The sequence below is a fragment of the Schistocerca piceifrons genome, chromosome 5 (genome assembly GCF_021461385.2).
Source record: "Schistocerca piceifrons isolate TAMUIC-IGC-003096 chromosome 5, iqSchPice1.1, whole genome shotgun sequence".
In the NCBI taxonomy this organism is placed as follows: domain Eukaryota; kingdom Metazoa; phylum Arthropoda; class Insecta; order Orthoptera; family Acrididae; genus Schistocerca; species Schistocerca piceifrons.
In genome coordinates, this window is record NC_060142.1 from 145086818 (window position 1) to 145230996 (window position 144179).

Sequence of the window (144179 nt, forward strand, 5' to 3'; positions counted from 1 at the left end):
AGTCAACAAATGGGGACGTTTGTAAGACAACAACCACCTGCACGAACAGTTCGACGACGTTTGCAGCAGCATGGACTATCAGCTCGGAGACCATGGCTGCGGTTACCCTTGACGCTGCATCACAGCCAGGAGCGCTTGCGATTGTGTACTCAACGACGAAGCTGGGTGCACGAATGGCAAAACGTCATTTTTTCCGGATGAATTCAGGGTCTGTTTACAGCATCATGATGGTCGCATCCGTGTTTGGCGACATCGCGGTGAACGCACATTGGAAGCGTGTATTCGTCATGGGCGTACTGGCATATCACCTGGCGTGGTGGTATGGGGTGCCATTGGTTACACGTCTCGGTCACCTCTTGTTCGCACTGACGGCACTTTGAACAGTGGACATTACAGTTCAGATGTGTTACGACCCGTGGCTCTACCCTTCATTCGATCCCTGCGAAACCCTACATTTCAGCAGGATAATGCACGACCGCATGTTGCAGGTCCTGTACGGGTCTTTCTGGATACAGAAAACGTTCGACTGCTGCGCTGGCCAGCACATTCCCCAGATCTCTCACCAATTGAAAACATCTGGTGAATGGTGGCCGAGCAACTGGCTCGTCACAATGCGCCAGTCACTACTCTTGATGAGCTGTGGTATCGTGTTGAAGCTGCATGGGCAGCTGTACCTGTACACGCCATCCAAGCTCTGTTTGACTCAATTCCCAGGCGTATCAAGGCCGTTATTACAAAAATGGGTCAAATGGCTCTGAGCACTATGCGACTTAACTTCTGAGGTCATCAGTCACCTAGAACTTAGAAATAATTAAACCTAACTAACCTAAGGAAATCACACACATCCATGCCCGAGGCAGGATTCGAACCTGCGACCGGAGCGTCGTTATTACGGCCAGAGGTGGTTGTTCTGGGTACTGACTGCTAAGGATCTATGCACCCAAATTCCGTGAAAATGTAATCACATGTCCGTTCTAGTATAATATATTTGTCCAATCAATACCCGTTTATCATCTGCATTTCTTCTTGGTATAACAATTTTAATGGCCGGTAGTGTATATCTACACACCATCTGTTGTTATATGAATGATTAATGTTGTATTTCTCTGTGACAGATAGAACGGCCACTGTCGTGCATTAGTGTTGTTACTAGGCCAGGTAGGACATATAAGGGGCGTGAACAGAAGTTGAGTGATGACTGTAATGTACACGGAGATACCACGTGCTGGATTGGGACAGCATTATCAGCACGTGACAGATTATGAAAGTGGCCTCATGGTGAGTCTTTATTTGGCGAGCGTATAGAATCGCACAGTATCCAGACAAGTGATCATTTGGATTGATAGTGGCCTTATGTTGGACTGAATGGGATCCTGCGGACATGCATATTTGTTGTCAATCGAACATGTTTGGCAGCCACAAGGGAGACTAGCCGCATTGTGCACCAAGCACATCGTAATCCCTTCATATGTGTATCTGCCATCCTACAACAAGTAATGGACTCCCTGTACTGTTGTGTCTTATCCCATTCCACTGGTCGGAGACTAGCTAGCAGCCTCCCGTAGTGGCCGAGCGGTTCTATGCGCTTCAGTCTGGAACCGCGTGACCGCTTCGGTCGTAGGTTCGAATCCTGCCTCGGGCATGGATGTGTGTGATGTCCTTATGTTAGTTAGGTTTAAGTAGTTCTAAGTTCTAGGGGACTGATGACCTCAGAAGTTCAGTCCCATAGTGCTCAGAGCCATTTGAACCATTTAGCTAGCAGCAGGGCTGGGAATTACCACCCCATGTGTGGCCTGCCGTTTACACCGTAACAGAAATAGCTGCGTTTGGAGTACTATGACCGGGAATCATGGACGTCCGATGAATGGTGTCGCGTTGTGTTGTGTTTAGCGATGAATTGTGCTTTTTTACTATTCTAGGTGACCATTATTGTGAAGTATGACGGAGACCCGAGGAGAGGTCCCATCATTCCCCCAATGTTTTGGAGAGAGACAACGATGCTGCTTCTGCGGTCATGGTGTGAGGAGCCGTAGGATATAACATCAGATCATGGCAGGTGGTAAACGAGGAAAGCTTGACGGCACAAAGGTAAGGGACAGATATGCCGTGTCCTCCAGTGTTACCTCTCAAGCGACAAGAGCGTGGTGCGATTTTTCATTAGGACAATGCCCGCACACATGTGACAAGTGTCTGAACTGTCGTGTGATGTTGCAATACTCCCTTGGCCAGCAAGTTCCTGAGATCTGTCCCCGATTGGGCATGTGTGGGACCTGCTCGGACTGTAACCCCATGCTACTGGCATTATCGAACATTTCAAGGCCCATTTACAACTGTTGTTGGCCACCTTGCCTCAGGTGAGGATACAACGGATTGATGATATCGTTGCCAACCGAATTAGTGCATGTATGCAGGCCAGACGAGGTGAAACGTAAGAATGATAAGTGGATTCTTACTCCGAAATTTTTTGTAAATTAGACTCGTTTTTCAATCATTGAAGTAACATCAAATAGCGTCTCAATCCATGAAGTTTCATTTAATTTTCCCTTCTTTGTTGAGTCAGTCTTGCCAACGACTTTATCAGCAACTGTGAAGATTGCTAGATGCAGAGAGCAGTTACAGAGACACACAAAAATTGCTAACCTCCTTGTGTTTTGTATCAGATCAAGGATAAAGGAATTACATACCTCTTAATACAACTTCTTTTATCTAAATTCATATTTGCAGTCTGTAGCTTCACGAAAATTAATCGACAGCACGTCCATCTTTCTTCTATCCTTACCTGATATTCTTTGCTTCAGAATTGCAAATATTCTTGTACTAGAGAAGAACGATCCACAATTGACAGAAATAATTTACACGCGTCACTGTCTTTACAAATTGCCGCATATACTTGAAATATGGAAGATATTAGCCCCCTTGACTTGGATTGATAAAAGGAAACGATGAAATATACAATGAGATACGACGCTGTTACAGCACTGGAATGTACAGTACCTCTCCTGATCCATTGTCGACATGAGACAGCGACTGGTCAAGTATTATCCAACAGCCGTGCGATTGAGATTTAATTTTATTTTATTTTGATTGCCAGATCTACATTCCATTATGCCATCTTCAGGCCCCACATTCATCTTTCAAACATAAACCATATTGGCGTACTAGGGCTACATATTCCCGGATGCCTTGAATTCTAAAGTGGATCCCAAGTGCTTCCTTCGAAGACTTGATTGCAGCTCAGTATTGTTTATTTCTGAAATATGCATGTGGGGTACGAAAATGGCATAATGGGATGCCGGAACTGGTAGTCAAAACAAAATAACATCTCAATTGAACGACTGTTGCCGAATTTCATTGTTAAATGAACAGTATCTGGCTAAAATCCTACAAAACACAAGCAGACCGGTAGTAAATGTTGTAGGGGCTATCGACTGGAATTTTTGGTGTAATACTATCTTTAACAAGAGTATTGTGAACTTTCAATACTGTAACTAGAAATTTTAGATGTTGAAAGCTCTTTCTACTGAAACTGCGGTAACTGATCAAAGAACGAAAATAAAGATAAAATAATCTCTCCTTATGTGGAATTTGGTGGCGTTTCTGTCCAGAGACAGAATTTTATGAAATTCTTTCCAGTGACACAACCTCTTTTATATTTTCCTCTTTAATTACATTTAAAACAAAACAAGAAAGTGAGAATGGGCTGTTGATGCCACCATTAATGGAACAATAACGAAAATAATCTTTTACTTTCCATGGTGATACAAGAGTTGGATGTTAACATTACATTACGACGCTGGGAGAGTGGTGATGTCGCGAATGTCGATAGAATAGCTGTCAGGGAGTGTGGGGGTCTAGATGCCTGTAGTTAAATTTTGGTTCTTAGGTGATCTTGAGGGAATCAGGAAGAGTGACTGGAAGGAAATTCTTGCAAAGTAGTACATCTATTGTGCCATCAGTCTTCAGTTATTTCTGTGCTCTCCTCCACACCAGCTCAACACCTCTCCACTTTCCTATTTGAATGTATCTTTTAGGAACATTACGGGAGCAAGCGTAATTTATGGGAGACATAAACGACTGCAACATCTTGGGATAGAATTTTCGAGCTATTGAGAAGAGCGTAGCACACCACTTTCAAAGCGCTACTCACTGGGTCTTGTCAACAGCTCCCCAGACGTCGTCACACTGTACGTCTGTATAATGGTGTTGGTCCAAACAAATCCATTACGTTTATAAAGAAATTTCCCACTTTTGCTACATTGTGGCACTGAAACAGCTCAATGGCGACAAACGAAAATTTGTGCTAGACTGGGATTCGAACCTAGATTTCGCGCTTTACACGAGCGGTCACCTTAACCGCTTCGGCTATCCGAGCACCTCTGCCATCCGACCCAAACCTCCATATGCCGCACACTACACTGTAGTGTCCTCTGTCCACCACTCCTCGTCGCTACCTACCCTACTATATTCCCGCGAGAGGTCGGATATTATCGTGCATCTGCACTGAAAAATCGAAATACTTTCAGGTGCATATTTTATATATGTATTGAAACGGTCCTGTAGCCACCTTGCATTAGTCCGGTAGCCCATTTTCACTAGCATTTCTCTTTCTTTTCCTTGTTTCTCTTTTCTCATAACTCTCATAGTGGTGTGATTGAATAAATGTGGTTTGTGTCACGTTGCTAGACGGTGGCATAGTCTACTGCATAAAGTCTGCGGTAGTCATACAGATTCAGCAGCAGTGGTACAGAATAGACAACTCTCGTAGTGGTCAAGCAGGCAAAGAGGTTTGCGTTACTTGTGAGAAATCCACCTGCGTTAGATTGGTGGCGGAAATAGCATCTTTGGGTTTTCCGGGCCACGCGGAGCGTGGAAGAGGCTGGAGAAGAAAAACGGTGGCAGTCTGCCGCCAGTACGGCAAGCGTCCACGGCTGTGCTCCAGTCGAAGAAGGGTGAGTTAGACTGACCGCGTGTCGTGCTGTTATTTGGCGAGGGGAGAGCTGTTAGCTTTTGGTCTCGCTTTTCAAATCTGGAAGATTGCTTTGCCTTGTCGCAGCAAGGAATGCAAAACTTTGGCAGATTTTTCTTTAAGTAAATTTCTATAGTAGACTTGGATCCGCCGGAAGAGCGCCACACAAAGGTGTCGATAAGAAATGAGCACTAGCTTCTGTATGAATGTCTGTCTGCCTTCAGCTGTGCCTGTATAAGCTTTCATTTTTCTAAATACACTCCCGGTTCAAATGGTTCAAATGGCTCTGAGCACTATGGGACTTAACATCTATGGTCATCAGTCCCCTAGAACTTAGAACTACTTAAACCTAACTAACCTAAGGACAGCACACAACACCCAGCCATTACGAGGCAGAGAAAATCCCTGACCCCGCCGGGAATCGAACCCGGGAACCCGGGCGTGGGAAGCGAGAATGCTACCACACGACCACGAGATGCGGGCTACACTCCTGGAAATGGAAAAAAGAACACATTGACACCGGTGTGTCAGACCCACCATACTTGCTCCGGCCACTGCGAGAGGGCTGTACAAGCAATGATCACACGCACGGCACAGCGGACACACCAGGAACCGCGGTGTTGGCCGTCGAATGGCGCTAGCTGCGCAGCATTTGTGCACCGCCGCCGTCAGTGTCAGCCAGTTTGCCGTGGCATACGGAGCTCCATCGCAGTCTTTAACACTGGTAGCATGCCGCGACAGCGTGGACGTGAACCGTATGTGCAGTTGACGGACTTTGAGCGAGGGCGTATAGTGGGCATGCGGGAGGCCGGGTGGACGTACCGCCGAATTGCTCAACACGTGGGGCGTGAGGTACATCGATGTTGTCGCCAGTGGTTGGCGGAAGGTGCACGTGCCCGTCGACCTGGGACCGGACCGCAGCGACGCACGGATGCACGCCAAGACCGTAGGATCCTACGCAGTGCCGTAGGGGACCGCACCGCCACTTCCCAGCAAATTAGGGACACTGTTGCTCCTGGGGTATCGGCGAGGACCATTCGCAACCGTCTCCATGAAGCTGGGCTACGGTCCCGCACACCGTTAGGCCGTCTTCCGCTCACGCCCCAACATCGTGCAGCCCGCCTCCAGTGGTGTCGCGACAGGCGTGAATGGAGGGACGACTGGAGACGTGTCGTCTTCAGCGATGAGAGTCGCTTCTGCCTTGGTGCCAATGATGGTCGTATGCGTGTTTGGCGCCGTGCAGGTGAGCGCCACAATCAGGACTGCATACGACCGGGGCACACAGGGCCAACACCCGGCATCATGGTGTGGGGAGCGATCTCCTACACTGGCCGTACACCACTGGTGATCGTCGAGGGGACACTGAATAGTGCACGGTACATCCAAACCGTCATCGAACCCATCGTTCTACCATTCCTAGACCGGCAAGGGAACTTGCTGTTCCAACAGGACAATGCACGGCCGCATGTATCCCGTGCCACCCAACGTGCTCTAGAAGGTGTAAGTCAACTACCCTGGCCAGCAAGATCTCCGGATCTGTCCCCCATTGAACATGTTTGGGACTGGATGAAGCGTCGTCTCACGCGGTCTGCACGTCCAGCACGAATGCTGGTCCAACTGAGGCGCCAGGTGGAAATGGCATGGCAAGCCGTTCCACAGGACTACATCCAGCATCTCTACGATCGTCTCCATGGGAGAATAGCAGCCTGCATTGCTGCGAAAGGTGGATATACACTGTACTAGTGCTGACATTGTGCATGCTCTGTTGCCTGTGTCTATGTGCCTGTGGTTCTGTCAGTGTGATCATGTGATGTATCTGACCCCAGGAATGTGTCAATAAAGTTTCCCCTTCCTGGGACAATGAATTCACGGTGTTCTTGCTTTCTCGTAAATTTTCCTTGCTTTATGTATCTTTCGTCCGTGGGGAGCCAACCACGTGGTTGAACATTAGAGTTTGTTGCGCTACCGTCATCACTAACTGTCCGATCTCATGTTTGTTTTAAAGAATGTTAACTGTTCATGATTGCGTGATGTGATATTGTTGCAACTTGGCCACGGTAGCCGGCCGGTGTGGCCGTGCGGTTATAGGCGCTTCAGTTTGGAACCGCGTGACCGCTACGGTCGCAGGTTCGAATCCTGCTTCGGGCATGGATGTGTGTGATATCCTTAGGTTAGTTAGGTTTAAGTAGTTCTAAGTTCTAGGGGACTGATGACCACAGATGTTAGGTCCCATAGTGCTCAGAGCCATTTGAACCATTTTTTGGCTACGATACCTAGAAACTGCGTCTCCACAAAGCACGTGGGCACGCGGGTGTACTGAGAAACGTGTACCGTTTCACGAGTTTTTGCGATCAGTCATCAGGCAACAGCAGCTGTATGAATGATTCACACCAATGATTTTAGGTGTAGATTATAACGATGAATGTATCGATGCTTTTCTATAATGTTATAGGAATTAATGTTATCAGGAATTGTGTACATGCTTCACATCCGTATATTAGGAATAAATGATTTTATCCACAATTTTCTCTTGTATTCCGAGGTTACGTTTCTGCACCTAAGCCACTCATCTCGTAGCTTTCCCGTTAGCACATCCAACGCGTTTCCTTAGCACAAGTCCATTGATTAGTTTCCCCTTTTATTTTAAAACAAATGTTTCAGATTAAGTCTTATTTTTAGATGCGTGGCTGGGAGCTGATCTTATGTACAGTGTTCATCCATTTTCTATTTTATTTTAAATGTTTGATTCTCGTAAACAGTGCACGGCCAGTGCTATTAATTACATTGCATCCCCTATGTGTGATATCACAACGTATGCGTTTTTATGAGTTTTTAGTCTGTGATCAAATTAATGTATTTTCCGACTCGGCCAAACCTTTGTTTAGTTGTATGATTAGAGTCGGTGGCGACCCTAATCTTAACGTAATAACCCGTAGAAACAGGTTAGTTACAGTATGGCGTATGCTCTTTTAGATATGGATATCCAAAAGAACAAACACGATGCCTACATGAAACCTATTAACTGGCTGCAGGTATCAGACACCCCCATGAAGTACGAGTCATGTCAGTTTGACGTTTGTTGCATTGACGGCAGCATGGGGTTGCAAATTTAATGACGAACACTGCATTTCCTGCAGCAGAATGGGACACTGCGGTGATCACGAGACACTCTTCTAAACCAACTGCGAATATCTATAACTACGTCGCCACCGACTGTAAAGGCATAAAGTTAGCTAGACACGCAAGCCGCAGCTAGCAGTGCCGGGAGCGTGTGGTGTTGCAGACGCACTGGCACGCACGCGGCCGCAGCTCGGCCCGGGGCGAGGTCCTAACCCACAAGGCGAGGCCGCCAGTGGCGAAACACTCCGCTGCCTCCCATTACACGCGCGCCAAACGAGCTATGTGCTATGCTGATGACGGAGCAAAGGCAAAGGTCTTCTTACCTCTGCGGTATTTTTTGCAATGCGCTGCTATCTTGCAGTTAAGCTCTAGCAGGTTGTTTCACTTTCACAGCGTCAGCTAGAGAGAAGTCTCTCTTGTCCGGGCTCGTTAGAGTAGCAAGTCCGCTCCACTCGGAGGCAGCTGATTCGATTGCTCATGATAGAAGAAAACTTCATCATCGTAATTCAGCACCTACTTACGTGGCTTGAGCTCCCTCTCAAATTTCTATCTTACTCTAAGTAATTCGATTTTCCTCTCTAATTGCATGTGGTGAAAAATCACTATTCCTACACATGCGTACTCCCCACGCAGCGTCTCTCGTCACCCGAGTGATCCGGTGACAGGCGGGTTCTGCTGATCTTGAAAGGGTTAAGCTGACGGGTGTGAGGGAGTCGAGTGGATGCTTTCCAGACGCAGACACTGTCATAAGAGTGGGGGCGGCATGCCTACAGGGGCCAGACGGAGCGGTTGGGCTAGAGATTCCGTTACTTCGCAGAAACTTAGTGAAAACACTTTCTGATGGGCTACCAGCGAGGCGTGGGAATGACTTGTGTTCCCAGGCAGTCTCGGCGGGCAAATTCCCGCGTTTTCTGAAAAGTCATAACTGTGATTGGCTGGCTCAGGGGATAGCTCTGCGACGTAGCAAAATCGGCGCAGAAATTGGCGCCAAGTATCTCCATTGGTGGAATAGTAGAGCATCGGTAATAGAGTGGAATTTTCCACCGATTTTCGAGTTGCTGATTGGAACGTTTAACCACGGCCACTATCGTGGGGGCGGGAATGTTCTGCGTTCAGCTTGTACAGGTGCTTTTCAGAGCGTCGGTTCTCACCTTTCGGTCGGAGTAGGTTACAAGACTGAGCTCTCGCTGCTCTGGACAGCTTGCCTTCCGTTGGCTGTCTAATATACTTTCATTTAATTGTAACTGTTTGAAGAAGTTTCGACTTCAACGTAACTTTCCGAGTACGGTTGGCAATTGAGCGTTCTGCGTATAAGCGGCCTATGTTGTCCGTCTTGAGGAGTTTTGGCTGAAGTTGACTGTATCGGAGTTACTGTGTGACTTCTCTTGTTAAAATCACTCACTGTATCGTCAGTGCTTGTGTAGCGAGCCTTCTTCGTCTCCCTCAGAGGCGTATTTGTGTTGCTAGGAAGTCTTTAGTCTGGAACAACCAGACCAGGATAATTTGTTTCGGCCTATACTCGCGACATTATCATCACCACGACGATACGTCGAAGCAACCAGCCATCGCCTCCGGTACGCCAGATCGTGTCCTTGCAGTTAAGAAGATAGCTTGGTAATGTATGTCCGCAGCTCGGGCAGATTAGGGATTTTTGTTTTGTGATAATCAGAGCTCAGCAGAGCGCGCCTGTTCCCGTCTTTTCTTACGTGGTTCTGTCTTGGATGTTCATTGTCTGAGTTCTCACTACTGTAGCAATTAATGTTGGGTTGGCTGGGTGTTTCTCTTAAGATTTGAGTTGCAAGAAATTGGCTCCACATACCACTTGGTCATAAACGTCACAAGCTAGTTCATGGACAACTTCACCTTCACAACATTTATTTGAGTATCCAATTTGACGTATTGTAAATGTTTCATGTGTTTTGTTTATTATTTTGAGTTTAGTCATAATAAATCAAATTGTTATTTTGTATAGAACATTCATTCTGTGAATCGGTGAAGCAACCCTTTCATTTCTCAATACGTTAATGAAATTTTCCTTTACCTAATTAATTTCTATTCAATTAAATTATTGCAGGTGCCAAACTCTTTTCTACTCCACTTGCAGGGCCGATTACGGTCAGTTCGCGTTTCGTTTTAATCCGTGTGCAACAGAAAAAGTCGGAGTTAGAAAAGGGGGGGGGGGGCTTAGTTCATCATTTTCATACAAAGATTCTAGAAGAATTTAGTGTTAAACACACTGCTAGTCCCGGCACCTCGTAAACATGCTACAAAAGTGAGATGAATTACAAAATACTCACGAAATCTTAACGTTTTCAATGTGTTGTTACAATTTTTCTATGTGCTGAGCAGCAGCAGCATGAGCAAAATCTAGAGAATAACTAAATTCGTCATAAACTTTACACAATGTATCTGCTTTTACAGAAGTTATGGCGGCTGTTATTCTGTTCTTCACTTCTTCTATGTCAAGAGGTAAAGGGAAGATGGACAACATACTTTCCTTCATACATCCCAACAAGAAGAAATGGCTTGGGGGTCATTGCTGGCGATCTTTTTTTTTTTTGTTGGGTTTAGGGGCGCTCAACTGCTGAGGTCATTAGCGCCCAGTCACTGTTGTTAGAGCACATGGAATCTGTTACAACTCAAGGGGATGGGGGGACACCAGAAGGACCTGACAAAGATGCAGATAAAATAAGTAAAAAGGTTAAATGTCTTTGGACAAGCCAGTTAAAGTTATAAAACGCAGAATACGAGCAGCTGCTCGAGCGTCATCAGCTAAAACATCCGGTAAAGTAGATGACAGGGACAGGACAACACGAAATTGACTAAAACGGGGACACGACAATAAAACATGGCGCACTGTTAATGCCTGACCACAAGGGCACTGCGGGGCTGGGTCACCGGAGAGCAGGTAGCGGTGGCTAAACCGGCAATGCCCAATCCGCAACCTGGTCAGAAGGACCTCCTCGCGCCGAGATGGTCGGGAGGATGTTGTCCATACAGTTGGAAGCGGTTTTACTGCCCGGAGCTTGTTTCCTTGGAGGGATGACCAAGCATCCCACCACAACGACACAAGCCTCTTACATACATCCCCACGAACGTCAGATGACGGGACACAATGGGAGGCTGGCCGAGGCAGGAGAACTGCAGCCTTGGCTGCAGCATCCGCAGCCTCATTCCCAGGCACTCCTACATGTCCGGGAACCCACAAAAAGCTGACAGAACCACCATTATCAGTGAAAGAATGGAGGGACTGCTGTATCCGTTGAATCAAGGGATGAACCGGATAGGGAGCTCCAAGGCTCTGAAGAGCACTGAGTGAGTCAGAGCAGAGTACGTACGATGAATGGCGGTGGCGGCGGGCATACTGAACGGCCTGATGGAGAGCAAAAATCTCGGCCGTAAAGCTGGAACATTGGTCGAGGAGCCGGTATTTAAAGGTGGCGGCCCCGATGACAAAGGCACAGCCGACACCATCGTCAGTTTTGGAGCCATCGGTGTAAATAAAGGTGTGACCGGCAAGGCGAGCACGAAGTTCGACAAACCGTGAGCAATACACTGCAGCCGGAGTACCCTCCTACGGGAGTGAGCTGAGGTCGAGATAAATATGAACCGGAGCCTGGAGCCAAGGTGGTGTCGGGCTCTCACCCTCTCTGAAGGTGGTAGGGAGGGCAAAATCCAATTGTCGAAGCAGGCGACGGAAGCGGACTCCGGGGGGCAGCAGGGCAGACACATACAACCCGTACTGACGGTCGAGAGAATCGGCGAAGAAGGACTGGTAAGAGGGGTGGTCGGGCATAGACAACAGCTGCCAGGCATACCGACACAGCAGTACGTCGCGCCGGTAGGTCAATGGTAACTCTGCAGCTTCAGCATAAAGACTCTCGACAGGACTAGTGTAGAAGGCTCCGGTCGCAAGACGTATCCCCCGATGGTGGATGGAGTTGAGCCGGCGTAAGAGGGATGGCCGAGCGGACGAGTAAACGAAGCTCCCATAATCCAGCTTCGATCGGACTATGGACCAATACAAGCGAAGCAGGACAGTGCGATCCGCTCCCCAAGATGAACCGCTAAGGACTCTGAGGACATTAAGGGAACGTGTACAACGGGCCGCCAAATAAGAGACATGTGGAGACCAACACAGTTTCCTGTCCAACGTGAGCCCTAGAAACTTAGTTGTGTCCACGAATTGGAGAACAATGGGACCGAGATGTAAGGATGGCGGAAGGAACGCTTTATATCGCCAAAAGTTGATACAAACCGTCTTCTCTTCAGAGAACCGGAAGCCATTTGCCACGCTCCATGAGTAGAGGCTGTCTAGACAACGCTGAAGGCAGCGCTCCAGGAGGCATGTTCGCTGGGCACTGCAGTAGATCGCGAAGTCATCGACAAAGAGAGAGCCTGAGACATTAGGTGCAATGCAATCCATAATTGGATTGATCGCGATGGCAAAAAGGGCTACGCTCAAGACGGAGCCCTGAGGCACTCCGTTCTCCTGGAGGAAGACGTCGGACAATACGGAACCCACACGTACCCTAAACTTTCGATCCGTTAAAAAGGAATCAATAAAAAGGGGCAGGCGACCGCGTAGGCCCCACCTGTGCATAGTGCGGAGGATATTTCCTCTCCAACAGGTATCATAAGCCTTCTCCAAGTCGAAGAACACGGCCACCGTTTGGCGCCTTCGCAAAAAGTTGTTCATGATGAATGTCGACAAGGTCACAAGGTGGTCAACAGCGGAGCGGCGGCGACGAAAGCCGCATTGGACATTAGTAAGTAGTCGTCGAGATTCAAGAATCCAGATTAACCGAGCATTAACCATGCGCTCCATCACCTTACAGACACAGCTTGTAAGAGAAATGGGGCGGTAACTAGAAGGAAGGTGTCTATCCTTCCCGGGTTTGGGTATAGGAACAACAACGGCGTCACGCCAACGCCTGGGGACTTGACCTTCGGTCCAGACGCTATTGTAGGTACGAAGAAGGAAGCTTTTGCCCGCCGGAGAAAGGTGTGCCAGCATCTGAACGTGAATGGCATCTGGCCCCGGAGCAGAGGATCGGGACAGTGCAAGCACACGTTCGAGGTCCCGCATAGTAAAGGGGGCATTATAAGTTTCCAGATTCAGCGAGTGGAAGGAAGGTCGCCGAGCCTCTTCTGCCTCTTTCCTGGGAAGGAAGGCAGGGTGGTAATGGGCGGAGCTTGAAACCTCCGCGAAAAAGCGGCCGAAGGCGTTGGAGACAGCCACAGGATCAACAAGGACCTCATTACCTGAGGTCAGGCCAGGTACCGAGGAGTGGGCCTTAATGCCCGACAGCCGGCGGAGGCTACCCCAAACGACGGAAGAGGGAGTAAAACTGTTAAAGGAGCTGGTGAAAGAGGCCCAACAAGCTTTTTTGCTGTCTTTGATGATTCTACGGCATTGCGCTCGGAGTAGTTTGTATTCAATACAATTCGCCAATGTAGGATGGCGGCGAAAGGTGCGTAAAGCACGTCGTCGAGCACGGATAGCGTCCCTACAAGCCTCGTTCCACCAGGGGACGGAAACGCGACGTGAAGAAGAAGTAGTACGAGGAATGGAACGTTCGGCAGCATTGATGATAACAGCCGTGAGGTATTCGACCTGACTGTCACAACTGGGAAAATCGTGGTCCAGAAAGGTCGCCAGGGAGGAGTAAAGTCCCCAGTCAGCTTTCAGTATGTTCCAGCTCGAAGGACGTGGGGATGGGGTGTGGTGCAGGAGACGAACGACACAGGGGAAGTGGTCGCTCGAATAGGTGTCAGAAAGGACATACCACTCGAACCGACGGGCAAGAGTGGTAGAACAGATCGAGAGGTCCAAGTGGGAGTAAGTATGAGTAGAGTCCGAGAGGAAAGTCGGGGCGCCGGTATTGAGGCAGACAAGATTGAGATGGTTGAAGACATCCGCCAAGAGTGAGCCTCTTTGACAGGATGCAGGAGAGCCCCAAAGGGGATGATGGGCATTGAAGTCGCCAAACAATAAGAACGGCGGGGGAAGCTGAACGATCAGGTGCATCATGTCAGCCCGACTAACAGCAGATGACGGTGGAGTGTAGATGGTACAAACTGAAAAAGTAAAAGCAGAAAGAGTAATGCGGACAGCTATTGCTTGGAGTGGGGTGGTCAATGGGATGGGACGGTAATAGACATCGCCCTGAACGAGCAACATGACCCCACCATGAGCTGGGATACCGTCCACAGGGGTGAGGTCATACCGCTCCGAGGTATAATGGGTAAAGGCAATACGGTCAGTCGGGCGCAACTTGGTTTCCTGGAGACCAAGGACGAGTGGACAGTGCAGGCGGAGGAGCAGTCGTAATTCCTCCCGATTAGATCGAATACCTCTTATGTTCCAATGAAACAACGCCATCGCTAGTCAAAAAGTTGGGTGAACGAGACGGGGGAAGAGCTGGTCACCTCGACGGCCGCGGAGGGCCAGGTTGCGAGGGAACAACGCTACAACCGACGGTAGGCGGATCCGGTTCCATCGACTCGTCGCCAGCTGCGGCCACTGTCCCTGGTTGTGTAGAAGGGGCCGCATCATTCGCCGACGAAAGGCCGGCGGAGCGCCTGGCAGCAGAGCGTCCCGGCGAAACTGAGGACGGCCGGGAGCAGCGACTCACGGATGAAGCGTCAGACGAAACGCGCCGGGGTGGAGAGGGGGATAGAGACTTCTTCTTGGAGGCCTTCTTGGAAGGCCGAGGAGGCACAGGGATGGTGGGCTGCACCTGAAGAAGGTCCTCACGCGCGGGGTCCGTTTTGGAACGCCGGACCTCGGAAATTGGGGTCCAGAACGTTTCCCTGATGGACGCCTGAGAAGAGGATCGCTTCTCAGGTGCGTGGGGGGAGGAGGAGGAGGAGGAGGAGGAGGAAGGGTGGCCCCTGGGGCAGAGGGGGTGGGGGCCACAGGGGAGGAGGATTTGGAAGGGAGGGATTTGGGAGGTGGGGGCAGAGCCCCCTGATGGGCGGAGGAGGCGGAGGGGGGACAGAATAGGGGTGAGGATACCGCAGAAGGAGTGGACACAACTGAGGCAAACGAAGTGGTCAATGGCACGGGATGAAGGCGGTCATACTTCTTCCTGGCATCAGAATAAGAGAGCCGATCCAAAGTTCTGATTTCTTGTATCTTCTTCTCCTTCTGATAGGCGGGGCAGTCTGAGGATCTAGGCGAGTGGACGCCAGGACAATTAATGCACCGAGATGGTGGGGTGCATGTATGTTCCTCACGAAGAGGACGGCCAAAATCGCCACAAAGGGGCTCAGCCTCACACCGTGACGACATGTGCCCAAAGCGCAAACACCTAAAACAGCGCATAGGAGGCGGGACGTACGGTCGCACGTCACACCTGTAGCACATCACCTTTACCTTCTCCGGGAGAACGTCCCCCTCGAAGGCGAGGATGAAGGCCCCGGTGTCGATGCGACGGTCTTTGGGGCCGCGCTGGACTCGCCGGACGAAATGCACGCCTTGGCGCTCCAGGTTGGCCCTGAGCTCCTCATCAGATTGTAGCAGGAGGTCACGATGAAAAATAACCCCCTGCGTCCTATTTAGTGCCAGATATGGGACAATGGATACTGGGATGTCCCCTAGGCGGTCGCACGCCTGGAGCGCCGCCGACTGTGTGGCAGAGGTGGTCTTGATAAGTACGGACCCTGAACGCATCTTGCTGAGAGCCTCGATTTCCCCGAAGATGTCGTCAGTGTGCTTAACGAAGAACATGGGCTTGGAGGTGGCGAATGTCCCCCCATCGGTTCGAGAACAGACCAAATAGCGGGGGAAGTACTTCGCCACAAGCCGGCGGGCCTGTCCCTCCTCCCATGGAGTGGCCAAGGGGGAAAGGGCAGGAGAACCAGGACTAGAAACGGTACCTTTTCTTTTGAAAGACTCGGCCACAGAGCGACCTGATACGTGTTGACGTTTCATCTGCGAAACATCCTCCCCGATACCACCCACTCCAATCAGGGGCTCTCCCCACGGGCGCCACCCAGCCGCAGCAAGGGCCACCTGGCAGGATGACCATTGCCGGGAGTCCTGATGCCCCAAGGAGACGGGCATCTACTCCTTGGCCGACGTGGGGAGGGTGCAGCTCAGGTATCGGCAGTACGATCCCTGTGTTGTCAGGGGGCTACAACCTAGAGGGTACATGACGACCCCACCACAATGGGCTGTCTACCGTGCTGGATTTCTGGTGCCATGGAAAGTCCATCATGATCGCTGGGGCAGATGGAGATGCACTATGGGCGTAACTTGGACAACCCATCAGGCGTTTAGGCCCAATTTGAGGAATAGTGGGTATGGTTATAACGCCGGTACAATACTGAGTGCCAAGGTCTTAGTGCACTTAGGACCAGTGGTACACCACGTAAGGTGTCCTTCCCCAGAAGGCTCGTACTTCTGTAGAATTTTGAAAAATGGAGGTCAAACCCCAAGGGGGACCATCACATGGAAGGCCGAAACGGTTGAAACTCCTTTTAGTCGCCTCGTACGACAGGCAGGAATACCTCGGGCCTATTCTTACCCCGCACCCGCAGGGGGGCTGGCGATCTTCGAGGCCAAGAATGAAAGGCAGTGTCCTGGGGTACCGTGGGCCGCATCCAGCTTTGTAGCAGTGTGTCATTGATATACTGACGTTGTGCTAGTGTGGTGGACGTCCGACCTGTTGGAAAATGAAATCAATAGAGTCCTTCTGAAGTTGTGGAAAAAGTCAGTTCTTTAATATTTGAATATAGCCCGTTCGAGTCAGTGTTTTCCTCAGAAAAGAAGGAACTGTACACTTTTTCACGAGAAATGGCACAAAAAACGATCTCTTTCGTGCTGATTAATGTCATGAGGGTTATGGCTGGTTGGTTGGTTCATTTGGGTGAGGGGACAAACAGTGAGGTCATCTGTCCAGGCGGATTAGGGAAGGATGGAGAAGGATGTCGGCCGTGCCCTTTCAAAGGAACCATCCCTGCATTTGCCTGAAGCGATTAAGGGAAATCATGGAAAACCTAAATCTGGATGGCCTGACGCGAGGTGGAACCATCGTCCTCCGGAATGCGAGTCCAGTGTGCTAACCACTGCGTCGCCTCGCTCGGTGAGGGTTCTGGAGTCTCCTTATGCGCACATTATGTCGCTTTACTCTGCCGTTAACATGAAATGTTGCTTCATCACTGAAAATTAACCATAGTAAAACTGTATTGTCTTTATTGTCTAGCAGAGTACTGATGAAGTCAACCCGTTTCCTTTTGTCAACAACCCGAAGAGCTTGAATTACCCTAACCGTTCCCTGTATGGTTTATAGACCAAACGAAGCCTTAACACTCGGCAGACAGTCGTATGAGGCATTTCCAGTTCTCTCCTTGCACGGCGAGTGGACATTCGTGCACCTCACTGAAACGTTTGCCGAATTCTTTCCACCATGTCATCAGAAGTGCGACGTTAACTTGGACTCCTACTGCAATCGAAAAGGAGAAGGGTACAAAGATAAATGAGCCGAAACAAATGTACCATTGGAACCCCAAACGTAAGTAATAAATAGCCACAGTCAGTGAATTGCCAAATGAATTTACCGATTACTTCGTTTCGTCAGAAGGGAAATAAGGATGGCGGTAGAGACGTCTTCAAATTTCAGCTGATATTTTAGATCTTAGCATAAAAATTAATGCATTAAATTTGTAATAAAATTAATAAAAACTTTTTGTAGAACTCTAAGAGTAATTAAAAGACCATCTTTTGGTGATATAGCTTACGGCATTTTTGCATCCTGGTTTCGAATATTTGATTGTACGATAAAGATGTTCGAAACCGACTTGCTACATTCTCAGAACGTTTTTAATCTGAGAAAAGTCCTCTGGTTTCATTTCATTCAATAGTGTTTTTTGACAACTTAATTATGCACGCTTCTGTATCCATTTCTTCTCGCAAACATCCCTTTTATTCTTAACCTTGTTTTTCGTAACGATTTTTTTTCAGTAATTGCAATAATGCAACGACAGAGGTGCCTGCTCCGTTTTTAACCACTGGACTGCAACTTTTCACTTTCGTATCTAACGATGCAACTCGAATAGAACCACTAACTCAATAACAATATTAAGAGGGTGCAGTGTAGTAACCGCTACCAGTAGCAAAAGAAGATAATTTTATTTAATGCGTGACCGGTTTCGCCCTTGTGCCTATCTTAAGATGACTTACATTCCATTTTCAGATGGTTTACATTCGATTACATATTTCAGGGCTCAGTGTCGGAGATCACTATTTAAATAAGAAACAACTGATGTAATGACTAAATAAACCCAACTCAAACAATTGGAAGTTGCCAAGCGAATTTATTTGTTTAAGTTAGATCTATTTAGTCATCTTCACATTGTTCGTGTTTTATTGAAACAATGATCTCCAACACTGAGCACTGAAATATGTAATAGAATGTAAATCATCTGAAAATGGGCACAATCCTGAAAGCGGTAGTGCGTCAAATAAAATCAGCTTATATTGTGACTGGTAGCAGTTATTATTCCACACCCTATAAGCCTACACTGAGGTAACAAAAGTCAAGGTTCAAAATGGCTCTGAGCACTATGGGACTTAACTTCTAAGGTCATCAGTCCCCTAGAACTTAGAACTACTTAAACCTAACTAACCTAAGGACATCACACACATCCATGCCCGAGGCAGGATTCGAACCTGCGACCGTAGCGGTCGCGCGGTGCCAGACTGAAGTGCCTAGAACCGCTCGGCCACTCCGGCCGGCAAAAAAAGTCAAGGAATACCCCTAATATCGCGTCGGTCCTCCTTTTGCCCCCGTAGTGGAGCATGGAATCAGCAAGTCGCTGGAAGTCCCCTGGAGATATATTAACGTACCCTGCCTCTATAGCCGTCCATATTTGCGGAAATGTTGCCGGTGCAGGGTTTTGTACACGAACTTACTTCTCGTTTATGTTCCATAAATGTTCGACGGAATTCATGTCTGGCGCTCGAATTGTCCAAAATGCTCTTCAAACCAATCGCGAACAGTTGTGGCCCGGTGACATGACGCATTGTCACCCATAACAGTTCCATCATTGTTTGGGAACGTGAAGTACATCAATGACTGGAAATGGTCTCCAAGTAACCGGACATAACCCAGTCCATTCCATGCAAACACAGCCCACACCATTATGGAGCCATCACCAGCTTGCAGGATGACTTGTTGACAACTTGCGTCCATGGAACGGGAGTTTGCACCACACTCAAACCGTACCATCAGCTCTTACCATCTGATATCAGGACTCATCTGACCAGACCACGGTCTTCCAGTCGTCTAGGGCCCAACCGATATAGTCACGAAACCAGGAGAGGCTCTGCACGTGATGTCGCGCTGTTAGTACAGGCACTCGCATCAGTCGTCTGCTGCTATAGCACGTTAACAGCCAATTTCGCCGCACTGTCCTAACGGATACGTTAGTCGTATGCCCCACATTGATTTCTGCGGTTATTTCACGCAGTGTTGCTCGTCTGTTAGCACTGACAACTCTACTCGAACGCCGCTGCTCTCGGTCTTTAAGTGAAGGCTATCGGCCGTTGCATTGTGCGTGGTGAGAGGTAATGCCTGAAATCTGGAATTCTCGGCACACTCTTCACCATGTGGATCTCGGAATATTGAATTTCCTAACGATTTCCGAAATGGAATCTTCCAAACGTCCATCTCCAACTACCATTCCGAATTAAGAGTCGGACTTTCCGTCGTCCGGCTACAATTACGTCAGAAACCTTTTAACATGAATCAGCTGAGTATAAATGACAGCTCCACCAATGCATTGCCATTTTAAGACTTATATACGCGATACTACCACCATGTGTATATGTGCATATCTCTGTCCCATGAATTTTGGCACCTCCGTGTAAAGGAACATTGGCGGAGTTCGTCAGCTTCCATTATGAATAAAATTCGTATAACACTAATGCAACGACGGTGGCGCCTGCTCCGCTTTTAGCCACTACGTTGTAAACATTCGCTTGCCTATCTTTCGATGCAACTGTAATCGAAAGAATTCTGCAAGCTCTTGCAGTAGGTTCCTGGAATTCGCACGCCGCAGTGAACCTGCGCCAGGTAATATTCTAATGCAAACCTCTCCGTAAGCGATTGCAAAAGTTACTTTTGGAAGTTACTTCCTAGTGAACACACACATTTAATGTTTTTTAGTAACCCTTAGCTTCCCAGGTAATTTTTTTGTCACACACTGTCGCACATGCGGTCTGAGTGACGGCTCTGTGTAAGTAGCCATAAAAACTGCATTCAGCAATTTTAGTGGAACAGTTTGGATTTTATTTAAAGATTACTTTAATACCACACAAAAAATAAAGGGTTGTAATGGTTTTAATAGACATAGAAAAGACATAGACTCAGTTAAGAGGGAAAGACTCTGGGGTGAAATGAAGTTAGATATAGAAGATGGATACATTAATGTAATAAGGATAATGTACAGAGGACACATTTCGAAGTATTCAGAGTTCCCCAATGGTGTTCTAATTCTACAATTAAGACAAGGACTTAAGCAAGGAAGTATTCTATCTCTTGCACTTTTTAATGTTGTGATGGAGGGAATGAATAGGGCAGTTAAATATATAGTAAAAGAAAAAGACAAAAAGATGATTTTTGCAGATGATACGGTAATACGGGGTGATAAAGAGGTAGATGTACAGTCACAACTTGACGCGTAGTAGGAAATAATGAAAAGGTGTGGACTAAAATAAATACAGATAAGAGTGAAGTAATGGTATTTGGAAGAGAGAAAAGGATCAATGGAAATATTACCTCGAATGGAGAACCCCTCAAAGTGGTAGGAAGTTTCACTCATTTAGGGAGTGAAATATCTAGGGATGGAAGAATAACCAATGAAATTTCTAGGAGTTTACAGAAGGGAGGCAATTTCCACCAAACAATAAAACACCTGATTTGGAATAAGGAAGTTTCAGAAAAAGTAAAACTCCTTATGTATAAGAATTATTACTTCCCTATTGTCACCTATGGACAATGACAGAAAGGGACTGGAACAGACTGCAAGGAGGGGAAACGGAATTTCTCAGAGCAATTAAGGGAAAAACAAGAATGGACAGAGTAGGGAATGTAGAGATTAGAAAGGACCTTAAACAAGAAAGTATGAGAGAAGAAACTGAAAAAAAGAGATTAGGATGGTATGGGCATGTTAAGAGGATGCATGGGCAGAGACTCCCCAAAATTATGGAAGAACTAAAGATGGATGGAAAAAGACCTAGACGGCGCCCAAGAACACGGTGAAAAATGGGAGTGAGAATATCTGTGGAAAGGAGAGGTGCAGGAAGAAAAGTGGTGGGAGTTTTTTTTTGTGGTTTTATGGCGCACAACTTCAATGGTCATTAGCGCCCTGACAACGTTAAGAATGAACCGCGAGGCACAAGTTTAAAACAACAATTAAAAGGGAAAACACGATAAAAGACAGACTGACAGGCATAGGATTAAAAAACAGTATCATCAAATGTCCTTAGAGAGGTTTGTCAAATTGATAAAACGAAGAACGCGAGCAGCTGCTCGTGAGTCATCCGCTAAAATGGCATCTAGAGTACATGGCAGGTTAAGATCAAGACGCAGTGTGTTAAAATCCGGACAGGACATTAAAATGTGGCGGACCGTCAGCAATTGCCCACATGGGCAGAACGGCGCCGGCGCAGCCGTCAGCAGATGGCGATGGCTGAACCGGCAGTGTCCAATGCGTAACCGGGCCAAAACGACCTCCTCCCGCCGAGAAGGGCGGGAGAAGGACGTCCAAGCCGCGGGAAGAGGTTTCAAGACCCGAAGCTTGTTGTCTGTAAGTGCAGCCCAATCGGCATGCCACAGCGATAAAATGCGCCGACAAATTACCCTGCTACAATCCGACGAAGGGACACAACAAGAAGCTGTCCGAGGCTGGAGGACCGCAGCCTTGGCCGCGGCATCTGCAGCTTCGTTCCCAGGGATACCGACATGGCCAGGGACCCACATAAAGCTAGCCGGAGAACCGACGTCCACCAGCTGCTGAAGAGAGCGTTGGATCCGGTGCACGAAAGGGTGAACCGGATACGGATACCTGAGGCTCTGGATGGCGCTCAGGGAATCGGAGCAGATGACATAAGCAGAATGTCGGTGGCGGCAGATGTAAAGAACAGCCTGGTAGAGGGCAAAGAGCTCAGCTGTGAAGACCGAACAATGGCCATGGAGCCGGTATTTGAAACTTTGTGCCCCGACAATAAAAGAACACCCGACCCCGTCATTGGTCTTTGAGCCATCTGTATAAATGAATGTCATATTGATGAACTTCGAACGAAGTTCAACAAAACGGTAGTGGTAGACCGAACCGGGGGTAACCTCTTTTGGGAGCGAGCTGAGGTCAAGGTGAACGCGGACCTGAGCCTGGAGCCAAGGTGGCGTGTGGCTCTCGCCCACTCGAAAGGTTGCAGGGAGGGAAAAATTAAGGTGTTGAAGGAGGCGACGGAAGCGAACTCCAGGGGGTAACAGGGCAGAGACATACAACCCGTATTGACGGTCGAGAGAGTCGTCAAAAAAGGAACGATAAGACGGGTGGTCGGGCATTGACAGTAGCCGACAGGCATACCGACAAAGCAGTATATCGCGCCGGTAGGTGAGTGGCAATTCGCCAGCGTCAGTATGAAGACTCTCTATGGGACTAGTATAAAACGCTCCGATCGCAAGTCGTAAACCCCGGTGTTGTATGGAGTTGAGGTGGCGTAAGATGGATGGCCGTGCAGAGGAGTATACGAAGCTCCCATAATCCAGCTTGGAGCGGACGATCGACCGATATAGACGAAGCAGGACGGTTCGATCCGCTCCCCACGACATACCACTGAGAACACGGAGGACATTTAAAGAACGGGTACAACGGGCAGCCAAATATGACACATGTGGAGACCAGCTAAGTTTCCTGTCAAATGTAAGACCTAAAAATGTTGTCTCCACGATTGGGAGAGCAACGGGACCGAGTCGTAAGGACGGTGGGAGAAACTCTTTGTAGCGCCAGAAGTTAATACAGACAGTCTTCTCGGCAGAAAAACGGAAGCCATTGGCGACACTCCAGGAGTAAAGACGGTCAAGAGAACGCTCCAGGACACGTGTAAACTGCGCGCTGCAATAGACGGTAAAATCGTCCACGAAAAGGGAGCCTGATACATCAGCTGGGAGGCAATCCACGATTGGATTGATCGCGATGGCGAAGAGAGCGACGCTCAAAACTGAGCCCTGTGGCACCCCATTCTCCTGGCGAAAGGTGTCTGACAGGACAGAACCCACACGTACCCTGAACTGTCGATCCATTAAAAAGGAACGAATAAAAAGAGGGAGGCGACCGCGAAGGCCCCATGTATGCATGGTGCGGAGAATGCCCGCCCTCCAACAGGTGTCGTAAGCCTTCTCCAAATCAAAGAACACAGCCGCGGTCGGGCGCTTCCGCAAGAAGTTATTCATAATGAAGGTTGACAAGGTAACCAGATGATCAACAGCAGAGCGGCGCCTACGAAATCCACATTGTACATTGGTAAGTAGGCGTCGAGACTCGAGCAGCCAAACCAATCGAGATTTAACCATTCGCTCCATCACTTTACAGACACAGCTGGTAAGCGAGATGGGTCGATAACTGGAAGGCAAGTGCTTGTCCTTCCCCGGCTTAGGTATCGGGGCAACAATAGACTCGCGCCAGCATGCGGGAACATGTCCCTCAATCCAGATGCGATTGTAAGTACGAAGAAGAAAACCTTTACCCGCAGGAGAAAGGTTCTTCAGCATCTGAATATGAATAGAATCAGGCCCTGGAGCAGAGGACCGTGATCGGCCAAGTGCGTTTTCGAGTTCCCGCATGGTGAATGGGGCATTATAACTTTCACGATTCGAAGAGCGGAAGTTAGGTGGCCTAGCCTCCTCTGCCTGTTTGCGGGGGAGGAAGGCAGGGTGGTAATGAGCGGAGCTCGAAACCTCGGCGAAAAAGCGGCCGAAGGCATTGGAGACATCCTCAGGGACCACAAGGACGTCATTCGCGACCGTCAAGCCAGAAACTGGTGAGTGGACCTTAGTGCCAGATAGCCGGCGCAGGCTACCCCAGACAACAGAAGAAGGAGTAAAACTGTTGAAGGTGCTGGTGAAAGCTGCCCAGCTGGCTTGCTTGCTTTCTTTAATAATACGACGACACTGTGCACGTAATCGTTTATAATTGATACAATTCGCCACTGTAGGGTGGCGTTTAAAGGTGCGTAAAGCACGTCGACGAGCACGTAAAGCGTCTCTACATGCTGCGGTCCACCAGGGAACCGGTACGCGACGTGGAGAAGAAGTAGGGTGAGGGATGGAATATTCAGCAGCAGTGAGAATGACTTCCGTGAGGTGTGCGACCTGACGATCGCAGCTTGTGTAGGTTTGATCCTGAAAGGTCGCCCTGGAAGAGAAGAGCCCCCAGTCTGCTTTGGAGATGGTCCAACTAGATGAGCACGGAGAGGGGGTATGCTGCAGGAGATGGATAACACACGGGAAGTGGTCGCTCGAATATGTATCAGAAAGTGCATACCACTGAAACCGGCGTGCAAGTTGGGGAGTACATATAGAGAGGTCTAAATGGGAATAGGTGTGAGATGTGTCCGAAAGAAAAGTAGGGGCGCCAGTATTGAGGCAGACAAGATTGAGCTGGTTGAAAAGGTCTGCTAACAGGGAGCCCCTCGGGCAGGATGCTGGAGAGCCCCAAAGGGGATGGTGGGCATTGAAGTCTCCAGTTAACAAAAATGGTGCAGGTAGCTGAGCAATAAGTTGCATCATGTCTGCCCTGGTAACGGCAGATGACGATGGAGTGTAAACGGTACAAATGGAAAATGTAAAAGTGGGGAGAGTAATGCGGATGGCAACTGCCTGCAGGCCGGTGTGCAACGTGATGGGATCGTAGTAAATATCATCCCGGACCAGTAACATAACCCCTCCATGAGCCGGGATACCTACCACAGGGGGTAGGTCAAAACGCACAGAGGTGTAGTGTGCCAAGGCAATTTGATCGCATGGGCGTAGCTTCGTTTCCTGGAGGGCTACGACGAGCGGACGGTGCAAGCGGAGCAGCAACTTCAAGTCCTCTCGGTTGGAGCGAATGCTGCGAATATTCCAGTGAATAAGTGCCATCGTAAGAAGAAAAGGAAGATGAAAGAAGGGGTCACCTCGAAGGCCGCTGAGGGCCTGGCTTCAAGCGAGCACTGCCGCCGCTATCAGTAGGCGGACAGTCATCGTCCATTGGGTCTATAGGTTCATCGGCCATTTTGGGAAGATGGCCGGGAGGGGGAGCTTCCTCCGCCGGTGAACGGCCAGATGTTCGGCTACCAGCGGTGCGGCCAGGCGAAACGGATGACGGCCTGGGGCGGCAACCGCTGGGTGGCGCAGGAGAAGAAATGCGCCGTGGCGGAGAAGGAGAACTGTGCTTCCTATGAGCCTTCTTGGAAGGACGTTTGGTGGAAGTACCGGTCGAAGGCTGGGAGGTCGAGGTACGTAGGAAGTCTGCACGGGACGGTTCCTTCTCGAAGGCCCGTGCATCTGACTTCTGGGTCTTCGTCTTAGCAGAAGCTGATGAAGGGGCTGGTGTCTGTGGGGCGATGGGAGGAAGAGGAGACGTCGACCGCGCGATCTTTGCACTGGCCGAACGGACGACCGTGGTGCTGAAGGTCAGATCGCATGTCTGGGTTGCCACCTCCCTGGTAGTCCGAGGAGAGGCGAGGACAGTACTGTATTTCCCCGCTGGGAGCAGCATGGGCTTCCTACTAGCCAATAGCTTGCGAGCAGCCGAGGTGGACACTTTCTCTTTGTCCCGAATTTCTTGGATACAGCGTTCTTCCTTATAGACAGGTCAGTCGCGGGAGGATGCGGCATGGTCAACCTGACAGTTCACACAATGAGGAGACGGAGGTGGACAGTCACCCTCATGGGCATCCCTGCCACAAGTGACACATTTAGCCGCATTGGAACAAGACTGTCGAGCGTGATTGAAACGCTGATACTGGTAGCAGCGCGTAGGTGTCGGGACATAGGGGCGAACAGAAATAACCTCGTAGCCCGCCTTGATGCGCGATGGCAGTTTAATACTATCGAAGGTCAAGAACAGTGTCCAGGTCGGTACAAGGTCATTGTTGACCTTTTTCATGACCCTATGGACAGCTGTCACGCCCTGCTCAGCGAGGAAAGATTGAATCTCCTCGTCAGTCAATCCGTCGAGGGAGCTAGTATAGACTACACCACGAGACGAATTCAAAGTTCGATGAGCCTCCACCCGGACAGGGAATGTGTACAGGAGTGTGGCCCGAAGTAGTTTTTGTGCCTGAAAGGCGCTCTCAGTTTCTAGTAATAAGGTGCCGTTACACAACCTGGTACAAGATTTGACAGATCCGGCTATGGCATCTACGCCCTTCTGGATAACGAAAGGGTTGACAGAGGAAAAATCCTTACCGTCCTCAGATCGAGAAACGACGAGGAACTGTGGGGCAGGCGGTAGTACTTTTGTCACTGGTGGCTGGTCATGTTTCCGTTTTTGGGCAGAAGTCGAGAGAGATGGAGTGAAATCCATTGCGGAGGAATCCCCCATGATTGCCAGCGTCTCCGATGGCATGCTCCTTCCTTATGGGGACCCTCTCAGAGGGCACTCCCGCCTTAGGTGAATGTTTACACCTCAGGTCACACCTCCCGAGAAACAGACGGAGGGACCAATCGGCATGGTCAGAAGGTATCAGCTCAGGCAATCACCCCTCCCTGGGCCTGGCCTTTACCAGGGGGTACGTGCGTGCCTTACTTGTCTACCCAGGGCGGGGAATTACGCGTTACCCCGTCACCGGCTACGCGTGCGAACGCGTGGGTCGGCCTTCAGGCACGTACAGGGAGAAAGGAAGAAGAGGAAAAAGAAGAGAGAGAGGGAGAGAGAGGACAGACTGTCTCAAACGCCGAGGCGGAGACCAGAGAAGGCAAGGAGAAGCAGGCAATGAGAAGGCAAGGAGAAGAAGGCAGTGAGAAGGCAAGGAGAAGAAGACAAGGGAAAGAGTAAGGAAGACAGTGAGGTGGAGAAGAGCAAAGAAAGGAACCAACCAAAGGAAGGAAGAAACGAGAAGTGAAAAAGCAAAATGACCGCAAATAGAGGTCGTGGAACCGTCCGTCTCCGGACGCAGGCGCTAACGACCCCCTTGAGGGGGTGGGACTCCTTTTAGTCGCCTCTTACGACAGGCAGGAATACCTCGGGCCTATTCTAATCCCCGGACCCGCAGGGGTGAAGTGGTGGGAGGACCGAGCCAAATGGAGAGGAGTCGTCAGCACCCAGACCCGGCAGTAGCTGGAAAGGGATCCGGATATAGATAGATAGAAAATACATATTCAAACAAATTTTAAAGTTTATTTTTTACGAGGGAAACGCATTTAAACATAAAAAGAACACAAAATTAACGTAATACGTTAATGCTATGAAAATTCAAATATACTGCACTCTAAATTTTCCTTTTTGCTACATTTTTATTGTGTATTACACATGTAAGAACAAAAATTTAAAAAACTTGCACGTAACGTTCAAAAATGGAAGTTACTCTAGTACCTCTTAGATGTTTAGTTTCCTTCTGAGAGATTTTCTTTGCACTCGCTGGAAATTCTTGTACAGATTTAAAGTCAGATGGAATAATGGCAAATAATGGCAAATGTTGGGTGTCTTCCTCTTCTTTTTTGGATCACAGGTGGAGCACGTTTTGCGTTTTTCCAATCTTTACACAACGACTTCTGCTCTTGGTTATGCTGCACCCAAAACAAGCAGAAGGATACACGAAGTTCACGGGATGTGTGATACTTCTTGACTCGCTTTTAATGTGTCTTTTCACTTACAAGTTTACAAGTTACTTCAAAAATTAAGACGGTTCATCTGAGCCTTGTATTTGTAGGAATTGTGAAGGACAAATGCACTCACCCCATTTATGACCAATATGCGGGAAAATAATGCCACTGGCCGTCGTTGGAATTGGCTTCGACGGGTAGCGATATTTGTTTCGACCTAATGTATTTCTAGCAGGACCTCTAGCTAGAGTCACCGTCCACACTTCTGTTTTCCCCACTCTGATCACTTGTTTCATTGAAGGAATACACAGATGGCAAAATAATTCATCTTCCCTTTCGCACGGTTCCTTTAATGTTTTATGTTCACTTTCAATTTCGTTGTCACTGTCTGATCCAACATCACTTCTGCCGCGCGGGGTAGCCGAGCGGTCTAGGGCGCCTTGTCACGGTCCGCGCGGTTCTCTCCGTCGGAGGTTCGAGTCCTCCCTCGGGCACGGGTGTGTATGTTGTCCTTAGCGTAAGTTAGTTTAAGCTCGATTAAGTAGTGTGTAAGCTAAGGGATCGATGACCTCAGCGGTATGGTCCCATAAGACCTCACGATAAACTTCCAAATTTTCCAACATCACTTCCTAAATAGTTCTCAAACCATTTTAAAACGGTATCCCCAAAGTCAGGATCCGTTAAACATGAGATGTAGACGTAGACCTGGCTACTGAATACGCAACGAAGAGTTCCAGGTGCGGTTTCAGAGGTCACTAGCACGAGAGAAGCAGTAATACATTACTGGCCATTAAAATTGCTACACCACGAAGATGATGTGCTGCAGACGCGAAATTTAACGGACAGGAAGAAGATGCTATGATACGCAAATGATTAGCTTTTCAGAGCATTCACACAAGGTTGGCGCCTGTGGCGACACCTACAACCTGCTGACATGAGGAAAGTTTCCAACCGATTTCTCATACACAAACAGTAGTTGACCGGCGTTGCCTGGTAAAACGTTGTCGTGACGCCTCGTGTAAGGAGGAGAAATGCGTACCATCACGTTTCCGACTTTGATAAAGGTCGGATTGTAGCCTATCGTGATTGCAGTCTATCGTATCGCGACATCGCTGCTCGCGTTGGTCGAGATCCAATGACTGTTAGCAGAATGTGGAACCGGTGGGTTCCGGAGGGTAATACGGAACGCCGTGCTGGATCCCGACAGCCTCGTGTCACTAGCAGTTAAGATGACAGGCATCTTATCCGCATGGCTATAACGGATCGTGCAGCCACGTCTCGATCCCCGAGTCAACAGATGGGGACGTTTGCAAGACAACAACCATCTGCACGGACAGTTCGACGACGTTTGCAGCAGCATGGACTATCAGCTCGGAGACCATGGCTGCGGTTACCCTTGACGCTGCATCACAGACAGGAGCGCCTGCGATGGTGTACTCAACGACGAACTTGGGTGTAAGAATGGCAAAACATCATTTTTTCGGATGAATCCACGTTCTATTTACAGCATCATGATGGTCGGCATGTTTGGCGACATCGCGATGGCGTATCACCCAGCGCGATGGTATGAGGTCTCATTGGTTACACGTCTCGGTCACCTCTTGTTCGCATTGACGGCACTCTGAACAGTGGACGTAACATTTCAGATGTGTTACGACTCGTTGCTCTACCCTTCATTCGATTCCTGCGAAACCCTACATATCAGCAGGATAATGCACGACCGCATGTTGCAGGTCCTGTACGGGTCTTTCTGGATACAGAAAATGTTCTACTGCTGCCCTGGCCACCACATACTCCAGATCTCTCACCAATTCAAAACGTCTGGTCAATGGTGGCCAAGCAACTGGCTCGTCACAATACGTCAGTCACTACTCTTGATGAACTGTGGTATCGTGTTGAAGCTGCATGGGCAGCTGTACCTGTACACGCCATCCAAGCTCTGTTTGACTCAATGCCCAGGCGAATCTAGGCCGTTATTACGGCCAGAGGTGGTTGTTCTGGGTACTGATTTCTCAGAATCTATGAACCCAAATTGCGTGAAAATGTAATCACATGTCAGGTCTAGTATAATATATTTGTCCAATGAATACCCGTTTATCATCTGTATTTCTCCTTGGTGTAGCAATTTTAATGGCCAGTAGTGTAGTATAGGTGCACCTCATATCAAAGCGGCTACTGACATTGTAAACCACGACAGCCTCAACAAAGACCAACTACATACCGCTGTCATCTCCTAACCACCGTAATGTGTTATCAAAAGAGTAACAATAAACTCTAGCCGTCTGTGAGACCGCACCTGGGAATTTAAGGTTAGTAGAATTCTGTGGTCAACGTTATCAACTGTCTCTGATAGATCTAAAAATATGCATGTGATATGTTTGTCCTTGCCTAGTGCGTCAAGCGCCACCTTTGTTAACTCTCAAATGTCTGAGTCCGAACTGTACTTCACTGAACGCGGAAAGAATTTCCACTGCGACGTCGCTTCCCTCCGCGGACGGTCACTGCCCTGTCCTGCGCCCCCGGAGGGGAGAATGTAGCGTCGTCGCCGCCCCGCCGCCACCGGCAGCGCAGATTAACGAGCCGAGAGCGCCCGGTTGGCCGTTCGTCCATAAGAACGCTGCGGCCGAGTCTTCGATCCTCGCGTCGCCGTGTAAATCATGCCACGGGCGCGACGGGACGCCGCGTGCGGAAGCCCATCTCTCCATGGCGCCAACGCCTCCCTCCTCCTCACCCCTCCCCCTCACCCCTACACCAACCTTCGCGTGCTTTCGGTAAACGCGGCCCGTAATAAATGCGCGGCGCTGCGGGGGCGATACCGATCTCACGCCGCTTATTTCGCCGATTGAGTTATTATCGCCTGTCGGCGGCGCGCATGTTCAGAGTCCTGTCTCGTGCACCCCTTCGGCACGCAAGCCTCGTCCTCTAAGTGTACTTAGGTCCGCATCTCCCTGCCGCCCTCATCCCTGCTGCCTGGCTCGCGTGTTCTTCTGTAATTCCTATCTCTTCTCCTGTAATTCCTATATTTTACCGCTCCAATCGTGTATATCCTATTAATTACTACCCATATGTTAATCTGGACCCACAGCAACCCTTTTTTAAAGCATCGTGCTCGTTCCCCTTGTCTCTGTTTAAATTATCGGAACGGATTCCTGTAAATTTTGCGCAACTTTTTTTCTCGTATCTCGAATTGGACTACATCTGATTAATCAAATCAGTGAATGGTCGTTCCTTTAAGCAGCCCCATCTCATCACATGCAGTCTTAAGGACCGCTACAGAACCATTAATGTCAGAAGTATGTAACAGCCGCTTAACGTATACTCCATCTGTCTGTTCTTGAAAGTCATTTGGAAATGGCCGAATACACTCACTGGAACTTCCGGTAACAATTGCATCAAGTGTGGAATATGTTCTCATCACTGCTACTGTTAATTCAAATGAATGTACAGGAAACGTCGCATAAGCCGCAAGATCACTTCTATTTCTTGAGTGATTAAATATACGGATTCGAACCTTTTTGACAGCAGTCGAAATTCTGGAGAAGACAGAGTACGGTATAGCATCCCCATACGTAAAGACGAGTGAAATAATATAAAATGGCATCAGCAATAATAAGTATCACGTGTGTACGATGTACAGCATATTATGTGTTGTGCAAAATATGTGACATCTGTAATATGAGAGACGCTATTGTGCAAAGATAATTTTTTTTATTTATGAATTTGGCCAGCTATGGACTGCATACAACTTAAGACTTATGGTGGGTCGAGGTTTTAGCTCATCTTCTTCATAGTCTGCGTTTTCTATCAGTAGCCTGAAGTGATTCCTGTCACGTATTATTTCTTCTGTAACACCTATTTCGTTGGCGTCTTTCTTTACTGTTTCTATCCATCCTACAGTTCTTTTCAGCTTACTAACGTAATTAAAAATTTTCTTTGTAATTCATATTTCTTCTATTCTTTTTGAATATCCATAAAATTTTAGCCGTCTCTTCCTCATTGTATCTGTGATCCTTTCTGTATTGCCGGCCGCGGTGGTCCAGCGGTTCTAGGGGCTCAGTCCGCAACCGCGCGACTGCTACGGTCGCAGGTTCGAATCCTGCCTCGGGCATGGATGTGTGTGATGTCCTTAAGTTAGTTAGGTTTAAGAAGTTCTAAGTTCTAGGGGACTGATGATCACAGATGTTAAGTCCCACAGTGCTCAGAGCCATTTGAATTTCTGTATTTTTGTATAAGTCTTCATTTCTCCTTTTAATCTGTCTATTTTCCTTGTTTTTCTCAGGAACTAGAATTTCTCTTAGTATTTTTCTCTCTCTTTTTTTTCTAGTTCTCTTAATTCGCCTTTCTTATTCAATGTTAGGCACTCTGATCCATATGTTGCTTGTGTCATAATAACTGAATTATAATGTCTAATCTTCGCCTGTATGGATATTGACTTCTTATTGTAGTAGTTTTGTGTTAATTTATATGCAAATTCTAACTTTTTTATTCTTTATTTATTTGTTGTGTTATCCAGTCCATTGGCTTGGATCCACTCCCTCAGGTATTTAAATCTATCAACTCTTAATTTTTCCATACTTCGCTTTCATAAACTTTTCTGTATTATGTTTGTGTTCTATATACTCGGTTTTTTCATAGGATATTTTTAGCCCAGTCTTTTCAGCAATCTCGTGTAACAGATCAAGCATTACTGTTGCGTCTGTTCGGTTCTCAGTTATCAATGCCACACCATCCGCAAAGGCTAAACATTTCACTTCAAATTAGTTCTTTCCTTGGCACATGCTTATACCCTTTGTGCCTCTGTTTTTTAATGTGCTTTCCCATGTTTTTACTATTTTATCTAAAACCAAAGAGAATTGGGGATAGAGTATCTCCTTGTCGAACGTCTGTTTTGATTTTCAATGGTTCAGAAATTTCACCTTAAAACTTAATTCTTGATGTTGTATCTGTGAGCGTTTGTTCAGCGAGTCTTCTGGTGTTTTCATCTATACCTGATTCATAAAGTATCTGGAATAGTGTTAGTCTGTCAACTGAGTCGTAGGCCTTCTTGAAGTCTACGAAAGTAACTACTGTATTTTTATTTTGTATAGCTCTCACTCTCAAAATTGTTTTTAAATTAAGAATCTGTTCTGCACATGCTCTACCTTTTCTAAATCCTTCTTGTTAATCTCCTATATTAGGTGCTGCTTATTCCTCTATTCTTGTCATTATTAATATTATTATTATTATTATTATTATTATTATTATTATTAATAGTTACTATAAGATGTAACGATGAATAAAATATGTGGTTCTGTTACGTTAAACTCGAAACGACACTTAGTTGTTATTATCTGAGACTTTCAAACTGTTCATGTAATTAAGAACTAAACTCCGTCCGAACAGTCTCAACGGAATCGACCGACCACCGTGCCATCCTCTGCCCGTCGGCGTTACTGGATGCGGACATGGAGGGATATGTGGTCAGCACGCCGCTCTCTCAACCGTTGTCAGTTTTCGTGACCAGAGCAGTTACTTCTCAATCAAGTAGCTCCTCAGCTTGCCTCACCAGGGCTGAGTGCACCCCGCTTGCCAACAGGGCTCGGCAGACGCGGACTGTGACCCACCAAAGCGCTAACCAAGACCAAAAGCGCTTAACTTCGGTGATCTGACGAGAACCGGTGCTACCACTGCGGCAAGGCCGTTGGCCTCGTATTGTTAAGAGCGCTGTTACAAATGTTGGATCGCTCCGTTAGTAGCTGCCTCTGTCATCGGTTGAATGTGTAAGTGGTGAACACTGGTAGAGAACAAACGATGAGTAAAAGTTACATATATTTTAATATGTATAACAAAAATACCTGTTGGCGCGATGCAGCCGGCACCATTACGCGGTACATTTGAAATTATTCAAACTGAATGAAGGACGCGCAACTTTAAGTGAATTTAAAAATTTTCTCTTCCAGCACTGCGGCAGACGAGAATATATGTTTCAAATTAGTCTTTCAGTTGATTAATAAGGTATAACACCGACAGGCTTTGGCCTGCACTTGCGTCGGAACATAGAATTTTGTTTCCCTAGTCGCAACGTTTTTTTCTCAGTTAAATGTGTTGACGCAAGTAAATCAGATTAACAACAGAGTCTCTAGTATTTTCAGCGTATTTAACAAGAGTAATAATTACCCATTCACGACTACATGACAAGCTTTGTACTTCTCTCCAACTTAAGCATATTATACACCGCGTAAAAAATCTCATTTTAAGAATTAATCACACGTAGAAAAGATAACAGCAATCTTTATTTCTGTCAGATTTAAATATTATTTTTCAAATAATAAAATTAAATCATATAGAAACAGGAGAGACAGGAAACCGTGATCTCCGTACATAAAACCCATTGCATCTGAATGTGGCGTAAAGGTGTCAGCCACCGGTGCGACTGCGATTCCCTTGTTTTGAGTTCGCTGTTTCTGCTGTGAGCTTTAACGGAACTACCTAGAAACAGGCTAAGGCTTGGTCTCACTGAAATAATGACGTCCTTAGTTTAAAGAGAAGCCACCATTTTTTTTTTACTATGCAGACTTCTTCATATAAAACTACCAACTGTACAATGGTGTAGTGTAGTAATAATTATCAATTCACGACTATATGACAAGCTTTATACTTCTCTCCTACAGTGATTACACATCAAGTTACATCATTTATCGATCAAAATACAATTCTTTGCCATTTTCAACCTGAGTAAGGGATACTATTAACATTTAAGAAACCAAATTACCGATTCCTAAACTCAGTGGTACTCTGCATTGCTCGCAGAGTTATGATCTTAAGTGTGCACTGCAATCCATCCCAGGTAACTGTTCGGTCACTAACCAGCAACTTTTCTGTTAGGTGCGAATAACCTAACTAGTTGGTCATTCGGCTTGAAGACAATGACACAAGAAGTGATTCGGCTCTTTCTAGTTGCTCAAATGTTTTCTTAAAGTATGAGGTTTTGATTGTGTAATAATAGTGCGGCGCCGCTACGGTCGCAGGTTCGAATCCTGCTTCGGGCATGGATGTGTGTGATGTCCTTAGGTTAGTTAGGTTTAATTAGTTCTAAGTTCTAGGGGACTGATGACCCCAGATATTAAGTCCCATGGCGCTCAGAGCCATTAGAACCATTTAATAGTGCGGCTTTAACAGGTTACCGCATATTATTAGTGACAAAGTACGAATGTTAATTTAGTGCTAATTAACAAATGAAAATAAGAGTTTTGACACCATTTTATTATATTAATCAATCAGAACACAAGACCATTCAGTTTGTGAAATTTCGGACGGTCACTATTTGTGGGCGGTAACGTATGCTGTTCCCACCTCACTCCACCTTATGACGTGAGCCATCAGCTACGCCCTCTTCGCTCAAGTGAGATATGATACGTGGGAATAATGCTATTGCTCCAAGAGATAGAATAGTTGCAAGTGATACTAGGTTTCTTAATTTTGCCTTGAAACATTCTCCCAAAATATAGACGAACTGTGCTTAAACTGAAGGGCAAAGCAGCCGACTGGGTTATTGCGCTGGAAGTCCGCCAGGTGATGCTATCACGCCAGGCTCCGTCTTTGCCTTTCGTCTCTTTAGTTCTCTCCGCAAAAGCTGTTCTCTCACGCTTCGGTGTGTACGTACACTGCAAACAGATTTCCTCAGCCTCTCCTGATGTGCTAGAAGTTGTCATATACAGCTTAGGAAAAATAGAATTGCTCCGAAAAGTAATTAATGCATATTAATGTAGGCATCCGTGGTGTAGCGGACGTCCGCTTTCGGCGTGTAGCAGCTCGGACGTGCCTAGCGCTTCGCCCGCGGTCCATAAGGTTCAAATGGCTCTGAGCACTATGGGACTTAACAGCTGTGGTCATCAGTCCACTAGAACTTAGAACTACTTAAACCTAACTAACCTAAGGACATCACACACATCCATGCCCGAGGCAGGATTCGAACCTGCGACCGTAAAAGTCGCGCGGTTCCGGACTGCGCGCCTAGAACCGCGAGACCACCGCGGCCGGCGGTCCATAAGGGCGAGCTTTGTTTACAACCGTGAGGCTTCACATAGCAGTGTACTGCTTACTACAGATGAAGATGGCTCTTTCCTACGGCAGGCGACAGTCAAGTTCGCGATCGCCGCATAGTATATAAGACCGAAAGCGCAAGAAATCGAACGTTTCATGCTCGATGTGGTGAAGCTAGATCCAAGGGAGCTGATAGAGATCCACCTGTCGATAGTATCCAACGCCGTATACGTCAGACTTACAAACGAAGCAGCGTACAACAGACTCATTCGTAGACCCACCGACGGTTATCGTGTTTTCCACACCGACGGGAACGTGGGTGTGGTTTCAGTTGATCACGCCAGTCTCGGAGTTAGAACGGTACGTGTGTTCGAACTCCCGTTCCAAGTTCCTGTCGACATGGTTATCGAAGCATTTCGACTACATGGCACGGTCCTTAGGCTGCGGAGAAATGGATCAGCTTCGAGACGTATTCCGTTCTACGTGGGGTGCGCCATGCAAAGATTGAACTCCGGAAGCACATACCATCTTACGTGTCAATAGGAGCTTGTCGCGCCATCGTAATTTACGATGGTTAACCAAGGATCCACACTACCTGCGTGCAGTAAGGCCACGTCCGAACTGTCTTCAGCGACGTCTAGTACAGCTACCCCAGGACATCCAGCACCCTCCACAACAGATCACATCGCTGCCTGTTAAGTAAGTGAAAGTGCTACTGAACTATGTAGGCGGCGTGCATGGCAGGTCGTTGCCTGTGGAGTTCATGAGTATCTCTCCCGATCACACACTGACGGCTCAGATGAACTTGTTACACAATCAGCCAGACGCCTCACAACTGCCATGAAGTCGGGGTCCTCCTTAGCTCCCGTCGAACCCATCTTCCGATATGGAAGCGGATCCCTCTGCAGAAGTGGAGGCGTGGCTACGAAAACAGCGGTCGCCGTAAAAGCGAAAGGGGCGGCGGCTGTCAACGGAAGACAAGCAGCACAACCGAGGCGACGAACGAGATAGTGGGAATGAACACGATTCATCTTCATCGACTGGCAAGGACGATTTCCCACACACATAATCTTTGCTACAGACCGTAGAAAAGCCACAAACTAAGCAGAAGAGATAGAGACAACTATGCAACAGGATGGCCTCCCATCTGTCAGTAGCACAATGCCTATCAACAGCGAGCGTCTTCATCAATTAATTGGGACAGTGGGAACAAGAAATGGAACACACAGAAGACATGCAGGGGGTGGACGTTTAGTCACTGAATCCCACCGACAGTGAGTTGGGAGGGAACCTGGTCCACGGTGACCAATGAGGAGGTGTCATGTGGTTCCGGTCCAGGAAAGATGCTCCGTTCTCAGCCTATTCCTTGCAGTGCGCAGCCGATACGATGTCCCGCGTCTACGGTATTAGTTCAGTTAACATCAGTGGTTCTAGCATCGCAGTACAGCTCCAAATGCTGCGAGATAAAGATCCAAATGGTGCGAGATATGCTACAGTCACCGGACGTCGACACACTTTTTATACAGGAGGTACGAAACGATACACGTATAGAATTTTATGTTTATAATGTCTATTGTTTAACGAGCGTCAGTGGTAGAGGTGTCACAGTCATACTGTTACGAGAAGGAATAATGACGGAAGATGTACAATGCTTAACATTGACCTGTGGTGTTGCCTTTAGCGTAGGAGATATCCGCTTGGTGAATGGTTATGCGCTGTCTGGCTCGACGAAGAGACACGAACGCACAATTTTTTTTACACAGAAGAAGTGACACCACTCTTCCGAGGACTCACGAGAATTACACTGTCGGCGACGACTTTAACTGCATTCTGCGACCCGAGGACCAATGCCCACGCTTCGTCCCCTGCCCGGCGTTACAAACGCTGGCCCGGGGCTATGCATTGCTTTATACTTGGGAAATGAAGCACGGCGACAGAGGCTAACATATGTACCTTCCGAGCCATTCGGCCAGCCGACTACACAAGGTGTGTGTGTGTCGCGTGGGCTACGAACGGCGACGATTGACGCTGGCGTTTACAGACCACGAGGCTTAAACATATGCACCATCACTCTGCCACAGTAAAAGACATTCCGCAGCAGGGGTCCATGCAAGCTAAACGTTATCCACCTGAGGGATGAGAACTGTTCCCGGGAGATTGAAGACATGTGACGTCAAAGCAAATTGCGTCAACGCACGTACGATTCAGTACTTAAGTAGTGGCTCTGCTGTTTCAAACCAGCGCTATGCAGAACGTTCCAAGATGAGTCACGTTTGAAACGGGTGACTTCCGAATTTTATTTCACAGCCCTACGTGAGCTGGCGGCGTAAACACCGTCTTCCGACAGTCAACGGGCTGTTCAACGTATCAAAGCACAACTGCTGCGTCTTACGGCGGTGAAGATGGAAGGAGTTAAAAGTACGCGCGAGATTGCTCGATGGATTACGCAACGAAAGAGCGTCATTAAACTACGTAGTGAGAGAAAGGCGGCAGTGGCGGCGTACACTTATACGGACGCCGAAACGGCCGATGGATGGCGGGCCACGTTTCAGAAGAATGCTGCACGTGCTTTCACTCGCCACTATCGCTGTTTCTATGCTGAGGACCAAATGTACAGAGCAGGACTCGCGGATGTCCTTCGAGAAATGCCAGCGGCCGAACATTTCATTGTAGTGGACGACCTTGTGGCTGAATTATCACACACTATGTGGACGCAGCCCTAAAATGTGGTGCGTCAAACAAATTTTCTGGACCAGATCGACTCCCTCTTGAATTCTACTACACCTTTGCTCCTCTGAAGGGACCGACGTGGATGCAGATGTACAACGAACTCTTAACGCCTACCTTACAGGCCCCCGCCGAATTCACAGAGGGCATAATGATAGCCATTTCAAAACCAAGCGTCTGTCATAGACCGCCTGCCTACCGGCCTTTGACATTACTGAACGCAGATTACAAAATCTTTGTACGTGTCCTTCGCTCTCTCCTTCGTGTGGCAGTAAAGGACAAGATGAATTTCGATCAAATGTGCCTAGGTGGGAACAGCAACATACACACGGCGCTGGGGTATACAGGGATGTCATAGCACTGATGTCGGCCTGCAGGTTGCGGCGAGTCCTGGTGGCAGGGATTTTGATCGCGCTTTCGGGTATGTTTTTCTTTTTTCATCTGTAAATCGTGAAAAAACATAAATAAATAGAAAAAGAAATAAATGCAAATAAACTATTTCATCCCTTTGGTCACATCATCAGGAACGGGAGGGGGAGACATAGTGGTCAGGCCTCGGGTTGCGACCCTGCCCACCTTGCTTCCATCAACCCACAACTCCATCCATTATCTCTGGTTTAAAAAAAAAAAAAAGCTGTAGCGTCTTTGGCTAGTACTCAAAACGTCCTGTAGTCTCGGGTGTTCAAACCTATCCACTGCTTGAATTTTAAATAAGAAGTTATCAACAATGGCGGCCGAAGACCTCCAGCATAAGACGTCACCCTAGGTCTGCCAAAGGAGGGGACAAAGGTTGAGACACTTCCTTGCCTTGGGGTGGAAACTGCCCCTAAAAGGCGGAAGAATCAGCAACGATCAACGGCGTGAGAATACAGGAGGCAATGGAAACAACTGCATTAAAGACACATAAGGCGTATCCATACGACACGTGGTATGTTATTGGAAAGCTGGCATGATTATTTTTCCATTGGCAAAAGGTTCCGGATTAGTTCCCCATTCGAATCGCCGGTAGGGGACTGCCAAGAGGAAGCAAAAGATGGAATAACCAACGAAAGGATAACGTTCGGCAACTCGGAGCGTGGAATGTCAAAAGTTTGAATGTAATAGGGAAGCTAGAAAATCTGAAAAGGGAAATGCAATGGCTTAGTTTAAATGCAGTGGAGGCCAGTAAACTGAAATGAAAAGAAGAAAAAGATTTCTGGTCAGATGGCTATGGGGTAAAATCACAGTAGCAGAGAATGGTAACATGGAAGTAGGTGTCGTTATGAATAGGGACGTAGGATGGGAACTCAGTTACTGTGGCCGGCCGCTGTGGCCGAGCGATTCTAGGCGTTTCAGTCCCGAACCGCGCGACTGCTACGGTCACAGGTTCAAATCCTGCCTTGGTCATGTATGTGCGTAATATCCTTAGGTTAGTTAGGTTTAAGTAGTTCTAAGTTCTAGGGGACTGATGACCTCAGATGTTAAGACCCATGGTGCTCAGAGCCATTTGAACCATTTGAGTTACTGTGAAAAGTATAGTAATAGGACTGTTCTCATCAGAATCGACAGGAGCCCAGCGACGACAACAAGAATACGGATATACATGCCGACGTCGCAAGCAGAAGATGATGATATAGAGAAAGTATACCAGGATACTGAACGGGTAATTCAGTACGTAAAGGGTGATGAAAATCTACTAATGATGGGAGATCGGAATGCGGTTGTAGGGGAAGGAGTAGAAGAATCGGTTAAGGGAGATTATGTGCTTAGTAGCAGAAATGAGACAGGAGAGAGTCTAAGCGAGTTTTGAGAAAAATTTCAGGTAAAAAAAGCGAATACTCCGTTCAGGAATCACAAGAGGATGTGGTACACGTGAAAAAGGCCCGTAGACACAGAAAAATACCAGCTGGATTACATCATGGTTAGACTGAGATTCTACTTCAGAGACTTGATTTTAAGAGCATGGGCTCAGATCACAATTTACTAATGATGAAGGGCAGACTGAAATTTAAGAGAATCGTAGGAAAGAATCAGTGCGAAAGGAAGTGCGATACTGAAGTATAGAGGACAGATGAGACGCATTTGAAGTTTGCCACGGATGCGGATACTGTGATAAGGAATATCAGAGATGGAAAGACAAAAATAGGCACTAGGAAGGTAACTGCGAAGAAACTTTGATTAACAGAAGAAATACTTCAATTGATCAACGAAAGAAAGAAGTAGAAAAATGTTCATGGAAAGAGAGGAATAAAGTAATATAAATCACTTAGGAATGAAATAAATAGGAAGTGCAACTTAAGAATATTGTCACGTCGGTGGACTGATAACTGCACTGAACTGTCGGCAATTTTTTGCGTTAATGTTCTGTAAAATGCATTCCACTGACGGGGAAATTCTCGTCCTCTCGGATGAAGTGCATTCGTCGTAACGGATGGACCATGTAGTGTCTGTACATATTTTTCAGCGTGATTTCTAAATGTGGCTGGTACTGTTTCAGAACTTTTGCGAGTTAACCAGAATTGAAGGGAAGAAGGGACTGTGACACATGGAAAAAATGAAATTCTCCTTTCCAGTTTTTCTAAATTTTGTTTTATCTGTCACAAGACATTCTCTACAAAATATTGCTCTTTTCACGTGCTGTGCAAGTTTCCTCGATTATCGAAGAGAAAGAAGCAACATAGGTAACTTGAATTACCTAGACTGATCACGGCACTATTGTGTATGAAACCATTCAATCCCTGGGGCCCAAGCGTCATGTGGGACCTATATTTCTCAAGATATGGGATCACTCTGGGTGTTAATTTGGCAACAGCAATCTACTACTGTAAAATAAATTTAATAATAAATAAAAGAACATTACAGCAACACCAGCACAACTAGTCTAGCTTTACCTTTTCACTTCAGTTTTACGAGTCATACAGGCCAGTTGCATACATTGCTATTTCGTGTTTAATCTTGAATGCACTATTTTTTCTTTAACGTGCAATAAAACGACATTGTACAATTCAATTTCGTGTTTAATCTTGGATGACCTACGTTTTCTTTAGACATCGTACGCTAAAACCACCTTCTGACGGAATCAAAACGCGCTTTCTTTAGATGTTGTTGAAAATTCTACCAATTTCTCCAACAAATGTATACGGCAACAGCTCTGAAACATGGTCATTTTGGTAGGTTTACCAACAAAATTCAAAGATAAGGCACTTCCGATTCCATTACAATGTGATTTTACACTAAAAACGATTACACAGAAAAGATTTTGCATTCAAAAGTAAACACAAAATAAAATATTGTCATTAGTATATAGTAGGCCAAGGCCTTCCACAATGGTAACACAGATTCCCATCAGATTGCGAGGTGCCGGGGCAAGCAGTGTATTTAACACTACATTCTTCTAGAATCTACATATGTAAATGATGCTCTAAGCCCCCCCTATTCTAACTCCGACTTTTGCTGTTGCACATGGATTAAAAATATACGCGAACTGACTGTAATCAACCCTGCAAGTGGAGTAGAAAAGAGTTTGGCACCTGCAATAATTTAATTTGATAAATAAGTTAAATAAAGGAAGGTTTCATTAACGTAGTGGGAAATGATGGGTTGCTCTACCGATTAACAGAATGAAAGTTCTGTCCAAAATAACAATATGATTTATTAAGACTAAACACAAAATAATAAACAAAAACACATGAAACATTTATAATACATCAAATTGGCTCAAACTGGATACTCAAACAAATGCTGTGAAGGTGAAGTTGTCCCTAAACTAGATTGTGTGGTTTATGACGAAGTGGTATGTGGAGCCAATTCCTTGCCACTGAAATCTTAAGAGAGACACACAGCTAACCCCACATTAATTGCTGCTACCCAAGACAGAACAAAATTAGAAAAAGACGAACAGGCGCGCTCTGCTGAGCTCTGACTATCACCTAGGAAAATTCCTATCTGCCGGTGCTGCGGACATACATTACCAAACTGTCTTCTTAACTGCCAGAACACGATCTGGCGTACCGGAGGCGATGGCTGGTTGCTTCGACGCCCTCGACCGAAAACCCAGAGCCGACTACCTAGAGCACCCGTACAGGCCGAACACACAACATTCCCACCCCCACGACAGTGGCCGTGGTTAAACGTTCCAATCAGCAACTCGAAAACCGGCGGAAAATTCCACTCCATTGCCGGAGCACTACCATTCCACCAATGGAGATTCTTGGCGCCAATTTCTGCACTGATTTTGCTACGTCACGGAGCTATGCCCTGAGCAAGCCAATCACAGTTACTATTTTGCAGAAAGCGCGGGAATTTTCCCGCCACAACTGCCTGGGTACACAAGTCATTCCACGCCTCTCTGGTAGCCCGCCAGAAAGTGTTTTCGCTAAGTTTCTGCAAAGTAACGGAACCTGTAGCCCAGCCGCTACTTCAGACCCCTCCGGGCGTGTCTTTTGACAATGTCAGCGTCTGCAAAGCATTCACTCGACTTCCTCACACACATCGGCTTAACCCTTTCCAGATCAGCAGAGGCCGCCTGTCACCGGACCACCCGGGTGACGAGAGACGCTGTGTGGGAAGTCCGCGTGTGAAGGAATAGCGACTTTTCACTGCATGCAATTAGAGAGGAAAATCGTAAGATAGAAATATGAGAGGGGGCTCATGCCACCTCTCAAGATCACCGAAGTCAAGCGCTGTTGGGCTTGGTTAGCACTGGGGTGGGTCACTATCCTGGTCTGCCGAGTGCTGATGGCAAATGGAGCTACTTGACTGAGAAGTAGCAACACCGGTCACGAAAACTGACGGCCGGGAGAAAAATGTGCTGACCACATATGCATCCGGTAATGCCTCAGGGCTGAGGCTGACATGGCGGCCGTTCGGTACCGTTCGAACGGTGTTTGTATACTTTTGTTTGTATATAGTTGTCTTGGAGGAACAATAAAAGTGAAGAAGTTAAATGATATGAAAGTTACTTGATGTGACATTATTTCTTGCTCAAAGAGGCTTTGCCTTCAGAGGTTCGCCTCAGAAAATTAATACAGGAAATTTCCTCGGAATATTAGAGCTCTTAAGTCACTGTGATCCATTTCTTGCAAAACACATTAGCAATGTCAGAACCCAACAGAAAGTTAGAAAGCGATTACAAGTGCATTATCTGTCAAATGACAACCAGAATGAACTTATTTCTAGTTGTTTCCATTATTACAGGGGTGCCATCTTGGAAGAGAGAGAAAATGAGAAGCATTATTTACTCATTGCTGATGTAACTCCTGATTAAAATCGTCAAATGTGTGTGAATTCCTAAGAAACCAAATTTCTGAGATCATCGGTCCCTCGTCTTACACATTACTTAAACTAACTTTAATTTATGCTAAGAACGACATATACACCCATGCTCGAGGTAGGACTCGAACCTCCGGTGGGAGGACCCGCGCAGTCCGTGACATGACTCCTCAAACCGCGCGGTCACTCCGCGCGGCTTAAAATCGTTCTGAACAATCAACATTCATCCTGTGTTATATTTAATTCAAAAAGAAGATTGATAAATATGAAATAAATGAACGGTTTTGGGATTAATAGACTGTAACCAGAAAACGACAGTTTCCAGTGTACATTTAATTCGACCAACACTTGTGAAACACTCAATGCCCATCAGTAAACGCCTCGGGCAAGGTTAATATAACGGAAGTAATATTATAGAGTCTTATAAATGAGCTCAGACAGATTTTCTTCAGTAAAATCCTCTTGTAAAATTTTCTGTGTGTGCTTGCCATAGCCTTGAGTTCATGCAGCTGAGAGACGTCATCAAGCAGATACATATTCTTAATTAGTGAACGTGTTTAACAACATGTTTAGTAGCAATCCACAATGACGGTAAATTCTGAAACAGTCTGATTCCCTTTGGAGTGCTGCTGAAACTACCAGTAAGTTAAACGTGTCACTATTGAAGAAAATTTCTACAAGCTCGAAATACCACCATGGATGTAAAGGAAAACACTTTGAGAGATTATTAAGTGACAAAATTTGTTCGCGAAAATTGGAGGGCCATTCTCCCTCATATAAATTGTTTCCAGCGTAATTAATGTCGATTCTGAATGTCCGGAGGTGCACACTGAAAAGAGGAAATCATTTCATGGTGAAACCAGGAATGGACAGGTGTGAATCCAGAAGGTTTATTAAAGATAAATGTATTTTCTGTCATTATTGACAATATTGTGTCTAACTTGAAAACCCAGTGTGAAACATTTTAAATGAAACATTTCGGTTTTATGGAAATTCTCAAAGATGACTGACGCTGATGTCTCTGAGGTATGCAATTATTTATCAGTGATACCATAATGATGTAACAACAGATTTAGAAGAAGAAATTGAGTATTTGAAAGCAATTAATACTTCAAACAGTGAATGCATTACTTTGGAGCCACTGAAATTTTTTTTGGAAATTTGTGGTAAGGTCTTATGGGACCAAACTGCTGAGGTCATCGGTCCCTAAGCTTGCACACTACTTAATCTGACTTAAACTAACTTACGCTAAGGACAACACAAACACCCATGCCCGAGGGAGGACTCGAACTTCCGAAGGGGGGAGCCGCGCGGACGGAACCACTGAAACTTTTGAATAAGATTCTCGAGGTTAAAATTTTGAACTTGTTTCCGAATGTGTGTGGCTATGCGCATGATTATAGCTGAAGCAGAAAAGTCGTTCAACACTCGTATTAAAAGTTGTTTCAAATCAGCTATGCATCAACGATCTTCTTTTTTCAATAAAACATCAACATAATCTTTGCCCTCTAAATAACAAATTATACATGCACACAATCTAAATTACCGTTTACTTTTTCCATACACTTTAATCACAGTATTAACTCCTGGGTTGATGACAGGAAATTCATCCTTTCCATCAAATTCTTGGTATTCTTCTGAAGAAACACCAACGATTACAATTTCTATCCACTCTACAAATCACGAAAGCACAATCCTAGATTTTCAGTTAGGCGAAGCACAAGTCAGACTAAGTGTACTTTAAAACTGAACAGCTGGTTAATAAAACCGAATTGAAAATTTGGAAAATGCACTTCAGTTAAAACAACACGATATGCATGTAATTGTAGATAAAGTTCGAAGTAAGCAAATTGAGCACATCTGATATTTGTCATAGAGTGAACAAAACGCCAATTGATAATGTCACAAGATCTGAATTTCGTAATTTGCCTGTGAGACTGGTACAGTATCGACCAAGATAAACAACTCTTTGAATCATGTTCCCATTTGTCTTCCGACAGATAGCTTACGAATTTTTTGGGGGTTGGGTTTCTGTTCATCCCATGATTTCTATGCAACTCATATTTCGGTGTGTAGCACTATAAATGACGACCCTAAAGACACGGCGGTTCCACAATATTTTTCGGCGCAACTCATCGACATCGTCAGGAGGTCGCTTCTGGTTACTGCTAGCAAGTGAGGCTGCTAGTGTCCGCAACCCAGAGGTTCACTATCACAGCTTTATTGTCCTGTTCGCTTGTATATCTTCAGGAATCGAAAGCGTCAACATAATTTTTTTGGCTCCTGATTAAGACGACTTCAGCTTTGGGAATTTCCTTGTAGATGTGGTCGTATATTGGCCAAATACGTCGCACAATGTGGGACCGATGTAATACACACCATCATCTTGCAATCCTGGGCCAATAGCATAGTGATTTTGAACTGTTGTAGGCCACTTGTGTGTGTACGATGGTGCAAGTCGAGTACTTTCACACAACAACACTCAGCAGTACGGCGTATTGGTGCAGGAAGAGCGAGTGCTTGCTTTGACAACATACACAACAAAAGAAAAGACGCAGCACGAATTAATTATCCGAATCGGACGGTAATCGGTAGATGTGATGTAAATTTACAAACAACTGACCACAAATTCAGAGAAGTTGGTTGATTTATTCAGGAGAAGAACTTCACAAGTGGAGCAAGCCAGTAAGACGTTGGTCCATTTGTGGCTCTTACGAAAGCAGCTATTCAGCATGGCACTGATTCACAGAGTTGTTGGATGTCCTCATGAGTGATATCGTTCCAAATTCTGCCCAATTGGCGCGTTAGATCGTCAAAATCACGAGCTGGTTGGGAGGCCCTACCCTTAATGCTGCAATCGTTCTCAGTTAGGGATCCGCCGACCTTCCTGGCCAAGATAGGGTTTGGGAAGCACGAAGAGAAGCAGTAGAAACTCTCGCCGTGTGCGGACGGGCGTTATCTTGCTGAAACTTAAGCTATGTATGGCTTCCCATGAAGGGCAACGAAACGTGGCGTAGATTGCCGTCGACGTACCGCTAAGCTGTAAGGGTGCCTCGAATGACAACCAAAGAGGTCCTCCTACTAAAAGAAATGCCATCACAGATCATCATTCCTGGCTGTTGGACTTTATGGCTGGGGACAATCATGTAGATATCCAGCCCGTGTTGGGGCGTCTCTAGACACTTCCTCGCTGATTATCTCGGGCTCAGTTCGAAACGGTACTAATCGCTGAAAACAATTATACTCCAGTCAACGAGATTCCACGCACTTGAGGGAAAGCCACCCTGGGGTTACGTTTCAACAAGATAATGCCCGCCCACACACAGCGAGAGTCTCTACTGCTTGTCTTTGTGCTTAGCAAACCCTACATGGGGCATCAAGCTCGCCGCATCTCTCCTCAATCGAGAAAGTTTGGAGCATTATGGGCAGGGAACAACCATCAGATCGGGAGTTTGGCGATATAACTCGCCAATTTGACAGAATCTGGCACGGTATCCCTGACGAGAACATCCAACAACTCTATGAATCTGTGCCAAACCGAGTAACAGCTTGCATAGGTGCCACAGGTGGCCAACGCGTTATTTACTCGCTCTATTTTTGTGAAGCTCTTTATCTTGAATACATCATTCAATTTTCTGAATTTTTAATCATTTATCTGTATGTACATGTATACCACACGTAACTATTTTCGTCCCATTCGGGTATCGCCTTCGTGGTGTTCAATTTTCTTGCCTTAGAATTTAATACACGCACGAACTAAATCGTACTGATGCAAGATGAGCGAATGGTAGGCTCGTTGCTTTTGGCAGGATAAAAGTAAGTTATCCTTGCATAGGGCCACTCTGCTCAAGGACAACATTGACACACTGAAGTGAACTAAGTGGGAATACAATTGTTTATATTTATTTTTAAAGGATCGCACAACAAGCTTTAGGACACGTTGGAGGATCTTGAAATCGACGTCAAGACTGACGAGGAGAACACAGTAAGTGACATAATCCGATTTCCCAGAAACTTCACTCAGTGGAAAAGGATCCAAAATAACGGAACTCGTACCACTGCTTACACACAGGTATTTGATCGTTTCCAAGAAAATGGCGGTGAAAGTTTTTGAGGTACTTTAAGTTCATTTTAGGGAGTAAATAGTTCAGCAGAAGCGGTGGCACAATGGTTAACGTTGCTGCTACATTATTTTGCGCTCCGCGTTCGAAACCTGATGATTACTTTTATTTTTGTTTTTCATTCATCTACCGATGTCCGTAGAACATTACTACAAGAATGTGTTCCAGTGTATGTTGAAACAACATTGTACCTATTCGCCTAGTAGTTTATGTCTGTTGAATGAGTAAAAAGAATAAATGAATGAAAAAATTATTTGAAACTGTTTACAGTGAAATTCCTAAACTGTATCCTGATTTGTAGTTAACTGAAATTACGGGATATCGGAAACGTTATTCGTCTGAGTGGTTTGCCGCGAATTATTGACAACGTGTGAAATATTCACCAATTTTAAAGACATTTCTTTCCTGAATGAGATTCATACGAAGAAATGTCGCTGTGTGAAACCAGCCTTTCTGCATTTCGAATGTTTCAGTGACGTTGCCATCCAGTGGGAAACGCCAAATCTTTCTGAAGAATAAACCTAAGAATAAATATAAGAATGAAATATAAGAATATAAAACCTGAAGAATATACATACATATTATACAGTAAATGTATGACATTGCGCAACCTAGTTGCCATTTTGCAACTAATAACACTCTTGTATCCCCTAACCTGATAAGAAACATTCGTGTAGTAACCTCCTACGGAAATGTGTAGACAAATGAAAAAATAAAAAATAAAGTAAAATAAATATGACAATCGGCTTTCAAACACGGTGAAACAGTAAGAACCCTCAACAGTTGCCATTCCGCCACCATTTGGCTGAGAGTATCACTGTGTAAACGGCGTCTAAATTATTTCGAAAACTTTGCCGTCGTTTTCTCAGGAACGGTCGAGTATCTACAGAGAAGATGAGACACATATTCAATTATTTTGAGTCGTCTTACACCGAGCGAACTTTCTGTGAAACCATGTTATGGAACATTCCGTGTTCTACTCGTGAGATTAACAGTTATTTGCTCTAATGATTGACGTGAATCACAATGACATTAAGAGAGCGTAAATATCTTTGTAGTTAAACTTGGATTACAAAAAGAAGCTAACACATTGGGAGGTACACGCAGTGGGAGGTACTAACAAACTGTGGAAGACTGTATGCAGCTAGCACGTAGGATCTGTTTACCTGGGCAGCTCGCTTTAACAGAGGACTACGTAGCAACCAGAAGCCACAAATTTTATCAAAATGACCAACACAAGTTGCATGGAAAAGTAAGCAAGTAACTAGCTGTGCAGAATATGGGCAGCGAGTTTTCGCGAAGGCAATTTCGCGACGGCAATTACGCCTGCTTCAACAGGTAGTATGCGTTAACTAGCACCGAACGGCGGCCACAGATAACGCCGTCCCCTCGACGGTCAGGAATAGAATACCCAGAATTCGAGTTCACGAACGACAACTCTCTGTTCTCAAAAACTCTACATGGATGGTATGCTATTACCAGTATGACAACTGAGATTTGTTGTTAAACCCATGAAAAAGCGGGTGAAAGCGCAATCATCTTTCCTCCTTTTGCGTACAAGACGTTCATTTTTTCACACTCAGCTGACACTCAACTGGAGCAGTGTCTTAGTGATTGGTCAGTCTTATTTGCCAAGAACTCTATCTAGAGCGACCAAATATTTAGAGCGTATGAAATTGATTCTTCCACGCTGGCGAGATGGTGCTGCGACGTCTGTTTTCTGTAGCAGTGCAAAAACGAAGAACTCTGTTATCCTCTGGGGGGCTGTAGGGCGGCCGTGGCGTACAGTGACCCTGAGAGGGTTGGCAGGGGGGGGCGGGGGGGGGGAGGGGGGAGGGGGGCAGAGGGTTGCAGGTACCATTCTGGCTTTCACCGGTCACAGACCGGGTCATTGCCCCGCGCTCTGCGAACTGTCTATTCGTCCCAAAGCCGCCCCCCCCCCCCCCCTGAGCTAATGAGATTCAGCGAAGGACTTTCTGCAAACAAGCGAGGGTATAGCGACGCTTCCGTCGACAGACCACCCGCCATGCTGATCGCAGGGTCCAGCTCACAAGATAACTGCGAAATAGCAGCAGAAAATGAAGTAATAGCGCAAGGCTATATGTGACAGTAACGTCACAATCTGTACTACATTTCATCATAATTAACATTTATTACCTTACATCCTGTTTAATAGTTGGGAAACAGTCTTATAGGCAGTTGATGTACATTTCTCCATCGCGTTTCGGCTGCAATCAAGAACTGATTGCCTTCTATCTGCATTTCTATGTTTACAATCAATGTGATTTAGCCAACTTGGGTGTGTGAGCGACCAGGAAGGCCAATCAGGATGCCAAAATAATGCTCCTGAGGCAGATTGTTTGAAATGCCTTAATTTTTAAACAATTTTTGGAGTTGTTTGGACTTACTACGTGTATCAAGTAAGACGTGGCCCGTCTGCAAAGGAGATGTCTTTTGTGGAAGCTCAGTGATCCGGAGTGGGTAACAAAGCTATTCTTCTGCCACGGAAAGCATTCGAAAAATCCTTTAGTGCAGTGATCAGCAAAGGTGACGCACGTGCCGCATGCGGACCGAATCAAGTATTCGGCCCGCGATTCTTAGCTGTATTTTATAACAACATGCATCTAGCAAATAACAGCCGAATCCCAAAATTTCAACTAACGTTAAGAGCTTCTTAGGAGTGCAGTTACCTCTCTCAGTAGCAAATAAAAATTCTTACATAGACAGCAATGTCTTAAGAGGTGCTTAACTGTAATTGACACTGATGAATTAGACCGTGAGCTAAGTTACCCGCCTGCCTCAGGGACAGAATAGCAACTACAGCGGCCAATTGTGAACCGTGATTTGTTTTCAAAGAATATTCTTAAGAGTTTATTTTATTTACTAGCGATTCATCAAGAACATTAACACATTTAATCACACTATCTAAGCATGGAAGTAGTTGCCAGGGAGTAACTGATGAAATCATAACCAAATTCCTTTTAACAAATGAGAATTTTATTCACTTTAATAGGGCCTAAAAGCATTTTTAAAGGAAACAGATTTAAAATTCTAATCAGAAAGCATCCTCTAAATATCATAGTTACAATTTATTCAGAGGCAGAAAGAAACAAGTTTTGAATGTATGAATTTTCGGGCAGAGAACCTTGCCGCTCCCTTTTGACACGACCATAGTTACGACCGCTCACAACAGCTTCTGAAAGACTACACTGGTGCAAATCTGCAACACATCAGATTACTTTGAACTAAGAGTTTTAAAAATGTACACAAGCACACAAACCATGCACCCCTCGTAGGAGGGATGGAAATGGTACAAAACACTAACAATTAAAACATTAACTTTGCCACCGAAGAGGCAACTTGATTTTAACTTCTAAAAAAAGTCTTACGGTGAAAGGGTGGCAACTTTATATGCTAAAACGATCATTTAAATAAAAGCCCATGAAATGCAATCTCATATAAAATTCTACAAGGTTGGCCAAACAATAGTTAAGATGCTCTACAGTACGCAAATACCGCCATTCAAAATTATAGGCAATAATATCAAAGTTTCCAAAGATCAAAAGATATTTCAGGTATCAGGCCGTTACACTCCAAGCAATAAATTCGTTAACACGCCAAATCCGACAAACATGACAGAGGCAGCTACTAACGTACGGTAGATTGATAGGGAAATTACCGAACAACCCGAACCCTCTAAATATCCACAAGGGAAAAAACGGACAACCCAATTTATAAACAACTACCGTCCCGCTGGTGGGCAAACGGAGAATAATATTGGGACGACCCCAAAGCAAAACGACTGGTGACCTTACCAAGAAAACAAGTAGAATTTAACAAGAGTAAATCAAACAACATTTCACCAGTCACTTAACTTCTAATAAACTACGATTTCTCGAGAAGACCTGGCACAGCACCCCCAAATCGCTCTCCCGAACCGTCCGCTGCCAGCCGCAGCAACGGACGCAGCAAGGCGCGCCCATCTCCCGTCTCACGGCGTCGCAGCTCGCACCGGCCAGACTGATGTCGTGGGTTGACTCCTATTGCACTCTTGTCGACCGCGAAGTCACTACCCCTCGCTATACGCCGCGGCCCACTGGACTCACGTGGCGACCTCACATGCGCCGACGCTGAAGACAGACAAGTAATCTTGTGTCTCAGTGCGCGACCGACCAACCGATCGATCGAACCGCCAAAGCCTATTGCCTAAACGCCCTAAACAAACTCGAGCAGACTGGCGGCCTAACGCGCAGACTCAGATGCAGGAACTAAGCCCCGACCGGGCGACCACACGCTGAGTTCTCTTACTGGCGGAGTGGAAAGACACATTTTGCCGGCTTTAGAAGTTGATCCGAACGACACACAGACACTACCTGCCTAGCAAATGCGGACGAGAGACAGACTAGCAATGTGGGGACGAGAGACTGACCCACTGGCGACCTGATAGCGCCCCTTAAATGCACGTGAACAGGCAACCTTTCCCCTTTCCCACCAGAGGGAGACACCAAAGCTGCGATTGCCACAGCGGCGCCACCGCCAGAAACGGAGGGCGACTGCTTCACACTACGCGCTGCAGCGCGCTCTTCAAAACAGCAATTTTTACCACGGCTCAGTGGGGTTAGATGATGCGAAAGGGAATGTTTCGTTGTTTGGCTTCCAATACCGACAACTCAGTGCGTGTTCGCTTAGTATACAGATCAGCTGCTATCTTATAATATTCAAATGGAAGTAACATGTATCCGTGAAAGTGCGTTACAGAGATGGTCATCTTCAAATGCGGTACTTTCTGTTGCAAGTAATATGAAATTAAATTAATGCTGTCGCAACACAGTGCAACGAGTAAAAGAAAAATAACGTCCAAAACAATTAGTAAAAATATGTGATCGTCTCTCTTATTACATAGTACATTTAAATATAAATACAATTAATCTTCTTAATGAAGCCACTGTCTCTCAAGTTCAGAAGCTGGAGGCACAGTTAAACTTACCGCTGATTTAATTTTGATTCTCTCATCTTAATTATCGACTCCTCTGTGTGGCTCTCGTAGTATTGCAATTACACACCTATTTAACTTTCTGTTGGGTCAGCTACACAGACATACATGTAAAAAATTATTGTAATGAACACCTGAGAAAGAAGTCATTAGACAGCAAGTAAAACTCACGTTTTTTGGAATTTCATTGATTAGTTCGATCCCATAATAATTGCACTCACAACTAACTGTTATTTTCTGTGTTGAAGTCAGGTCTTTCATTTTTTTGAATCATCAAATCATCAGTCTTCTGATTGGGTTGATGTAACCCGCCACGAATTCCTCTCCTGTGGCAAACTCTTCATCTCAGAGTACCATTCCCAACATACATCCCCCATTATTTGCTGGATACATTCCAATCTCTGTCTTCCTTTACGGTTTTCAGCTTCTACAGGTCCCTCTAGTAGCATGGGAGTTATTCCTTGGCTTCTTAACACATGTCCTACAGTTCTGTCCCTTCTTATTGTCAGTATGTTCCATATATATTCCCTTCCTCTCCGATGCTCTGCAGACCCTCCTCATTCCTTCAAAAATGGCTCTGAGCACTATGGGACTTAACTTCTGAGGTCATCAGTCCCCTAGAACTGACTAACTAACTAACTAACTAACCTAAGGACATCACACACACCCATGCCCGAGGCAGGATTCGAACCTGCGACTGTAGCAGCCACGCGGTTCCAGACTGTAGCGCTTAGAACCACTTTGCCACACCGGCCGGCCCTCATTCCTTACCTTTACCTAATTTTCAACCTTCTTCTGTAGCACCACACATCAAATGCTTCGATTCTTTTGTGTCCCGATTATCCCACAGTCCGTGTTTCACTACCATACAATGCTGTGCTCCAAACGTACATTCCCAGAGATGTCTTCCTAAAATTAAGGCCTATATTTGATACTAGCAGACTTTTCTGACTAGGAATGCCCTTTTTGCCAGTGACAGTCTGCTCTCTATGTCCTCCTTGCTCCATCTGTCAGCGGTTATTTTACTGCCTAGGCAGCAGAATTGCTTAACACCATATACTTCATGACTATCAATTCTGATGCCAAGTTTCTCTCTGTTCTCACTTCTGCTACTTCTCATTACGATAGTCTGTCTTCGATTCGATTTACTCTCAATCCATCTTTTGCACTCAGTACACTTTTCATTCCATTCAGCAGGCCACGTAATTATTCTTCATTTTCACTGAGGATAGAAATGTCAACAGCGAATCTTATCATTGATATCCTTTCACCTTGAATTTTAATTCCATTCTTGAACCTTTCTTTTATTTCCAGGTTGTTCTTCATTTAAAGATTTGTGGCTGTCTGTGTATATCGCTATGAGACAGGTTACGAAAGATAACAATGACGAGGGTTTTTCTCCTCGAAGATACATTCTTTATTATTGAAAAAAACTGCATTTTCCAGTTAGGATAGTAACTGCTATTTCATTATATGCTGGACTTGTTCAAAGCGAAGTTTAATCAATTTAATTAAAATTTTTATCTTTATCTTTGAATGTAGCTTCAATCAATATTCTTGCATATATACGAGGGGTGTCCAACAAGTAAGACAATGCAGTCTTTCGCGGCCACTTTCGATTGAAAACATGCGGTTTTTTTTTTTTTTTTTTTTTTTTTTGCGGGACATCATGGAACATTTGTGCATGAGCCTGTTTTGTTTCATGAAGTTCTGATAGGTTGTGGTTCTATACGTGACCTTCAACTCCAAGTAGAGAGCTGTCATTGAGTTTCTTTTGCCGGATAACTAGGTCATCGCAGATATTCGTAGGAACTTGTAGAATGTCTGCGGAGATCTGTTAGTGAACAAAAGTACAGTGAGTAATTGGATGAGGAGTATGGCTCTGAGCACTATGGGACTTAACATCTATGGTCATCAGTCCCCTAGAACTTAGAACTACTTAAACCTAACTAACCTAAGGACATCACACAACACCCAGTCATCACGAGGCAGAGAAAATCCCTGACCCCGCAGGGAATCGAACCCGGGTACCCGGGCGCGGGAAGCGAGAATGCTACCGCACGACCACGAGCTGCGGACGGACGATGAGTAAGTCATCGTCGCAAAAAGATCATGCAAACTTATCCACTCTCCCACATGCAGGCCAGCAGCACACAGCTGTGACTCTTTCAGTGTTGGAACCTGCGACCACTCTTATTCGGGATGGTAGATGGATCACAAACACCGCGCTGCTCAACTCGACATTGCTGTTGGTAGTGCTGAAACATTCGTCCACTAATTGGGGTACTCAGAGATATGTACCAGCTGCGTTCCTCGTCCCCTTATCAAGACCATGAAGACCCACTGTTTTACTCGATGAAGGATGCATTCCAGGGTAAGTAGTGCGTGGATGACGGGGAGGTTACTGATGCAGCAGGATGTTGAGCCCGACATCGACCGGTAGAGTGGTACCATGCGGTCACACAGACCCTTCCAGTGAGGTGGAGTAAAGCCGACGCATTGAACGGAGATTATGTTGAGAAATACGGTTTTATATCCAAATGAGTGGGGAACAGTATGGTGCATTGGTCTACTGAATAAACTTAACCTACTTTCATAAGACAATGTGTTGCTTTACTTATTGGGCGTCTCTCGTAGTATTACTCTCTTTATATCTGCAGAAGCCACATCAGACAACACAACAGCACTTCATCAGCGAATCACGATATCACACCTCTGAGGTTGCTGAGGCTAATAGCAATGTGAAACACAGAACAGTCAACACGATGTGTTCCGAATGGTGCTGATTTTTAACGATTTGTACTTGCGGGCCGGCTGCTGATTTATAGCGCCTTATCTATAGCTAGCCAATTGGGGTCTCGTACTTGGGAGCCGGCTGCCGATATATAGCGCCCTGTCTATAGCTGTTCTGTTGAGGTCTCGTACTAATTTATGCAGTTTACCAATTATAAATGTATCATATACGGCCCGAGATGCCAGCTACAATGTCAGTATTGGCGCCTGAGCAAACAAGTTCGACGACTTCTACTTTAGCGCATTTCCGTGAGCGGTGGCGGAATTCTGACGAATTTTTTCGAATATTGTTGGAGAGTGTAGCATTGTACTGACCCACCCAGATAGCCGACAGCGCTAATGCACCCACTTCCGAGGCACAGGGAGGCGAGTCTGCCCCATATTTTATCCGTCTCGCGGATTAACGACGAGAGCTCCTGAGCTGGTAATCCTGAATGTGGTATTAGGCGGTTTTCCACGTCCAGTTTGGTAATATCTACCTGGTTCCCACGTTCGCCTTCAGATACCCCCTAATGAAGCACTTAGAAGACGTTATCACTGTTGAATGTGAGATCTACTGTGGATGCAGACGGACGCGGTACACAGGTGTTTCTGATGGCGGGGAAGGGGGGAGGGGGACCTCAGGATGTAAATCTGGTAACCAATACCACTAACACTGCCAAATCCGATGCAACATTTCTGAGCCCATTGAGAAACGGGAAAAGAAAGGAATAAAGGGCTGCCTTGTACTGTCTGCACACATGTGTGGCTTTGTAGCACTCGTATTCGATTGTGAAATCCTTAGCTACATGGGGAAGGGGCAGACCTGAGACTGCATTGGACGACGCTTAAGTTACACTGACAAACCTCATCTATTTGTGTGAAAATTTGATTTGATATTGCAGTGCCTGGAATATCATATTTGCCCGCCTATACCAGGCAGCGACTTTCAATTAAATTGTCCTCCCCTCTACGGCAATTGCATAATGTAAGTACCAGTACAAGTTATGACGCAGGAACGACGACATATGGAAGTATGTGTATGGTCGTGAATTGTGCACGGATGGTCAAAGCGTTTAAGGTGCCCACTCACTTAAAGTGAGCAATCCAGGCTCGAGACCCAGTCTTGTACAAATTTTCACTGTCGTATTCCCTTATACAGCTGCTGGTTGTCCACATTCGCATCTGCAAGTATATTTCATATACACTCCTGGAAATTGAAATAAGAACACCGTGAATTCATTGTCCCAGGAAGGGGAAACTTTATTGACACATTCCTGGGGTCAGATACATCACATGATCACACTGACAGAACCACAGGCACATAGACACAGGCAACAGAGCATGCACAATGTCGGCACTAGTACAGTGTATATCCACCTTTCGCAGCAATGCAGGCTGCTATTCTCCCATGGAGACGATCGTAGAGATGCTGGATGTAGTCCTGTGGAACGGCTTGCCATGCCATTTCCACCTGGCGCCTCAGTTGGACCAGCGTTCGTGCTGGACGTGCAGACCGCGTGAGATGACGCTTCATCCAGTCCCAAACATGGTCAATGGGGGACAGATCCGGAGATCTTGCTGGCCAGGGTAGTTGACTTACACCTTCTAGAGCACGTTGGGTGGCACGGGATACATGCGGACGTGCATTGTCCTGTTGGAACAGCAAGTTCCCTTGCCGGTCTAGGAATGGTAGAACGATGGGTTCGATGACGGTTTGGATGTACCGTGCACTATTCAGTGTCCCCTCGACGATCACCAGTGGTGTACGGCCAGTGTAGGAGATCGCTCCCCACACCATGATGCCGGGTGTTGGCCCTGTGTGCCTCGGTCGTATGCAGTCCTGATTGTGGCGCTCACCTGCACGGCGCCTAACACGCATACGACCATCATTGGCACCAAGGCAGAAGCGACTCTCATCGCTGAAGACGACACGTCTCCATTCGTCCCTCCATTCACGCCTGTCGCGACACCACTGGAGGCGGGCTGCACGATGTTGGGGCGTGAGCGGAAGACGGCCTAACGGTGTGCGGGACCGTAGCCCAGCTTCATGGAGACGGTTGCGAATGGTCCTCGCCGATACTCCAGGAGCAACAGTGTCCCTAATTTGCTGGGAAGTGGCGGTGCGGTCCCCTACGGCACTGCGTAGGATCCTACGGTCTTGGCGTGCATCCGTGCGTCGCTGCGGTCCGGTCCCAGGTCGACGGGCACGTGCACCTTCCACCGACCACTGGCGACAACATCGATGTACTGTGGAGACCTCACGCCCCACGTGTTGAGCAATTCGGTGGTACGTCCACCCGGCCTCCCGCATGCCCACTATACGCCCTCGCTCAAAGTCCGTCAACTGCACATACGGTTCACGTCCACGCTGTCGCGGCATGCTACCAGTGTTAAAGACTGCGATGGAGCTCCGTATGCCACGGCAAACTGGCTGACACTGACGGCGGCGGTGCACAAATGCTGCGCAGCTAGCGCCATTCGACGGCCAACACCGCGGTTCCTGGTGTGTCCGCTGTGCCGTGCGTGTGATCATTGCTTGTACAGCCCTCTCGCAGTGTCCGGAGCAAGTATGGTGGGTCTGACACACCGGTGTCAATGTGTTCTTTTTTCCATTTCCAGGAGTGTAGTTCATGCAGCCTGTAAGTCACCGTAGTGCCTGTTCCGTCTTCTTAACGACACAGTTACCGCAATATCATATTTATCCACTGATATCAGGCATCTTTTAAGCACTATACGTGTCTGACCATAGCAGGCTTTGTCACACAGGCAAGGTATTCTGTATATTCCAGCCCACCGTAACCTTAGATCGTTCTTTGCCGAATCGAAAAGAGCGCAGCTCGTTATAGGTGGACGGAAGATAAGTTTCACATAATGTTTCCTTAGGACTATGCCTAATTTCGTTGAAATGTTGCTGACATCTAGGAGGAACGCTCTGGACTTGGACCGCTCTGCCTCCTCTTGATCTTATCTTTTCTTCATTAAAGCTCTTTTTTTGTATGTGGAAGTTATCGACTGCTGTGAGTTTCTAATTTCTGTGACGATCTAGTTTTCAGTTTCATTTGGGTTGTGGGTTTCCTCTGTGAGATTTTCTGGAGAAATGGAGCATGCACTACCGATTTTTAATACTTTTGAGTTCTCAGAGTGCCTAGTTTCGAAACAAATACGTGTTCGACTCGTGTAAAAGGCTGGCGTGAACTGCAAGTTATCTGAAAGATACCAAAGGCGTTGGTATTTCTGTACTATGCTGTTTGTGAGGAATTGTTAATCGTCGAAGCACATCGTACATCGTGTTGCTTCATATCGACGTTTTAAAAAGGAGACCTTTCATAGATTCTGATAGCCTACAAGTAATGGAACGAACAAGAATGGCACGGTGATGGAGAAGATGCGTGCGCACTGCGTAGCGCAACAGCAGACGCAGTAGAGTGGCACCCAGTGGGCGGAGGCGGCGGCGGCGGCGGCGGTAGCCCGCGGCGCCTGGGAGGTCGACGACCCCGCCGCTCGCCTCTGTGCTCCAGGCCCGGCCGACACCAGGGCTGACGGCTGCGGCAGTATCGCCGCTGCAATCCAAGAGCCGCACCCTCACAAGCGAGCGGGTGCCTACATACAAGCGCCTGCCTCAGGTTACCAGTTTGCTTCACCCCTGCTTGCCTGGCACCCGATGTCTGCACATCAAAATTCGCGCACTCGACCACTACAGCGTAATTCCTCGCATACTGACATTACTAAAATGTAGATGTAACTCCGTCTTGGGCTCAGCAGCGTGGGACAGTGGATGGTCGATGAAATGTAGTAATACTGAACCAACAGCCGTTATTTTGATATTGTTGTATTGGGCAACCACTTCCGATGTTCCAATCACATCATCATCAAGCCTATACAATGAAGTTAGACGACAGCAGATAAACACGAAACATTATGCCACACATACACTACTCGCCATTAAAATTGCTACACCACGAAGATGACGTGCTACAGAGGCGAAATTTAACCGACAGGAAGAAGATGCTGTGATATGCAAATGATTCGCTTTTCAGAGCTTTCACACAAGGTTGGCGACGGTAGCGACACCTACAACGTGCAGACATGAGGAAAGTTTCCAATCGATTTCTCATGCACAAACAGCAGTTGACCTGCGTTGCCTGGTGAAACGTTGTTGTGATGCCCCGTGTGAGGTGGAGAAATGCGTACCATTAAGTTTCCGACTTTGATAAAGGTCGGATTGTAGCCTGTCGCGATTGCGGTTTATCGTATCGCGACATTGCTGCTCGCGTTGGTCTCGATCCAATGACTGTTAGCAGAATATGGAATCGGTGGGTTAAGGAGGGTAATACGGAACGCCGTGCTGTATCCCAACGGAGACCGTGGCTGCGGTTGCCCTTGACGCTGCATCACAGACAGGAGCGACTGCGATGGTGTACTCAACGACGACCCTGGGTGTACGAATGGCCAAACGTCATTTCTTCGGATGAATCCGGGTTCTGTTTACATCATCATGATGGTCGCATCCGTGTTTGGCGACATAGCGGTGAACGCACATTGAAAGCGTGTATTACGCATCGCCATACTGGCGTATCATCCGGCGTGATTGTATGAGGTGCCATTGGTTACACGTCTCGGTCACCTCTTGTTCGCATTGACAGCACATTGAACAGTGGACGTTACATTTCAGATGTGTTACGACCTGTGGCTCTAACCTTCATTCGATCCCTGCGAAATCTTACATTTCAGCAGCATGCATGACCGCATGTTGCAGGTCCTGTACGGGCCTTTCTGGATACAGAAAATGTTCGACTGCTACCCTGGCCAGCACATTCTCCAGATCTCTGACCTATTGAAAACGTCTGGTCAATGGTGGCCGAGCAACTGGCTCGTCGCAATACGCCAGTCACTACTCTTGATGAACTGTGGTATCGTACTGAAGCTGCATTGGCAGCTGTACCTGTACACGCCATCCAAGCTCTGTTTGGCTCAATGCCCAGGCGTATCAATACCGTTACTACGGCCAGAGTTGGTTGTTCTGGGTACCGATTTCTCAGGATCTGTGCACCCAAATTGCGTGAAAATGTAATCACATGTCAGTTCTAGTATAATATATTTGTCCAATGAATACCCGCTTATCACCTGCATTTCTTCTTGGTGTAGCAATTTTAATGGCCAGTAGTGTAATATGACACAAATGAAACAAGTGATGCATATTAATGTACGGGGCTAATTAAAAAGAAGGTACAGGCTTCAAATCTTTCTTGCTCCCAAACTACAAAAGTTATAAACACAGTTACAACGTTCCCAGAAAGAGAAAAGTTCAAATCTTTATGCATTCAGTGTGAGCACAATGTATTATAGGACAAATATCAAAGTGGTAGGTCATTTCCCGCCACACATGAAGCAGCTGGTCTCGCGTTATCGAATTCACAGCTTCAACCATGGGATGTCGCAGACTTTCAAGAGTGTCAGGCATTGGGGGGATAAATGTGCGTTTTTTTACGTAGCCTAATGGATAAAAGGTGTTGAGAGGTTCCATGCCCTCTTTTGCATGTCACCTCTCATTTTCATCAATTTTATTAATATTTTATGTCATTGCACGGTGCTAACAGGTCGAATAAGGTTATTCTAATGAGAGTAGTTGTACTGAGAGCTCAAAATACTTTTCACTTGATTGCTATGCATGTTGGGAACAGTATGTGGTCTTGCTTTTAGTTTCCTGTGTTACTTCCCTGGATGGCCTGTGTGAGGCGAGCACCGGAGCATGTGGCACACTGCATTTCCTGTGGGGGGCTGCCCTTCCGCGAATATTGAGAGAATCGTACATCAATGGGCATGAGCGACTGGCGGGACAATTGACCTCAGTCGAATTTCACCTATTGTAGGCAGGGCGAAACAACATGCGAGCCATCTGAGTGTTGCCACAGTTTATGTGTTTACCGAACCGGTGCGTCTGGGATGAAGACTGCTAGCACCGACTGGCTGCATTGTCCTCATGATTCTGAGAATACTTGTGAACCGTGGCCTGCTGGGCGCGACTGTCTGGCGCCGGATGATCGGTGGTCTAGGCAGGTTGATTTCATAGCCGGTCAAACGGCAAGTTCAGTGCCCTGGGCTAAATAGCAGAGGCATGGGCATGATTTGTCACCTTAAACTGAGGCCAGTTGATGTCATAAAGCCCTGCTCGAAAATGGAGGGAACGGTCGCCATTGGCACGAATGATGTTCTGAGATTGTGTGGGGGAATTTTGGAATCAGCACTGAAAGCTGATTCGCTGTTTTTGAGGATAGTGGGGAGATGAGTAACGTTGGCTTCGCTCTTGCATTGCACGGGCGCAGAATCTGATCTTTGTCAGAGCTGGACGGTCTTCCGACTTGGTCGCACTTTTTCGGTGAAACTTAGAATTCTCGGACAGCTTTCAAGACTAGGGCTGAAACAGAGTTGCTGCATAGCAGAAGTCGGCGCCTATATCATCAGAACGCTACCTACCAGCGACGTGCTGCAGGTTACAGGGCTGGTAAAGTATTTTGTGGCTCCGGCAATGTAGGACCTTTCATTTTTATACTACAGTCGTCAGCAGCACGCGCGCTTGCTTTGCTGCAAGCCCACCTTGCTTGCTTCTCCATGTGATCCCATTTGAGCTCTCACTACTAATTGCAAAACTGCATTATAGACGGGGGAGTAATATTTGATTCATTACGACCTCCAATCATTGTCATCAATCTATTGCATCACAGAGAGTAGGAGCCCCTTGTTCTCGAGCCAACTCCTATTCTCATAATAGTTCAGTATAACCTACCCTTTAGCCTACTATTTGTATTGACAATCAAGTACCTTTTTGTTCTGATGTATAATCAGTCACCTTGTAATTTTTAATCCGCATATCATTTCATAGACAGATGCAGAATCCCATTTCCTGTCGTTAATTATGATAAAATTTCCTTTTTCTTTACTGAGTAGATAATGATTCTTATTTAAATTATTGTGAGTGTGCACTCCTTATTTGACCAACTAACAGGGTCCACCATCAATTACTTTCGTCACCATAGCCAATTAGATGGTAGGTAAGGAGGGGGTAAAGTGCACGTCTAGTTCTCAAGCAAAATTCGACAAATTAAAGAGGTACAAAGTCTTCTCCACCTCGCAGTGTGAGGGCTGGAGACCGCCACTAGGTATTTCTCCAGTATTTGTAACACACTCTGTTTCGGTGCCACGTCAGAGGTTCGGTGATGTACCCACTGAGTTATAGGCGATGGTTGATTGAGAAGGATCACAAACAGTACTTGGTGTGCTGATTGAAGTCGTATGTAATGTACACTAGCTTTTCAGATCTCTAGTGCTCCGCTTTCCGGTAGAAAAGATGTCTATGATTTGGAATCAAGTCTTTTCACTCAACCACAAACCTGTGTTGTATCCGATGGAGAAGTCCTGTATGCCACTGAGCAGAAGTCTGAGAGAGCTGTATCTACGACCTTCTGTAACAGAGTGACCTGAGTTAGTGCGACAGGACCGTGCTTTGACCATTCGGTGGAAATGGGAATATGTTGTCGTAGCTTCGCCAACAGTGTACGATGTGTGATCCACTACTGCTTTGTTCCACCTTCGTAGTCGGACTGTTAGCGGAGTTTTCTCCCTGGTCGTTTTGGTCCACGGGAGTTATTTTATTTCCCTCCTACCCTTCAACAGTAAGAAGCTAACTGTAAGAAGAATAAAGAAAAGGCATCAAGGAAATTTGAGTGTCAGAAAGGTAGATGGGGAGGCTAGTTTGAATAGGAAAAAGGACTAAAATGGTTCAAATGGCTCTGAGCACTATGGGACTTAAGATCTTAGGTCTTCAGTCCCCTAGAACTTAGAACTACTTAAACCTAACTAATCTAAGGACATCACACACATCCATGCCCGAGGCAGGATTCGATCCTGCGACCGTAGCAGTCGCGCGGTTCCGGACTGCAGCGCCTAGAACCGCACGGCCTCCGCCGCCGGCGAAAATGGACCAAAGTAAGATAGTGTATTATCTCGCGTACTGTTGATCACCGTCGTGGACGGGGTAATGACAGAAGTGGCAGCGCGAATAGGACATGGAAACAATGGTGTAGGCAAATGATTTAATAATGTGGAAAAATGGACAAGAAGAGGTAAAAGAAGGGCTAAATGTATGGGAGGAAATGGCGGAATACATGGATTGAAATTTAACGGAAAGGAATGTGAAAGAACGATAACAGCGAGGAATAAGACGATAGTATAATCCGGTATAACTATTAGAGAGAAAGTACTACAGAAAGTGGAAAGTTTGTAGTACGTGTCGAACATAATAGAAGACAGTGGGACGAGTGATAAGGAGGTAAGTGAAAGAAGAAGGCAAGCTCATGATATCCTGCAAGCGTAAGAATCCTGGTATGAAGTAATAATGTACCGCCAAAGGAAACAAATGTTATATCGAGCGTATCATGCTCCTTCACACACGCATGCTTCTCTAGCTGGACTGGCTAGTGGCTCCAGTCATTACCGCGAGAGGTCACTCCGAACTCCAATTAAATATGTAACACTTAAAAATACTTATATTACACTCTCATCATTATTGTAAACCATGAATCATATACGTAAACGTTTCTCGTGAATTGTTGTAGCACTCTGCGGAAACCTTATCAAAATAAATGAAATACAGATGGTATTTCTGAGACCTATTGAGTCTCACTTTTATGTACGATAATGACTTAGGTAAAGCAAAGAATTAAAATTTGTACCAGTCACAGAATTCGAACTAGGGACTCCGGTTTATTGAGGCAAATGTGCTATCCACTGCTTCACAATGCTACAAGAGCTACCATATCTGTACGGAATAAGCTAGTACGTCTCCCTCGCCGACACGAATTCCAATTGAGTCTAAATCATTATCGCAGATAAAGGTGAGACTCAACACCTCTAAGGAATATCGACTGTACATAATTAATATACGCTTGAGGTACAGACAGTAGTAAACACATTTCGCTTATTGATAAGGTGTTGTTCCAATTTAGGAGAGCCTATAGAATACTGATGCGAGTTTTTATGGAGAATAACAATGGGCTGAGGAGTGAATTGGAATTTGCTTCAACGAGGGAGACGTAGTAGAATAGTCGGCGCAACTGCGGTATCCGCAGTACCAGTGTGGCGCGGGGATGGCGCATCTGTCTGGTAAGCAGCAGACCTAGATTCGAGTTCTCCTCTCCAATAGAAATTAGTGACCAACTAAATTCACCAGTCGCAATTATACGGCTAGTGCGATAAAGCTGCCCCCTTTCTATGAAACTATAGGCAGTCGCGGTATAACCATTACTGTTAAGCCTGCATCACAGGTTACAAGGCTTACAGATTGTAAGTAGGCTGTTTAGGTTTTTATGTTGGTAACGCCACGTAGCTCTCTGTATGAAAATCACTGACTGTGCTGTGTGGTTTGCATTGTTGGAGTATTTGCTATTCTAGTACTGCGCAGTTGGAGGTGAGCCGCCAGCAGTGGTGGATGTGGGGAGAGAGATGGCGGAGTTTTGAGACGGATGATCTGGACGTGTGTCCATCAGAAAGAGTAAATTTGTAAGACTGGATGTCATGAACTGATATATATTATGACTTTTGAACACTATCAAGGTGCTTGTTCTCTATCAAAATCTTTCATTTGCTAAGTATGCGTATCAATAGTTACTGCCTTCTGTAGTTAGAATCTTTTATTTAGCTGGCAGTATTGGCGCTCGCTGTATTGCAGTAGTTCGAGTAACGAAGATTTGTGAGGTAAGTGATTCATGAAAGGTATAGGTTATTGTTAGTCAGGGCCATTCTTTTGTAGGGATTATTGAAAGTCAGATTGCGTTGCGCTAAAAATATTGTGTGTCAGTTCAGTGATGATCAGACTAAGTAAAGAGAGAAATGTCTGAGTACGTTCAGTTTTGCTCATCTGTTTGAAAATCAAATAACGTAAGAGGTTTGTAAGCACAGTCATTTATAATTGTTCTGAGGGGACGTTTCATGATCTCTGGCCCACAAACCGTATTCCACGCTGATGATGATTATATTAGTGTCATAGTTGATAAGAAATCTGAAACTGAAACGGTTCAAGAAATAATCCCACTTACGTCACCCCTTCTGGTGCCAGGCTCAATGAATAAAAATCGAAGATTTTACCTGTGGGACCCGAAACTGAAGACACTCAAATAACATGGTTTCAAAGGACAGAAAAGACGAACCATTTGCGTATGGTTTTACTGTTCAATCTACAGGAGATGACATTTGTAAACTGAGGGCAGAAACTTGATACATTCAGAGCTACTCGCCACGAATAGCAAACCAGAACGTTGAACCGGATGCAGAGGGCTCTACTGATTAACAGCTATGCTCTAAGCAAAATATATCACATCGTAGTATCCTAGTATCCAAGGCAATAGCCCACAAGATTCTACGAGGGTAGTCCCAAAAGTAAGGTCTCCTATTTTTTATAAGTACATAGACCTGTTTATTTCTACAATGGTTTACATCAGTTTACAGGTTGAACATTTAACGATATTTCGACATAATCACCATTTCTGTCGATGCATTTTTGTAGACGCTGTGGCAGTTTTTGTATGCCCATGTCATACCAGCTCGCCGCCATACTGTTCAGAAATTTATAAACCTCTTTTTTCACCTCGTCGTTGGAACTGAATCGTTTTCCGGCCAAATGTTCTTTTAACCTAGGGAACAGGTGGGTGGGTGATTGTGTTCCACTGAAACTGTTGCAGGAGAGCAACGGTTTGCCGAGCGATGTGTGGGCGAGCGTTGTCATGGAGAATGTATACGCCCTTGCTCAACATTCCCCTTCGCCGGTTCTGAATTGACCGTTTGAGTTTTTTCAGAGTTTCACAGTACCTGTCAGCTCTAATTGTGGTCCCAGCGATTCAGCTCCGACGACGAGGTGAAAGAAGAGGTTCATAACTTTCTGAACAGAATGGTGGCGAGTTGGTATGACATGGGCATAAAAGAAGTGCCACAGCGTCTACAAAAATGCATCGACAGAAATGGTGATTATGTCGAACAATAGCTAAATGTTCAAACTGTAAACTGATTTAAACCACTGTAGAAATAAACAATGTATGTACTTATAAAAAAAAGTAGGAGACCTTACTTTTGGTATTACGCTCGTAGCTGCAGCGTATTGGTTCATCTGGAGCGGAAATATCTTTAAAGTCACCATGCAACCAAAGTACTAAGCCGCAATTCTGGTGGGCTGGGCATCAAACACGTTCAAAAACAATGTACTTCAATATATATGAACAGTAACCGCAAAATACTGCAGTCAGCCCATACGTCAGTTACAAACACTTTGTTTACCAGCTTAGCCCTGACGAGTAAGAGGGCTCCAGTCGGCTCAACTCGACTAAGTCCGCACTTACTACATGGAAATGACACACATTCAAGACAATTCACGGCTGCTTAACACCAAAAGCACCTATTGCCAACTTACGAGACACCAGAAGCCAGACCCTGTGGAAATGAAATATCCAGCAGTAAACTGGAGAAACATCTGGAAGAGATATTAACAGCTCAGTGTTACAATCTAAAATAGTTTTCACATGTTATGGCGTAGTAAACGAGAAGGTCCCCACAGGTGAAAACCGTACAAGATTGAATTGAAGCAGAGTCCGCACTGCGATCATTGCCATACAGTCGACCCCATGACACACGCCCTAATCTGCCAAGACGAATTCCAAATATAAATCTGGACTAGAAAAAATGTTGGAACGTTTAATTGGACTACAGAGACTAGTATGACACTTCAAGCAGCCGGCCGAAGTGGCCGAGCGGTTCTAGGCGCTTCAGTCCGGAACCGCACGACCGCTACGGTCGCATTTTCGAATCCTGCCTCGGGCATGGATGTGTGTGATGTCCTTAGGTTGGTTAGGTTTAAGTAGTTCTAAGTTCTAGGGGACTGATGACCTTAGATGTTAAGTCCCATAGTGCTCAGAGCCATTTTTTTGAACACTTAAAGGAGTGTTTCAGTCAGTCCGGCATTTCTTTCCTGAAACAGAGAACAATAGCTATGCTTGAGCTGTTGGCCAATTCACATATTTAGCAATTACGAACAATAATACGAGTGTAGATGAGTATGTACGGTGTAGAATGGGAGGGAACTATAATCTTAAAAAGAGTTCGAAATGCAAAATTTTGGTTCAAAATATTTTGTTTCGCAGTTTACCGTAAAGAAGAGGTAGTTTTTGGCTGGCGGACTTGAATTAAGAGAGTTTCCACCCAGCTTGCAACATTTTCATTAATAAGACACAAAAAAAATTTGTTTTTTTTATTAATCATGGTGCTTCAGAAAAATTCTAATGTTAGCAGAAGCCACAACACGAAAGTATAACAACACTGGAAAAAAAGCGTTTCCGAGAAATGTTTGGATTATTTTCTCTTAAGTATTTTGGATTCTTTGTACTGAAAAGAAGATTTTGTTCCTGAGGTTAACCGTAACATGTTGTTGTTGTTGTGGTCTTCAGTCCTGAGACTGGTTTGATGCAGCTCTCCATGCTACTCTATCCTGTGCAAGCTTCTTCATCTCCTAGTACCTACTGCAACCTACATCCTTCTGAATCTGCTTAGTGTATTCATCTCTTGGTCTCCCCCTACAATTTTTACCCTCCACACTGCCCTCCAATACTAAATTGGTGATCCCTTGATGCCTCAGAACATGTCCTACCAACCGATCCCTTCTTCTGGTCAAGTTGTGCCACAAACTTCTCTTCTCTCCAATCCTATTCAATACTTCCTCATTAGTTATGTGATATACCCATCTAATCTTCAGCATTCTTCTTTAGCACCACATTTCGAAAGCTTCTATTCTCTTCTTGTCCAAACTATTTACCGTTCATGTTTCACATCCATACATGGCTACACTCCATACAAATACTTTCAGAAATGACTTCCTGACATTTATATCTATACTCGATGTTAACAAATTTCTCTTCTTCAGAAACGCTTTCCTTGCCATTGCCAGTTTACATTTTATATCCTCTCTACTTCGACCATCATCAGTTATTTCGCTCCCCAAATAGCAAAACTCCTTTACTACTTTAAGTGTCTCATTTCCTAATCTAATACCCTCAACATCACCCGACTTAATTCGCCTACATTCCATTATCCTCGTTTTGCTCTTGTTGATGTTCATCTTATATCCTCCCTTCAAGACACCATCCATTCCGTTCAACTCCTCTTGCAAGTCCTTTGCTGTCTCTGACAGAATTACAATGTCATCGGCAAACCTCAAAGTTTTTATTTCTTCTCCATGGATTTTAATACCTACTCCGAACTTTTCTTTTGTTTCCTTTACTGCTTGCTCAATATACAGATTGAATAACATCGGGGAGAGGCTACAACCCTGTCTTACTCCCTTCCCAACCACTGCTTCCCTTTCATGTCCCTCGACCCTTATAACTGCCATCTGCTTTCTGTACAAATTGTAAATAGCCTTTCGCTCCCTGTATGAATTAGCCGTAACATACAGAAACAAAAAAAGCACTGGGCGGTTTTAGATTGTGCGCATTATTGATTATTGGTACACAACGTTGACGTTGCTGTCCGAGTTCGTTAACAGTACGTCATAGTGAATAGGGGAGTTATGAGGACGCTGATGTTGCTCTGCGTTAGAAAGTTAAAGAGAATTTGGACTTGTATCGAAGGCAAATGTACCAGACACCTGGGGTGGCGACAGCGGTGTCCGAGGACACACACCCAGGGCGGAAGACGAGCGACAGACAGCGCACAACACAATTTGTTGTGAAATGTGCCCAGTCAGCGAGCACAAGGACAGCTCAGCTGTGCCTCGTCACCGCCGTGACTATCACAAATGGCCACAGTGATTAGCGTCTGCGAGCAAAATGGACCTAATAAAGCGGCGCGCCAAAAGGAGGAAGACGGCCGGGCGCAGTGTCACGGGAGCAGTGAACCTGCGCGGGTAACGGCCCGGCTACTGAGCAGCGGGTCGTGTAAACACTAGCCGTCCTGATCAGGTGCACTCGCGGCGAAAGCACTGGCGTGGGGGGCAAGCACAGTGGAAACAGATCTGAGCTTCATACACTACTGGACATTAAAATAACTACACCAAAAAGAAATGCAGATGATAAACGGGTATTCATTGGACAGATATATTAGCCTAGAACTGACATGTGATTACATTTTCACGCAATTTGGGTGCATAGATCCTGAGAAATCAGTACCCAGAACAACCACCTCTGGCCGTAATAACGGCCTTGATACGCCTGGGCGTTCAGTCAAACAGAGCTTGGGTGGCGTGTACAGGTACAGCTGCCCATGTAGCTTCAACACGATGCCACAGTTCATCAAGAGTAGTGATTGGCGTATTGTGACGAGCAAGTTGCTCGGACACCATTGATCAGACGTTTTCAATTGGTGAGAGATCTGGAGAATGTGCTGGCCAGGGCAGCAGTCGAACATTTTCTGTATCCAGAAAGGCCCGTACAGGTCCTGCAACATGCGGTCTTGCATTATCCTGCTGAAATGTAAGGTTTCGCAGGGATCGAATGAAGGGTAGAGCCACAGGTCGTAACACATCTGAAATGTAACGTCCACTGTTGAAAGTGCCGTCAATGCGAACAAGAGGTGACCGAGACGTGTAACCAATGGTACCCCATACCATCACGACGGGTGATACGCCAGTGTGGTGATGACGAATACACGCTTCCAATTTGCGTTCACCGCGATGTCGCCAAACTCGGATGCGACCATCATGGTGCTGTAAACAGAACCTGGATTAATCCGAGAAAATGACGTTTTGCCATTCGTGCACCCTGGTTCGTCGTTGGTACACCATCGCAGGCGCTCCTGTCTGTGATGCAGCGTCAAGGGTAACCGGAGCCATGGTCTCCGAGCCAACCTTGTGTGAATGCTCTGAAAAGCTAGTCATTTGCATATCACAGCATCTTCTTCATGTCTGTTAAATTTCGCGTCTGTAGGACGTCATCTTCGTGATTAGCAATTTTAATGGCCAGTAGTGTTCTTTCGGGCGTTGTGGTACGAATGAAAAGCAGTCAAATGTACAGCGTTATTCCGTGCTGATATTACAAACTTTCGGGGATGATGTAGAAGGGTAAATGTATCAGTTAGAGGTAAAGGACCCTGATCCAGAAACGACCAAGTTGGAAGTAATAAGAGACAATCGTTCTGTCTCTTTGACGGTGGAATACATGTACCGATACTGTTGGTGCTAATATTTTTATTCATTTATTTAGAACTCGCTCCACTACAATATTTATCTGTATTGTGTGTGTGTGTGTGTGTGTGTGTGTGTGTGTGTGTGTGTGTGTGTGTGTGCGTGTGTGTGTGTGCCCGCGCGCTGTAGTGTACAGTAATGTTCGTGTTTTATGACGATGATGATGACGATAATGATGATGATCAGAGAAGAGAGAGGATGAACCCTCAGTCGTCAAGAAGAACACCATGATGCCAGCCAATCTTACGTCCCCATCCGACAAACGGATCACCATCAACAGTATAACATGTCTTCACTTCATGAGATACTGCGGACGGGTTTGGTATTTCAACCAGAATATTGGCGCAAAGTCTGGCGATCAGTAGCTTTATATCACTACCTCCCCTCCCCTTGGCAGAAAAATACTGGTAATGGAAGTTTTTCCGTAACAAGGAGTCGAACCGGCTTACCCCCGAGTTGAGCGCCCCTGCTCATGTGTGCGTTAGCGATCTCGGCCACGGAGGCGGGTTTCCTTGCTAATATTGTTGGGTGCGCAATACCTACTTGCAGTTAGGTGCAGAGATTGCAATAATAACTCTACTAATCCAACGCAGACTGTGCACCGAGTACTGAAGTGAACAGCAACGGTGTACAATTTCTGTACTGCAGTAGATTGTAGTCTGCATTTACAAGCTTATGTGCTAACGTCCATCAGCCCTAACCGAATACAGTTGTACTCAGTGACAGAACTTGCAGATTTGATTGTATGAGCAAGCAAATGGAACCAGCAAAGAAGTGAAACGGTTGTACAAGGCCAAATATCGACGTAGAAGACACCCTGGTTACAACATGTTTCAACAGTGTTCCAACGATTGAGTGAAACATGGCTACTGGTACGACAATGCAACGACCGAGAAGGACGACGAACTGCACCCGTCCGGCCCCGGTAGCTGAGTGGTCAGCGCGACAGAATATCAATCCTAAGGGCCCGGGTTCGATTCCCGGCTGGATCGGAGATTCTCTCGGATCAGGGACTGGGTGTTGTGTTGTCCTAATCATCATCATTTCATAGCCATCGACGCGCAAGTCGCCGAAGTGGCGTCAAATCGAAAGACTTGCATCCGGCGAACGGTCTGCTCGACGGGAGGCCCTAGTCACACGACATTTACATTTTTAGGCCGGCCGGAGTGACCGAGCGGTTCTAGGAGATTCAGTCTGGAACCGCGCTGCTGCTGCGGTCGCAGGTTCGAATCCTGCCTCGGGCATGGATGTGTGTGATGTCCTTAGGTTTGTTAGGTTTAAGTAGTTCCAAGTACTAGGGGAGTGATGACATCAGATGTTAAACCCCATAGTGCTCAGAGCCATTTGAACCGCACGAACTCCCGACTTAAAAGATGCAGCGCTTGCTAGAGTGGTTGAAATCAGCACTCGATCATCCGTACGTGAAACGAATGTTTCGCAGAATATCATACGGTGATTAGCTTATATTACGGGAAATCTCACTTTGCTGCGTATGTACCTTTCACAGATAAGACCTGTTTCACCAGAAACGGAACCCTGAATAGTTGCAATAATGTTTGTGCCGATGAAGTTCCCCAAGCTACAGTTGTGAAGAATCATCAACACAGATTAACATACAAAGTGGGTGCAGGCATAGTCAGTGATTACGAGCTAGGCCTGTTTCTCAGTCCTCACCGCTTAGATGCACTAGTGTACACGGTATTTATCAGAGACATACTACCCACTTATTATTTGTTAACGAATATTGCGTCAACATGATGGAGCCGTATCTCATTTTTGACTGAGAATTCCCGAACAACCAGATCATAAATTCCCTGAAAAGTAGACAAACAGAGGAGGTCCAGTTTCGTGGGCAACACGCTCACCTGACCTCGCCATGCTTGATTCCTTTTAATGGGATCACGTGAAAATTCTTGTGTACGAGACACCTGTCGAGACTGAATAGAATCTCCTGGAAAGAATTCTCACTGCTGGCCACACTGTTGAAACGATACTTTCTCTCACACAGTATATAAATGCACAGAGACATAATTGAATAGAATTACACACATTCAATAATCTAATTAAAAAGAAAAAGGTTATAGGTCAAAGACGAACTAGTGGAAAGGTCATGTTGGCAACACTACAAAGCAAACCACAACACATATTTAGAAGTACAAAAACAAACACATAACAGCGGTGTCCGTAAAAGTGTGTTGTGAAAAGCATGACAAATGCATAGGGCTGGAGAACAAGTAAAATTAGACCAAAATTATCAGTGCCCAATGCAGAAAAACATCAACGATGAGCTAGCAGATGGTATTTCCTGATTTAAGCGAAAAATCAAGCGAAAATCACCCTAAGTACAAATTAACATATTCTTAACGAACTGTTTTTCGATCTTAAAGCAAATCAAACTTTAAATGGCTTAATTACAGACCACTGATTATGCTTTTCCTCAATAAAGCGAAACGCATCTAGTTAAAAAAAATCACGCATTTTTTTAGTTTCAGCGATAGAACAAAAATACCATCAAGAATTTAAAGCAACTACGGACAATATGGCCACACAAATGAAGAAATTAGGTGCTAGAACGGTATGACAGAACTTTGTGCGACGTGGCCACGTCTGCATTGACGCAGGGAGGACGCCGATTTGAAGAACTGTTGTAATTGTAGCAGCTTGTAAAACTTGTGCAGGTAAATGAAATTCATTATTACTCTACCGAAGGGTTAAGGTTTTCGGTCTTTCTGAAATCAAGTTACGTGCACCGTTTCTAGTCCTTCTACAGGAGAAATCTGGAGAGTATGCAACGAAAATTCTGTACGTCATCATCAGAGTTCGGAAGTTGGAGCACTTAGTTTCAGCGCTGTACGAGGCTAAGGCGGAACTTGAGTAGATTTTCGCTTATATCTTTCGATTCCATCATTTCCGGACTAGGATAAAAAAAAATGGTTCAAATGGCTCTGAGCACTATGGGACTCAACTGCTGAGGTCATTAGTCCCCTAGAACTTAGAACTAGTTAAACCTAACTAAACTAAGGACATCACAAACATCCATGCCCGAGGCAGGATTCGAACCTGCGACCGTAGCGGTCTTGCGGTTCCAGACTGCGGCGCCTTTAACCGCGCGGCCACATCGGCCGGCCGGACTAGGATCCTTCACCTAAAATTACTACATTTACTCTCCTCCATTGCACCAGAAAGTCTCTAGCATCGTAATGGAATCACCCCGTACACACAGTGTAATAAAAGTTTTTTGAGACATTAGCTACTTGATCGCAGTAGAAACTGAACAGTTTTCTCAATGTTATCAGAAAACGAGGTGAATGCTGAAATTCTGCCTCTGTTGGAGGATTCTGCCCTTTTAAAAATTTAATACAGTCCAGCGTGGAACTTATCATTTGCCCAATAGTGTTCTTCTGATAGTTACATTAAGTAGAGCCCAGTTCTATCTACGATGAAGACCTGTCTCAGTACTTTCTATCGGTCCATGTTTCTTACCAAGATGATTTAAAAGAGGAAATAGAGAAGACTGAATTACCCAGCTCGTCATATTTTGTTCAGTCAGTGCGAGAGCGTGACTGAAATGCTGATCATACTTCAATAGGAGACGTTATACGAAAGTCGCTGCATATCAGAAGGGAGTTAGTCTCTAAATTACAAAAGCCCAAGTTCCACTATGTGTCAAGAAACACTCTGATTCTCCCCTCACGATCACTAGGGAAATATTAGCAAATTTAGCAAATGTATGGAGACCGATCTACGATTTTTCTCTTCGCAGTATATTTGAAAAGAAAGGAAAGGGAAGACAATGATTACATTACAACAGGTACCCTCCAGCACGTAATGTACAGCGGCTAGGTGATTAAGTGGTTTTCATTCATTAGGTTCTATATCACATGTGACCTGTGAACTTACTACATCACGTGAACAAGCGGATGCAATCCCTGTAAGTTTTGAGTAGCATGGTGTTTATCCATCGCGTTGTTTTCTTTGTCTTAGAACACCATATTTTCAGGATTTTCCTCCTGTTCTACAAGTAAGAGTCCTTAGCGACATTTCTCGATAGATTAACGAGTTAGAAACTATAGTCTCCTGTCTCACCAAATTCTGTATAGCTCTCGTAAAGTGGCTGTCGTAGATTCGGCAAATAAAATATTCGGACTGCTTATTTTTGGTGGATAAATATAATTTAACCATCTCCACAAATAAAACTTAACTTATGGCTTTTTATAGAACAGGACATATTAGAGATAATATTACAATCGACAATAATATGTTGGAGCAAGTCCATATCTTCAACTAACTGGACTGTGATATCTCTCATACTTATGATAATGATCGTAAAAAGAAACTACAGAGATACTTAGACAGGTACGCTTAAGCGAAAGCTCCTGAACAAAACCAGAAAAATGATAGTACTTAAGAACTATAGTACTACGTCTGTATTTTTATTGCTCTATGGATCCGAAGCATGAACTTTAATGACCAAGCAATGACAGAGAATTTAAGCGGCAGAAATGAGGCTTCTAAGACCTGCAGTAGGATAAAAATCAGAAGTTTATAAGAGGAACAGTACGATCAGAGCCGAGGTCCTTGTTCTAGGAATAGCAGAAAAGATATGACACTATAGAAATAAATGGGATGATTAGCTACTACGTGTGGATCAAAGCCGGACGCCAAAGAAAACTTTCGACTACAGACACAGGACGGCCACGAAGAAAGGATGCGGTTAGCTTCAAATTGTATTGTTTCGGTACATTCGAAGATGTCTAATACGACAGTGAACATAACGACGATTTTTTTCGTTTCTTTCGATGCATCGACCTGGAGGATAATTCCACGAGATGAAAAGGAATGAAAGGATGCAAAATACGCTTTCACTCTTATCTTCAAAAATCTGTAATTCGAAATGTTGCTAAGTACGAAAGATTTCTAACTGAGATTTCTGATGTCATTATCTGCATGTTGATTCTGTAACGTGTTGTTGTTGTGGTCTTCAGTCCTGAGACTGGTTTGATGCAGCTCTCCATGCTACTCTATCCTGTGCAAGCTTCTTCATCTACCAGTACCTACTGCAGCCTACATCCTTCTGAATCAGCTTAGTGCATTCATCTCTTGGTGTCCATCTACGATTTTTACCCTCCACGCTGCCCTCCAATACTAAATTGGTGATCCCTCGATCTCTCAGAACATGTCCTACCAACCGGTCCCTTCTTCTAGTCAAGTTGTGCCACAAGCTCCTCTTCTCCTCAATTCTATTCAATACCTCCTCATTAGTAATGTGATCTACCCATCTAATATTCAGCATTCTTCTGTAGCACCACATTTCGAAAGCTTCTGTTCTCTTCTTGTCATCGTCCATGTTTCACTTCCATACATGGCTACACTCCATACAAATACTTTCAGAAACGACTTCCTGACACTTAAATCTATACTCGGTGTTAACAAATTTCTCTTCTTCAGAAACGCTTTCCTTGCCATTGCCAGTCTCCATTTTATATCCTCTCTACTTCGACCATCATCAGTTATTTTGCTCCCCAAATAGAAAACTCCTTTACTACTTTAAGTGTCTCATTTCCTAATCTAATTCCCTCAGCATCACCCGACTTAATTCGACTGCATTCCATTATCCTCGTTTTGCTTTTGTTTATGTTCATCTTATACCCTCCTTTCAAGACACTGTCCATTCCGTTCAACTTCTCTTCCAAGTCCTTTGGTGTCTCTGACAGAATTACAATGTCATCGGCGAACCTCAAAGTTTTTATTTCTTCTCCATGGATTTTAATACCTACTCCGAACTTTTCTTTTGTTTCCTTTATTGATTGCTCAATATACAGATTGAATAACATCGGGGAGAGGCTACAACCCTGTCTCAATCCCTTTCCAACCACTGCTTCCCTTTCATATCCCTCGAGTCTTATAACTGCCATCTGCTTTCTGTATAAATTGTAAATAGCCTTTCGCTCCCTGTATTTTACCCCTGCCACCTTCAGAATTTGAAAGAGAGTATTCCAGTCAACATTGTCAAAAGCTTTCTCCAAGTCTACAAATGCTAGAAACGTAGGTTTGCCTTTCCTTAATCTATTTTCTAAGATAATTCTGTAACATAATACGATGGAATAAATTTCAGCAATCAATTAGGCCACTACTAACGGAAAGTATTTTATGATGCCGCTGGGCTGTAACCACAGACTTAGGAACGTTAGAATCCGCAGAAGCAATGCAACAAATGAAATTCCTGAAATGAGATGTGTAACATTTCGTAGGAGAAACATTGGGGGGAGGGGGGGAGGGGGGGAGGTGGAGAGTGGGTGTATTCTTGAGTAATATGAAGGAGGGGTCGGAGACATTTAACGTTTTAGTTAGTGGTACGTGTGTGCTGGTAAGTAGAACCGGTTACACATTTGAAGTTTCACATCCATAGGTGGAAGCATAAGCAGCCAAAGATACTGCTAGCTAGGGCATAACCACCTATGGCGAGCTAACATACACTCACAACCGACAACATCGGCAAGCCACTGCAGATTGGCAACAATGACTGGATATGCCAGCTGCTAGAACAGCAGACCAACAGCGAAGCCGAGAAGCTCGCACACCAACTCACAAATAAACCGCCAACACTACCCTACACTGTGTATCGATATATGGCCTATCGGACACTAAACGATGATGAACCCAATTGTTACAGGTATGCTGGTGCTGACCGAGAAGCCAACACCGGTACCCAGCTGGTGAGTGTGTAGTGGAGGACTAACAGTATGTTTCTTGGTCGTAGTACGATCTTCTTGAGACGATAAAGTTAGTGGCTGCCGTTTATAGACCACAGACGATCGGCCATAGCGTGCCACCCATCACGTGAGCACACGTGCAGACTGAGGCTCGGCGTGGAAAATTTGGAAATTTGTGGTAAGGTCTTATGGGACTAAACTGTTGAGGTCATCGATCCCTTAGCTTACACACTATTTACTTTAACTTAAAACAACTTACGCTAAGGACGACACACACACCCATGCCCGAGGGAGGACTCGAACCTCCGACAGGGAGAGCCGCGCGGCTCGTGACAAGACGCCTCAAACTGCGCGGCTACCTCCCGCGGCTGCTCGGCCTGTCTCGGCTTTATTCGGGCCTTCTCGGAAGTACACGGTACGACGTGACATTTCATTTAGTATTGCGGTGCGGCATTTTTCGGTCGTTACGATTTTCTTCAGTTCGGCAGAATCGTGATATCAGTGCTCTTTATCGTTCGCTATTCGTTATATAAAGGAAGTTCGCAGGTCCATTGGCTGTTTGCACAAAAAGGGGCATTCTAGCTATCTGTCACTACAAGACTTAAAAGACAAATGGGAATGACAGAAGAGAAGGATGAGAATTCTCGATGCCTATTATGCAGTCGCGTAACCGACAAGTACCGAAAACCTGCTATTGAACGAAATTACAACATCATGTAGAAAAAATTTAAGGGCATTGGTTACTATGAAAGAGAAAAGCGATCGCTCGACGGGATTCATTCTTCTGTACATCACAAAGCACATTGTGTTAAATTTGCAAACACGGAGCACGTGATGAAATTGGTGGTATGAATAGCAAATTTTCTTAAGTTGTACGCATTATTATACTGACAGCTGCAACAACTTCGATAGAAGTGAACGAATAATGCGGAGACAGTATATATCTAAAATTTTCTTTACTTCACGTCTATGGTCACAAATTTTTGTCATCAGACTATCGGTTTCGGTCTATAATGACCATCTTCAGATCTGTTTTACAAGAACATGTCCTAATATACTGAAGCCATAGTGGCATCGTCAAATGCTAAACACAATTTTTTTCGATTTAAAACCTACTATGGTTAATTTATGAAGAAAAAGTGAAAGCATGAACGAAAATCAGAACATCTGCAATGAAGTAGAGGCCTCCCATTTTTACTGGACTTGACTGCACACTGCCCACAGTAAAACATTGCAAGATGAGAAACAGTTTGTAACTGATCTGATGGTAATACTTATAAAAAAAATATGTTGTGGAAGGGAAAAATTCTGACGAAAACGCCGTCTTTTTCCGTAATCTCACTGGTGTTAAGGAAAACGCGAAGTTTAAAGAATTCATTGTGGACTTGAAACAATTACGAGGAAAGTTTTCTAAAAGTTTTGATGATTCTGCCTGTCTTACATCTGTTTTTGAGCTGTTTTCTGGGGGTTGATTTGACGGAGGAGACCAAACTGCAAGGCCATCGGTCTCATCGGATTAGGGAAGGATGGGGAAGGAAGTCGGCCGTGCCCTTTGAAAGGAATCACCCCTGCATTTGCCCGAAACGATTTAGAGAAATCACGGAAAACCGAAAACAGGATGGGCGGACGCGGGTTTGTACCGTCGTTCTCCCCAATGGGAGTCCAGTGTGGTAACCACTGCGCCACCTCGCTGGATGTGGTTTCTGCCCTGTTTGCTATTTTAGTTGAAAGAGCCGCTGTCCATGTGCAGATGGAGTTGATTGGTCTGCAGTGTAATTCTATTTTGAAAGATAGATTCTCTTACGTTAAAAATGTCCAGAAGTCTACGTTGTTTCCCATAGGAAGAGCTTCTGCGTCTCCTTAATGAGATTCCAAACGTGATAAAGTATGTCAATCAACATATGTGTGTGAAAGGCCTTTCTCAGTTATGAAACTGAATAAGTCAGGATTATTGCAACATGAATGCAAAGTCTATGAAACGGTCTGAATCTTTCTGTATGACAACTGTCTGTACCAGATAAAAATGAAATTAAACCTGCAGAACGCCATAAATAATTACATAATACTGAAAATTTGTATTGTTTGTGATCTATGGTGTTGAGAAATATGAAATGGGAAAACAAGTTGTATGTTATGCGATTGCATCGCCGTTAACATATGGTGCATTCGTAGTTTGCCGTTCTTGGCCACTCTCAGATAGTAAGGCGTGGCGGAGGGCGAAATGTGCAGACAGGTAAGAGAGCTATGCATGTTATAGCATACTCTTTTTTTACCAGGTTCTAGCTAAAAGGGTTCTATTAACATACTCGTAGATTATGAGTCTGTGTTAAGTTCAATGAAATGCTTGGAATGTGTACTGTCTTGTTGGTTTCAACGACTATTCTCCACCAATTAAGTGTTAATTGGGGTGCATAATATCCCAGGAGTTAATGCGAAAAGCCATTTATATTAGATAATTTACACCAACACAAAGTTTGCATTTTGTGATAATGTTTATATTGTTCCAGAACATTCATACAATGCACAGCTCAAAGAAACTGACTTTATAGATCATGTAATTGAACTAACTAAAAACAACTGCCACTTTATTGTTTATACGGTTTCATAACAATACAAGTTCTTTGAAAGTATTGATCAAAAAAGTCACATTAACAGAGTCACAATTAAAACTGGTTGTGTCATAAGAAACTACAGTTACAGTTTTGAAGATAATAAATGACTGATTATGAAAAATGATTTCTAGAAACTGCTTTTCAAATATTGTATCGAAATTCAGCTAGAGAAATGTGACTAACAGTACTTCATGCAAAATAATTGATGTCTCGTTAATTACAAAAGGAATTTTGATGCTGACATATTTTAGAGCACTTTACATAATGTGGAAATATATTTTGATGTTCAAATCTTACATAATAATCTCGCTTTGACTAAATGGTCAAAATAATGGTTTATTTATGACAGAAAGTTCTAGAACTCCTAATTACAAAATTGATTACAATGAATCTGATTTGAGTTTTTATAGGGATATAATGTCCTGAAAGTGAACGTGACTTTCAGTTCACCACGTTAATTTTCACGTTTTATGAAATAATCGAATTTTGACAGTTACTTTCCCATATAATGACTGAACTGATTTTAGCACTAACATTTTAACGTGATTATTGTCTGATAGTTACACAAATGATATAACCAGTTTTGATGTAAAATTCGAAAAAATTGATGATTACAGTAAGATATTTTTTCATTAATTAAAGATTATTGTTAATTGTATATAAATGAGCTGTAGATGACTAACTGGATGCGTCATATTTTACACATCCCACGTACAATGCTACTTGAGACAATACCGAGCACCAAATTTGTGTTTTAATATTTGGTACAATGTGAAATGTGTATCGTATAACAAATAAAAGCGTGTTGCCGAGTAGTTAATATAATGGTCCCCATAGTATGTCCAATAACAACATGTACAAGAGAACTGCTTGCATGCTGAATTTTTGGCCGTCCCTCGTACAGACTTCAAAATGCAGGTGATGGCTGTTTCGTTTGGTGGGCAAATTTACTTTAAAAACACTTACGATTAATGCTACATTCGGCAGAGACGGCGATAAAATTCTCAACTTGCGTCATCCGCCCCGCGATGGGATAACGAATTCTAAAGCTTACAGCCCAACATTTAGCAATATTGACGCCAGGCAGAAAACATGACAGAGAAGAGTAAATAAAGACTTAACTCGGCAGGGCGGCCAGTGGATGGGGTGCACAGTGGCTTCGCCAGAGTTACGAAGCTGCAGAGTGAGTCTGTAGCGGCGGGTTGGCGGCTGGCTGGTGCGGTGTGCAGCGGCGGCTCGCCGTTGGCCGGTAATTACGCAGCCTTCAGCCTCCATCACGGCGCGCGCCGCCCCCGGCGTAATCGGAAGCGGCCAATTGCCGTAATGGCCGCCGCGATCGGCCATTGACTTACGGACGCCGGCTCCACGCCTAGATTTCCTTGAAAAATTAGGAGCCAAGCAGCCGGGGGCCAATTATGGAGCTCGCTGCCCGAGGCGCCCGCCGCACATATCCATCTGGAAGGTGCTGAAATGCTTGATCCTCGCCTCACGGGGAGTTCACAGCGGACGTGAACGGCTCTATTACACACTGAATCGGTATTAACGAGCTTGGGGTACTTCTCGGAAGCGCTAACACTAGACTGCTGAGCTTACTGCGAGGAGTGTTATTTACACAATAAGACGAGCGTTAAAAAAGGCGCTCTCTTTGTGAACACACCCAAGAAAAAACACAACGGAAGTATTAAATACTGAACTAAATGTTAATCATACCGTGACAGGCGATGTAACCGTCATAGAAAGAGAAATGTGGTAGTTATACTGGTGTGCGAAAATTGCTTTTTCATGATGTGTCACTGACAAGTAACATAGCTCGATGAAACTTAGATTATGCGTATAAAGAACTGCTACAGATAGTGCAGAAGTTAAGTGCAAGAAATATGCACGAGACGAACAGAAATGACACTATTATTCGAAGGTAATAACTTCATTGAAGTCACCACGATTTATGATAGTTCGCTGGGCAATACAACAAAAAAATGGTTCAAAAGGCTCTGAGCACTATGGGACTTAACTGCAGTGGTCATCAGTCCCCTAGAACTTAGAACTACTTAAACCTAACTAACCTAAGGACATCACACACATCCATGCCCTAGGTAGGATTCGAACCTGCGACCGTAGCGGTCGCGCGGTTCCAGACTGTAGCGCCTAGAACCGCACGGCCACTCCGGCCGGCGCAATACAACAGGCGAATCATGGTTCTTAGTAGAGTGTGTCATCATTGAGGAATGCAGTGCATGCTCTGAAACGTGCTCCCATGCTGGCCGCAGTATTGGCAAAGAGTTCTTGTGGTAAGGCATTCCACTTCTCCACCAACGCGGTTGAAAAACGCTGGATGGTCGTTCGTACATGTGGGCGTGCTGCAGTATCTCCCCAGCGCTTGCCGCACGTTATCGACGTGATTTAAGTTCGGGGAATGGGCAGGCCAGCCCTTTCGGCGAATATCCTCTCGTTCCAAGACCTCCTCCACCTGAGCTGTTCGAATTATGGCCGAAAGCACCCTCGGTTAATGGGAAAGAAAGTACAGTCTCACACTCACATTGATAAATAATCTGCCGTGTTCAATGAAATAGAAGTCAAAATGAGATTTTCACTCTGCAGCGGAGTGTGCGCTCATATGAAACTTCCTGGCAGATTAAAACTGTGTGCCCGACCGAGACTCGAACTCGGTACCTTTGCCTTTCGCGAGCAAGTGCTCTACCATATGAGCTATCCAAGCACGACTCACGCCCCGTCCTCACAGCTTTACTTCTGCCAGTATCTCGTCCCCTACCTTCCAAACTTTACAGAAGCTCTCCTGCTTCATATCAGCGCACTGCGCTTGGGTAGCTCATATGGTAGAGTACTTGCCCGCCAAAGGCAAGTTTTAATCTGCCAGGGAGTTTCGAATGGAGATCAGTACGCTAATGCAACAGTATGGTTCCCGACTCCAGTAGGCACGGACCGGGAAAGTCAACATGGTCGACAATGTTCCTTGATACACAACCTGTTCCTGCCTCTCATAATATGAGTAAACGCCCAGAATCGCTACTCTGACTGAAGCTCCTCTCATATGACAGGAGCACGTGACCTCACTGCTCATGTTATCATCCTAAACGATGCCTCAGGACTGAAGACAACAACAACAACAACAACAACAACAACAACAACCAATTTCTTTGGCTCTTCAGATATATGGTGTATACCATTTTAATGTCTACCAAGCGATATCATGCTGTCGAAACAAGATGAGTGGGAGTATCAGCTTCCAGATCATAGCCACTGTAACAGCTCGTGTTAACCACCTCGCATGTGGAGGCAGGTATCAGGAAGCTCGTAAGTTGAGAGTGCTGGGCTAAGTTTTTCAGCAGTCTCTGACTCTGCCTGACGGCGACGCCGGGTGAGAGCGAATGCGGTGCGTGATGCGTGTGGGACGGTGCTGAGTTAGAGGCGTCCGTTTCGTCACGCGACGCCCCGCGTCCCGTAAGGCGCTGCGTGGAGTCGCTGCGCGAGCACGTGCGCCGCCGTGTCCCGGATGCGGCCCGGTAAACATTTATTAATCTTCAGTGTTTAGGGTGCCTTCCCGCCGCTGGGAAGGGAACATTTTTAAGTGTTGGCGAGCGCAGTAAAGAAGACGGCTGACGCGGAGATTAGCATCTGTTGCCGGGCCCGGGGAAGTCTCCGGAGCTTATGCTCGTGGACAATGCTGGAAGACAAACGGGAGAGCGCCTGGCGAATAATGTGTGACTGTCCTCACATTTCAGTCCGCGCCGGCTGCCACGGCGCACAAATTACTGCGCTGATGGTATTTCTATTACAGGAGGCGGCGGTGCTCCGCAGGCGCCGTAAATGTCGGCAATTGGTCCGTAAATATGCTAAATTTGTAAGAATAAAAAGCGGGAGAAACTGCGGCGCGTTATTTATGCCGACAGTGGGGGGAAGAAAGCGGCAGAAACTTCGCTGGACAGCGGCTACTATTTAGAGCATAAAACACCTCACACATTTCACTTTGCGTCATCCTTGTCGCGAATGTTACATACTGCAGCTGTAAGAAGCGAGGAAGACAACACTGTGTATTACAGCACTCTAAAGTAAGGACCGTATATTCACGATCATTAATTTAACTCTTAGATGTTGGTGCTAACCTAGCTTTAAGCGCATCACCTGCCTCTCTATGAATAACTGACGGCGACTCTCGAGCTCTGTAGGCGAGTGAGAGCTTTGCGGCTAGACGAGATGCGAACCTGGATCTCTGACATTCACGACAGTGAGCTACCAACTGCTATTTCTAGCTGATCTCCATACATTCAGAAATCCTTCATTCTTTGAGGACAATTGTGTTTATGGGCCTGCAGCTGATCAAGTACTTTTCTGGCAGTTGCACTTTATTGTTTTTGCTTTTTTTTTTAAATCTTTATTTCAACATCTATAATATTTATACAAAAGGAACCCACCACCTTAATGATTAGTGGGTCATAACAATACTACAATGTTATACTGAGAGGCACCCACATGCCTTACTCATACTGGGGCATCAAGCAGTCAGGCCTGCAAGATGAGTGGCCTGCCAAGCGAGTGGATTCATTCTTACTTATCGAGTAACATGAACTCTAGTACTCACACTTAAGTTACAAGTTATCCTCCTATATGATTAATACGCAACGGAAACACGCATCTGACTACCAGTAATTTACAGAACTCTGACTGTACACAACGCACTGGCAATACCACATTTTCTTTTTGTCTTTTATTTAACGGCTTTTGTCAACACGTGGCCACCGCACTGAATATAAATGGCGCACACATTATAAATTCGGGACATTATAACAACATACAATTCGAAGGAAAAGTCCGCCAATCTTTTTCTTTTCACTATCTTATTTATTCCGACAAATTCTCTAACCTAAACACACAAATTCTATAACCTACAACAATAACACATAAGAAATTCCGCCCAGTGGGCATGACATTACAATGGTGAATCTCTATATTATGGTCTCGTAATTACTTTTAACGCTACAGTGCACTTTCTGGATAGGATGGTGGATCTTTTATTATACCTCACACTTCGACTCTCACAATCATCATCACTAAACTTTCCTCCAGACCGAGCGGTACCGAAGGAACAAGCATAACCCACTAATCTTTTGAAACTACCTCGCTACTCTCCCATGCAAACCACACATACCCAAATTACATGACATACACCACACTACAATATGAAATACTACATAGGGAATAGTCACAACTTTATCACTTTCAGCTTTCCCACTTCAATTAGTATTTATCCCAGTTTCACACGACACTGCCCCACTTTGTAATTCTACTTTCCTACTGTGAACTCTGGAGATATATGCACGTCTTCCTGTGCAATGCAAGCCAAGTGGCGTTGCTGGATAGACGGCCGACTCACCTTGATTCTCTCTCAGAGTTTGAATCTATCGTCACACGGAATCATATCACGCAAAGTAATATTAAGAACATCACACACGCGAGTCCTCAACTGATACCATGGACGGGTACTTCTCTTTATCTTTTGTCTCATACACAGTTTGAGACTCACACAGTTCTCACCACGTGGAAGTACTCGTCTCTAATTTCAAGTCCTGCACACGCCATTTCTTAAATATTTCAACTTATGGTACACACGCTATTTCTTAAATATTTCAACTTATTGTACGCACGCTAGTAATTCAGCTTAACTTAAGCACACGGAAGTATTTCAACTTAATGCTACACGTGGTTTCATTGTGACCGTTGGTCACTTCCGAAGATTCCTACAATCCCTTTAATATTACCTGCCTGACATTTAATTCTCCCCACAAAAGTTCCTGAAATAGAGAAATTATTATTTCAAACTACTCTTAAATATTCCACATGATTACCATGTCTCCACTCTTTCATCATTACGAAGCACAACTAAAACAGGTCTTAACAGCACAAGATCCAGCGGCAGAGTGCTGAAACATGGCCGTTCTCTAGGTCCTCTCCCATCTCTGTCGAGGTGGGGGAAGCACCTTGCTATCGTATTGGTCAGCCACATTTCAGGCGCTCAAAGCTCTGGTAAATTTCATCTCTTTGGTCCCACCAAAGGTGGCCAAAGGATCGACTCAAAGATGACCATATATTCACATTCACTATCTGCGGTTAGCAGACGACCATACATTCATTCATTTCACAGATCTCACCAAACTGGATGTAGGGATTTACTTTGTGGGAGTGCACATGTGATCAATTAAATGAATAAATTGTCATTCTTTCCCACACTGGTATCCGGCTTCACTGTATTAATTGAAATTGAGTTATTTTACAAAAAAAATGTGTTGATCTGACAAAAATAATGAAGTATGTTGTACCTATTTTCAATGTCGGGCGGTACTGTACCCTTTCAATACATTCAGCAGCTATTTTTATTGTTATTACAATGGTGCTATGTTTATTATTGTGAGCTACAGACAGGATACAATACAGGGTAATAGGCAGACTGTGGTGTCACCGCCAGACACCACACTTGCTAGGTGGTAGCCTTTAAATCGGTCCATTAGTATACGTCGGACCCGCGTGTCGCCACTGTCAGTGATCGCAGACCGAGCGCCACCACACGGCAGGTCTAGAGAGACTTACTAGCACTCGCCCCAGTTGTACAGCCGACTTTGCTAGCGAAGCTACACTGACCGATACGCTCTCATTTGCCGAGACGATAGTTAGCATAGCCTTCAGCTACGTCAATTGCTACGACCTAGCAAGGCGCCATTACCAGTTATATTGAGCTTATTATACTTTTGTATCATCAAGAGCGATGTACTCCAATTATGGATTAAAGTTAAGTATTATATCAACTACTTACTTTATTTGCAATTCTCAAGATATTGTCCTGTTCCAGACCTCACGCCAGTCAGCGTGTAATTAAACGCGTGCATTTCGGCCTCCTCTAGAAACAGTGTTGGCTCTTCTGCCAACACTACACAGACTACAGCTATTAATCTATACTACTTGCTAATTGTTAGTTTTCTTACCTACTTGTTAATTCCTAACTGCAGGTTCTTAACTTAATATCTATATCTAAAGCTACAACTACTGTACTAACCTACATCAATTCCGGTGCTTTTGGTCTAGATCAGTGTATCCCGGTCCCCCTAGTCCTGCACGTGGCGGATTGCAACTGAAAAGTCGACTTGTCCACGCACAGGCGGTGTAGGATCAGGGTAATTGGACACGTTCGGTATTTGTCTTTAGTCGTGAAAGTCCCTCAAGTATGCTGTCAGTACTTTCCGTGATACCTCGTTTGCCAGTCTATTTAGAGTTTCAAAAGTCTCTTCATGTCTTAATAGGTCATATGTCTTGTTATGTGGAAGCTGTTGTCTTAGTGTCACTGCTACATCATCGAAAAGGGGGCACTCGTAAACCACATGGTCGGGAGTGCCCTCCGAAGTGCCACAGTCACACTCGGGTGTAGCCTTCTTCCCAAACCGACACAAGTATGTCGGGTAGGGCCAACGACCAGTGAGAAAGTGTATTAGACCCCGCGTTGGCTCGAAGTACTTCATCCCTAACCTTTCTTTTACATTTGGCAGGAACCCAAAGGTTCTTCTGCCAGTTTCTTCTGTTTCCCAAGACTGCTGCCATAAGTCCTCACCCCTTCTGCGTATTTCTCCCTTGTCCCTCACCAGTGCTCCCAGGATATTCTCTATTTTCGTGTTGTTCCCCTTCTTAACCCAATACCATGCTGCTTGCTCCCGTATTTTTATATCTAAAAGAATCTAAAAGACAGAGCCCCATTATTATTAATAGTGCACTTCCTGGGGATGTTCTGTACGCCCCTATAGATCTTAATAGCATGTTTCTTTGTACTCTTCTCACTGCCATGGCAGGCACCACCCTCGTGAGCCTATGTGCCCAGACTCCCGATCCGTAACCCACTATTGACGTTAATATACTATTACGATACAGCTTGATTAGGTGTGGTGGAAGGTGAAATCGTTTGTGGCCTATGGAAGTAAGGTTGTTTAGTACTTGTAGTGCTTTTTGGGTTACGGACTCAATGTGCCTTCCAAAGTTCCACCTTCCATTGATGACGACGCCCAAGTAGCGAGTCTCTTGTCGTCTTATAACTGGTGAGCCTCCGATTCTGACTGTAGGGTTCGTTACTAGCTGTCCCTTCAGTAATAAGTACGTCGATTTTGTTGGTGAGATCGTCATCTTAGTATTTGTACACCACAGTTGTAATTTGGTCATTGCTCTGTCTATTTTTGGCTCAATGTCCTCACGGCTCCGGCCGCCAACCAGCAGAAGGAGGTCACCTGCGTAAGCTATCACCTCTAGCACTTCTTCACTCTGCTGCAAACTATCTAAAAGTGGTTCCATATGGATGTCCCAGAACAGGGGACCTAAGACGGAACCCTGGGGACATCCCTTAATTATAGTTTTTCCTACTCTACCGTTAGGGGATGATAGCCAGACCTCCCGCCCTTCACAATAGCTCCTCAGGCAACCATATAGCGACCCTGGAAACTCCTTCTCCCGCAATCAGGAGAAGAGCGAAGGCCACCACAGGTTGTCAAAGGCGCCACTGATGTCAACCATGATGACAACAACGTACTTGTACGGGGTAGAGCCGCAGACCTCAGCCGCCAGAGCGATCGCGTCGGTTGCCGATCGCCCCGGCCTGAAGCCGAACTGCCTGCCACTCATCCCGCACAGCACTCGGTGTGCAGTCAGTCTGTCAGTTAGCAATTTCTCAAGTAATTTCCCAAGGATGTCCAGTAGGCAGATCGGCCTATAGGACATGACATCCGCTGGGTCCGTGTCGGGTCCCTGTTTGATGATCACAACGTTTGCCTCTTTCCAGATTGAAAATTGTTAAGGCTTTCGTGGCCACTTGTTGACAAACTGCCTATTGGCTTCTGTCTCGGGTTCTTCGGCCGACGTTCATCTAATGATTTTTCTGACGTTTTGCCAGCACGAGTGGCTGGCATTGTCAAAGCTTCACCCTCCATTGCCGGTGGTGAACTGGAGGCGAGCTCGCGGCCGCAGACTATATGTACCTGACGCGCCAACGTCCGAGGGATTCTCCGCGGTCATTTCCGGTGCGGTTCTCCTCTTGCTACCTGCGACGGTCGTTCGCTGCAGTACGGGCAGTTAGGATCCGTTTACCTTAAGGCTTTCCTCTTTCTTGTTGAAACTGTTCGCGTGTTTTTGGATTTCTACAGCTTCTCTGAACAAGCGCGTGTGATAGTGCTTCTCTACAGCCAGAATTTCCGTGTCGGCGAATTTTATTACGTGGTCGGTCTCATTTAGTGCGTGTTCTGCCACGGCCGATTTCTCCACCTGCTCCAACCTGCAATGTCGCTTATGCTCTTTGATCCTGGTGTTAATTGATCGTCCAGTCATTCCGACATGAACTTTTCCGCATGTGCATGGTATACGGTATATTCTCGACATTGCAAGTGGGTCTCTTTCCTCCTTCGCCGATCTAAGACACTCTTTGATCTTCCTTGTCGGTTTGAAAATCGTCTTTACGCCGTGTTTGCGCAATATATGGCCGATTCTGTCCGTCACTCACGAAAGCCTTAACAATTTTGTATTACGCCTCTACGGGGAGGAGATTTGCAGATTGTACCGACGCCTTGACCAACGACGGAAGAAGAAAGCGCGACTGATGTCCTCTCTCGCCTTTCTGTCACGGTGCCGAGATGAATGTGCTACACCGAAGTTCTTGAGATGAAGCGCCTATTCACCACCGCCCAAGCACATCGTATCTACGACAGAATGGAACGAGCTTTTCTTCGTGAGCGATACATACAACACGGAGAGACTTGGCAAGAACGGATCAGGAACTTTTGGACATTTTCTATTAACTAAGTAGCAGAATGCATCGAGACGACTGGGACAAGATCGACAGCATCACTCACAGGAGCATGCAGAACGAACTCGAGCGCTGCACCGAGCGGCAAAAGAAAAAGTTTGAAAGATGCCGGAAGCAGACCGACAAGGCGATTCCCGACATGTCACACACAGTGGTCAACCTCACTGAACGACAATTGACTGAAGAGGAAGTGTCTATTCTTCAAAAAGGAGGGAATTTCGCTATCATCCCGAGAACTATACCTATGGAGGACATCATTGCCAACACCGAAGCAGCCATTCGGACCCTTCCTTGTGAAAGGGCAGAGGAAATACGCACTGAAACAGCCAGGACACTGCGCCGAGCAAAAGCACCAGCTTGCAACCTGAAGAAAGAAGAGGTACAGGCCATTAAGAATCTCAACGCCGACAAGAGTGTATTGATAGTGTCTGCCGATAAGGGGAATGCGACCGTCGTAATGAAGACCGAAGATTATAAGCAAAAGATCCGAGACCTATTAGATCCGACGACGTACCGAAAACTAAGCGCAGATCCGACGCAGCGTATCACTCGGAATACGAATCGATTAATCAAGGCGTCTTCTCTACCGGCGGACATACAGAGAAACCTGCGCAACACAGAAGCCCTACCGCCTCTGCTGTATGGATTACCCAAGATCCATAAGAACAACGTTCCACTGAGACCGATCGTTAGCGCTCCTGGCTCACCAACGTATAAACTGGCGAAACACTTGGCCTCTCTGCTCCAGCCACACGTGGGGAAGACCGACACATACATTAAGGACTCAGGACATTTCATTGAGAAGCTGAAGAAACTGAAACTTGCGCCAAACGACATCCTGGTCAGTTTTGATGTTGTTTCGTTATTTACGAAAGTGCCACTCAGTGACGCTCTGGAGCACATCGGTTCCATGTTCCCGCAAGACATCAAAAGCTCTTCCATGCATGTCTCACGACGATCTATTTCACGTGGAATGGCGATTTCTACGAACAGCTGGAAGGTGTCGCCATGGGTAGTCCTCTCAGTCCAGTGGTGGCCAACTTCTTCATGGAACAATTCGAAGCACAGGCACTGGACTCGGCGACTTGCAAACCTAAGGTGTGGTACAGGTACGTCGATGATACTTTCGTGGTGTGGAGCCATGGTGAAGAACAGCTCGGTGAATTCCTGAGACACTTGCACAGCCTCCATGCCAACATAACATTTACCATGGAAGTAGAAAAGGACAAGAAACTGCCATTTCTAGATGTGCTGGTCACAAGGGACGGCGAAAACCTGGGACACAGCGTGTGTCGGAAACCGACACACACGGACCGATACCTGCACAATCTGTCAAACCACCACCCGAGCCAGAAAATAGGCATGATTAGTACGCTCGTAACGAGAGCAGGACGAATATGTGAGCCTCAACACCTCAAACGAGAAATGCAACACCTGGAAACTGTTCTGCGGAGCAATGGCTACTCCACAAATCACATTAGAAGTGTAACAGAGCCAAACACTCGGCGAAGTAAGGGACCAGAAAAAGAAATGTCGGGTACGGCCTTTATGCCATACATTCCCAGAGTGAAGGACAGAATCGGCCGTATATTGAGCAAACACGGCGTAAATACGATTTTCAAACCGACAAGGAAGATCAAAGAGTGTCTTAGACCGGCGAAGGAGAAAAGAGACCCACTTGCAATGTCGAGAATATTCCGTATACCATGCACATGCGGAAAAGTTTATGTCGGAATGACTGGACGATCAATTAACACCAAGATCAAAGAGTATAAGCGACATTGCAGGTTGGAGCAGATGGAGAAATCGGCCGTGGCAGAGCACGCACTGAATGAGACCGACCACGTAATAAAACTCGCCGACACGGAAATTCTGGCTGTAGAGAAGCACTATCACACGCGCTTGTTCAGAGAAGCTGTAGAAATCCAAAAACACGCGAACAGTTTCAACAAGAAAGAGGAAAGCCTTAAGGTAAACGGATCCTGGCTGCCCGTACTGCAGCGAACGACCGTCGCAGGTAGCAAGAGGAGAACCGCACCGGAAATGACTGCGGAGAAGCCCTCGGACGTTGGCGCGCCAGGTACATATAGTCTGCGGCCGCGAGCTCGCCTCCAGTTCACCACCGGCAATGGAGGGTGAAGCTTTGACAATGCCAGCCACTCGTGCTGGCGAAACGTCAGAAAAATCATTAGATGAACGTCGGCCGAAGAACCCGAGACAGAAGCCAATAGGCAGTTTGTCTTTCCAGATTCTCGGGAATTTTCCCTGTCTTAGGCACTCATTGTATAGCTGGGTTAGTGGCGCCACCAGCTGGGGTGCCAGGAACTACACCACCTCCGCCACAATGCCGTCTGGGCCGGGGGCTTCCCCTGTTTTTAGTGCTTTAATGTGGCCAGCCACCTCCTCTTCAGAGAAGGGGTAGACTGCCCTGTTGTTAGCTATTCTGTCCAGATCTTCATTTCGTAGCTGGGACTGGCCTTCCGTGTCGCTGGCCTCATCGTCATCAGGCAGCAGGGATCGGAGAAGGACCTCGGCAGTCTCCTGCCAGGACTCCGTCATCCCATCCCCGTGCCTGACCGTTGATAGCATCATTGGGGATCGGATCTTTTCCCTTACTAATTTGTAGGGTACTCCCCATGGGTCCAAGGCCAACTGGTCCAGCACAAATCTTTCCCAACTGCGTATTCTGACTTCTTTCAGTTCTTTTTGAAATTTCTCTTTTGCCTCCCGGTATTGCAGTAACCATCTTTGCTTTTCCCAGCAGACGACACTGCGCTGGTAGTGCCTCCTCAGCCTTCTGACAGACTGACGCATTTCCTCAAGTTCAGCTGACCATGGTGACGGGGAGGCCGCCATGGCCCTCCTCCTGGTTGGAACAGCTGCCTTTACCGCTCTGGTAACTGCGCCCACCAGTTCTTCGGCCCGCTTGTCTATGTCCAGGTCCTGTTGTGCGTCACCTTCTGGCAATGGAGGAATGTCGCACTATCTCGCTAGTCTCTCCCAGTCAGCTCTCTTGAAGTTCAGTTGCAACTCCCACCCTGTGGCTCAGTGACATCCTCTATTTCCTAGGCTAAACATAATAAGATTATGGTCACTTGTTGTAGCGTTCTCTTTAACTTCCCAGTTCTGGATGATGTTGGCAGTATTTGGTGTAACTAGCGTTACATCTATATTGGTGCCGAAGCCCCCTCCCGCCGCATAGGTGGGAGGGTTGCCAGGTCTATTTGCAACCACAAGTTGTAAAGCCATAATCATATCCTCCACTTTTTTGCCATTTTCATCTCTTGTGCCACTTTACCATAGGGGGGATTTTGCATTTATGTCGGCTGTTATAACCAGTTTGCGTCCCCGCAACGCCGTGGCTACTCTTGTTAGGTGATCCAGATGTTGTTCAATATTGTCTCCATATTGGAAATACATATTTATAACGGTTATAATTCCCATGGCAGCCTGTATCTCCACGACGTTGCAGTGACTGGTGGAAAATTGTGCGAGTGTTGTTACACGTAGAGACTGGTTTGTAATGACAATTGCCGCTTTGGGGGCGTCCCTATGTGGTGTCACCGCCAGACACCACACTTGCTAGGTGGTAGCCTTTAAATCGGCCGCGATCCGTTAGTATACGTCGGACCCGCGTGTCGCCACTATCAGTGATTGCAGACCGAGCGCCGCCACACGGCAGGTCTAGAGAGACTTCCTAGCACTCGCCCCAGTTGTACAACCGACTGTGCTAGCGATGGTTCACTGACAAAATACGCTCTCATTTGTCGAGACGATAGTTTAGCATAGCCTTCAGCTACGTCATTTGCTACGACCTAGCAAGGCGCCATTATCAGTTACTATTGATATTGTGAGTCTTGTACCGTCCAGAGCGACGTTCACCATTAATGGATTAAAGTATTCCACCAGCTACGTCCGTTTTTCTAAAGTCTAATTTCCTTGTCCTGTTCCAGACCTCACGCCAATCTGCGTGAGCTAAAACGCGTGCCTTTCGGCCTCCTTCTAGTAACACGGTGTTGGCTCTCCTGCCAACCAAAACACCGTAGTATGTACTTATTCCAGTCTTCTATTAATCCATCTCCTTCCCCCTCCCTCTCTCCACAGCTTTCCTAACCCCATCTCTGCCCCCTCCTCCACACTCTCTCTTCGTCCAACTCCTCCATCCCCACTCCGTCCATCTCCTCATGCCCCACTCTGTCTATCTTCTCGTCACTCCTCTCTCTGTCTGTTTCCCATTCTCCCTTTCTTCGTCCATCCCCTCCCCCTCCTATCTGTATCCACCACGTACTCCCCCTTATCTCTGCCGGTCTCCTCCTTCCCCTTGGCTCTCTGTCCATCTGCGCCATCCCCTTACCGCCTCCACGTCATCACACTCACTCCAATTGGCGGCTGGTCGTTCTTACCCCACAGTATTTCCTTCTAGATTGTGACTACATACAATAAGTGATCAAAAGTATCCGAACACCACCAAAAACATACGTTTTTCATATTAGATGCACTGTGCTGCCACCTACTGCCAGGTACTCCATATCAGCGACCTCAGTAGATCTACATCTACATCTACATACATACTCCGCAATCCACCATACGGTGCGTGGCGGAGGGTACCTCGTACCACAACAACCATCTTCTCTCCCTGATCCGCTCCCAAACAGAACGAGGGAAAAATGACTGCCTATATGCCTCTGTACGAGCCATAATCTCTCTTATCTTATCTTTGTGGTCTTTCCGCGAAATATAAGTTGCCGGCAGTAAAATTGTACTGCAGTCAGCCCCAAATGCTAGTTCTCTAAATTTCCTCAGTAGAGATTCACGAAAAGAACGCCTCCTTTCCTCCAGAGACACCCACCCGAGTTCCTGAAGCATCTCCGTAACACTCGCGTGATGATCAAACCTACCAGTAACAAATCTAGCAGCCCGTCTCTGAATTGCTTCTATCTCCTCTCTCAATCCAACCTGATAGGGATCCCAAATGCTCGAGCAGTACTCGAGAATAGGTCGTATTAGTGTTTTATAAGCGGTCTCCTTTACAGATGAACCACATCTTCCCAAAATTCTACCAATGAACCGAGGACCACTATCCGCCTTCCCCACAACTGCTATTACATGCTCGTCCCACTTCATATCGCTCTGCAATGTTACGCCCAAATATTTAATCGACGTGACTGTGTCAATCGCTACACTACTAATGGAGTATTCACACATTACGGGATTTTTTTCCCTATTCATCTGCATTAATTTACATTTATCTGTATTTAGAGTTAGCTGCCATTCTTTACACGAATCACAAATCCTGTCCAAGTCATCTTGTATCCTCCTACAGTCACTCAACGACGACACCTTCCCGTACACCACAGCATCATTATCAAACAGCCGCACATTGTTATCCACCCTATCCAAAAGATCATTTATGTAGATGGAAAACAACAGCGGACCTACCACACTTCCCTGGGGCTCTCCAGATGATACCCTCACCTCCGTTTAACACTCACCATCGAGGCCAACGTACTGGGTTCTATTACTTAAGAAGTCTTCGAGCCACCCACATATCTAGGAACCAATCCCATATGCTTCGTTAGGAGTCTGCAGTGGGGCACCGAGTCAAATGCTTTCCGGAAGTCAGTCATTAGATATTGTGAGAGAGCAGAATGGGGCGCTCCGCGGAACTGACGGACTTCGAATGTGGTCGGGGGATTGGATGTCATTTGTGTCATACCTCTACACGTGGGATTTCCATACTCCTAAACATCCCTAGGTGCACTGTGTCCCATGTGACAGTGAAGTGGAAACGTGAAGGGACACGTACAGCAGAAAAGTGTACCGGCCCACCTCGTCTGTTGACTGACAGAGACCGCCGACAGTTGAAGAGGGTCGTAATGTGTAATAGGCAGACATCTACCCTGACCATCACACAGGAATTCCAAACTGCATCCCGAGCGAGGTGGCGCAGTGGTAGCACACTGGACTCGCATTCGGGAGGACGAGGGTTCAATCCCGCGTCCGGCCATCCTGATTTAGGTTTTCCGTGATTTCCCTAAATCGCTCCAGGCAAATGCTGGATGGTTCCTTTGAAAGGGCACGGCCGATTTCCTTCCCCATCCTTTCCTAATCCGATGAGACCGATGACCTCGCTGTTTGGTCTCTTCCCCCAAACAACCCAACCCAAACTTCATCAGGATCCACTGCAAGTACTATGACAGTTAGGCGGGAGGTGGGAAAACTTGGATTTCATCGTCGAGCGGCTACTCAGAAGCTACAAATCACGCAGGTAAATGCCAAACGATGCCTCGCTTGGTGTAAGGAGTGTAAACGTTGGACGACTGAACAGTGAAAAAACGTTGTGTGGAGTGAGGAATCACGGTACACAATGTGGGGATCCGATGGCAGGGTGTGGGTATGGCAAATGCCAGGTGATCGTCTTCTACCAGCATGTGTAGTGCCAACAGTAAAATTCGGAGGCGCTGGTGTTATGGTGTGGTCTTGTTTTTTTTATGGAGGGAGCTTGCACCCCTTGTTGTTTTGCGTGGCACTATCACAGTACAGGTCTACACTGATGTTTTAAGCACGTTCTTGCTTTCCACTGTTGAAGAGCGATTCGGGGATGGTGATTACATCTTTCAACACGATCGAGCACCTGTTCATAATGCACGGCCTGTGGCGGAGTGGTTACACGACAATGGCATCCCTGTAATGCACTGGCCTGCTCAGAGTTCTGATCCTATAGAACACGTTCGGGATTCTTTGGATCGCCGACTTCGTGCGAGGCCTCACCAACCGATACTGATACCTCTCCTCAGTGCAGCACTCCTTGAAAAATTGGCTGCCATTCCCCAAGAAACGTTCCAGCACCTGATTGAACGTATGTCTGCAAGAGTGGAAGCTGACATCAAGGCTAAGGGTGGGCCAACACCCTAATGAATTCCAGCATTACCGATGGAGGGCGCCACGAGCTTGTAAGTAATTTTCAGCCAGGTGTCCGGATACTTTTGATCACATAGTGCAATTTTTCTGACACATTCACAGGTATATATGAATGCTATCTGCAAAATATGTTGGAGATACTGTTAGTGATATAGAAGTAATAAACTGTGACGTCATGCGTTATGCGCCAATTTTACTGCATGACATCGAAAATGTAATGAGCGATCAAGTTTATTCCTTTCGTCATCAGCAAAAAAAAGGATTCATAAAAGTTTGAAACTAGGCGTAAAATATGCTGCGAGCCTCCTCAAATACTGGATGACTTAAAACAGGGGTACTGGCACGTCGTGGGCAAACGGGCGAGGGGACGGGAGGAGACTAGGAGGTATATCTTAGAAACGTGTGCTTTCTTTTTTCTCTATTTTTCATTTAACCGGTCTGAGCCACAAGAAGACGTGGTCGAGAACAGCGCTAGTTGAAAAATATACAGGACTGTGAATAGAGTGAACCCTTAGATGTGTGGTGAATTATGCTCGTTAGCAATTTTCGGAGTTTCTTTTTTCTGTGATATGAACATGTCTTAACGTTGAGTTGGTAACCACACGAAACCAAATCAAAATTCTATTAATCAGGGATGGCTGCCTTCAATAGCTCAAGTAATTACTAGTGAAATGAATCCCATGCACAATCAAATTTCATTTGTCGGAATCTATTGAATTTAACAACATATTTCTGGGAGACCCTGGACTTAAGTATGACACTGTGGACGCGAGGCCCGCTGGCTTGATATCTTTCTGATAGTGTTGTCTGTGGGTACAAATTTTCGTAAGTTTCCCTGTGTGCATGATTAATCAAATAATGATACAAAATTATTTCGTTCCTGGAAACCCCCAGAATGTGTACCGTTATCTTCCTGTAAGATGTTCCTGCTGACACGCAGATGAAAGAACAGTACTCTCTACTATCATGTATGCCAAGGGCCGGGTTTTAAATAACGTTTTCTTTGTAGAACAATTGTTGTGTTTCGTGAAGTGGCCAATATGCGTTGACGGTCACAAATAGCCACTCCATTCCTCCACAACATTCTGTTTAATCCCTTCCGATGCACATGCCGCCTCCGCGTAAACCCCCCCCCCCCTCCCCTCATTAAATGATTGCTGAAAGAAAGAATATTCAAATTTCAGAACTGTTTCTTAAGTAGCTTACTAAAAGAGAATGAATCGTCACCACACGATCATAGCAAATCCGCCTAGCGTCTTTCGTTGTGCATTTTTATAAAAAGGTATTAACTTTATTTGGGCCTGATAAGAGAGATTATAAATGGGTTCGCACGACATTGCACACTTAGCGGATGATATAAATGAACAATTCCCAATCGCCACGCCCTTCCCCCTGTTGAGATATTACCGTGGGCAAAACAAGTTTCCGTCATATGACCATATATTTTCCTAATGACAACTAACCTGTCACTGAAATATAAATAAATAAAATAAAGACAATGACTTGCACCTGTGGAGCTGCTATTTCTTTCTCTCTGTCTTTCTCTCTCTCTCTCTCTCTCTCTCTCTCTCTCTCACACACACACACACACACACACACACAGACACACACACACATGCACACGCTCGCGCACACATACACATACAGACACACACACACACACACACACACACACACACACACACACACACACACACACACACGCGCGCGCTGGCGCATATAAAATAATTTTTTTTTTACATACTAGCGTGTATGAGCGATAACCGCATCCTTAAGCAGACATCTTGGATAATAAGCGCTTGGCTGCTCTTGTAAATAATTTATTTAACGACCAGTTTCATAGATTAGAAACCACATCACATTAGAGAACGCGTTCGCTATAATTATAGTCTATTATAGTTACAACCAATAGAGAGAAATCGAGCAAATTACTTACATGTTAAATCATGACATTAAACTTGCAATATGGACGGTATCAAACATTTCTTGTCTATGAATAAATGACGGCTTTAGCTATACATCAGGTAAGGAGAAAGCATGTCTCCACGGTTCATCAAGCGTGCCTAAGAAATTTTTATAAAAGCGTAATAATCGTCAAGAAATATCCGAACAACCTAATGTGACATAAAACCAATAATGGGCTGGAACAACCGATAAAAAATTAAAAACACCTACCATGAATCCGGAGAGGACGACAGTAGGTCGGACATAACCGGCTAATCATTAGATTGAGGGTTACAATCCATCAGAAGAGCCTAGAAATTATTAAAGAATGTAGAAAGAGTCGATAAGAACCCGATTAGTAATACAAATTGTACAAAAACAATAAATAATGGGGAAATTTGTATGATGATGAAAATGACATATAAATATAACAGACCGCCATGCTTAGACATGCGAGGGGGAGAGTGCCCAACTAAGGACAGTGAGAAGTAATATCGGAGATGGAAACCGGGGTCGCGCATGAAATCACTTGCAGAATTTGAACTTGAGTATTTATTTATTTATTTGAGTCGTCACCCGTCTGACAGGTTTGCTGGACCCCTCCACGAATTCCTATCCTGCGCCAACCTTTTAATCTCGCAAGGAGACGGCACGACCGTGGGGTCGGGGATTTGTCCGAAATTTTGTGTGGTGAAAGAGGACCCCTAACACCTCACGTGGTTAAAATATTAGGACGCACTACCCGGAAAATCCCGAGAAAAGTCGATCCAAACTTTCTCAGGTGCCTTATGAGTATAAGTTAGTCCATTACCGAGCCGTCGTCTGGCATACACGGTTAGGGGTTGGTTTCTTACGCCAGAGGTCTCGGGATCTATTCCTCCTCCGGCACTTTTTTTTTCTTCTGTTTCATTTTCTTTCGTTATTCCACCAATTATTCAAAAGTTCTTCTTCACAGTCTGATGAAAATATTAGCCCTTATATCGACTTTAATACATGTAAAAAAGAACAAATTACATCTCTGTGCAAAGTACGTCTATGCCATATCTTTCTATCAAGATCTTTGTTACAAGCAACAGTTGTAAAGCGCACGCTGGATGCTGGAAAAGTCTCGCTGTCAGATTGTAAATTAATATAGTTTGTGTGGAAGTGTGTGTAGTGATATAACAACTACACATCAAAATGGAGGCAGACAGATGGACACTAACCGAAAAAAGCTGCCTATACTGTCGCAGTAAGTAAAAAACTAAATTTACATCCATATAGACAGATAAGCTATAGTCATGGCCATACATTAAAGTGTGTTCCATCTTTTTGTCATAGAGCCAGCACCCAGCATTATGCTAGCAATAATAATGTAACTTCCTGAAACCATCTGAAGATGAACCTGAAAAGGTTCGAAAACCGGTTCATGGAATTAAAACATAATTATTCAAAAAAGTGACTGGTTGCAGTTTCGTATAACTTATTTACATTTTCTTACCGTCATGACTCTGATGCTGTGTGCGACAGCTCTGTTCGCGATGAACAAAACACGCCTCTGCTTCAGGACGTCACCCGTAATCGCATGGCTGAGAGGTAGGTCTCTGGTGGAAACAAACGCCATCGTTCCCTTTGCGGTATTCAAGGGAGAAACGGGAATGTTGGTCGGCAGCTTCGCAGACTCACAATTGTCGCCAATTATTGCAGCTTTGAACTTATATGGAAGTGGATCTACGGCTTCTAGCGTATGCGTTAATTGCTTCTCGGACACTTACGGCTGAAACACGTGAATGTAATTTATGCATGGCCGTCGCGAAAAAAAGGAAAGAATGCCCCAGGCGACGAAGTCTCCGCAGCCAGTAATGGCCAGAGTCCGCGCGAGCTGCTGTGGACGGCCGGCGTCCCGCGCACGGTAACGAATGTGGCCGGCTCGCGCGCCGCGACATGGGGCAGCGGACACGCGTCCCACAAATCTCCCAGCGCGCTCTCGTATACGCACGTTACTCATGTCGTGCTCTCAGAGGTCGTGTAATTTCCTTCGGCATAAGTATTTCATATCTATGTTTCATATTTCTTCTTCTCCGCCTCAGTTCCTTTTATTTCTGCCTTTCCATCCCCCAGCACTTTCTCGATCCTTCCCTGCTCACACCCTTCCTTCCCCCTCCTCCTGCCCCCCCTCTTCCAACTTCCTCTCTTGCGCTGTGTCTATTTCTTGTCATGTCACAAGCAAAATACTGTAAGGTGTTACCAATAGCCGGCCGGGGTGGCCAAGCGGTTCTAGGCGCTACAGTCTGGAACCGCGCGACCGATACGGTCGCAGGTTCGAATCCTACCTCGGGCATGGGTGTGTGTGATGTTCTTAGGTTAGTTAGGTTTAAGTAGTTCTAAGTTCTAGGGGACTGATGACCTCAGATGGTAAGTCCCATACTGCTCAGAGCCATTTGAACCATTTTTGTTACCAATACATGAAGCAAGCAATAATTCTAACATGTAGCAGTTTTGTATAAAAGTGTTAATTTCGTACTCACTTTTTTTATAACTCTGAACTAGTAACGGTCAACGCATCCCAGCGACATTGTGCATGTTACATTTATATCTATGTAATGCTTCACCTTTTTCATAGCAACCGATAAAGTGGCCTGACGCTCAAGAGCTTGTTTCGATGTCTTGAGCCTACCAGATGCAAGTGAGACGATCACAAACCAGAGCCATTGTGATTAGCGTATGGCTTAAGAAATACAGGGTGGTTCATTGATCGTGACCGGGCCAAATATCTCACGAAATAAGCGTCAAACGAAAAAACTACAAAGAACGAAACTTGTCTAGCTTGAAGGGGGAAACCAGGTGGCGTTATTGTTGGCCCACTAGATGGCGCTGCCATAGGTCAAACGGATATCAACTGTGCTTTTTTTTAAAAAATGGGAACCCTCATTTTTTATTACATATTCGTGTAGTACGTAAAGAAATTTAGTTGGAACACTTTTTTCGCTTTGTGATAGATGGTGCTGTAATAGTCACAAACATATGGCTCACAATTTTAGACGAACAGTTAGTAACAGATAGGTTTTTTAAATTAAAATACAGAACGTAGGTACATTTGAACATTTTATTTCGGTTGTTCCAATTTGATACATGTACCTTTATGGACTTATCATTTCTGAGAACGCATGCTGTTACAGCGTGATTACCTGTTAACACCACATTAATGCAATAAATGCTCAAAATAATGTCCGTCAAGCTCAATGCATTTGGCAATACGTGTAACGACATTCCTCCCAACAGCGGGTAGTTCGCCTTCCGTAATGTTCGCACATGCATTGACAATCCGCTGACGCATGTTGTCAGGCGTTGTCGGTGGATCACGATAGCAAATATCCTTCAAATTTCCCCACAGAAAGAAATCCGGGGACGTCAGATCTGGTGAACGTGCGGGCCATGGTATGGTGCTTCGACGACCAATCCACCTGACATAAAATATGCTATTCAATACCGCTTCAACCGTACGCGAGCTATGTGCCGGACATCCATCATGTTGGAAGTACATCGCCACTCTGTCATGCAGTGAAACATCTTGTAGTAACATCGGTAGAACATAACGTAGGAAATCAGCATCCATTTCACCATTTAGATTGCCATTGATAAAATGGGGGCCAATTATCCTTCCTCCCATAATGCCGCACCATACATTAACCCGCCAAGGTCGCTGATATTCCACTTGTCGCAGCCATCGTGGATTTTCCGTTGCCCAATAGTGCATATCATGCCGGTCTACGTTACCGCTGTTGGTGAATGACGCTTTGTCGCTAAATAGAACGCGTGCAAAAAATCTGTCATCGTCCCGTAATTTCTCTGGTGCCCAGTGGCAGAACTGTAAACGACGTTCAAAGTCGTCGCCATGCAATTCCTGGTGCATAGAAATATGGTATACGGGTGCAATCGATGTTGATGTAGCATTCTCAACACTGACGTTTTTGAGATCCCCGATTCTCGCGCAATTTGTCTGCTACTGATGTGCGGATTAGCCGCGACAGCAGCTAAAACACCTAGGTGGGCAGGTCGTGGTTGACGTTTCACATGTGGCTGAACACTTCCTGTTTTCTTAAATAACGTAACTATCCGGCGAACGGTCCGGACACCTGGATGATGTCGTCCAGGATACCGAGCAGCTTACATAGCACACTCCCGTTGGGCACTTTGATCACAATAGCCATACATCAACACGATATCGACCTTTTCCGCAATTCGTAAATGGTCCATTTCAACACAGGTAATGTAGCACGAAGCAAATACCGTCCATACTGGCGGAATGTTACGTGATACCACATACTTATACGTTTGGGACTATTACAGCGCCATTTATCACAAAGCGAAAAAAATGATCCAACTAAATCATTCATATTTCTTTACGTACTACACGAATATGTAATAAAAATGGGTGTTCCTATTTTTAAAAAACTCAGTTGATATCCGTTTGACCTATGGCAGCGCCGTCTGGCGGGCCAACCATAGCGCCATCTGGTTTCCCCCTTCAAGCTAGACGAGTTTCGTTCTTTGTAGTTTTTTCGTTAGATGTTTATTTCGTGAGATATTTGGCCCGGTCACTATGAATGGACCACCCTGTATATACGCTAAGACGATAGAGGAAATCTTTAAATATTATGACATTCGTTATTTATAGTTCAGTCACCTTTTGTTTTATTTTTCATTTTTTTTTTTTTTTTTATTTTCCATTACCGGTTTCAATTCGCCAAGCGATTCATAATCAGATGGTATATATTTATTGCGTGTTTGCGGCATTGTGGGGGATTGCTTCAGGCGAACGCAGGGATGGTTCCTTTGCAAGGGCACGGCCGACTTCCTTCCCCTAATCCGATGGGACCGATGACCTCGCTGTTTGGTCGCCTCTCAGAAATCAACCAACCAACCAATACAACTACATCGGTCTCATAATGTGAATAACTGTCGGCACATTTAGTGCTTACATGTTTCGGTTTTATATGTTGCCACGCCTACACGATCCCTACTATGCTCCAAACATGCAATAAATAAGTACCACCTGATGAATCATTAGGTGATTCGACACTTTTAATGTAAAATAAAAACTGAAGAACAAAATAAAAGGTGACTAGTTGCAGTAATTTCTGGAAACTTTTATTCTCAACACTTGCAGTGTTCCACATCATAACCGATAAAAGTTTTAAGCATACGGAGTTCCTGCTGTCTGAATTATTTCGTGGTTTATCCGATGACGGAAAGATCAAGCGTCCTGGCCCTCCATTGCTAATTATCTCATTGTTAAAGTCGCGTCTGCTTCTTTTGGTAACATTGTCCTTTGAGTTTAACTGTGAGATGTTTGTAATGACATTCCCTTTTATCATCCACATAGTCAGATATTTCACGTAAGCAAAATCGGTACTGAGAACCGTAAGTCTTACATTAATACTGGCGAATTGCACGTGACTAAATGAATGTTATAATTTTCACGGACATGATATGCAAACTTAAACAGAGCAGACGGCGAGATTTTCAATTTTTGTAGTAAAAGTTATAGCCAGTCATTATTTACAACATGGATTACATGGATAGCCATCTCCCATAAAATTGTGTGCCGTTTTATTTAATCACAGCAGTTAAACTTAAGTTAACGGCCTCGCCGCAGTGGTAACACTGGTTCCCGTCATATCACGGAAGTTACGCGCTGTCGGGCTGGGTTAGCACTTGGGTGGGTGACCATCCGGTCTGTCGAGCGCTGTTGGCAAGCGGGGTGCACTCAGCCCTTGTGAGGCAAACTGAGGAGCTACTTGATTGAGAAGTAGCGGCTCCGGTCTCGTAAACTGACATACGGCCGGGAGAGCGGTGTGCTAACCACATACCCCTCCATATCCGCATCCAGTAACGCCTGTGGTCTGAGGAAGACACGGCGGCCGGTCGGTACCTTTGGGACTTCATGGCCTGTTCGGGGGGAGTTTAGTTTAGTTTTTTTAGTAAAACTTAACGTAATCTCATCAGTGTCAGTTAACTAAATTTTTAGCGAGATAATTCAGATCGTCTGAGCGAGGCGTCGCTATGTTTACAACATTGGGCTTGCATACAGGTAGTTTAAAGTGTAGGGAGTTCAAATGCCCGTTCATAAATAGGAATTTAGGTGGTAAAATTCCCTGAAAAGGAAACGGATGTTCGCCTTCCGTTTTTAAATATGGTGGAAATACAACGGATGTAATAAATCCACTAAAGAGACTGCCTACACTACGCTAGTCCATCGTCTGTGAGGGCATTGTTATGCGCTATGGGACTACCAGAGACGATTGACGGAGGTCGTCGAAAAATTTCAGAGAAGGGAAGCTCGTTTTGTATTGTCGCGAAATAAGGAGTGTCTCGGATATGACACGTAGGTTGGGTTTGCAATCTTTGAAACAAAGACACTTTTCGTTGCGACGAAGTCTCTTCTGCGAAATTGCTGTCTCCAGCTTGGCCCTCAAAATGCAAAAACAGTTTTTATTCACTCCCGCCTACATAGATTGAAACAATAATCGTAATAAAATAAGGGAAATCAGACCTTGTACGGAAAAGTCGTGTGTATTGGATAGTAGACATGTAGATGTAGATGTAAAGCTATCGGTCCTGATCTACACAGTATAGACTGTAGAACTGATACTGGACAGATGAAAAGAACGTAACATATACCGGGGTCATTCGTTACGTCATGATAATTATTCTGTATCGTGCGAACATGTGACTGCATCGTAATCACAGTAAATACATTCGATAGTCCGTGACAAACAGTACCTAAATCAACGGACAGATCGCAGTCGTGTGTGAGATGGCTCGGTACCAGGGTTGAAACACTCAGATTGAACTTGGTCGTGCTACAAGACGAATCTAACCAAGGTGAAGTAGCGAGCATACGTGAAAACAGCCTTTCTCGCTGGCAGAAAGGCTACTCATTGTCATGTGGAACTACGAAAAGCTATGGGTGATAGGGCATCACTCACGAAGGTAATGCTGATTGTGGCGTATGACAACAACGATGTTTTGGAGTGTCAACCTGTTAGGAACAACCACACTGCCAGTTTCTAATATTACCGCAACTTTCTGCTGTACCATCTGCTATGTACATTTCGGCGGAAACGTCCGCCACTACTGGATAAAGCAATGATACTCCATGAACGCTACAGCCCACACTGCAGGCGTCATCAATAATTGTGTACAACGTTGAGGTGAGAAAACCTCCCTCACACACGCAAGTTATCAGACCTCAGTGCATGTCTCATTACACAACTGAATAAATCATTGCCTGTGAGGTGCTTTGCAAACGGAACGGATATCCTCACGGCATTTCGGCAAGTGAGACACACATTGATGGTAATGGCAGTGGTCTTCAACGCCTTCCCCATCGTTGGCATGCACTGGGGGACTATTTTGAAGGACAGTAGTTGTTTCTGATACATTTTTGTTCCATTTGTACTCGTGCACAATGTATTTACACGGGGTTCCAATGCATGTGTTTCGTTATAAAAATTTTGCCGTTACCTCCTGTACTGGAACCCTATTTTATGTTGGTATTCGGATATTCACTGCCTTATCGGTTCAACGCACATCGTGGAATTCCCATGTTGTCGCATTATCGCAAGACATATCACAGGGATGGAAAAAGGAAGAAACTGGCAAGTCTGCCGTTACTGTCTGCAACCTTTTTGGTAGAACTGGCTCATCATGTGGTCTGGTTGCTATGTTTCTTTACTAAGATTGTTTTATGTTTATGAATCAATGTTGGTAACAGTATCTCATTCACTACCATGACCCTTTTTTTATTTTAAGAATTGTGATTAGATGATGGTATATGATAACCGAAATCGATCGCCACCACTGAAATTTAAAACATGTCGATACAGACTGTTACTAATTATTCTTATATAAAAAATTGTTTAAGTACCAATAAAGTTGCTAAAATTTATAGATGTCTGCTTCATTATTTGGAAACGATAGTTGTAGTCTGGAGCACGAATGTATGAGGCAGAAACTAGGACGCTTTCGAGGCGTCATGCTGAAGCAGAAATTATAATGGAATGACAGCTTTCCGGACAAAGACCGGTTGAGAAGAGCAGGGTAAACAATACGTATACTCAAAACTGTTACCATTAGGAGGAAAAATAATGGGTCGCCACCGCCTCCGTCATTCAACCAGTTTCATTACTATTACTGAGGAAACTATGGAGGGAACAAGAGAGGACGACAGACAGTTCATAGATGAAATTTAAGCTGTTGGAATACACGAGAGCTTCAAATAACCAACATCAAGAAGGGAAAGAGTATGAGTCCATCAACATCCTGGTTGAGGAAAAAAGAAGGGAAGACATTCCTAAATTCCAGTTGAAAATAATGTGCCGTTATGGTGCGTGTGATCAGCCTTCACGACTAATATTGCTGATGAATAAAGTCGTATACCTGCACGACTTTGTAATATACACTACTGGCCATTAAAATTGCTACACCACGAAGACGACGTGCTACAGACACGAAATTTAACCGTCAGGAAGAAGATGCTGTGATATGCAAATGATTAGCTTGTCAGAGCATTTACACAAGGTGGCGCCGGTGGCGACACCTACAACGTGCTGACATGAGGAAAGTTTCCATCCGGTTTCTCATACAAAACCAGCAGTTGATCGGTGTTGCCTGGTGAAACGTTGTTGTGATGCCTCGTGTAAAGAGGAGAAATGCGTACCATCACGTTTCCGACTTTGATAAAGGTCGGATTGTAGCTTGTCGCGATTGCGGTTTATCGTACCGCGACATTGCTGCTCTCGTCGGTCGAGATCCAATGACTGTTAGCAGAATATGGAATCGGTGGGTTCAGGAGGGTAATATGGAACGCCGTGCTGGATCCCAACGGCCTCGTATCACTAGCAGTCGAGATGACAGGTATCTTATCCGCATGGCTGTAACGGATCGTGCAGCCACGTCTCGATCGCTGAGTCAACAGATGGGGACGTCTGCAAGACAACAACAATCTGCACGAACATTTCGACGACGTTTGCAGCAGCATGGACTATCAGCTCGGAGACCATGGCTGCGGTTACCCTTGACGCTGCACCACAGACAAGAGCGCCTGCGATGATGTACTCAACGACGTACCTGGGTGCACGAATGGCAAAACGTCATTTTTTCGGATGAATCCAGGTTCTGTTTACAGCATCATGGTGGTCGCATCCGTGTTTGGCGACATCGTGGTGAACGCACATTGGAAGCGTGTATTTGTCATCGCCATACTGGCGTATCACCCGGCGTGATGGTATGGGGTGCGATTGGTTACACGTCTCGGTCACCTCTTGTTCGCATTGACGGCACTTTGAACAGTGGACGTTACATTTCATATGTGTTACGACCCGTGGCTCTACCTTCATTCGATCCCTGCGAAACCCTACATTTCAGCAGGATAATGCACGACCGACCGAATGCTGCAGGCCCTGTACGGGCCTATCTGGATAGAGAAAAGGTTCGACAGCTGCCCTGGCCAGCACGTTCTCCAGATCTCTCACCAATTGAAAACTTCTGGTCAATGGTGGACGAGCAACTGGCTCGTCACAATACGCCAGTCACTACTCTTGATGAACTGTGGTATCGTGTTGAAGCTAAATGGGCCGCTGTACCTGTACACGTCATCCAAGCTCTGTTTGACTCAATGCCCAGGCGTATCAAGGCAGTTATTACGGCCAGAGGTTGTTGTTCTGGGTACTGATTTCTCGGGATGTATGCAACCAAATTGCGTGAAAATGTAATCACATGTCAGTTCTAGTATAATATATTTGTCCAACGAATACCCGTTTATCTTCTGCATTTCTTCTTCGTGTAGCAATTTTTATGGCCAGTAGTGTACTTACAGTAATAACATATTGTTCTGTGCCGGTATTGGTGGTTTCTTGGACGAGCAGATGTGGGCTTTGATCCTGGTAGAAATTTGTGGAGTTTAATTATGTTGTGGAAAACTACCTTAATTCACTGAAGTGGGCACGACTTTCACCGGGATTTTCAGAAGTGAACTGTGTCTGGACGAGGGGAGGCACACTCGCGTTCTCGGTAGCCTTAGGAGTATCTTAGGGGGCACATTCTCCCAGTACCAGAATAGTGTGACACTCGAGAATGTATTCTGAGAGTTTCAGTGATGTCACGAGAATTTTTCTGGTCCGGGTATGGTAAATTTGATTATGTGTGTACTTCTGTAGCCGGCCAGTGTGGCCGAGCGGTTCTAAGCTATTCAGTCTGGAACCGCACGACCGCTACAGTCGCAGGTTCGAATCCTGCCTCGGGCATGGATGTGTGAGATGTCCTTAGGTTCGTTGGGTTTAAGTAGTTCTAAGTTCTAGGGGACTGATGACCTCAGATGTTAAGTCCCATAGCGCTCAGAGCCATTTCAACCATTTTTTTTGTACTTCTGTAATTAATTATTCAGGATGCAGCCTAGCTCCGCGGACAAAATTACGGAGGTTGTTCAGGGATTCTTTCTAGTTACTCCAGTGCAGTAGATCTGTGGTCCCTAGTGACTCGTTCCACGGTAAGGATGACTAGAAATTCTTGCTATCTTTTCAAAAAATCATATAAAAACTTTTATTAGATTGAGTGAGTCGTTTTTTGATCGTAAAACCCTTAGCAGCTCTCAGAGTTATTTTCCTCTGTTTTTCGTTGCAGATTTGACTCGGAATGCATCAAAATGGATCAGACCATGTCACAGTGGAACAGGTATGCCGAATCCAAATCTGTGACAAAGGTGTTACTATGGCAGGATACCATCGGCAAAAACAAGCATACTGAGGTGGTTACAAAACCTTAAAAGAGACATGCAGAGTCAGAGATCTTCCAAGAAACTGACTTCTTCTTGTTTCTCAATCATGTGTTGACAAAAGACGTTTTAACGCAGCCCCTAGAAGTCAATTCGCCGTCCATCACTCGAACTGCAGGAAACAAGTTCAGATCTCCAGAAAGTGTCACATAAGCGGTTACGCGTTTTTGCCGAAAAAGTGCAAGTCGTCCAAGAATTGCAGGCGTACGATCATCCTCTGCGGTCTGCCTCCGTGCGTTCAATGCTGGCCTCTACAGCTGCTGACAATGACTATCTGATAAAGTGCCTGTTTTCAGATTAAACAACATTCCATGTTTGTGGATATTTAAAATTGCCATTGCATTAGGATTTGGCACTCCAAAACCTACGCAACACATGTGGAAACATCCGTGTGTAATCTCCCCACGGAAAATTACCCTCTACCACGCAATAATTAATAATGGTCAACCAAATAATCCACATGTATTTACGTTTGAAAAGTATCTGATCAGATTTTCTAGTAATATATTCGCCGACAGCTCGTCGACGCCAAGGTATTTTTCTAGTACGTTTATTCTTTGGAACAACAGAGGTACAGAAATGTATGCTCCATGGTTATTATAGAGAGAGAGAGGAACAGCTTCGGAAGTATCGGTTGGAAGATTGTCGGATTGCTAAAGGAGATTTATTTACTCTTCTTCGCGCTAAAGCGAGCTAGGAAAGTTTGTGCCGCTAGCGTGATAAATAAAGAGAAAGAAAAACCTGTAAAAGAAAATTACATGAGACTTGGAACCAACAAAAAACGGAACATGTACGGAAATGGATTCAATATACAATTTTCCTCAGAAATAAGGTTTGTGACCATTTTATTCTAGAGTGAATGACGAATGAGTTCTCTGTCTGAACCATTGATGATTGTCTGGGCCCTGTAATTAATTGGGAAGTTTCAGCTGTGACGAAGAGAGCCTGCAATCTCTGAGTTTTTTGAAATCGTCCAAAAAGGCTACGTCCACATCTGAAATTTTAGATCTGTCGTAAACTGAACGAATTGTTCAAACGATCGATTTTCCAACTGAATGCAGCGCTTAATAATAATAACAAATGTAAAGATCTTTTCTAGCAAGCCAGCCGCTGAATATTAAGACGAAGAGCTCCACCAGAGATTCTACTAGGCTGATTTCACGTAAATAATATATTTAAACTGTGCACAGATAGAGGACAGAGAGAGAGAGAGAGAGAGAGAGAGAGAGAGAGTGAGAGAATCCTCCATTAGCATAATTGTTTCTCTGTCTTTTCACGGATCAGCCTAACTAGAAAACACGAAGCCCTGACTTTATTGTACCGATTTATGTGTGAGAGGGAAAGAGCGATAAAGGCGACAGATACACTTCTGTACAGACAAAACATTACACCAAGTTAGTGGCAAGCTGCATTCACATAGACTTTCATCATTTACAAAAGCAGAGTAGAATTCATTATACGTGGTAACCCGAAGCATAATGTTTGGTATGGCCAAATGGACGATAGGGCAACAGATCCATTTTCCTTTGGATAGAAAATGATAAAGGGAAATGTTTACCTGGATGTGTCCGAACAGTTCCTGCTACCACAGATCGAAGAGCTGCAATCGCCAGTCATCTTCGAGCACGACGCTGTACTCCACACTGGAGTTTGAAAGAGCAAGAAGTGCCGTATGACACTTTTCCTGAGTGGTGGCTGGATGGTAATGGTCCTCTCCTATCACCTTTGCACTCTGATGTCACGCCATTAGACTTATTTATGTGGGGCTACGTCAACGACCGCATGTACACAACACCAGTTGATGACGTCGCTGCCCTACATGCACGAATCGATGTGTATCCTTTGAGTGCTGGTGGTTGCAACTGTAGCAGATTAGCAAAGAAGCACCGACTAACATTGTTCCCTAGCAGATCACTCACCTGCGTATCTTCTGACCCAAGCATCGGACTTCGTCTCTTACAGCAGGTGTTTCATAGCTTAGTAAGGAAATGATGTACAAAGAGAACAATAGGGTAGCTGCAGACAATGGAAGTCGGGATAATCTGGTGAAATATGTATTCAAAAATGAACACATACATGAGAGGTATCGCTGTTACAAGTTTACATAAATTATAACTCACAAAATGTAGCCTCTGGGCGAGCAATAGTCTTGCTGTAGGACAAGCTAACAGTACACAAGTTCACACACCAAAACCGTCTTCAGAGTGAAGACCAGTTGAAAGGTCTCTGTTGGATTCCTTTCATGTTAATTTCTTAAATCTGTTGTCATCTACGGCATAAATTCCTCTTCTAAATTTACTGTGGTGTTTCTGACTCTATCTGGGAGGAGACTGAGCAGTAGAACGCATTACTTTTACTCATAAACAAGAACGATCTGCACACTACTACACTTAAAACACAGTTTATATGTAATTCATGTCACACAGTATCACATGGAACCTACATGCGTTTTTTTATATAATGTATATGATAAGATACTGTCATCCCCCTTCCCTTCTGTGTGAAAGGATGAATGAGCAAATGAATTTCTAGTTGCATGCTTGATGGTAGCAGACAAGCCTGTCTGCTAGAGAACAGTAGGACCAACGTCGGAACAGGTAGCTACGCTTTCTAAAAGCAAAGAGGTTTCTATTCTTGGTATGGTCCTGCCTGTCCCTTGTCATGTTGGTATAGGAAGCTGCCTCTCTGGTCACTTCCGTTTTGTATCTGTGAAGCTCCCTCAGTAGGGGCCCAGGCAGTCTGTCCGCGGCGAGCCTCTGAAGTGGTAAGATCTCCGGCTAAGCGCGTCTCTGCTAAGTGCGCAGGACAATGGATTTCTTAAGTTCAGCCTAACTGAAAATTTAATTACCTTTATTTCAGGTTTAGATCTAAAATAGCTTATGTTATGTTAAATTGAAACGCAGTGTAATTCGAGTGTGAAGTTCGGAATATCTTCCAGTAGATGCTTTGTCACTACTTTGTGAGTAAAGTGGAACCACGTGTTGATGACCCGTAACTCTAACTAAGAGCATCAATCTTAAATGCGAATGTGTGTGAGATTATAACGTCTCGTCTTGACAATATTTTCCAATACAGTAACTTTTCTTTATGTTTAACCCACGTGGGGTGTACTTTGTGAGACCAGTACCACGTGCTTATATAATTGTTTGACCCGTCAGGTTAATAGTATAACGATAGTAACCAGTTCGAGGTTTTACTTTTGTAAATTGCGTTTCGATGTAATTTATTTTAACTATCAAAATTATTGTGGAGTTACACTCTTTGTGTAAACCAAGTTGACCACGGGAAGCATGTGGTGTAATCATCAAAGTAGCCCTCAGCTATTCTTTTCGAGAAGATTTCACAGACAATTAGTATGAATTTAGTATACCAGTGTGTGGTAATTTCATGACAGACAGGATTTCGCTACGACCGTAACTTGTGTGGGTGAAAATTGAATCGGTTGGTTGTGGTTAATTTCGTCTTGCATGTATTTCAACGTTCTTTGTGTGTTATTTTATGAATGCAGTGCTGTATGCAGTCTCCCAATCTTGGCTCCATATTTGATGTGTTCCGTAAGATTACAAACTCACATTTTCACAATCCTAAATAAGGCACCAGTTTAGTTGTCGTAAGATGACTATTAAAAGATTATAATTAATGTTAGTCTGGTTGGGAATTTGGTAAACTAGACTGGATACCTGGTGAAACAATTGGTCAGTAATGCAAGGATAACTTCCCCAGATGGCTCACAGCTTTTAACCCGCTTTTATTATCTTGAATATCAGCACCGCTTTCAGAACAACTTAATGCATCAACATTGCACAGTTCCTACACAGAAATGAAATAACGAGTATAACACAAGAAACTAACCATGGGTCACGCTTACGATAACAGTAAAGAGGATCGGCCAAAACAGATTACCACGCTACATGTCGACCTGCAGCACCAGTATTTTGCGGCGCAGACGTAGCGGCAGTACAGGCGTGACCATTGGAATTGCGATGTGCTTAGTAACTCCAAACATCACGAGTTTTTTTGCGGATGACTAGCCTACATTATTCTCAAGATAATGGGAAGCACTAGCCGCTAAATGGTGGTAACTGCCGTACTCTGAATCTTGCGATGTTGACACCTCTAGAAACCGCAACGCAGTGGGCTGGAGAGCTACTCCTCAGGTTATTTAAAGACTGGGTCGCTGAGAAACGGTGCACCTCCGCGGCACACGAGGAGGTCCATATAGCCAACCTAACAGGGGTGAGAGGTGGAAACATTCCTGCTGTCCTGGCCGCCTAGAGTGGTCGAGTTCTAGCCACCAAGTTGGATGACCTGAACTGACGCGAATTCTCAAAACGCGGGAGAACCGTGTGTGCCTCTTCTACCGCGTGTCTTCGACGGCGAATACAAAATAACGACCGGGAAACCAAGCTAGGTTTCGCTATCATGGTCATTTTCTATGTTAACTAAACGAGTAATGTTAAATTTGTCCTGTTGACTCCAACTGATTGTCCTCTATGTAGACAATATCTCGGTAGTGTCCGGGGCCTTGAGAAAATTAATTCAGTAGTGTCAATTCAGTAATTAACTTTGATGAACTGTTAGTTAACTAATCGTCTGGTCTGAATTAGGTATAACTTCACTGGAAATTTTATTTGTAGTTTGAATCTGTGCTCAGAATTAAAGGACTAATTTTTTTAATCTGTCTTTATTTTTGGCGATGACTGGTCTGTACTGATGCTGTTGCCTCGCCACGTGCGTTTTGTGCTTGACACTGCGTTACAGATGACACAGTCAGAAATGATGATGCTACAGAGATAACTCGTACATGGGCAGCAATCGAACGTTGCCTTGATGTTCTACGAGCGACGAGTGGGTACGCATTGAAATTGTGGCACAAAAGAAAAAAGTACTCTGAGAGCTGCTACACGTTACATAACAAACCTCAATGCTCTATGTCTAATAACTTCTAAGTTATGATTCTTTTGAAATGATGTAGGGATCTTACGGACAGCCTGTAATTGCATTTCGTTTTATTCCTTACCCCGATTTACCTTTGTATTTGTGTTGCACTGTAAATACCTGCAGCAAGAATGTAAATGTTGACACTTTGCACTGTGTATCTTGCCTGGCAAGAAACTTATTCCATTCGCTGATGTTCGAGTTGCGCTCTACCAAAACTACGGTTTAGTAGTTTCGGTATAGTACATAAATGACGTCGTAAATGGTAAGCTCACAAGCGGTGTTGGTAGCATACGTAGGGAAAGAACTGTTTTCTGTTTGTTTGTTTTTCAGTGAACGATTGACAAGAATGGGGAAAAGAAATACAGTAGAAGAAGAATGGGTAGCTTTGAGAGATGAATTAGTGAAGGCAGCAGAGGAACAAGTAGGTCAAAAGACAAGGGATAGTAGAAATCCTTGGGTAAAAGAAGAGATATTGCATTTAATGGATGAAAGGAGAAAATATAAAAATGCAGTAAATGAAGCAGGCAAAAAGGAATACAAGCGTCTCAAAAATGAGATCGACAGGAAGTGCAAAATGGCTAAGCAGGAATGCCTAAAGGACAAATGTAAGAAAGTGGAGGCATATATCACAAGGGCATATATCTAAGCAAAGAAGGGAAAGCAGAAAGGAGGAAGTAGAGGGTCTATACAAGGGCAATGTACTTGAGGGCAATATTACGGAGATGGAAGAGAACGTAGATGAAGATGACATGGGAGATATGATACTGCGTGAAGAACTTGACAGGATACGGAAGGACCTAAGTTGAAACAAGGTCCTGGGAGTAGGCAACATTCCATTAGAACTACTGATAGCCTTGGAAGAGCCAGCCCTGACAAAACTCTACCATCTGGTAAGCAAGATGTATGGGACAGGCGAAATACCCTCAGACTTCAAGAAGAATGTAATAATTCCAATCCCAAAGAAAGCAGGTGTTGACAGGTGTGAAAATTACCAAACTATCAGTTTAATAAGCCACGGCTGCAAAATATTAACACGAATTCTTTACAGACGAATGGAAAAACTGGTAGAAGTCGATCTCGGGGAAGATCAGTTTGGAATCCGTAGAAATGTAGGAACACGTGAGGCAATACTGACCCTACGACTTACCTTAGAAAATAGATTAAGGAATGGCAAACCTACGTTTCTAACCTTTGTAGAGTTCGAGAAGGCTTTGGACAGTGCTGAATGGAATACTCTCTTTCGAATTCTGAAGGTGGCAGTGGTCCAATACAGGGAGCGAAAGGCTATTTACAATTTGTACAGATAACAGATGGCAGTTATAAAAGTCGAGGGGGCAGAAAGGGAAGCAGTGACTGAAAAAGGAGTGAGACAGGGTTGTAGACTATTCCCGATGTTATTCAATCTATATATTGAGCAAGCAGTAAAGGAAACATAAGAAATATTTGGAGTAGGAATTGAAATCCATGGAGAAGAAGTAAAAACTCTGAGGTTTGCCGATGGCATTGTAATTCCGTCAGAGACAGGAAAGGACCTGGAAGAACAGTTGAACGAAATGGACAGCGTCTTGAAAGGAGGATATAAGCTGAAAATCAACAAAAGAAACCCGAGGATAATGGAATGTAGTCGAATTAAATCAGTTGATGCTGAGGGAATTAGATTAGGAAATTAGACACTTAAAATAGCAGATGAGTTTTACTATTTGGAGAGCAAAATAACTGATGTTGGTCGAAGTAGAGAGGATATAAAATGTAGACCGGCAATGGCAAGGAAAGCGTTTCTGAAGAAGAGAAGTTTGTCTGTATCGAGTACAGATTTAAGTGTCAGGAAGTCTTTTCTGAAAGTATTGGTATGGAGTGTAGCCATGTATGGAAGTGAAACATGGACGATGAATAGTTTAGACAAGAAGAGAATAGAAGCTTACGAAATGTGGTGCTACAGAAGAATGCCGAAGATTAGATGGGTAGATCACGTAACTAATGAGAACATACTTAACAGAATTGGGGAGAAGAGGAATGTGTGGCCCAACTTGACTAGAAGAAGGGATCGGTTGGTAGGACATGTTCTGAGGCATCAAGGAATCACCAATTTAGTATTGGAGGCCAGTGTGGAGGGTATAACTCGTAGAGGGAGATCAAGAGATGAATACACTAAGCAGATTCAGAAGGATATAGGTTACAGCAGTTACTTGGAGATGAAGAGGCTTGAACAGTGTAGAGTAGCATGGAGAGCTGCTCCAAACCAGTCTCTGGACTGCAGACAACAACAAGTAAAAAGAAATTAGCTGCTCGCGTAACTTCTGTGCTGTTATCTTACGAAAACAGTTACTTTTGATGCAAGTGCAGTTTACATGCACAAACACAATAATATATATAATTATTATTGCCATTTTGTAGTCAATAAAACGTTCTTAATCATCTTCAAAGGTAAGGGTTTACTGCTATAATGGATAAGTGTAAAGTTGTTTATCAGTAACAGAAATATGTATTATATAAAGTCTGCAAAGTATTACATATATTTTTGCTTTGCATTTTTTTTATTTTGCCTTCGTTTGAGGAAACTCCATGACAAACCGTATTTTTTTTTTCAATTTTACTGCAAAATTCCTCTGTTTCACATTGCAAACCAATAATTTTCGAATAAAACCTGAATTAAACAATGACAGTTTTAATTTTGCTATAAATGCTCTTTACTTTTAAGTAACAGACAGGAGGATAATTATGTAGAGAAAATATGTTCAGTAGGTTACGTAGGCGTTTACATATCTACACTCAGTTTCTACATTGTTCAATACTTCCGGTTTCTAGGGGAATCTAGTAAGACACTGATCACGTAAGCAAGCAAAGCGATCGAAATGAGGTAACGCCTGATAGATATGCAACACACCTAATGAACAAGTAGCGTGGTTACGATCTTAATTGACGAAAGATACTCGGAAAACTACAGTTGTCTATGCTTGCTTACGATTGTCTACAGTAGCCTACGGTAGTTTTACAACCCTACTCATTGTATCTCCTGCTGAAAACGGTTATTCGCACTGTACTCTTTGCCCTCAAGCTTACATTCAGCACTCGATTCAGTCTCTGGTTTGTTTGTCCGACGTTAACGGTGATTCACAGCAGTATATTTAGATTTTCTGATGAAGAGTCGGCCGATGCGCGCCTCATGTGTGGGCTAAATGAATGTAACGCAAGACCCGCACGATGACGATATGATTAGCTGTTCTTGCAGCGATGGCAACGACATCGAAGTGCTTTTGCTTCTGACGGTTGTCGATTTACTTGGTGCTTCATGTGACACATTTTACTGATTGCGTATTACAGGATATTTCACTGTTGTGAAGGATTTTCACTGAAATATAGTTAACTGGGGTAACAGACTGAATAATTCATAATTACATTTCTACACTGTAATGAGCCACTAGTGACCACCTGTCACTTGCATCACAATTCTCAAAAAACAACCTCTGAAGTTTTATTGACGGAGTTAGGATCTGTCCTGTACACGGAACTGAAACCAAGTGGATGCTCGTGGACGGGAAAGAAACCAAATTATTCTGCAGATACAGGACTGATTGGCTAAGAACTACAACTCTAAAGACCTGTTATTTACTCGCAAAATCGGTGGCGTAGATCGGAAACCTTCATGGTGGACAGTAGGCGGGTAGCCTGTACCTTTATGTGGTGGTGAGTACGATGGGCAGTTACGAGTGTAGTTGGCAGCATTCATCACTGAGGCGCATGTGCGCTTGATTTTACAGCGGCCGTCTCGCGGTGGTAATAGTGAATTGGCAGCTGTTACTTTCAAAGTCGATAGTACTGCGATCGAGCACTAGCTGGCATTATTATTCAGCAACAGTTTTGTGTTGCATAAGAGAAGTAATAGGTACATGGAGGCGCATTAATCGAAGAAACAGGCTTCCCGGGACTATTTATTTGTTGAGATAAGTGATGACGCTGTAAAGGACCAAGCAGAGGTGAAACGGAGATGGTTTGTGTTGGACGTTTCCAGTCCACTTGCCGGATCGTGTGACTGACCGAATGGAATCGGATTGCTGCACGGATGAGCATCCTTGTCGTTAGAATTGTGACTTTCTTTCACCTCCCCCCCCCCCCCCCCCCCCGCATTAAGTGCTGCTGGTGACCCTCATCCAGACTGTTTCCATCATGTTAGAGCAAAAACTGTAGTGACACAGCTTCACCGCAGATATCGAGCAAATGAGCGACTGTACTCTGTACATGCATTAACAAATACTCTTTCTCGTTCATCAGAGATCGAGTTCTAGTCTGGCGCACAATATCTCAGGATAAAATTAAAAATTGCTCTAAATCCCCGGTTCTAAGAATTTTGGAAGTTTGGCTTCGCTGTAATCGAACCTACTCCCAAAGATTCCCAGTTGGAATACTCTCTGCTTCCTGGTATTTGGCTGTTCTACGGCGTGTTATTACTAACAAAGTACGCAAAAAAATATAGCACTGCAGAGAATGGAGCAAGGTTCGCTGATTTAGAGTTCCGTCGCCGACGGTCATGTAATTAGCTGCGTAAATAGCTGGAAGACGCGTGTTTCAAAGGCCTGGAGCGCCTGTACAACGGCGCGAGTATGCTTTCGTGACTACCCACTGTTGAGAATAAGAGAAGCGGATTGTTATAGTGTAACGGAATCGGCTGCTTTATAACTTCAGGGATTTGTAGCGTGCTTTACAGGCAGTACTTTTCTACTGTTTTCATCAACGACATTCCGAAGACGACTGTTACCGCAATCAAGACGTCGCAAAATATTAAAATACGAGTACAGGAAGATCCAGTAACAAGGGAGAGAGTTTTTAATTCAAGCAATTTCAGAGGTGCGATACCATTTGTTAAGATGTAGCCTGCCACTTCACCTGTCAGAGTCGCAAATTGTAGACAACATCTCTACATTGTGCAGAAAGTCGCCTAAGGCACCAGGAAATAAGACGGTGCCATGGGCTGCAACATAGTAAGCATTCTGGTCGAGATCGGATTTCAACAGCGATAGCAAAAATGTCGGGTGATGAAGTTACAGGACTGAAATACTGCACAACAAACAAATGTGGATATAAACTGGCCTAAACTTGCTGTTTTAACAACAGGCGACGATCTGCGGCATTGCTTCGCTGCGTACAGTAGATACCTTGTGCGTCAATGTTTGGTAGAAACAGGGGCTACTCTTCGAACAACACCATAATCCCCGGATTTGGATCCAGAAGACTTACAGCTCTTCATACTCTTTCTGTGATTCAAATCTGCCCCCAAGGAAGAGCATTTCGAGGATGCTGCATCGGTTGACCGAAGTGTAATGGAAGATTCTGAGCAGACGAAGCGTTTACTGACGTGTTCTGGAATCTGTACGATCACTGCTGCGAATATGTGGCAAGGGAGCAGATGTGTATCGAAAACAAATACTGTAATATTTTGGTAACATCATTTTCATTTTATTTCACGTTTTTCTCGAAGCTTATTGACCTACAAGTGCCTCAGGTATGGGATCGACGTCAGAGAGCGATTCACGCAAGTCCGCCGACCGCTCCATCTCAGGACGACTAGTTGAAACGCCGAAATCTTCTCCATGAAAGCTCATCTAGACACCCGAAATCATACCATCTACACTGTGTTTTGTTATGGAGGACCGCGGATATCCGGATGCCTTTTATGGTTTCATCTTAATGGAATTGGCTCAATTATTCAAGGGGTATGCAACCGCTAGTATATCCTGTTGCAGTACCACAGCATCGTCTGATGTGGTAAAAACAAGTCAAACAGCACTTAACGTCCAGTGCTGTCACTCTCTAAGAATTGTACAAAACAAAAAAGCACCCTTTTCAGCAAAGAAAATTTACGACTACTTTGTTAATGACTTGCAATCAAGAAATGAAGTGCACAACAAAAAATGGTTGAAATGGCTCTGAGCACCATGGGACTTAACTGCTAAGGTCATCAGTCCCCTAGAACTTAGAACTGTTTAAATCTAACTGCCTGCCCGTGGCAGGATTTGAACCTGCTACCGTAGCGGTCGTGCGGTTCCAGACTGTAGCGCCTAGAACCGCTCGGCCACACCGGCCGGCCGAAGTGCACAACAGAAGCCCACTCTATGAACCCAAATTTTCAATGATACAATTTCAAGTGAGCTATCAGAATAGAATAGTGACGCACGTTATTTTTTATACTTAGAGAAGAAAAACCACTCAAAAGTTTGTTTAATATATTTGCACAAATAATAATGGAACACACAATAAATAATGTATGTAGGTATACGTATCATAATATGTATTGGTAGACAACAAGGAAAAAGCAGTGTTTTGCAGTGGGCGGTGGTTTATAGTATGCATATATGGCGGTACAGGGACCGCAAGGTTACTCATGACTTGTACAGAAACCCGATGCCAGTTATAAGAACCGATAGACAAGAAACGGAAGTTGCAGCTGAGAAGGGAGTGTGACAGTGTTGTAGCACGTCCCCGCCCGTTATTCAGTCTGTACATTGAGAAAGTTGTGAATGAAACCAAGGAGAAATTTAGAATTGGAATGAAAGTTTAGGGAGAATAAATAAAAAACTTGAGGTTCGGTAATGAGATTGTAATTTGGCAGAGACGGCAGAGGACTTAGACTAGCAGCTAAACGGGATCGATAATACCTTGAAAACAGATTGTAAGATTAACATCGACAAAAGTAAAACAAGTGTAATTGAATGTAGCCGAATTAAATAAACCACTATTGAGAGAATTAGAGTAGGGAATGAGATTGTGAACATTAGTAGAAGGATTTGGCTGTTTGGGGAACAAAATTACTGATAATTACATAATTAAGGAGGATATACAGTGGAGACTGACAATACCAGGAAAAGTGTTTCTGAAAAAGAGACGTTTTTTACCATCCAGAATAAATTTAGATGTTATGAACTCTTTTCCGAATGTAATTGTCTGGATTGTATCCTTGTGTTGAAGTGAATCGTGGATAATTCAGTCGAGAAAAGAATAGCAGATTCTGAAATATAATGCTACAGAAGAATGTTGTAGATTGCATGGTTAGGTCGAATAAGGTATGAGCAGATACTGTATTGAACTGAGCAATAAAGAAATTTACCGCACAGCCTGAATAATAGAAGAGACTGGTCGACAGGGCAAATCTCGAGGCATCAGAGTCGTCAATTTGGTAACGAGGGAAGTGTGAGGTGAAAAAATTATAGAGGGGCACGAAGGCTCGAATACAGTAAGTAGTAAGTAGGTTCAGATAGACGGACGTAGGCAGTAGTACTTATGCAGAAATGAAGAGACTTGGGCAGGATAAACTAGCCTGGAGAGGTAGATGAAACCGAGCTTCGGACTGAAGACTGATAATGGATTCAACGACGAGCTCCTACAGCTAGCGTAGTTGAATAACTACCAGAGACCATCCGTGTGCATTTTTTAATAGAAAATGCTTACGGCGGTAGGCTGTGTGTGGCGCCAACGTTTGAAGCGAGCGGCAACCATGTCACGGAGATGCATTCGTGGTTCCTACAGCCAACTGAGCGAGTTTGGAAGGGGTCAAATTGTGACATTCCTAGTGGCAGGATGGTCCTTTCGGAGAATTGCCTCACAAATTGAACGTTCTGCGTCAGTAGGGCAACAATGGTGGTATCAGTTGTCACGTGAACATTCTCATCAGACAAACCGCATTTGATAACATCGATGACTTTTCAAGTATTTCTTTATCCAAGATTTACGATGGCTTGATTTTATTGTTTTATTGTTTTACTAATTATATACAATTTCTCTAACACTTCAACACAATTGTACCCCGCACCAGTTATTTCTTCTTTTGTTTCAGAGCTCACAGTGCCGCACTCGTTTAGAATATTCACAAATTCTTCCGTAGTACAGTCAACCTGAAGATCGGTTCGCGAGGATGCTGCTATGGGTTCGGTTTCGTTATTTTTTCGTTTTAATTTCGATGGAGGTTCCATTGGTGTCTGTTAGCCTTGAGAACTAACTCGGAAATGACGTGTCTACCCTACTGACACCCTCAAGGGGCAAAATCAGCTGGGCAGGTCAGAATCGGTTGAATGCAAGACCATTCTCGCAAGTTGCAGGAATCAAACAGTGTACTTACTGGGCGACAGAATCCCACTTCTCGGGAACAAGTCAGCAGAACAACCAATATTATTGATGAAACACACTACAGGAATTCACCGAAGCCAAATGCAGATAATTTTCTCATTTTTTATTGTATTCGTATCTTCTACGGATATGGGTAGATTAAAAAAAAAAAAAAGAAAAAAAAAGGAAAACGGACAAGTTTCGAACAGTTCACGCTGTCCTCTGAGCCACACTATGAACCAAACTTAGTCTGCACTGAAAGGCACATAAAGTGCCTCGAAAACTTTGACCTTCGTTCTCTCAGAAACGGTCGAGTATATACAGATAAGCTGAAACACGTGTTCGCTTATTTTGCGCCCTCTTCCTCTGAGCGAAGTTTCTGGAGGTCGGATTATGGCACTTGCCGTGTTCTCATCGTAACTAAGTGCAAACATTTGCCAAACACATCATGCCTTTTCACCAGTTGAATCTGGCGAATCGGTTGTATCCTTTCAGTCTTCTCGTGGGTTCGTCACCGGAGTCTTCAGAAAACCTTAATGGATACTTTATATGCAGGTGACTTCCTGCTGGCTTGGAATCCATTGGTCTTTTGAATATGTGGGGCTCTGGAAAGACGTACTGCTTGTATTCTAGTTCCTGTCCGTGTAGGCGACGGCTTTTACGTTTCTTGATTGGGGCCACAGCGGTGTAGATGTTTTGAAGTACCTGGCGTCTCCACCATACAATGTCATGTCATAACCGTAATCAAGTCCAAATCTGAAAGAAGGGTTGTCAATTAAACACAACACTTAGTACTGAAAGCGCGTTTATTACGAACAGTTAAGTACAGCCGGAGCGGAACTAACCTGCTGGACAGAGAATGCAGCTACTCATGCAAACAACGAATATTCCAAAATGCTGGTATTTATATATACATAGAATATTTGAGAATCTGCAAACGTAAGATATTTCAAGAAACTTCCAGAACTGATAAACACAAAATAACAAATAACTGCAGGTGATCAGGTTTGAACTTGCGACCCACAGCACGCCAGCGAGAAACACTAACCACGATGCCACACTCGGCCATATCTATTAGGGTCAGTCAAAAAGTATTCTATATTATTCTTCTCAGATTAAGTCCGTTAAGTGAAAAATTTGAATTTGGCGGTATTCCACAATGTTTCTACTCCAACCCATTGCGGTAGTAAATTCCTGCGTCAACAGATGGCACTACTGCAGTCACTTGCAAAATGGCCGACCCCAATATTCGTATTACACAGCCATCTGTCATAGAATCTTCAATGCATAAGGTGAAACACCCATTCACATTAATGAAAGACTGAAAAATATGCAACAATGGATATCAGAACTGTTGGACTCTTTTTTCATCGCTGGAACGAAGCTGAAGCGCGAACACCGTTGGCCGACGAAACGCAGAGTGGAAGGCTGGTGACTGCTGTGATTCCACACAACATACAGCGAGTCGATGACATCCTTCTTGTTGACTGCCGGGTGACTGTAGATGCGGAATAGCGCCAAATTCAGACTGTTAACTTAACAAACTGTATTTTAGGAGGAAAAAGTAGACGGCACTACTTTTAGACTGGCCCTTGTATGTCTGGCCATGTTAATTTAGGCTTTTCTGTGATCTTCCTGAGTAGTCTCTGTTGAAAGCTGGTGTGGTTTCCTTAAAAAAAGGTTAAGGCCAGTTTCAGTGTCCGTTCTTGAATAATCTTAGATGGTACTTTAAATATCACCACAGCGACGGAACTATAAAGTTCAATTTTTCGTCTTATTTCTAACAGTCTGGGTGACTAGTTGACGAAATTAAAGTTCCTTTCTTCCTCTGAAACGGTCCGCTTTAGCTGATGAAGACGTTTGGTTTGTGGAGCGCTCAACCGCGCCGTCATCAGCGCCTGTACAAATTCCCAATTTTTATACCGTCCAATTTTTTTTACAAAGTCCAATCCAGCTACTGTCACGAATGATGAGGACAACACAAACACCCAGTCCCCGGGCAGAGAAAATCCCCAACCTGGCCGGGAATCGAAACCGGGACCCCGCTATCCAGAGGCAGCAACGCTAGACACTAGACCACGAGCTGCGGACTTCCGCTTTAGAGGCAGTGGTGTTACGTTAATCTGTGGTGCCCATTTTGAGGTATCATCATTTAGTGTTTGTTCATTTAATATAACTGGTGACGAATGCACTTCCAAATTTTTACTCACGATGGTAGGTCAATAAAGAAAACGGAAAGAAGGAGATTTTACAAGTTTTAAACTTCTTCTAGATATCTTTTTCTTAACTGATGTAATTAATTTAGTTAGTTGCATTTATATTCCTTGCTTACTACGAGTTGCATTATTTGTAAATTCACCTGAAATACCAATGATTTATTTAAATGAATGCTCGCAGATAGTAGACTCGCCTACCTTAAAAATGAAGTAATAAAGTGTCTACTGCATACCAGCTGCTAAATATACTTGTCACGGAACAAGCACCTGCATCAGTTTTATGATGTAGCTGCCACTGAATCACGAAATGATATTAAATATGGTGCCATTTTCAGCACTGCGTGTGTCAAACTTGCAGTCTAGCGGATGTAATATTCTTTCGTAATGGCTGCAGATTACATAGGTAGGTAGTGAAAGGGGAATAATAAATAAAATAAGTTTTTTTCTGTCTGCTGACGTGTTACGTAATTCAATACATAAGGTATTGTGTGTACCGCTACGTTCCTTTATTTTACAGTCCACAGCTGCTTGACAACATCGAAGAGTATTTTCAGTTAGCAAGATAAGATACCACAAATCAACACGAGTGGTACACACCACTAACTGTACTGTGAAACCAGCAATTATCTTTCACGCCCCATTCATTCGATAAGTCTCTTGCAGCAAAAAATTCTGTGAAGCGGAGATGTCATTCTTTTTTACGATTTCTGTGTTTCTACGGAGCTCTAATGAAGAAATAAGACGTAACAAAGTTATACGTATAATTAGTGGAGGATTAGGCCAATTTCGTCCCGCCAGGAAGTGAACTTGCAATTAGGAGTGGGACAGGCGCATTGTTAGCGCTGGGTCGTATCGGCCGCAGTAGCTGCGATAATGATGGTAATTGAAAGCAGGGGGGGGGGGGGGGGAGGTGAAGGCGGAAAGGGGGTGCGACAGGTGGGTTTCCGGCAGTTTTACTGCCCTCACTCCCCTCCTTTATCCTCCTCCTAATACTTTGTATACCCTAAGGTTAACATACCAGCAGAGACGTAATAATGTTAATTAACGTGTATTATCTGACGGAAAACATAGATTTCTCATCCATTAGTCGGTCTGTAGTGTAGTTTAGCTATTTGAGTAGAACGTCCAACGTAAAACAACATTATTTTTTGGTTCATCCCCGCATTAGCGCCAGCACAACCTCTCATTCTTTTTAAATGAACATGCTATGATTTAATCTGCCAGGAAGTTCAGCGCACACTCCGCTGCAGAGTGAAAAATTTCGCTCTTGAAACATCCCCCAGGCTGTGGCTAAGCCATGTCTCCGCAGTATCCTTTCTTCCGGTAGTGCTAGTTTTTCAAGGTTCGCAGGTAAGTTTCTGTGAAGTTTGGAATGTGGTAGACCAAGTACTGGCGGGGCTAAGACTATGAGGATGGGTCGTGAGTTGTGTTTGGGTAGCGCAGATGGCAGTCTTTCTTTGTCTGTGGTGAGGCGATGAAGTCTTGTTTGCATCTCGCCTGCTGTGTTGCTTGCGAGCGAGCGCGCTTTTGTTTACTTCCGTGTAGCTGCTGTCTCATAGTCCGACTTCATCAATTATCATGGCATTTTCTTACCGCCAAGCCACAATTGGTTCAAACGGTTCAAATGGCTCTGAGCACTATGGGACTGTGGTCATCAGTCCCCTAGAACTTAGAACTACTTAAGCCTAAATAACCTAAGGACATCTCACACATCCACACACATCGATGCCCGAGGCAGGATTCGAACCTGCGTCCGTAGCGGTCGCGTGGTTCCAGACTGAAGCGCCTAGAACCGCTCGGCCACATCGGCCGGCCAAGCCACAATTAAATTAACTTCTACTTTGGATTACGAAGGACCGAAGGCGAATGAAGTAGAACGTTTCTTTTTACGGAATGAAATTGCGTCCCCGCCACAAGATGTTCGCGTAATGCATTTTTTCGATCCTCTGTACTACTGTGTACGTAAACCTGGCGAATGACGAGGTAAATGTAGATGTCGTGTGACTAGACCCTCCCACCGGATAGACCGTACGCCGGGTGCAAGTCTTTCGATTTGACGCCTCTTCGGCGAATTGCGCGTTGATGCGGATGAAATGATGATGATTAGGACAACACAACACCCAGTTCCTGAGCGGAGAAAATCTCCGACCCAGCCGGGAATCGACCCCGGGCCCTTAGGATTGACACTCTGTCGCGCTGACCACTCAGCTACCGGGGGCGGACTGAATGAGGAGGTGTGAGCCGACGTTGTGCTGTGCCATTGGTGGTAAGTTCCTATGGGACCGATCTGCAGAGGTCATCGGTCCCTAATCTTTCACGCTGCTTAATGTAAGTTAAAGTAAGTTATGTTAAGGACAACACACATACTCATGGACGACGGAGGATTCTAACCTCTGACGGGGGGAGGCGTGCGAACCGTGGCAAGTGCCTCAGACCGCACAGCTAACGCGCAAGGCTCTGCACCATGCTAACGATATCTAGTTCCGATACTCTGACGAACATGAACGGACTGTCGTGATTGATCACGCTGGTTTTGGCCTCCGAACTTTGAGAGTTTTCGAACTCCCGTCTGAGGTACCGTCGGACGTAGTGATGGCCGCCTTTAAAACTTACGGCAACGTCGTCAGCCACGTTGCTGAAACGCAGAAGACGCTCTGAGCCTACCGTGTCCTTTACGGTGTCCGTTACATAAAAACTGAACTACGGAAACGCGTGCCTCCCTACTTGGCTATTGCCGATTTCAGGACTGTCGTCATTTACGATGGCCAGCCGCGCAGTTGTTCAGGTTGTGGCCAGGCAGGCCAGGTCCGTTCTGAATGTCTCCAACGTAACTGGTTCAGATGCCAGTCGGAGACGTCGTTCTTCCTGCGGCACCCATTGTGTTACCTCCATCTTGCGAGCCCACGGCGATACTGCTTGCTGCGCCCCCTCTGAATCAGTCGGTAACCGCGTCGCCTCCTCTCGACGACACGATGAACGTTTTTCCGGTCTCTCCTACACTGCTGCCGGAGGCAGTGCAAACGAACGATGAAGGTCGGCAGGCACAAGCTGTCTGCGCAGACCCCATGGTTGTTGATCATGGAGCTGTAGCGACCTCTGCTTTTCTGCCGCCTGGTCACATGTCGGATGACAGCCGCCCACCCATTCTTCGGAAACAATGGTCGCTCATAACACGGAAAAGACAACGCCATACCCCTGCTCACGACTGCCTCCATTGGATGTGTGCACAGAATGACGAACCTGCTACTGATGGTGCGCCGTCCTCTGTCGCTGTGGCACCTGACGACATGACGTCCTTCCTCACCTCTGTCTCCAGTCAGCGTCCACCTCTGGACCCCGACCTTGCTCCTCCTGCGTCTGATGCGGTTGCCTCCCGTTCTGTGTCTGACGCTATCGGTGGGCGCACCTCTGACAGTGATGCCCTGAGCTGACCCAGTGAGATGTCTGTGTCCTGGGCAGGGACATAGATGTTGAGGATGGACTTTCTGGAGGTGTCAGAGCGATGGACCCTCCCCATCACAGTGATGAGCCCTTCAATGGGAGCTAACAGCGAGTTCCCTATGCTTCCCCCATGTCTGAATCGCCCGTCCTACAGGAGATGGCAGCTTTCCAGACTTGTTGCATAGCCTCAGTCAATGAGAATACCATTCACGTACACCATAAACTGGCTTTACTCCATGATATTCTGTATGCTGTGAACGTTGACGTTATCCTACTTCAGAAGGTGCATGTTGCAACTTTCTGTACCCTCCATCGTCTTATAGCACATGTCTCCCACGCTTTCCCTACCGGTAGTGGGGTGGCGATCTTACGTGAAGGTGTCCTTGGTGATGCAGTTGCCCATCTCCCTGATGGCTCTCACGTTTAGTGCCGCCAGGATCGTCAGTGTCTGCGTGCCACGGGTTTGGGTCACCGTCATGAGTGTTCCACCTTCTTCTTAGAGTCAGTCACGCCTCTTTTCCTGGGTCGCCTGAATTCATTGATCATGGGAGCCACTTTCAACTGCTTCCAGGCACCGAAAGACCAATTATCATCTCACTCTCTGTGCGCGCCACTAGCGACAATTCTGCACCATCTCAGCCTTGTGGATTCTTGGGAACATGTTCATGGCGGCCGTCCAGGGTTTACACATTTCAGTAGCCATTCTTCCAGCCACCTCGATCGTGTTTGCATTTCCCGAAATATGGTCAGTGGCGTGCAGGCTGCTGAAGTCTGGCCCGTTGCATTCTCTGACCATGATGCATATATCTGTGCCATCGGTCTCTGTCGCCAAAGAGTGCGCCGCGGACCATGGAAATGAACGTTATCCACCTTACTTCACCCAACTGCCGACAGCTCGTTGAGACTACGTGGACAGCTTGTCTCCAACACTGTGATGCCTATCAGTCTGCTCTATTATGGTGGGTGCTCTGTGCGAAGTCTGACCTCCACACGGCCCTCCATGCACAATATGTTATGCCGTACTCTGAACAACCTCACCACACTGCCAACATTATGGCAGTATCCAGACTTCCTTCGGCTCGGTTCCTGTAAATGTAACAATGGATCTGGACGAAGTCCCTAATGCTATCCAGGCAGGTTCTACGAAGTCGTCGCCTGGCCCTGACGGCCTCCCGTTGGAGTTTTATCTGGCATTTCGCCTCTGCTGGCGACAGTGGGGACAGAAATTTGTAAGGAGCTTATGTCACCTCCCGTGCCGATGCCGAACGGTTTCCTCATCCCCATCTACAAGTCTTAGGGTACGTCGCGGATATGCGATTACCGTTCCAGAGAACTAGAGGGCCTGGAGTGTAGCTGACCAACATGGTAAAAGGGTCCTCCCCCACTTCTGAGGAAGTGTGGGATGGCCTGATGAACGGCCATGTTCCGACACTCTGTCTCCGCTTCCTGAAGTTGAAACACCTACTTTCAGTGTGCTCCGTGAAACTAAAGAATATGAGAATGCTATGCATGTGGAATATTTAAGAGTAGTTAGAAATAGTGATTTCCCTTTTCAGAATATCAACGAGATCAAAACCTGTTTGCGGGAGATTCATGTAAAGGTAGGCAGGTAAAACTCATGGAGAACTTAGGATTCTTTGGTAGTGACTATCGGTCACAATCAAACCACGTGTGGTAATTTTAAGCTGAGATACTGGCGTGCCGTAATTTTAAGCTGAGAAACTTGCGTGTGTAAATTTAAGCCGAGAATATTTAAGAATTACGTCTACACGATTTGAATTAGGAACAAGCACTTCCACATGATGAGTACTGACTTTGTCTCAATCTGACCAAGAGACAATGGAAGGCAGAAGTGCTTGTGCCAACTATCAGTTGAGGGTACGTGTGCAGATAATTAAGTAATCATGATACCAAAATTACCGTTATTAATTACATTCGTGTGAAGCAAGTTAGAAATTTTGATACTCTGAGAGAGAAAAAATTGAGTTAGCCATCAGTCCAGCAACACAATGAGGGTTATATTGCAATGAGCATAAATCCTCCAGAGTATGTGGTAGATCCGTGGGAGGGGTTAAGTGTGAAATTTAATCCGAAAATATGTGACTCTTTAATTTGATTAGAAATTTTGTTGTGGGGAAGATTTGATACGTACTGGCTAAAGTCGGTTGTTCTGTTTTATTTACATGTTTAATCTGTGTAATTTGAATGTGGCGACTTAGTTACAAGAACTGTAACAAAAAGCAAGAACTTTCTTTTAATAGCCTGACTGCTAATAAATTCCTTAGGTTATTAATGAATGAGCTTATGAGAGTGAGAGAGAGAGAGAAAGAGAAAGAGAGAAGTAGCGGATATCCGTACCAATCCTCAAATTGCACTTTAGTAATAAGGAAAAACATTGAGAGATCATAGAATATTGAAATGTGTACGTAATATCATGCCCACTGGGCAGAGGATTCCTTGTTTTCTTTTATCTTTAAATGTATTGGAGGAAATTTTGTATCATTGCGGTAGTAGAATCTCAGAAAATGAAAGAAGAGGTATGAAACAAAATGGTGGTCATGATCGTTCAGTATAGGGTAGCCATTTTGTTCAGACATTTTTGCCATAAGCTCCTTATTACTAGAATACCCAAGCTCTGATTAAAATGAATGCAATAGAATGGGAATGTGGTCTTGCCAAGATGGAGAGAGTGCATCGGAAGTGTTCACAGACAGTGCCATATTTAAAATTTCTTAGTCAGATGCGTTTAATTCCGTTGCGATGAGATAACTAAAATGAAAAAACTATAACAAAACACTTGGGTGATAGGGCTTTGCTATCAATGTACAGTAGCAGTGGCTACGATAAGCCCTATCAACATTTCTGATGCACAAATATTAAAAGCAGTCGCTTGGCAGGCCACACAACTAGTAGGTCTGCCTGCTAGATGCAACAGGAGGGAGAGTTGCGACCAGAAAAGATAACGGTAGTAACCTCTTACGCTTACAGTGTATAGATGAAGATGCAGATATACCAAAACTACAAATTCATTACTGGACTAACAAGTTTAATGATTTGCTGATTTCGTATTGCAGTAATGTTGTCACGGGTCTTCAATTACTATATGATTCAAAATCTTCTGCGAAGCACCCTATATTGTTAATTAGTACTGAGAGAACGTATTTTTTCCTCATCTTCCTTCTTACTTAAGAACATAATGTTGTGATTACTCTGAAACACTCTTGTACCAGCGGAGATAATAGTCCTTAAAACACTCTTGCACCAGCGGGTAGTGGACGAGGTGATACACCCTACCCTGGAAGAAAAACGTTTCTCTTATCGGCATCGTCGCTTAACCTTAAAAAAAAATTACTACACGTGTGAGCAAACAAAAACAAACTTTTTGGAGGAAATTTCGAAATATTTTACAGCTTATCAACGACATATAAATTGTAGGCAACAAATCGCAATCATTAATACGGCAGAACCCTGCGTCCAGGAGCGGCCAATAGAAGACGCAAAGCGGCGTCACCGCGATGAATTACACCGGGATACGTCTTCACTATCTCTACGCCGACTGGCCCTGGTCGTTAAGCGGAATGGGATACACCGTAAACAAAAGGCCGCGGTCGCGCCCTCCCTAATCTAACACGGTCCTCGGCACAAGCGATGGCGTCACGAACCGGTTGGCTTTCGGACACTGCAACATCGCTAAGGATGAATCATGTGGAGAAGTGAATAGAAAAATACACGCAGAGGGATTAGCGGGACAAGAAGTGTGTGTGTGTGTGTGTGTGTGTGTGTGTGTGTGTGTGTGAAAGAGAGAGAGAGAGAGAGAGAGAGAGAGAGAGAGAGAGAGAGAGAGAGAAAAGGTGAGAGGTAAAGGTGTGTGTGTGTGTGTGTGTGTGTGTGTGTGTGTGTGTGTGAGAGAGAGAGAGAGAGAGAGAGAGAGAGAGAGAGAGAGTAAGAGAGACAGGGAGAGAGAGAGAAGGTGAGAGGTAAAGGTGTGTGTGTGTGAGAGAGAGAGAGAGAGAGAGAGAGAGATAGATAGAGAGAGAAGATGAGAGGTAAAGGCGTGTGTGTGTGTGTGTGTGTGTGTGTGTGTGATGTGTGAGAGAGAGAGAGAGAGATAGAGAGAGAGAGTGAGTAAGTGAGTGAGAGAGAGAGTGAGAGAGAGAGCAGAGAGCGAGAGAGAGGGAGAGAGTTGGATAAGGTGAGAGGTAAAGGAAGTGTGAACGCTGGTTAATGTACGATATCGTTTTTGCTACAATGCTCTGTGAATAGTGTGTCTCTGATCAGCTCCCCTCCCTCTGTCCCAGTTCTTTTAATTGCCCACATATCTTCGCATTCAGTGTAAAGTTAAGTTTCAACTTAAAGAGCTCTCATAACGAAAATTTCGTGAACTCATTGTAATCCTCTAAAGGGACGGCTCTATCAGCCGGTGCAACGAGATCAAAGATCGTTGCAGAATGTCATGAAAGCCTATGAGGCTAGGAAAAGCGACAGGGTAGACCTCCTGTGAGTCCTTTGTTGCTCAGATATTAGTGGTAACGAAAACGCTGTTAGGCTGTCCAGTCATGGCAAGCTAATGGTGCAGAAACCACGCGTAAAATGCTGGGCTTGAATAGCAGGCAGATTAATCTCATGCCGGCCGATGTGGACGAGCGGTTCTAGGCTCTTCAGTCTGGAACCGCGCGACCGCTACGGTCGCAGGTTCGAATCCTGCGTCGGGCATGGATGTGTGTGATGTCCTTAGGTTAGTTAGGTTTAAGTAGTTCTAAGTTCTAGGGGACTGATGACCTCAGATGTTAAGTCCCATCGTGCTCAGAGCAATTTGAACCATCTGAACCATTAAACTCATGGTAAGTTAAATGAATGGCTATTTGGATTTCAAGAAACATCTGTACACGATGGGAATAGGAAAGCAGTCCCTGAGTGCAGACCATGAGCTGTTTTGAAGAGAGGGGGGTGGGTGGGGGGACAAGAAGGGAACCGCACCACATTTAATATTTCAATGAAAAATACACAAGTGCAAAATACACAAAATATGTAGATCAATGATTCGCGAAGAAACTGTAGCTAACAGAGACCCAGTAAGGGGAGACGTACTACACTTTAATGACACTAGATAGCTTTACTAGAATGAGAGGGAGAGATATCACACAATACATTTAGTTACGGTGTGGGCAACCAGAGGCTAAGACCACTGTTGTTTTGTTTCCTCGGTTAAAACAAATCAAATCAAATCAAATCAAAAAAAGGATAACATCTGCATTTGGTTCAAAAATGGTTCAAATGGCTCTGAGCACTATGGGACTTAACACCTGAGGTCACCAGTCCCCTAGAACTTAGAACTACTTAAACCTAACTAACCTAAGGACATCACACACATCCACGCCCGAGGCAGGATTCGAACCTGCGACTGTAGCGGTCACGCGGTTCCAGACTGTAGCACCTAGAACCGCACGGCCATACCGGCCGGCACCTGCATTTGGCTTATGAGCTATGGAACAGCTTTGTAAATGAGTTGGATGTGATATGAAATGTGGAGAGGCATGCCGTTTATAGGAATGCTAGTCAAACTTAATTGTACCTACATGCCGATAGATATCACCATAGGTTCAACGTGAAGGAGTTCCTTACTGTAGTGCACAGGGTTCACACTTTCTCGGACTCTGAGAAGCTTCCAGCTCAGTCGGCTCATTTGTACTGTCTAGGGCTAGCGGTGTAGTGTTAGAACTGCGTGCTGGAAAATTACACTTTGCGGGATCGAATCCCGTCTGCTTTTATCTTAACCTCCACATTCCAGTGATGAGAAGATTCACCAGGGACGACACACTGTTTGTTTCGTAATCCACTTTAAATTTGTAACTTTTTTAATTGACAGAACTTGGTCGGCTTATATACCAGCTGCCTTAACTGTGACTGTCTTGTGTAGGCACCTGTATGGAGTGTGTATAATTCACTGCCGTGTGTCTCATTAAGCAGTAGAGTTGTTTCAATCCAGTGCCTGCACATAGCCAACTCTTCCTCAAATGCACCATGAGGGGGGGGGGGGGGGGGGAAGGAGGAGGGCGTTGTCGTGCATGGCACCCCCATGCAATGGACAGATCGCAATGGACGGTATTTTCGACAGTTTATTTCACCAGGAAGACTTTAAAGTTTAAAATGATATGCGCCACATTTCATTACTTTAAATTATGTTACATATCCAGTTAGAAAAAAGTAGGGTCCGCGTAATAAATACACTCTAAGACAAAAATAGAATCGAAAAGGAAGCATACTGGTGTATATGATGCAGATGCACAGACAAACAGATGATTGCAATTTCAGAAAAGTTGGAAAGAGAAAGAGTTTCACAAACTGAGCAAGTCGATAGTCTACTGGTCCTCCTCTGGCCCTTATGCAAGCAGTTACTTGACTTGGCAATGGCTAAATGAACTGCTGCATGTCCTCCTGTGTCCGACTGGCGCGCTTGCCGTGAAGAACAACAAAACGGGGCGTGGAATATCGTCGACGTACCGCTGTCGTGCAAGGATGTCATGGATAACAACCGAAGGGGCCGGCCGCAATGGTCGAACGGCTCTAGGCGCTTCAGTCTGGAACCGCGCGACCGCTACGGTCGCAGATTCGAATCCTGCCTCGGGTCTAGATGTGTGTGACGTCCTTAGGTTAGTTAGATTTAAGTAGTTCTAAGTTCTAGGGGACTGATGACCTCAGATGTTAAGCCCCATAGTGCTCAGAGCCATTTGAACCATTTTTGAACAACCGAAGGGGTCCTTCTATGAAAAGAAGTGGCACCTCAGAGCATCGCTCCTGGTTGTCGAGCCGTATGGCGGGTGGCCATCAGGTTGGTACCTCGTCGCTGTCTAGGACGTGGCCGGCCGGAGTGGCCGAGCGGTTAAAGGCGCTACAATCTGGAACCGCTACGGTCGCAGGTTCGAATCCTGCCTCGGGCATGGATGTGTGTGATGTCCTTAGGTTAGTTAGGTTTTAGTAGTTCTAAGTTCTAGGGGACTTATGACCACAGCAGTTGAGTCCCATAGCGCTCAGAGCCAGCCATTTGTCTAGGGAGTCTCCAGACAGGTCTTCGGCCTGAAATATCATTGACTGGTTGGTTCAAATGTCTCTGAGCACTATGGGACTTAACTTCTGAGGTCATCAGTCCTCTAGCACACACATCCAAGCCCGAGGCAGGATTCGAACCTGCGACCGTAGCAGTCGCGCGGTTCCAGACTGTAGCGCCTAGAACTGCTCGGCTATTGACTGGAATATAAATGTGCTCCATGATGAGTCCTGTACGGAGACGCCTCAGGCAGCGGTGGGATACCATCCCGACTTTTGCCCATCGTACGGTTCAACAACTGGGAGTGCCTGCGGTGCCAATTTTTTTTATAGCAGGACCCATTTGGTTACCGTAGGCCGCACCCTTACAGCACAGCGGTGGCCTTCATGGCAACCGAGTGAGGTGGCGCAGTGGTTAGCACACTGGACTCGCATTCGGGAGGACGACGGTTCAATCCCGCGGCCGGCCATCCTCGTCGGTACATGGAGGAACACAGACATATTAAAAACACAGTGTTGATGTTCTACAATAATATTTATTTTATATTTTGTTGTGATTCGGCTTTTGACTTTCTAGTCCATCATCAGACGGTTCAATTTTAGCATATTTTTGGTTGTATATATAAAAATTTCTTGTCAAATTGTAAGTAGGCTGTTTAGGTGTTTATGCTGGTAACGTCACGTAGCGCTCTGTATGAAAATCACTGGCTGAGCTGTGTGCAGTCTGTGACTGGATATTGGCTAGTGTAGTGTTGGGCAGTTGGATATGAACAGCGCGTAGCGTTGCGCAGTTGGAGGTGGGCCGCCAGCAGTGGTGGATGTGGGACAAGAGATGGCAGAGTTTTGAGAGCGCACGATTTGGACGTGTGTCCGTCAGAAAAACGAAATTTGTAAGACAGGATGTCATGAACTTATATATAACTTCTGAACACTATTAAGGTAAATACATTGTTTGTTCTCTATCAAAATCTCTCATTTGCTAACTATGCCTATCAGCAGTTAGTGCCTTCAGTAGTTAGAATCCTTTATTTAGCTCGCAGTATTGGCGATTTTTGTGAGGTAAGTGATTCATGAAAGGTATAGGTTCTTGTTAGTCACGGCCATTCTTTTGAAGAGATTATTGAAGGTCAGACTGCGTTGCGCTAAAAATATTGTGTGTCAGTTTAGTGTTGATCAGAATAAGCAAAGAGAGAAATGTCGGAGTACGTTCAGTTTTGCTCAGCTGTTTGAAAATCAAATAACGTAAGGGGTTTACCAGCACATTAATTCATAAATTTTTCCATGGGGAGGTTTCAAAATCTGTGGAGACTATGGGCAGTGTAAGATGCCGTCACACCATGAGACGCAGCAGCGATGTTTGTAATTTAACTCAGGACATTGGTGCCAAATCTGGTGATCAGGAACTACAAGCCACCCCGTCCCCTCCCCTCGTGGACAAAACACTGGAGGTGATAATTTCTCCACCATCACCATTCGAAGCGGCGACTTGTGCTAGCCCGGAGCTCACCGTGACAGCCAGTGGGTTCGACAACACCTAAGCACTGGCGCAGCGTACGGCCTGCTGATGTCACGGGTCAGTCCCCCTGGAATGGTAGGTGAAGTTTACAGGCACAGACGTCTACAGACGTACAGTGACGGCCCGACAAAGCGCGGCCGCCGCAGTGCTAATGGGGGACTTCACGCCTGTTGGGCAGCGCCGCCGCGTCGCGCTGGCCGAGCCTCCCACGCAGTAAACACCGCTTTTCACTGTGGGAGCCTCTGCCTCTACGCAATTGCTCCATAAAGCGTGCGTCCCGCTTTACGCTCGGCTCCCTCATTAGTAAGGGATGGACTCCCACCGTGCTCAGCGCTCCTGCCAGAAATGATAGTCGCATTCCCTGAAGGCCGTACGTTCGAGCATATTTCTTAGCGTGGCAGAGAGCTCGTTAAATGTGGAGTACATTTGCCGTGGACATTTTATTTACATCTGTAAACAGTTAAATAATTAAATAAATTAACACATGAAGGTATTCGATTACCAAGTTGCTTGTGAGTACTTTTCACAGCAGTTGTAAAGTACTGCAACATTCGATTGATTTTCATACCTTACATACGAGGGCAGTTCAATAAGTAATGCAACACATTTTTTTTCTCTGCCAATTTTGGTTGAAAAAACCGGAAATTTCTTGTGGAATATTTTCAAACATTCCCGCTTCGTCTCGTATAGTTTCATTGACTTCCGACAGGTGGCAGCGCTGTACGGAGCTGTTAAAATGGCGTCTGTAACGGATGTGCGTTGCAAACAACGGGCAGTGATCGAGTTTCTTTTGGCGGAAGACCAGGGCATCTCAGATATTCATAGGCGCTTGCAGAATGTCTACGGTGATCTGGCAGTGGACAAAAGCACGGTGAGTCGTTGGGCAAAGCGTGTGTCATCATCGCCGCAAGGTCAAGCAAGACTGTCTGATCTCCCGCGTGCGGGCCGGCCGTGCACAGCTGTGACTCCTGCAATGGCGGAGCGTGCGAACACACTTGTTCGAGATGATCGAAGGATCACCATCAAACAACTCAGTGCTCAACTTGACATCTCTGTTGGTAGTGCTGTCACAATTGTTCACCAGTTGGGATATTCAAAAGTTTGTTCCCGCTGGGTCCCTCGTTGTCTAACCGAACACCATAAAGAGCAAAGGAGAACCATCTGTGCGGAATTGCTTGCTCGTCATGTGGCTGAGGGTGACAATTTCTTGTCAAAGATTGTTACGGGCGATGAAACATGGGTTCATCACTTCGAACCTGAAACAAAACGGCAATCAATGGAGTGGCACCACACCCACTCCCCTACCAAGAAAAAGTTTAAAGCCATACCCTCAGCCGGTAAAGTCATGGTTACAGTCTTCTGTGACGCTGAAGGGGTTATTCTGTTCGATGTCCTTCCCCATGGTCAAACGATCAACTCTGAAGTGTATTGTGCTACTCTTCAGAAATTGAAGAAACGACTTCAGCGTGTTCGTAGGCACAAAAATCTGAACGAACTTCTCCTTCTTCATGACAACGCAAGACCTCACACAAGTCTTCGCACCCGAGAGGAGCTCACAAAACTTCAGTGGACTGTTCTTCCTCATGCACCCTACAGCCCCGATCTCGCACCGTCGGATTTCCATATGTTTGGCCCAATGAGGGACGCAATCCGTGGGAGGCACTACGCGGATGATGAAGAAGTTATTGATGCAGTACGACGTTGGCTTCGACATCGACCAGTGGAATGGTACCGTGCAGGCATACAGGCCCTCATTTCAAGGAGGCGTAAGGCCGTAGCATTGAATGGAGATTACGTTGAAAAATAGTGTTGTGTAGCTAAAAGATTGGGGAATAACCTGGTGTATTTCAATGCTGAATAAAACAACCCCTGTTTCAGAAAAAAAAAATGTGTTGCATTACTTATTGAACTGCCCTCGTATAAGTCTTTTTTTTTATGCTTGGGTCGGTAGCTGCATAAAATTTCTTTCTTTGAGGACATTGTTGTGAATGCTGCAACTGAATGCTGCCGATAGTTCAGCACAAATATCCACGCTAACAGAAAAGTGGTTTCTAAACTGAACTAAACTCCTCCCGAAACAGCCCTTGGGAGGCCCAACGGTACCGATCGATCGCTGTGTCATCCTCAGACCATAGGCGTCACTGGATGCGGATACGGAGTGACATGTGGCCAGCACACCGCTCTCCCGGCCGTATGTCAGTTTACGAGACCGGAGCAGCTACTTCTCAGTCAAGTACCTCCTCAGTTTGCATCACAAGAGCTGAGTGCACCCCGCTTGCCAACAGCGCTCGGCAGACCAGATGGTCACCCTACCAAGTGCAATCCAGCCCGACAGCACTTAACTTCGGTGACCTGACGGGAAGCGGTGTTACAATTGCGGCAAGCCCGTTGGCCTGGTTTACTGCTACTGTTAAATAAATTCTGTGGCAACTGCAGGATTGAACTATCAACTTGTGCACTTGCTTGCCAAGGCTGCAGTAGTACAGAAATGCGGCAACACAGTGCGAAATTACCAATAACATTTACGCACTAAAAATACCTTAAAATATGGCACTTACCTTTGATAAGCGCTTGATGCATGGAACTTCATATGCTGTACCTTCTACAATTAAATCCAAATAACTTTGTCGGCCGATGTGGCTGAGCGGTTCTAGGCGCTTCAGTCCGGAGCCGCGCTGCTACTACAGTCGCAGATTCGAATCCTGCCTCGGGCACGGTTGTGTGTGATGTCCTTAGGTTAGTTAGGTTTAATTAGTACTAAGTCTAGGTGACTGATGACCTCAGATGTGAAGTCCCATAGTGCTTAGAGCCATTTGAACCATTTTTTCCAAATAACTTTGGTGTCTCTTGGCAGTCTACGGTAATATGACAGGAATGATGCAGATACTCTTTACTGTCCTATTACTTCGTAAATAGTGACTGCTAAGTCGTAATGTTGTCTTCCCAACGGAGCTCCTAGAAGTGTGCTCCACAACATAATGGCAGGCACTGAAATCTACTGGCTGCAGGCGCAGAACTAAACTGTCTGACTGCAACATCGGAACTGTGTTTCTGTAGCGTGTCGTGTTTTGTGGCTATCGCCGGAAGCATTTCCGTGTCTGCCAGTACAAGGAGGAATCAGTGTAATTCACGGTTGACAGCACTTCCTACGGTGGCTGAAAAAGACTATCAGTGGACGAGTACGACACACAGGTGGACGAGGCGTGGAAGTAGAAAGTGATCCGAATATGTGAGCGCCGTCTCAAGGCTGCTGCCTGCAAATGGTTCAAATGGCTCTGAGCACTACGGGACTTAACATCTGAGATCATCAGTCCCCTAGAACTTAGAACTACTTAAACCTAACTAACCTAAGGACATCACACACAGCCATGCCTGCGGCAGGTTTCGAAACTGCGACCGTAACAGCAGGGCGGTTCCGGACTGAAGCGCCTACAACCGCTCGGCCACAGCGGCCGGCTGCTGCCTGCAACAGAGAGATGCCAGGTATAGAGGTTGTGCCTGTGTGGTGGTGGCCTCGTTTGGTATTTGTTGTGTTTCCGTAAGCCTGGTATACAGCAGATATATTTTCCGGCACGAGGCTGTCTTTGAAAAAATACTTTACCCCGCTGGAGAATACCTAATTTGGCTGTCTTGGCTATTGTCAAGCAACATCATATAAAAATTACGTTGCATGTTATGATACAATGCAACGATTAACATGCAATAACATCCTATATAGCCTGCAAGTGGCATAATATCGTACAATCAGTGATGTGAGATTCTATACCAAGGAAAAAAGGAGCAATATATACATGTTGTGCCCAACTACGGGGGGTTGTAGACAGTGTCTTTAGGAACAAATTGAGGATAGGAACCAGTGTCCAGAACCATCATCTAACAACTCTACAAAACGTTGAAGGTATAGGCACCAGCGCCTGCAACCTTTGGCAGCAAACCTGACTTTGTACTCTGACAGACCACAGGTGCAAAGTCTCGTAATGTTGTTTGTTGTTCAGTGATCGCGACTGATTGCCACATTCGCCAGTGAAGAAGATGGTTTCTCTGCCTCGTGATGACTCTGTGTTGTGTGATGTCCTTAGGTTAGTTAGGTTTAAGTAGTTCTATGTTCTAGGGGGCTTATGACCATAGATGTTAAGTCCCATAGTGCTCAGAGCCATTTGAACCATTTTGAAGAAGATGGAGATAGCTGCTGCGTAGACAAGCATTGTCTCCTACGAATGCTATGCTGTTTTGCCTCACTGCATGATGATGACAGACACACGTTTTCATGGAAAGTTTATTTTTTTCCTTGTACCCTCTAAAATCTCCGTCATTTTTCGGTATATAGGAGAAAATAAACTGCATACGGAAACCTGTGCCCGAAAGAGTCATCCACAAAGGCGACAGAGTATCGCATTCATAGCAGACAAGGCCTACCAGTGCAGCAGCTAGCCCTATCTTTTTCACTGGCGATCATGGCAATCAATCTTAATCACTCAGTGACCAACAGCATTCCGAGACGTTCCTTCTACGGTCTGCTCAGCGCACTAAGTCACGTTTACTGCCGAAGGAGTGCAGTAGTAGCAGGCGTCAGCGCCTACAACTTCAGCGCTCTGTAGCGTCGTTGGATGGCGTTTTGGGATATGGGTTACTATCCTAGATTTGTTCCTAAAGCCACTCTTCAGATCCCCTCCTAACTTGTTGCAACATTTCTAGGACACCCTGTCTATGTGAAAGGTGGCTACACCGAGCCACAGCGCCAGAGATTGCGCCGAAGAGTTTTATTCCGCCGCCTCCACTGGCAGTGCTTGTTGAGAAGTAGCAGTAGTCGGTCGTTGTTGAGATGTGGTGGTAGTTAGTGCTTTGGAGAGAGGATGTTGATACCTGTACTATTTGAGGCCATGTTGTGTGCAGATGTTTTGATGGGCTAGACACCAGATGCTGTTCGAATGGAGATATTGTAATGATCAGAGTACTTTTCGTCAAGATATATAAAGGTAAAAGAAAATATTCTTATTTTTTTATTTCATATGTGTTAAACAATAATGCCCCTTGGTCACAGGTTCAGTCAACAAAGCATCTGGCTCGTGTTCTTGTATTGAGTGTAATTCTGGTTTTCTTGCGCAATTATAGTATTTCTATTTTTTTAATTACTTCAGTGTAAATGGTGTTTAAAATATCTTGTCTTATTGAAGAAGAACCGTGCCAGATGTGGACGTTGAATCACACTTCCACACACAGAACAGTTACACTTGTGCTTTGGTTTCGTACGTTTTATAGTTGCTGGGGACTTAATTAATTAATTGTACTAACTGAAATTTTCTTTCATTCTTTGTTGTTATTCTATGCAGTCAGATTGCGTACTAAAACTAGTCAGGGCCAACCGTTTACGAGGCTTCGTAATCGGACTTACAGCTACTAAAAAAAATTAAAAAGAATTTGCATTCATAATAATAATTAAGCCCCCATGCACGTGGCGATCCTGCCAGGATCGTCCCTTGGAATTATTCTGATTGTAAAAATAGCAGACAGTAGTATTGTTGAAGTAATTTGTAGTTTAGTAATTGTAGTCTATATTGCATGTGTAGATTTGGTAATTGTCATTCTTCTAATGGTGTTTTTGCAGAATTTAATTTTTGATGTCTTGTATACCCGTTTGACTATTTTGTGCAATTATGAAGATTTCAGTTGTTCGTTAATCGTGTTTGTCGGGAAGTATTTCGTGTGAATGGTATTGTTGGAGATAAAGTGTCATATTGTGTTTATTTTTCATATAGTGACGAGTTTTGTATGTTTTGTAAATGATTACGCGATCGATGAAAAAGGCAAAAATGATGAATAGTGAGAATGACGAAATTGTTAACATGGCGAACTCGCCAACACAGGAGAACAGGATGATGAATAATGAAGTTGAAAACAATTTAATAAGTCGGGAAAATAGTCCAGAAACAATTCAAAATTTTTCACAATCACAACATTTACAGAATACGAGATTAATGACAGAAGATTCTGGAATAGTATCGAACACAGATAGCTTTACAGCTATGACGAAGGAAACTGGTTTTGCGGGAAATGTTAGGGGCGAAAAGAATTTCGAACCAGTCAATGTGGAGCAGTTGATGAGTGCAATATTAAATTTGGGATCTAAATTAAAAACAGAGATAGGAACAATTAAAACTGTGATAGGAACAATTAAAACTGAGATGGGAACTATGGAAACACGGTTAGACTCACAAATAGGAACAATTAGAACTGAGATGGGAACCATGGAAACACGGTTAGACTCACTGGGATCACAGTTAGGATCTGAATTAAAAACAGAGATGGGAACTTTGGCAACATGGTTAGAAACTGATATGGGAACAATGGAAACACGGTTAGATTCACGAATAGGGACATGTTTCAAAAACATGAAAGATGAATTAAAGAAAGAAATTAGAGAAGAAGTACAACCGATTTTGAATTCTCACAATAATAGATTAATTGCAGTAGAGATTAGACAAGGGGAACAGGATAGAGAACAGGAAGAAAGAGATCGCGTGATAGTATAAAAATTTTCAGAGTTAAATTTACAACGTGCACACGATAAGGAGGAAATATTTGAGAGAATCAAGGAATCCGTACCAAATGACAGAATAAATAATCTAACACAACAATATGAACAGTTAACTAATAAATGTGTCAATACTGAAACCCGAGTCGCGACACTTACAGAAGACGTAAATAAACAGAAAGAACAAGTAGGTGATTTATCGGAAAGAGTGGAGGAGATTTCAGATAAATTGACAAATCTTAGTTTACATGGGGACAGAGATTCAGATGATACAGCTCCATTACCATTTGCAGAAACCGAAGAGTACCAGAACATAAATAAGCGTGTTGAAAATCAGGGAAAATTTAATGAACGCGTTAAATGGGAATTTGAGGCATTACAAAAGCAAGTCAAACAAATTGAAGGCGAAATCGTAGGAAAAGACAGCAAAAGAAATTTAGAATCACAGATAGCAGAAGGGTTTGAAGAAAGTAATTTGTTTCATTTACGGGATGCAACAAGAGAGCGCCAGGCGCGCGAACTTGACAATAATCGTCATTG